General features: G+C 36.1%; 2 protein-coding genes across 4 annotated transcripts; both read right to left on the minus strand.

Moving 5' to 3' along the window:
• Positions 1–31,267: 31,267 nt before the first annotated feature.
• Positions 31,268–96,077, minus strand: LOC131158352 (topless-related protein 4-like). 3 transcript variants are annotated; one of them, XM_058113156.1, is made up of 26 exons: positions 95,891–96,077; positions 95,537–95,768; positions 94,946–95,125; positions 94,736–94,849; positions 89,094–89,252; positions 88,841–89,015; positions 88,532–88,652; positions 60,721–60,833; positions 49,239–49,407; positions 48,961–49,070; positions 48,808–48,877; positions 48,504–48,577; positions 48,277–48,372; positions 48,109–48,204; positions 47,603–47,730; positions 47,244–47,478; positions 46,983–47,147; positions 46,796–46,894; positions 46,519–46,662; positions 39,445–39,555; positions 39,187–39,366; positions 38,912–39,040; positions 33,875–33,970; positions 32,450–32,638; positions 31,950–32,119; positions 31,268–31,857 (listed from the first exon to the last, which is right to left on the minus strand). In XM_058113156.1, the coding sequence occupies exons 2-26, from the start codon at positions 95,614–95,616 to the stop codon at positions 31,665–31,667; spliced, it is 3,396 nt and encodes a 1,131-aa protein (XP_057969139.1). In that variant the 5' UTR covers positions 95,617–95,768; positions 95,891–96,077; the 3' UTR covers positions 31,268–31,664. The 3 variants fall into 3 exon arrangements, with proteins under 3 accessions (XP_057969139.1, XP_057969140.1, XP_057969141.1); XM_058113157.1 differs by having other exon boundaries at positions 95,855–96,077; XM_058113158.1 differs by lacking the exon at positions 33,875–33,970.
• Positions 96,078–126,287: 30,210 nt separating this feature from the next.
• On the minus strand, positions 126,288–127,760 carry LOC131158513 (protein TOO MANY MOUTHS). The gene has a single exon (XM_058113383.1). The coding sequence runs from the start codon at positions 127,758–127,760 to the stop codon at positions 126,288–126,290; it is 1,473 nt and encodes a 490-aa protein (XP_057969366.1).
• Positions 127,761–144,179: the final 16,419 nt, after the last annotated feature.

Below are 144,179 nucleotides of genomic sequence, written 5' to 3' on the forward strand. Positions count from 1 at the left end.
TTGTTTGATTGACAAAATAAATAAACAATTTAAAGAATTGGTTAAATATTAAAAGAAGTTAAGGACTTTAAAAAGAACTAAGAAGAAAGTTTTAAAAGCCAATTCACCCCCCCTCTTAGGAAGCTATTCCTAATTTCAGTTCCTTTGGCTTTCCTTTAGACTCACTTCCCCACCCTGTTAACCAAAATCAAAGCAATCGAATGGGACGTTCTATTTGATTTGGGAGAGCTTGTGTGTGAGGAACTCATCCATGAGTTTAATGCCAACTTTGTTCCATCCGCTCGAGGTTGTGCGGCATACTCTATGGTTCAGGGGACCATCATTTGGTTATCCGGCAACCCTTTCACTCAGATGTTAGGCTGCCAGTTCAATCTGATACAAGGCCTTCCCAAGGCCTCATGGCCTACTCGTTTTGACTGGTTTGATTCTCATAAGGCCCTAAAACTAATCACCAGTGACCCTCACATTCCTTTCATTGCCTAACCCAAATTCAAGGACCTTACAGTTGAATTTCGGGTCCTGCATCATATGATTGTATACAACTTCTCACCAAGGACCAATGGCCACTATTGAGTGACTTTGGACGATATTTTCTACATATACTGTTTGTGGCATGGCAAAGGAATCTACTTGTCGGAAATCATTATTCAACATATGGAGGAAAGTCTGAAACGACAACAGGGTTGTCTGTCGTATGGCTACCTACTCACCACCTTTTTCGATCACTTCGGCCTCATTCGTGTCGGGATGCCTTGTATTATACTTGCTATGAACGATACATACACTAATGCTACTCTGTGCCAGATGCATTTTGAGAAAGACAAGGACATGAACACCTAGGTAAAGGCCCATGAATAGAGCAGGGCACCGGTGGACGAGGTGCAGGCTGCCATGGAGGAAGATGAGAAGGCTAAGGAACCTGCAGTTGATCCTGTCCTAGAACATCTAGATGGCCTATTCTTGCCATGGCACAGTCAGATCAACAAAATTGTGCCCATTTTAATTCTATTGATGTGGCTCTAGTACTGCAAGCCAATCAAAATCATGCCCAATTTGACTCCATTAATGATGCCTTAGCCGCCCTCCTCACCAAATTGGATCGCCCCCCCCCCCCCCCCAGGAGTAACTCTCGGGTCGACACCCACCTACTATTGAAAATGGAAAAAGGGGAGATGTTGATGTAGGATGATGGTTCTGTTTGTTTTAGATACTTTGATGTAGTGATGATTCTCTTTTTTTGTTCTAACATATTGCTGAATTTGCATCACTTTTGATGTCTTCATGCAAATTGCCTTACACCTGTTATTTACTCTACCTTTGTGCTCACGAATGGACAAATTCTGAATATTACTATAACTGAATGCATTACTGATACTTCTACTGAGATGCTTGCGATTGAATTGTGAAATACTGAATTGACTGTGTTGAATGGAAATACTGAACTGTTTGTGTTGAATGGTAATATTGAACTGGTTGTGTAGAATATTAAATTGATGCAGTTTTAAAAATATGGAAAATGCTTAATTTATAGACGGCATGTTGCCGAAATTTCATTTGAATTTCTTTTCCAAAATTAAATATGATGATCACATAGTGCATACATTAAGGGGGAGGAATTATTACATTTTTAACATATATGCATACTTTGGAGGGGAGCAATTTTTTAAGAAAATTCCTTCAAAAGAACACAAATGGTTTGCCATCATCAAAAAGGGGGAGAATGTTGGCCCTAGTGGCTAAGGATTTTCATTCCAGCTATTTTTGATGACAACAACCCATTAGTAGTTCTTTAAGTCTACTAACATCCTTTCTCAAGGTCAGTTTAGATATACAGGAAAACTTCAAGACAAGCATAAGGGTCAAATATGTATCAAACAGGTAAATGACCATCAGCTCAGCAAAGTACAACATACGGCACATCTGGAACTCGACCACTCAAGCAAAGTATTTATGATTTCTACATATATGTGCTGGGTTGTGCATATGAGATTAATATTGTAACTCATGTGCATATGGTATGTTTCAAGAGTATCTTGCAAGAGACGAGCAATTCATACATGCATATAGTTAATAATAGGTTAGAACATGATTTTGAGTTCACACATGCATGTCGAGTCACTTAAACTACATAAGATGTCAAAATGGCTTTCAAACATGTTTTATCAAACCAAGACATCTTAAAATTGGTGAAAATTAATTCTGGACAAGATGGAACCTTTACTTGAACGAAAACCAACTTCTGAATGTTTTAAAACTTATATAAGTAAAGGGTTCGTTGACGAATATAGGGGATTCATCGATGAACGCAAGAAGATATTTCGTCGATGTACACAAGGGACTCGTCGACTAAAAGATACTAAGACCACTTAAAATTTCAGAGCAGGTTTTTTGACGAATATAGGGGATTCGGCGACGAAGATATAGTGGTGGTTCGTCGACGTACATAGGTTACTCGTCGACGAAAAGAAATTGAGACCCACCTGAATTCAGAACAGACAGTTCGTCGACGAACACAAGGTCTCGTCGACGAAGGTATGCATAAGACTCATCGGCGAAGGCGTGAACTCATCGACGAATTTCAGGCTACAGACAACATTTAGTGCGTATTAATGGATAGTTTTCAAATTGTCTTATGTCCATTAATGCCTAACAGCTCTCCAGTGCATTGCTCGTCCCTTTAGCCTTTAAAATGAGTCTTGTGCATTTATTTCAAACAAGCACTTTGGTTATTGAGAACATTCATTAAGCATTCATTCTAGGGTTTCATTTGTGCTCTCAAGCTCTCTTGCTCCTTACTCTTGTTTACACATCATTTGCAAAGAGAGAGTAGTGTGAGGTGTTGGTTTGTACTATCTGCTCAAGAAAGGGCATTTTGTTATTGTATCTCATTGTTTTAAATTCATAGTGTTGAAGGGTTCTTTGTAAACCTTTATAAGGTGACTCTTGGTAAGCACCTTGTTGCAGCTCTTGGTGAGTAGCTAGATTGTAAAGGCTTCTCCACCAGTGAAGGAGGGTTACTTAGTGGATTTGGGGAATCCTTGAGTTGGTCTCAAGGCGTGGACGTAGGCTTGGTGTCAAACCACATTAATATTGTTGTGTTAAGATTTTCTTATCCTTTGTCACGCCCCGAATCCAGAAATGGGACCCAGGGGTGAAAATGTAATCTAACCTGTCCCTATATCATACAAATCATCCAAAGATACAGTACAAAGGATGAGGGTCCGACCCGCACCCTTAACACATCCAAACACAATCATATACGCAGCGGAAATAAGGCCATTCTATATACATACAGCACCATACCAGAGTCTATACAATGACAGAATCAAGGTTCCATCAAACAACGTACAACCGGGTGCCCAACATATCCCAAAATGGCAACCCACAAAATACAAGTCCTAACACTTACCCAGGTGCTACCCGCAGTACACCGGCCAGTACGCTCCCTACACCAGGATGCTAGTTCCGGTTATTCGAAGGACTTGTAAAAAAATGTATGTATAGTAGGGGTGAGACACCTCTCAGTAAGGAAAAATACATGTTATATCGGTGTGTGGCATATAAGTGTTATCATGACATACTAACATGCATAGTTCAAGAGTTAAAACAATCAAAACTAGTTCCAGTATTGTCACAAAACAAGAAATACAAATCTGGTGTCGTCACACCGTTCGGCTCGAAGCCGAACTGTCTGGAAGTATTTCACACCCTTCAGTAAAAATTGATAATCTGGTGATATTTCACACCCTTCAACAAACGTCGGCAATCTGGTGATATTTCATACTCTTCGAAAAAGGTCGGTGCCCTTGGTAACCTGGCATAGCATCAGCGTTGAACCGGTGCAGATATGGTGTTCACACACCCTTCGGCTGAAAAGCCGACCGATTTAGTGGTATTGCGCACTCTTCGGCAAAAGCTAGATTTTCAAACCTGGAACAATTCGGAACCTCGTTCCTATTTCACCAAAATAAAAAATATGCATGCTCATATAACCAAACAAAACCACAACCATTTGGTAATCTAAAATCATGGTTTTCCAAACATATACAGTTTAAAACAAGTTAAGGCACAGTCATCCCCATAACACAGTATAAATCAACATATACGCTCGGTTTTCAATGAAACCAGGGATGCAACCCGTCGCCCCCCTTTTCCCAAAACTGTAATCATGAAAAACCTATAGTTTTCCCCATTAGATCCCCCCAAATGAGTAGCCAAAACACACACAGGACCGTGAACCACAATTCCACCGAATCCGATTTCGAAAATAACTGACATAAACTGAATCCCCTTACCTTTTCCCCGAATAACAAATCCCGAACTCTACGGCCCCTAAACAGCGAATCGAGTTCCAAAACCTACAATCAACAGTACAGAATATACTTACAAGACTGTTTCCTACAAAACTACTAGATTAGAATTGAAAACAGAGCCTTACCTCGATTTTACGCCAAAACCCGAAAATCTCTGAAACGAGATTCCAATCTGTAGAACTTGTAGAGAATCCTTCCACGGTCCTCGTGGTAACTTCAGATTTACGAATTGCATCCTCGTCAATAAGGCTCTATAGTCTTCTCGTCGATGAGACCAAGACCTCATCGACGAGTCTAGGATCTTCGATTTTCCAAAACCCCTCGGCTTCTCCTCGTCAATGAGCCTCTGAACTTCGTCAACGAGAGATACATGGACTTCGTCGACCAACCTTGGCTTCATCGACGAATCCTGCTAAATTCCTAATTTGCCCCTCTCTTATTTATTTAAACCTATCTATCACGGTTCAGGTTCTTACAATCTCCCCTCCTTACAAAAATTTCGTCCTCAAAATTTGCCATCTCTCATTCACAACCTCACACATATAACTGAATACATACACGTATCTCTAAAGAAAACTGGTGACTACTACAGCGTAGCCCCATCGTACATATACATATACATACCCTCACTTGTGGAGGAGGAATACCGTGGTTCATATACAACCTTTTCAGGAGTTCACAATACACACACTCCCGATGACTAACCACCTATCCCAACCTAAAGTAGGATAACATACAATTGCTTAAAACAACTGTGGATACTTCTGGCATATTTTCGTTTCCAATTCCCAAGAAGCTTCCTCAATCTCATGGTTTCGCCACAATACCTTTACTAACGGTATCTCTTTAGTACGAAGCTTCTGAACTTTACGGTCCAGAACCTGAATAGATATCTCCTCATACGCTAAAGTATCCCCAATTTCCAACTCATCATAGCTGATTACATGTGATGGATCTAGCACGTACCTCCTTAACATGGACACGTGAAACACATCATAGACCCTCAAGAGTGTTGGGGGTAGTGCAATCTTGTAGGCTACCAGACCCACTCGCTTAAGAATCTCGAATGGTCTGATATACCTCAGGCTCAGCTTGCCCTTCCTTCCAAATCTCATCACCCCTTTCATCAGAGCGATACGCAGAAATACCTTATCCCTACCTCGAACTCTAACTCACGACGGCGAACATCTTCAAAACTCTTCTGTCGACTCTGAGTTGATCTAATCCTCTCCCAGATCAAACCCACCTTCTCAGACGCCTGCTGCACAAGTTCAGGTCCTAACACCTGACGTTCACCAACCTCATCCCACTATAAAGGAGATCGACACCTTCAACCATACAAAGCCTCAAATGGTGCCATCCCGATACTAGCCTGGAAGCTGTTGTTATAAGTGAACTCTATCAGTGACATAAACTGTATCAAGTTACCACCAAAGTCTAACACACAAGCTCGCAACATATCTTTCAAGATTTGTATCGTCCTCTCTGATTGTCCATTAGTTTGGGGGTGGAACGCTGCACTGAAAGTAAGTTTCATCCCCAGTGCCTCCTATAAACTCGTCCAGAATCGAGAAGTAAACCTCGGGTCTCAATCTGACACAATGGACACCGGTACTCTGTGCATTCTCACAATCTCATGCACATACAACTCCACCAGCCTACTTAAAGGATAGCCAATCTTCATCGGTATGAAATGAGTAGATTTCGTCAATCTATCCACAATCACCCAGATAGCATTCTGCCCATGAAGTGCTTGTGGCAATCCGGTCACAAAATCCATGGAAATATGCTCTCATTTCCACACCAGAATAGACAAAGGCTACAACGGCCCTATCGGCCTCTGATGTTCAGCTTTCATCTGCTAACACGTCAGACATCGCTCCACGAACTGAGCAATCTACCTCTTCATACTAGACCACCATAAGGTCTCGCGCAAGTCCTGATACATCTTTGTGCTACCAGGATGTACTTTATACAAAGAACGATGCACCTCCTCTAGAATCGTCCTTATGATCTCATCATCATTTGGAACACACAACTTGGTTCCAAACCTCAGCACACTTCCCTCAAAGATGTTAAACTCTGTAGCCAGTCCCTGTTGTACCATTTCCCTAACCTCTGCCAACTCCGCATCACTAGCCTGCACGGCCTACCTTAATATGCTTAAACAAAGTCAGCTGGACTACCAAACTAGCAAAGAAAACTCGATGATCACAAGAAACCAACTCTATACACAAGCTCTCCAAATCCCATATAATGTGATGTTGAGCTACAACTGCAGATACAACCACAAGTTCTGATTTCTGACTCAACGCATCAACCACCATATTAGCTTTTCCCAGGTGATAACTGATAGTGCAATCATAGTCCTTAATCAACTCAAGCCACTATCTCTGCCTCATGTTCAACTCCTTCTACATGAAGAATTATCTGAGGCTCTTATGATTAGTGAAAATCTCACACTACACACCATACAAATAGTGTCGCCAGATCTTTAGTGCATATACAACAGCAGCCAACTCCATATCATGCGTAGGGTAATTCTTCTCATACTCTTTATGTTGTCGAGAAGCATACGCTACTACCTTACCCTGCTGCATAAGCACACATCCCAAACCTTTCAGAGACACATCGCTATAAATTACAAACCCACTATGCCCCGAAGGAATGGTCAACATTGGAGCGGTAACCAGCCGGTGCTTCAACTCCTGAAAGCACTGCTTGCAATCATTGGTCTACTCAAAGGTTCAGACGGTTTAGAAAACCCCTCCACGAATCGACGATAATAACCCGCCAGTCCTAGAAAACTCCGAACCTTCTGCACATTCTTCGGCTTCATCCAATCGACCACAACTTCAATCTTACTAGGATCAACTGAGATACCATCACCAGTCACCACATGGCCTAAGAATGCAATCTGACTTAACCAGAATTCACACTTCTTCAGTTTATCATACAATTTCTTCTCCCGCAGAATCTGTAATACTAACCTCAAATGGTCCTCATGTTCTTCTGAACTCCTCAAGTATACCAGAATGTCGTCAATGAATACCACTACAAATCAATCCAGGTACTCATGGAAAACCCTGTTCATCAGATCCATGAACACCGTTGGAGCATTCGTCAACCCAAAAGGCATGACTAAGAACTCGTAGTTGCCATATATGGTTTGAAAAGCTGTCTTCAGTACATCCTCCGATCTGACTCTCACCTGATGATATCCTAACTGCAAGTCGATCTTTGAAAAGACCCACGTACCATGCAACTGGTCAAAGAGATAATCTATACGAGATAAAGGATAGCGATTCTTCACATTCACCTTGTTAATCTCATGGTAATCAATGCACATACGCATCGACCCGTCCTTCTTCTTCACTAAAAAAACTGGAGCTCCCCAGGGAAAAACACTAGGTCAAATGAATCCCCTGTCTAGTAATTCCTACAACTGCTCCTTTAACTCTCGAAGAACTGATGGAGTCATCCGGTACGGAGCTTTAGAGATCGGTGCCTTACCAGGTAGCAACTCTATCGCAAACTCCACCTCACGATCCGAAGGTAAATCGGGTAAATTATCTAGGAACACATTTGGGAACTCGCTAACTACCCGAATATCCTCGAGCCTCAACTCATCCCGCGACAGTTCCTTCATACAAGCTAGGTACCCCTGACATCCGTCTAAGAGTAGCCTCCTCGCCTGCAATGCCAATAGTATCTGTGGTGCTAAACGCACACATGATCCCTCAAATTCATACTCTCTCTCCCCAGGAGATCCAAAAACTACCACCTTCCTACGACAGTCAATCATACCATAACTGGAGAACAACCAATCCATTCCTAGAATGACGTAGAACCCCGACATGTCATATACAACAAGATTCGCTAGTAACAGCTTCCCCTAAATTACTACTAGGCAATCTATCAACATCTTCCCACAAAAAGATACACTCCCAAATGGCATAGTAACAGATAACACCTTATTCATGACTTGGGTCTCAACCACACACCGTCCAACAAAATTCACAAATATAAAGGAATGAGTTGCACGCGAGTCAAACAAAACATAAGTCTTATTTGAAAGCAATAATAAGGTACCTGTCACTACGTTCCCTCCATGCTCAGCATCCACTGGAGTAAGAGAGTATACTCTAGTCGAAGCTGTATTCATCTGAACAGTTCCCCAAGGTATCTGGTTACTCCCTCGGTTCACACTGAATGCAGGTACATCTCGCTTCGGTGCACGACAATCATGAAACTTGTGACATGGTTGGCCACAGTTATAGTAGTTACCCCCAAATGACTGGCACTCACCCTCATGCCATTTGTGACATATGGTACAACCAACCCTAGTCTGGCCCATCTGAGAATCCCAACGCTCGGTATTCTGACGATAACCTAGCACTTGTTCCTCTTCTTCCACGATCCCAGACGAGATCCTGTCTGAGAACTAGAAGGTACTGTCCTCTTCCTCGATTCCTGATCCACCTCGTCCTCTCGGATACCGATCTCAATCACCGTGGCCTTATCTACCAACACCGAGAATTCGCGGATCTGAAGCATACCCACTAGTCTGCGGATATCCTTCCACAAGCCCTTCTCGAACCTCTGAGTCTTCTTATACTTGCTCGAGATCAAACATGGTGCAAAGCGGGACAGTTCTATGTATCGAGCCGCATACCCCTGCACCGTCAAACTCCCTTGAGTCAGAGCAGAAAATTCATCCTCCTTCGCATCACGTATAGAAGCCGGGAAGTATCTGTCGAAGAACACCTCCTTAAAATGGCTCTATGTCATCTCCTCAGGACCGCCCCTCTGCTTCTCTAGTAGATTCACTGTAGTCCACCATCGACCCGCCTCCCTAGATAGCTGGAAGGTAGCATAGAGGACTCGCTGCCTATCCGTGCAGTGCAGAACCTCCAAGATCCTCTCTGTCTTCTCCATCAAATCCTCTGCTATCATCGGGTTAGGTCCTTCAGAGAATGTTGGAGGATGTATACGTGTGAACCTCTCAATGGTGCACCCCACAGTACTAGGAGAGCACTCGCGTCTCCTCACACTCCGCTCGATCTCTCGTAACACCTATCTCGTCAAACCTCGAGGCATAGAAGAGGACTCATCGCTCGTAGTCTCCTCAGAACCACTTCCCAGGTCATTATCTTTAGGTTCTATTCTGCAGCACAATAGGAATCTATCAATATCCCTACAATACATACAGTTAACATAATGATCTACACTAATCGTGTTAACTACTCCCTGCTAGGTCCAGGTCTGTCCTACGATACTAACACGAAAGTCATCAATGATTTGCCCTTCCTTTACTAGAATCGTCATCCCAGGAAAAACACGGAATACCATCGACAAATCCTGGTCTAGCAATCTAACAACCCTGAACCAACTCTACCAATATCCAACATCCTATACTCTAGTATATACTCACAGCCAAGCCTAACCAAGTCTACAAGACCTAACAACCTGGTTAGCTCTGATACCAAGTTGTCCCGCCCTGAATCCGAAAATGGGACCCAGGGGTGAAAATGTAATCTAACCTATCCCTATATCATACAAATCATCCAAAGATACAGTACAAAGGATGGGGGTCCGACCTCGTGGGGTTCCCAGGCACCCTTAACACATCCAAACACAATCATATACGTAGCGAAAATAAGATCATTCTATATACATACAATACCATACCAGAGTCTATACAAGGACAGAATCAAGGTTCCATCAAACAATGTACAACCGAGTGCCCAACATATCCCAAAATGGCAACCCACAAAATACAAGTCCTAGCACTTACCCATGTGCTACCCGCAGTACATCGGCCACTACGCTCCCTACACCAGGATGCTAGTTCCGATTACTCAAAGGACCTATAAAAAAAATATATGTACAGTAGGGGTGAGACACCTCTCAGTAAGGAAGAATACATGTTATATCGGTGTGTGGCATATGAGTGTTATCATGACATACTAGCATGCATAGTTCAATAGTCAAAACAATAAAAACTAGTTCCAGTATTTTCACAAAACAAGCAAAACAATCTGGTGTCGTCACACCCTTTGACTCGAAGCCGGACTGTCTGGCAATATTTCACACCCTTCGATAAAAACCGATAATCTGGTGATATTTCACACCCTTCGGCAAACGTAGGTGCCCCCGGTAACCTAGCATAACATCATCGTTGAACCGGTGCAGATCTGGTGTTCACACACCCTTCAACTTGAAAGTCGGCCGATCTAGTGGTATTGCGCACTCTTCGGCAAAAGCTAGATTTTCAAACCTGGAACAATTCAGAACCTCATTCCTATTTCACCAAAATAAAACACATGCATGCTCATATAACCAAACAAAACCACACCCATTTGGTAATCTAAAATCATGGTTTTCCAAATATATACAGTTTAAAACAAATCAAGGCACAACTATCCCTATAACACAGTATAAATCAACATATAAGCTCGGTTTTCAACGAAACCAGGGATGCAGCCCGTCGCCCCCCCTTTTCCCAAAACTGTAATCATGAAAAACCCATAGTTTTTCCCATTAGATCCTCCCAAATGAGTAGCCAAAACACACACAGGACCGTGAACCACAGTTCCACCGAGTCCGATTTCGAAAATAACCGACATAAACTAAATCCCCTTACCTTTTCCCCGAATAACAAATCCCAAACTCTACGGCCCCTAAATAGCGAACCAATTTCTAAAACCTACAATCAACAGTACAAAATATACTCACAAGACTGTTTCCTACAAAACTACAGGATCAGAATTGAAAACCGAGCCTTACCTCGATTTTACGCCAAAACCCAAAAATCTCCAAAACGGGATTTCGATCCATAGAACTTGTAGAGAATCCTTCCACAATCCTTGTGGTAACTTCAGATTTACGATTCTCGCGACGAACGATGAAGAAATCTAGAGAGATAGAGAGTAGGTAGAGTTCTAGGGAGAGAGAGAGAGAGAGAGAGAGAGAGAAGATATTTGAGTTTCTTAGCTTGGAAGTAATGAAAACTTCTATTTATAGCAATTTGACCAGGCCACTTCTCGTCGACGAATTGCATCCTCATCGACGAGGCTCTATAGTCTTCTCGTCGATGAGACCAAGACCTCATCGACAAGTCTGGGATCTTCGATTTTCCGAAACCCCTCAGCTTCTCCTCATCGACGAGCCTCTGAACTTTGTCGATGAGAGATACATGGACTTCATTGAAGAACTCTAGCTTCGTCGACGAATCCTGCTAAATTCCCAATTTTCCCCTCTCTTATTTATTTAAACCCATATATCATGGTTCGGGTTCTTACATCCTTCCTCTTTCATTTTTCTTGCTTGTTATTATTTGCCTTGAATATAAACTGTGATATAATAGTCTTGCATCTTGCCAAGATAATTTTGTGATTATAGAAAATTTTCATATCCGTGAAAAGTGCAAAGAATGTCTATTCACCCCCCTCTAGACGCGCACCCGGGCCAACAGTGTTTATACTTACAATAGTTTAACATGTAAAGATTAGTTCACCTAGAACCACTAATGGGTTGTTATCATCAAAACAAGACAATTAAGCTCATGTAGCCACCAAGGCTAACACATATCACACACAAATTATTATATCTTTGGGTGTTACCAAAAGCCAACGTGTGGATTGGCTTTGCATCTATATCCCAGTTTAACAAGTGCTTTAGAGATAAATCCATTTCTCATCGGAAGCGGCACCACTTCCGAAACTCATATAGGTAGGTTTATCAAAGGTACCCATGTAATTAAAGTACCCCACAGAACCTGTTATAATCCTATTAAGAGTTTAAGCTCAACCTTCACATTTTTCACATTACAGGTACAAAGCACTATTTTCCTTGAGATGGATTATGTGATACATATGCATTTTAGTGCTTCCACTCACTACATATGATGTACTTTGCTCATTGAACTCAAGATCTTGAAAATTTCAAGTGTTGATTCGATTTTTCATCATTGGTGACTATGGGTTATGGATATAAGCCTCATCCTTTTTGATTTTTTTTCGGACCATGTCTCTTGCAAGTTCTTTTGTTAATGGATCAGCCAAATTTTGGCTTGATCTTAAAATAATCTATGGTAATTACACCATCAGTAATTAACAGCCTCATATAACTATGTCTTAAGCCAATATGTTTGGATTTACCATTATATATATTACTATATGCCCATGACAAAGTTGCCTCATTGTCACAATGCAAAGATATAGGTGGCATAAGCTTTTTCCAAAATAGAATCTCTAATAGCAAATTCCTAAGTCATTCTGGCTCTTTGCTACAAGAAGATAAAGCCAGAAATTCTGATGCCATAGTGAAATCTATTATATTTGAACCCCAGGAGATAGCTCCTCCACCAAGGGTTAATATCCACTTACTGGTTGATGTATGATCATTACGATTAGTGATCCAACTGGAATCTATGAATCCTTCTAAAATAATAGGATATCCTTCATAATGTATGCCATAATCCATTGTATTTTTCAAATACTTTAACACTTTATATATATAGCATGCCAATGAATATCACTAGGATTGCTAGTAAATCTACTAAGTTTACCTATAGCATATGCAATATCAAGTCTAGTAGAAGTCATAGCATACATCAAGCCTCCAATAACTCTAGCATATTCTAACTGATTTACTGCACCACCAGTGTTAGGATATAATTTCAAATTTACATCAAAAGGTGTGCTAACAAGTTTCTAGTCATAGTGATTAAAAGTTTTCAGTATCTTTTCAATATAGTGTGATTGGGTGAGAATCAATTTATCATTGTTTCTAATTATTCTAATACCCAGAATCACATCTGCATTATATCAAAACTAGATGACAAAAGTTTTTTAACACTTTCAATATCAGTACCGAAAATTAACATATAATCAACATATAAGCAAATAATTACACCTTTATTTCTATTGAACTTACTATATACACATTTATCATATTCATGTATCCTAAAGCCATTAGAAAGAATAACTTGGTCAAATTCATGCCACTGTTTTAGGGCTTGTTTAAGTCCATAAAGAGACTTAACCAATTTACATACTTTAGATTCATTTCCAGGCATAATAAAGCCTTCAAGTTGTTCCATGTAAATTTCTTCATCCAATTCTCCATTCAAGAATGCAGTTTTACATCCATTTGATGGATTTCGAACTTGTAGATGGAAGCTAAGGCAAGCAAGACTCTTATAGTTGTAATCCTAGTAACTAGAGCATAAGTATCAAAGTAGTCTATGCCTTCCTTTTTTGTAAAGCCTCTAGCTACTAACCTTACTTTGAACTTGTCAATTGTTCCATCTACCTACATTTTATTTTTGAAGATCCATTTACAATCTATTGGTTTTGACCTAGGAGGTAAATCAACCAATTTCCATGTTTTATTACCCATGATAGAATCCATTTCATTATTTATAACTTCTTTCCAAAATGCAAAATCTTGAGTTGCCTCTCCATTAGTAAGAGAATCTGATTCCACACTTGGTGAAATTATAGTTTTTCTAGAGTGTGATTTTCTAGTAGATTCTCTACTATGTAGATTATGAAGTCTGGTCCAAAATACTTTATTGTTCTCCTCCTCTTACTCCCCCAAGGTTCACTACGTTCATAAGGTTCACCACTAGTACGAAGTGGTTTCAAAGTCTCCACTTATTTGTTTTGATTACTAACCTTTTGTACGGAAGTGAACTTATTTTCATAGAATTCTATATCTCTAGATTCTTTCACTGAATTAACTCCTATAGAATCATTTGGTTCAATTACCAAGAATCTATAAGCTTTGCTATGTTCAGCATAGCCAATGAATACACATTCTATTCCTCGCTCCCCTAATTTCCTTATCTTAGGTTCAGGAAGCCTTACAATTGCTCTACAGCTCCAAATCTTAACTTTTCTTCCATAACTCATATGGAGAGGTCTTAGTCCTCTTAAAAGGAATTCTGTTTAATATATAACAATCAATTAGTAAGGCTTCACCCCAATAACCACTACTTAGTCCTTAATTTGACATCATGGCATTGACCATTTCAACCAATGTTCAGCTTTTCCTTTCTGCCATGCCATTTTGTTGTGGAGTATATGCTGCATAAGTTTCATGTATCACACCTACAAATTCACAATAAGTGGGGAAGTGATATTCACCTCTGCTATCCGATCTATGACACTTTATCATAGTGTCACATTGGTTTTCAACTTCTGCCTTTTAAACCTTAAATTTATCAATTACTTCATCTTTAGTATGCATAAGATAAACATAATAGAATCTAGAAAAATCATCTATAAATGTTACAAAATATTTTTTGCCTCCTATGGTAGGTGTACCATGCAAATCACATACATCACTATGTTCTAATTGAAGTAAAGAAGAAATTCTAATAGTTTGTTAAGAAAAGGTTTTCTGGTTATTTTGGTTTTAAACAAACACTGCACTTATCATCCATGTCATTTACGTTTCTAGGAATTAATTTCATATTAGTCATATCATGCAATTTTGTAGTATTAATATGTCCTAAATGATTATGTCATAAAGAAAGTGAATCAATAATATAAACAGAAACATTCACTTTATTGATATTAAGCTTAAACATGCCCTCATACATATTGCCCTTTCCCACAAAGACTCCACCCTTAGAGAGTACAAATTTATCAGATTCAAACACTAACTTAAAACCAAACTTATTAAGTAGGCTTCCAGAAACTAAATTCTTCCTAATTTATGGTACATGGTATACTTCAATAAGAGTTAAACTTTTTTCAGAAGTAAATTCAAAAGTAATATCTCCTTTGCCTTTGATTACAATCGTGGACGAATTTCCCATGTAAAGAACATTGCCATCTTCCACTCGTTCATACTTTGAGAATGAACTCTTGTCTTTGCAAACATGCCTTGTTGCACCTGAGTCAATCCACCGTGCATAGTCATCTTCAACAGAATTGATTTCAGAAATCATAGCCACGAACTTGTTAGAGTTTGTTCCATCTTGCTTTTTCTTGAGAAGACAACACTCATTTTTGTAGTGTTCAGGTTTTCCACAATGGAAGCACAAACCTTTCTTTTTCTGATTTTGATTCTCGACAGAATTGAACTTCATCTTCAAATTCCCTTTTTTGGGATGTTGGGGCTGTTTAGAACTGTCTCCTTCTTCCATCATATGCACTTTGGAAGTATTCTTTTGCACCTTTCTAGTTCTTTGTAAACACTTCCTCAACTTGGAAATGTTGGCCCAATTATTTCAAGAGATATCATCCTTCCTGTGCTTCAAATATTTTCTAACATCTTTTCAGGATGGAGTAACTTATCAATAATAGACGAAATATAAATGCATTCATCCATTTTCATATTATGTTGATTAAACTGGTTAAGGATATGCATAATTTCATGAAACTGCTCTACAACAGGCCTACTATCAAGCATGGTATAATTGAAAATTTGTTCAGTCAGATATTTCTTACTAGTCGAATACTTAGTCTCAAGTTCATCCCACAACTCTTTTGCAGTAGCCATATCTTGATACAGCTCGAACAAATTTTCTGACATTGAATTACAAATGTGGCCTTTGCATATATAATCATCTTGTTACCATTTTAGCCTTGCACGTCCTCGGGCCAAAGTCTCATTCTCATTCACAGCAGGTTTGGGAGTGGTCAGAACATACACCACTTTGAGACCCGCAAGAAGAAAGTGCATCTTTTTTTCTACCAGCACCTGAAATTGCTTCCATCAAATCGTTCAAGTTTGACCAAATCCGCAGGGAATTCCCTCGAGGTTGAAGAACCATCCATTTTTTAAATAAGGTTTTAAGAATGTAAAATGAAATAGAGAAAATGTTGCAGAACAAAACACACTTCAAAGCATGTTACAATGTCGTTTTCCTTAAAATGTTATTTGCCCCCACTAGATCAGTATGTATTGAGTCAGCAAATATGTTTCTATGATACAATGAAACTCAGAATATAATTTGATATCAGTTTGTGTTGACCTTATAGGGCACACCTAGTTTTGATTATGAAAAGTACTTTTGGTACTAATGGTTGTACTGAGAATTGCATGCAGGTTCACCTTGTGCGCGCTTCAAGACTAAAAGACATATCATGATGGCGTGCGGGGTTTGTGCCAAAGAATGAAGATCTATGTGTTGTAATTTGCTTTCATTTTATTATTCCTTCATTCTGGGATGTAATTTATTATGAATTGTGCATGTGTATGGCTTGTAATAATTTGTATCATGCATGGTAGGTTAGTACACTCGAAACGACCATAGCCTGACCTTAGGGACCTACACTAAGCACACAAAGTCCCCCACATCACTTATCTTAATCAAAGGAATCAAAATAAGGCTAAAATGCACTTAATGAAAAAAGTTGAGAGGGTCGGGCAACCGAACCTTTGCCATGTAAAGCGGCCCTAGATACCGAACCAGTCAACATGTTGACTTGGTCTTCTGGCACCCGAACCTATTTTAAGCACACCTTCCTTAGGCACCCGAAATCCTGACAGGGCACTTTTCAACTACTCGGGCGACCAAAGGTTTACGTTCAAAAGGAGGCTCGAGCGACCAAACTGCCTAGTTCGGTTAACCAAATTGTGAGTCAAGCACCCGAATTATCGAACATTTGCTACTGACTTTGCTTCAGCCGACCAACTCATCCTTCAGACACCCGAACCTTTAAAAGTTGAATTTTTGACTGTGTCTGTTTGGGCACCCGAACCTCACGGGTTAAAATATTTTTTACTGAATTTTTAAATGGGGTAAAAAGGGTTAATATTCTTAATGGTCTTTTAAACAATTTTAAGTATACCCACTTTGTCCCCAACGGTCAAAAGTTCCTCCTTGCCTATATATACTCATTCATTTTTCTTAATTAGCCAAGATTAGCAAACTTGATTAGGGCAAAATTCTCTCAACTTTCAAAACCCAATATTAGCCAAATACTACTTCCAAACACTCACAAACTCTTCATTCTTGATTTCTCAAAAGCATTGTGAGTATCTTGTAAAGCTAGTGTGCTTAATCACATTTGCTAGAACTCTCATTTACTTTGTTGCTTGATCGATTTTCTAAGAGAGTTCAGCATTAAAGTTCTTCCACCGGTTTCATTTGATAAACCTAGTGATGAAAGACTTTGAGGGTTGAGGTTCTTGCATTATTGTTGCAAGCTACCTAACCTAATTTTTGTGTGCAAAAATCCTTTTCAAGCTAGTGCTTCAAACAACTCTATTGTGCTTTGAATATTAGAATATATTACTCAGTTTGTTTGTTTGAACTTGCTTAGCATTTTTTGAAACCTTGATCTGATATTATATTATTCACATAGTGTGTTTCAAATTTTTCTTGGGCATACACTCTAGATCTTAACTGAAAGTTTATACGTGACTGAGTGTTTAGCACACATTAGAGCACTGAGCATATCTACATATCATTCATGCTTGCATTATTGATTGAGCTATACTAGTGCACACATCTTCTTGTCTAGAAGCATATTTTTGTGTACAAACATTTTATACACATTTATTGTATTCTAGGCACGGGCCTGAAGAGGGAGACTAGCCCTGTGGAATAGTCCCGGATTGACTTCGACCTGGTTAGGAAAGCTAGGTGCGCCATCCTGTTAAGGCGCGTCGGTTGAGGTTAACCCCTTTATTTGACCTGATTGTATTAGGTGTCGTTCCACCTGTTAAGTAAGCCATTAGTGGAATCCATGTGCTGGTGTGGACAAGGTGGGGACGTAGGCACAGTTGGCCGAACCTCGATAACATACCGTGCGTATTCTTTACATTTCCGCACTTTATTTTTATTACACGTGTATGTTTATTTGTTGATTGTGTAGACTGACTCTAGGTTGGATTGTACTATTGACAAAACTAGTTAACCTAGGTGTTAAATTTTAAATACCCAATTCACACCCCCCCCCCCTCTTAGGGTTGCACCAAAGCTAAAAATTGGTATCAAAGCCTCGTAACTTATACTTAGATGTCATTTAGTTAAGAGATTATGATGGCTCGTATTAGTGCATCCATTTCATGTGAGGGAAGATTGGTCACACACCCACCTGTATTCTGTGGTAATGATTATGCTATGTGTAAATTTAGAATGACTGTGTTTGTGAAAGCTTTGAATTGGAAAATTTGGAAAGTCATTGACCAGGGTGATTGTGTGCCTGTGAAATCTATTGGGTGTACTAATGTTCCTAAATCTGAGTGTCAAATGAACAACCATGATAGGAATTTAGTACAGATAAACTTTGATGCCATGAATACCTTACTGCATGCTTTAGATTCTAATGTTTTATGTGAGGTTATGGCATGTAGTAATGCTAAGTAGATCTAGGATGAACTTGAGAGGAGATATGGAGCACCCATACAAAACAATGTGATCTCTCCGTGTGACTCAAGCCCTACTAATCCTGAAAGAGGTAACCAATGCTTTATTACCTTAACAGATAATGAGGTTATCTCTGTCCCTTCTGCTTTAGTAGATAAATTTGGTAATGATTCTTGTGATGAATTGAATGATGCATCTGATACTGAATCATGTGATAGTACTGATAGTGAAAACATGCCATCTTATGAGAAACTACAAATTGAATACATGAGGACTCATAAGTTACTTGTAAAATCAAATAAGAAATACTCAGTGCTGAAAAATAAGTATGATGCATGCATTAAGGAATGTGACTAAAAATTTCTTGCTGAAAGAGAAAATAATTTGAAAATTAAAAGACTAGAGAGCAAGAATGAATCATTAGAAAAGGAATTGGCTGGCTTGAAATCTAAAGCTTCTAATGATGATGAAAAGAACCACTTGATTGCAAATCTTGAAAGTAAAACAAACAATTTGTGTAAAGAACTTTTGAAACTTCAAAATGCTTGCAAAGGTGTGGAAAACTCAAAAATTCAAGATCTAGAGAAGAAAATAGAAGAACAATCTAAGATCATCTACACGTTCACTAGAGGTAAGGAAAACTTTGAAAAGTTGTTAAGTGCACAAAAGATGACCTTAGATAAGGAAGGTATAGGTTATAATGGAATTGAAAGTAAGAAAAGAAAAAACCTATACATGGGGTACTTTGTAAAATAATCAAAATATTATGCTAGTACCTCGTCTAGTCCATACATTCACACCACATGCATCGTGTGTAAAAAGAAGGAGCACATAAAATTTGATTGCCCATTTAAAAGAAAAGGTGTGAAGCCTAAATAGGTATGGAAAATTAAGGAATCATCAACCCCTAACCCATCGAAAATAAAAAGAAGAAAAATGGTATGGGTTGTTAAGAAAGAAAACCCCTTGAAAGTCAAGGAAGAACTTGCTCAAACAGGAATTACATGATCACATAGCTCTTCCTTAGTAGTTAGAATTAGCTATAGGGGGTAGCATTCTCTAAGGGGTTAGGAAGTGGCTCGGGGCTAATAAATGTAAAATCTTAGTATATGTATTGCATACTAAGTATTTTCAAGTATTAAACCAATCTGAACTTAATGAACATATTCATTGGTTATTACATAAATCATTGAGTGTTTAAGTAGAAAACCACTTCCAAATGGACATGATATGATTGCCTTGTATTTAAAGTTCAAAATGCTTAACTCTCGCTTAAATATGAACATATAACGTTAAGCATACGTTGTCCATTGTGCAAATTTGAGGCTTAGAAATTAAATTCAAAAATTTTGTCCTAAACTCATCTTGAAGCCCTATCAACACCCTAAATCTCATAGATAAACCATAGAGTCTCTAGCTTTGAAAATCAAGTCAAACAAAAACAAGTGGACCAAGCTCGGGCGACCGAACAAAACAGTGCATTTGCACTTCGGCCGACCAAACTTGAAGGTTGACCAAGCCATTGACCACACTTCGGGCAGATGAACTTTCAAGTTCAAAAAAGCTCAGACTACTGAACTTCTTCGGGCCCTCGAACTTGTTTTCGGGCTACCAAACTTGGATTTCAAGTGATCGGTTAGTATCAGTTCAAAATCAAGTCAGGTGGGCAACCCTCGAAAATACAAAATGGCGCTCAATATTCAACCGACCGAACTAGTGTTCGGGCTACTAAAAAGAATCAGAGGGTTCCCATATTTAAAGTTGTTTGGGTGATCGAAGGTATGCTCAGGCGCCCGAATCGCACTGATATATATGCTTCTTCGCGAAATTCAGCTCATTTTCTCCCATGTCCTTGAGTGCCTCCTCTATTTTCCTCTCATTCTAGCCCAGTTCTTTTTGAGATTTTTCTATGGCTAGGGAACAGAGACGTATCGCCGCGGGTGTTCCATTGGAATAGTGGTTTCCCTCACCCGATCGACGAATCAAGTATGAGAGAGTCTTTTGCCTCAAAAAGCCCATTCTAGGAAAAATCCTCGATATCGAATTCATGCAAACCCACTTCAACAACGTTCTTGACATGTTTCAATATCAAGGATGGGCAGGGCTACTACTCCAGAGTGCTCGAGATGGATCTCCACTTTGACGATGCCTACCTGGCAGAGACCTTTGAGATCCAACGTGGCGACTTCATTTTCCCCGATTCTTCCTCTACCTAGATAGCCGAGCAAGACTTCACTGTGAGTTCATTTGTTAATTTAGTCATGATGAATCCAATAGCTAATTTAACCCACACTCCTAGCTACAAATCCTTGACTCTAGAGGCAAAGGTGGTACACCACCTAATTTCCTACAACATATTGCCTAAGTCAGGATCGAGGGACCACATATCCTATTTGGATTGCTTCGTGATATGGTGCCTCTTCACCATAAAGAATCTAGACCTTCCTAGGTTGATCCTACGGTGGATGTTTGTAAAAACCTTTGGAAAGAGGATCATCTTGCCCTACAATGGGATTCTATCTAGGATATTTGTTAGGGAAAGGCTGAATAGGTCACCACTTGCCACCATCAAGAAGGTCCGTCCCTCCGACGTCTTCAAGTCCACCACTTTGAAGTTGATGCGTTATGAGCTCACCGGCAACATGTGGTTGCCCACTGCATACGAGAGAGACCTAGGAGCTTAGGAGGTCCCACAGGAGCTGCCTCATGCACCATGTAGCACCAAGATCATCGCAGCTATCACCGATCTCTCTACCTCGTTTCAGGAGTTCCAAGTCTCCATGACTGAGCATACATCTTCATCACAGGCTAGACTTGACTCCCTTTACAGTGAGTTCACCATATTCCAGTCCGAGGTACAAGCTAACTTCCATATCCTCGGTGAGCGGTTGCGAAAGATGAATGACGAGGACATTGGTGAGGATGACCAGATGGATTTGAGAGGTGAGGATGATGATGATCATGAAGATAGGGAGACCTTTTATTGTGGTTTATTTAGATACACTTTTATTGTGGTTTGTATGTATTCTAAAACAGCTTTTATGCTTGTTTATGACGATCACATTCACCACACACACGTAGATACTATAATATGGTGATTGTGCTTTTTCTTATGATATATATCTACAGTACTTTGTTTTGCATGTATTTGTGCCTAGATGACTGTTCTACTGAAATGCATGCTTAGTATAGAAAGCCTCCTGCATGGCGGATGTAGTTGATGAGAATTGCCTGCTGATAGATTATAGGTTCTCACATGCCTTACTCTTGAAATATTGCTTGTTTGAGAATCGTTTTTGTGTAGGTAAATTTTGGGAAATATCCTGTTTACAGCCGGCATGCTACTGAATTTTCTATAGACATTTGCCCAAATAGTTGAAATGATTGTTTATATATTATCTTGTGTGCAAATGCAATTTAATATTAGAGTCTAAATATTTACGCTTGGCTCATTTGTGTTGAAATTTTAAATTCCTTGGGGCTGGTTGTGCGTATATATTTAAAGTACTTGAATATTGGCAGGTTTTTATGGAATTGTTTACATCTTCAGACAAAATCCTGCCCAATTTTTGAAACGCTAGCACACAACTTTAAATCATTTCTAAATGCTAAATTTCTTAAAACTTGAGTTATGTTTCTAAAATAACATTTGAATTTTACTCAAGTTAATTTATTAGGAAAATGCACATTTTTAGGCGGAGTCACTTAAAATTAAAATCCTTAGGCCCTAAGAAATAGAATTGTATTGTACTCTCATTCTATATATCATTTGGAAAATGCATTCACTGTGTGATATCAATATGCGTGTTTTGGCAAACTCTTTATTAGATGTCATGCTCATTTCAAAATAACATGCCTTTACAAAAATTAGCATTTTTATCAATTGGTATGTTAATAGTTGGTAAGATCACTATCGCTTAAGCATGACACTTGGTATCAGACTAACATATTTTTCATTATACTATGCCTTGTGGAAATACTTGTTTATTCTTGCAACCAAAGATGATTATGATAAAATTTTCATGAAAATATTTTTGAAAGGATGAGTAAAAGCCAAATGAAAATTTTAATCTTCATCCCTGCATAATCATCCATTGGGGAAGTATAGAACATTAAAATTACCAATATGTTGCATACTACTCTTACTTCCTTGATGCACATTCTGTTTGGAGTACTTAATTGAAATTTGCTATATATTGTGTATGGAAACTCCAAATAGGTCACTTAGGTCAAAGGTTATGTTTGGGAATGATCTTTTTCAAACTGCATGCTGCCAAATCCTTTTAAAATTCCTCCCAATATACCTTATGTATCTAAATGACATCCTTTGCTTTCACGCGTTATTGCTTACCCTTTTTGCTATTGCCAAAAGGGGGAGAAGAGGAAAGAGTGGGGTAAGACTGTACTTAATTATGCTTAATATTTTATTACTCACTACTTTAATTATCTTTATGCATAAAGTCAGGGGGAGTCTTTCTTAGCTGAACCCACTTTTGCATAAAGTATTTGCCATCATAAAAAATGGGAAGATTGTTGACCTTATAGGTCACACCCAATTTTGATTATGACAAATACTCTTGATACTAATGGTTGTACTGAGAATTGCATGCAGGTTCACCTTGTACGCACTTCAAGACTAAAGGAAATATCATGATGGCGTGTGGTATTCGTGCCAAACAATGAAGATCTATGTGTTGTAATTTGCATTCATTTTATTATTATTTCATTACGGGATGTAATTTATTATGAACCATGCACGTGTATGGCTTGTAATAATTTGCATCATGCATGGTAGGTAGGTATGCTCGAAATGACCATAGCTTGACCTTAGGTACCTACACTAAGGACACAAAGTCCTCTACATCACTTATCTTAATCAAGGGAATCAAAATAAGGCTAAAATGCACTTAATGAGAAAAGTTTAGAGGGTTCGGGCAACCGAACTTTTGCCATGTAAAGTGGTTTGGGCGACCGAACTAGTCAACATGTTGACTTGGTCTTCAGGCACCTGAACCTATTTTGAACACACCTTCCTCGGGCATCCGAAAGCCTGACAAGGCACTTTTCAACTACTCGGGCGACCGAACTGCCTAGTTTGGTTAACTGAACTGTGAGTCGAGCAGCCGAATTATCGAACATTTGCTACTGACTTTGCTTCAGCTGACCGACTCATCCTTCAGGCACCTGAACCTCTAAAATTTAAATTTTTGACTATTTCTGTTCGAGCACCTGAACCTTTGGCCAGGCACCCGAACCTCGCGGGTTAAAATAATTTTTACCAAATTTTTAAATGGGGTAAAAAGGGTTAATATTCTTAATGGTCTTTTAAACAATTTTAATTATACCCACTTTGTCCCCAATGGTAAAAAATTCCTCCTTGCCTATATATACTCATTCATTTGTCTTAATTAGCCAAGGTTAGCAAACCTGATTAGGGCAAAATTCTCTCAACTTTCAATATTGGCCTTACAAGGCTTAAAATCTTGTTATCTTGTTTTGATGCTAACAAACAAGTGAAAATTAATGTATTTATGTGAGTAATGATATTTCAGGGCTCATATATGAGAAAGCAAGGTCAAAGTGCTCACAAGGATCAAATGAAGCTTAAATGAGTCAAATCATGGATTTAAAAATGATATATTAAACCTTGAAGAATATGAGGTCATGCATGATTTGTTGAAAGCCAAGAAATGTTTAAAGTCAAAAGAGTCAAAGAAAGGCAAAGTGAGAAAGCTCAAAGAATATGGAAGCTTGAAGAAAAGATGGACTCACGCCAAGGACAAAGCATGAAGACTCAAGAACCTAGAATGTTAATGTCTTAGAAGTCTCATGTAAGTACTTTAATGTTTAAAATATCATTTGAAATATATTGAAGCTCTCAAGGAATTTAGAAATATATTTTTGAGAAAACTCTAAAGAATACTTTTATAATTAATGAAAAGAAAGGGTTTTTGAAAAAAAAAAAGTTTTTGAAAAACAAAAGGGCCAGGCGACTGCCAAATTAAGTGAAAGATTTTTCAGAGACAGTAGCAAGACAGGCGACTGCTTGAACATACCAGACGCTTGGGTGGTCATACCAGGCGACTGCCTGGGTTCTAGCAGGCGATTGCCAGTGTTCTGTGTTGTGAGTTTATTTTATGATGGGTGACTGCCACTCGAACGTTGGCTTAAAAACTCTCAGCAGGAAGATTTTTTAAATGAAGTGTTTGGACACTATTATTTTGAAAAACTTGGAAACTACTTCAAGGAAATTTTGGGGGTAAGAAATTACTTTTAAACATCTATAAATAGCCCCAAACTTCAAAGATTTATATACCAAGAATTGAAAAATCTATTTTGACAAGCTGAAAACACTTTCGCTCTTACAAGTTATCTTGCCCACTTATTGCAAATTTCTTTGCTGAAATATTCTGAAGTGCTAGTCCTTTCTCCTCTAAATTCTTACTACTAATCCTCATCTAAGAAGGATATTGGTGAATTCTACACTTGAGTTTCATTCTATTTCATATTGATATTTTACATTGAAGTATATAGTGCTGAAATTGTATTAACTTGCTTTTTGAAGAGAGTATACTTGTATGCAGATTTTATCTTGTGTTTCTTGTAGTTCTTTGACGTTCCAAGGATTGTTTGGATTATTGGCTAAGCAAGGGGATATTGCTTAGAGAGGTGGGCTCTAGCCTAGTGAAGGAGTGTTTGAGTGTGGGGTATCGCTTGTAAAGGTTTTGTTCCACCCATCAACGGAACAGGTTTAGTGAATCCTTTGGTGGTTTGCCAAAGGTGAGGACGTAGGCTGGGTATAAGTCAAACCTTGTAAAAATCCCCATCTCACTCTCTCTTTCCCTTACTTTTTATTTTCAAGCATATTTAAATTGTGTGAATGGTTTAATTGATAATCATATACTACGTAATATAGAAATCAAGTAAACTTGAAGTCTAATTTTGATTTGGGTTGCGAAAACCGAAAGGGAGTACGTTGGTTATACCATATCTTGCGAAAACCATACGGGAGTACGTTACTTGGTTAACAGCCTAAGGATAAATTAATTGATAGTTTAGTTGAGTTCTGAATATTGAAAAGAGTGTAGATATTGTGTTGATTGGATGTTATATTGTAAATCATATTGAAGAAGCAAGTACAAATTTCATCTATACAGGGCTTTGCATCAGCAAGCATAAAATTCAAATTTGGCTAATATAAACAAACAACCATCATGAGTTTTTATTTTACAAAAGTGATGTATTGGCTTGTTTGTTTACTTTCTAATTATAGTTGATTGGTTTGGTTGAATGATTGGATGTTTGTATGGTTAAAGATTAAATAAAGAAACTAAGTCCTTGAGTGCTTAACAAATTAAACAAATAATTCATGAATTGGTTAAAGGAAATAAAATAAGTTTAAGAATTCTAAAAGGAACTAAAACGAAAGTTTTAAAAACCAATTCACCCCCCCTCTTGGGAAGCTATTCCTAACTTCACCCTATATTAGCCAAATACCACTTCCAAACACTCACAAACTCTTCATTCTTGATTTCTCAAAAGAATTGTGAGTATCTTGTAAGGCTAGTGTGCTTAATCACATTTTATAGAACTCTCATTTACTTTGTTGCTTGATCGATTTTCTGAGAGAGTTCAACATTACAGTTCTTCCACCGGTTTCATTTGATAAACCTAGTGTGGAAAGACTTTAAGGGTTGAGATTCTTGCATTATTGTTGCAAGCTACCTAACCTACTTTTTGTGTGTAAAAATCCTTTTCAAGCTAGTGCTTCAAACAACTCTATTGTGCTTTGAATATTAGAATATATTACTCAGTTTGTTTGTTTAAACTTGCTTAGCATTTTTTGAAACCTTGATCTGATATTATATTATTCACATAGTGTGTTTCAAATATTGTTTGGGCATACACTCTAGATCTAAACTGAAAGTTTATACGTGACTGAGTGTTTAGCACACATTAGAGCACTGGGCATATCTACATATCATTCGTGCTTGCATTATTGATTGAGCTATACTGGTGCACACATCTACTTGTCTAGAAGCAAATTTTTGTGTATGAACATTTTATACACATTGGTTGTATTCCAAGCACGAGCCTGAAGAGGGAGAGTAGCCCTGTGGAATAGTCCTGGATTGGCTTAAACCCGATTAGGAAAGCTAGGTGTGCCATCCTGTTAAGGCGTGTCGGTTGAGGTCTGCCCCTTTAATTGACCTGATTGTATTAGGTGCCGCTCCACCCATTAAGTGAGCCATTAGTGGAATCCTTGTGCTGGTGTGGCCAAGGCGGGGACGTAGGCATAGTTGGCCAAACCTCGATAACATACCGTGCGTGTTCTTTACATTTCCACACTTTATTTTTATTGAACGTGTATATTTATTTGTTGATTGTGTAGACTGACTCTAGGTTGGATTGTACTATTGAAAAAACCAGTTAACTTAGGTGTTAAATTTTAAATACCCATTTCGCCCCCCTCTTAGGGTTGCACCAAAGCTAACAATTTGTTTTATACACAAATGAAAAACTGATCACAAACACCCTTAGAAGAATCTGAACAAATTTCTAGAATTCTATTTCTGCAGAAAACAGAACCCAGAATTAAAAAGATATAATTTTTGAAAGTCTTATGAGAGAAAGATAAGGAGAGAATGATTGAACATTTCTATTGGATTCTTGGAGTTAATTTTGTCTTTAAATAGACAGAATTATGCATATTCCCAACAGTTACATCTATTCAAATTTAAAATCTGACTGTTAGATTGTTTATATGGTTCAAATCGCACCACTTGATCTTATAAAAAATATAAGATTAATTTTAAGCCATCCAATTATGATCAATGATCACGATCTCGCAACGTGCTAAGTCCTTGTGCACCATTAGCGCCCTACAACCCACACCTGTGCGTGCGAGGAAGAAGCACTGTCCTAGGGTGTACTAGAGTACACACTAGCACTATCTCTTAACCAATTTAAAGAGAATATTTTACCTTACCATTTATTAATGACTTTTCATTTTTCACTCTTTCCAATGTGGGACAAACCCACATAGCATTAAATGCTTCTCATAAATGCTTTAGAAAATACATAAATGAAAAACTTTAAAAACCCATAAAATTGATTATTTTAGAAAATATTTCAACAAAATATAGTGATTTCTCCATTTGTAAGCCACTTCAAGCTAAGCTTTAAACTGTATCTTACATGTGATAGAGAGAAGGAGTCTATAGAAAAGGTTCCTTATGCTTTTGTTGTTGGTAGTCTGATGTACCCTATAGTATGTACATGACCGAATATAACTCTTGCAGTTGGTGTGTTAAGCCGACTTCATTCTAATCTAAGTAAACAACATTGGGAGGCAGTGAAAAGGATACTTCAATATCTCATTTATATATTTAGATTTCATTTATGTTTTGGTAATGACAAGCCTGAGTTAAATAGTTTCACTATCTCTGACATGGGAGGGGATGCTGACTTTAGAAAATCAACATCTAGGCATTTGATGATTTTTGCAGGTCATGCATTGTCGTGGCAATCAAAACTAAAAAAATGTGTTGCCTTGTCAAGTACAGAGGCTGAATATATCGCTATCACTATAACTTCAAAGGAGCTCCTATGGATGAAAATGTTTCTGAGAAAGTTAGGCATCAAGTACGAAAAATATGTATTGCATTGTGATAGTTAAGAGTGTAATTCAGCTTAGCAAGAACTTGACATTCTATTCGAGATCAAAGCATATTGAGGTGACGTATCACTAAATTTGAGAAGCACTAGAGATGAAGGTTCTGCAACTTGAGAAAATTGACATGGATAAGAAAGGGGCTGACATGATGACAAAGGCACTACGCTAGAGGTAGGGGTGAGCAAGCGGTCAGTTCGGCCAAATTCAGTTAATTAACCGAATTAACCAAAATTTTTGATTAATGAGAACTGTTAACCGAACCGACCGAATAGAGGAGCATCACCGAACTGAACCCGACCGAATTACCTTTTCGGGTAATTCGGTTAATCGAATTTAACCAAATTAATTTGAAATTAATTAATAAAAACATAATACAATTGTAGATTTTTTTACCAAATACTAATTAACATATTAACAAATTAACATGTACTATTTAACATATTAACAAATTAACATATTAACAAATGAGCATATACTAATTAACATATTAACAAATTAACATATACTAATTTATATTTAAATTTTAATTAATTATTAAATCGATTATTTCAGTTAACCGAATTAACATTCCTCTTAACCGAACCGATTAACTAATTAACTGAACTTTGTAAAATCATAACCGAACCGACCGATCTTGTGCTCTTAATCGAACTGAACCGACCAATTTCAGTCGGTTAATTCAGGTTTCCCCGAATTATGCTCACCCCTAGTTAGAGGAAACTTGAGTTTTGTAGGGTGGCTATAGGCCTTCAAGACCTTTCCCTGTGAGTCTTGAATTAGAGATTACTAGGCATCCCTCCTCATGACATTAAAAGGGAGGGCAATTTTGTAAATAAACATAATAAATATATAAACGGAAAAAGACACCTACTTCCTCTGAGGTTTGGAAAAAAGACAAAGATTTTCCCTGAGATTTCAAAAATCTTAAAAACCTCCCTTAAGATTTGAAGAATTCCAAGGACCTCCCTTGAGGTTTGTCAAAAAGATACAAACCTCCCTTTGTATTTTACAAAAAAAAACAAGTCTTTTGAGGGGTGATTTATGTCATTTAGGCAAATCTCAAGGGAGGTCTGACATTTTTTAAACCTTAAGGGAGGTCAATGAAATTTTTAAAACCTCAAGAGAGGCCCTATCTTTTTCTTTTTTTTAGATATCGCTCCGGGTGTCCACATCCGTTTAACGGTCCGCGACTAATCCCGCGTCCCGTGCCAGCCTGCCCCACAACCCACGGAGAGGGTAAATTTCAGGAGCCCGCCGCAGGAATCAAACCCGAGAGGGGAGAAAGCCCTGACCTCGTGAAAGGCACTCCCAAGGTCCGCCCTGCCAACTAAGCCACGCCCTAGGGGCAAGAGAGGCCCTATCTTTTTATCAAAGCTCAAGGGTGGTTAGTATCTTTTGCCTATACATAAATAAAAGGAAACAAGGGTTGTGTGTGTGAGTGGGTATGGTGAAAATTAAAAGAAAAGAAGAAAAAAGGGCTGACATCAGCTTAACGAAAAAAAAAAAAAAGACATGGGGAAGAATAAACCCCTTGGGTGCTTGATCAGACAGCCAAACAGACTTTGATTGACTTGAAATTTTAGATGTGCAATAGCAACAACAAAAGCTTCGGCTTGATCGAATTTGATTACGGTATTCTTTTTTGATTTTTATCTTTTGATGAGATAGTCTTTTATTGATCTCTAATTCTTATAGGTGAGATGACTCCTGAGTAAGACTATTTATCATTTGTTACAATTCCCCTTATTATTGAGAAGCTCTTGTAGTGCTTGTGAACCTTTATATTTTTCTCTTATCTAATGGATTTGGTTTGGACCGAAGGTCCTATGATTTTTCCCTAATTTGAGGTTTTTCACATAAATTCTTGGTCTCATTTTTTGGTGTTTTATTGCTTTACTATTCTTGTTGATTACTTGTTGATTTATTTGATTATTTAATTGTTGCGCCGTTGGATTAAATTTTGAAATTGGAACTTAGTAACGGTATTTCTCGCCTATTGTTCTATTTTATTTGCGTAAGGTGGGGAAGGTTGTGCAAGTACCTTAGACAAATTCAGTTATCTCGCTATTTTCCCAACAGGTTGGTAGGCAAGAAGCAGGGTAGTTTGAAGAAGAAATTTATCTTTTCTCAATAAATCTAAAAAAAATTTTAAAAAAATCTTAAAATCTTAGAAAAAATTTATTAAACTTTTAAAATCTAATAAGGAGATTTTTTTTTTTTTTTTTATAATTTTATCAAACCTCAACTCAAGAGTAGCGTACTGCATGAGGTCGGGCCTTAGAGGCGTGCCGTTGTTGCGCACACACGTTGACTGCAGAAACTGACAAAGGGAAAGCAAATTTTCTAATTGAGTTGGTTTGGTTTGGATGGGTTGGGCAGGTTAAGCAATTTTTCGAACAATCCTTCTGAAAAAGAAATGAAGGCCCCAACAATACAGGTCTTACGTCAACAATTCTTTTAGTTTTCCAAGGATGTGTAATGAAATTGAGAAGGTACAAAATAAAATATTTAATTAATATTGAAAAAAATTCTATTTTTTATTTTTTTTAATTTCAACATTACTAAAACCAACACATTATTTCTTAATTTTCCACAAATTACTTAGGAAATAAAAAATTAATAAACAAAAAATATGTTCTTCAGCTTCACAACTTTCCAATACAAAATAACAATAAAAAAGCTAAGTAACATTTTAATAATTATTGAATATAAAAAAAATGAAGATTACAGAGGCAGAAGGGCCAACCACCCTCCATCCTGGTTCTGCTTCCTTTTAAAATGGAAGCATTGGGACTTCAGGGTCAAGATGCCCCATTGCCCCTCCATTACGGTCAGTGACAGAGACTGAAGGGCTCCGCAAATTCAATACAGATGCAAAAAAGCTCAAAGCCTCATCAACATGAGAGAGAGAGAGAGAGAGAGAGAGAGAGAGAGAGAGAGAGATGGAAGAACTTTCATTTATTTACATTCTGCAAACTACAGCCAGTTCCCAAGAAAACTTGCAGAAACCCTAACTAAACAAATCCGTTGAATCCCTTAATGATCCAACCCCCACCCCCCCTTGCCCCTTCCCCAAACTATGTACCATTGAGAATTCCTATGACTCAGCTCTCATCTGTACTCTTTCATGTATATCAACAGTTTCTGCTTGTTTACCCTAGGAACAACATGTACAAGAGGGAACTCCCCAAAATCTTAGAAATGTTCAGCACCCTGCCACCAGGCAGATCTGTGCATCCTAAAAGCTAAAATACCTAGAGTCTGCAGCTCCCCTCAAATAAAATGGGACCTGCATTGGTAAGCTATGCACGTAGCCATTAGTCAAAACCACGAATTAGTGTCACCTTTGCTGTTCAGAACCATCTGCAGGAATGATGACGAGTCCATCCCCATTTTCAAGCGGTGGCACAGTGCCCCACTTTCCCACAGATTCCAGTGGCTGAAGAACATGGACTCCACCATCAGTAAGCCCAAGTGCAAATTGATTGGGTTCGGATGGATGAGCTGCAATGACAAGTGGATATACCCTCGAGCTGCCAAATAATACCACCACAAGTTTAATAAATAAATAAAAAAAACAATGAACAGAAGAAAATTATCACTCGTCAGTAATAATAAAACACACCTGGGATTAGATGGTAAATATGCACTACAATTAATCCGACACCTCAATATTAAACGCTCTGCATTCAGAACACAAACACTTCCATCTTCAAAACTTGCATAAATTGCCTGGCTATCACATGAATATGTGGCATCGGTAATTAATCCACTTGGTTCTGTAGGGGGAACCCACTGAAAAATAAAAATTTTGCGATTGTTAAAAAAAAAATGGCCCATTGATAATCAAAAAATAATAATTCAGTAACCGTTCTCAGATTATTCCTGGAACAGAAGAAATCTCTCCTCTCCAAATATCAGAAAATAGCCCGGTATTGTTTTCAGGAAGAAAACAGTGATTCATGCATGGAAACTTTCACCCCGAAACATATTGATAAACACACAGAATTGCAGATGGCCACAATGGCTCTTTTTTATATGGAAGATCACACATTAAAACAAAATCCATGGGTGCTCTTCCAATTATATACTGCTGCAAACATTTCAATAGAAACCGTGGCGTACCAGGTTAAGGCATTCTAGCTTTGGTGCCTCATATACACCAATATGAGTTTCATGGACAGCCAACACGTGTATCTGATCTTGGTGAAACTGAACACGGGTCTGTGCAAGAGGAGCTGGCACTCGCCCAGTTGGAATCTCTAGAAATTTACTAGCTTTCTTCTCCCAGCCCGCAGTGCTCCATACACACAGCTGCAAAAGCACACCACAACTACTACAAAATTCAATGAAATATTCAGAGTAAAATAAAGACAGATAAAATTATTATAACTTGTTTTCCGGGTAAGGCTCTTGAGAATCTCCAAAAACAAAAAGTGAAATAGAAATGGAGAATTTCCATAAACAAAAAGTTAAATAGAAATGGCATCATTTGCCACAAACACTGCAACCATTCCCCATTCTGACCTTCTTCCATTGCCAGTGGAAAGACACTATTAAATCCAGTATAATATTTAATTATGGGTAGGAAAGAAAATTTTGGTAAAGAAAGACTCTTATACAAATGAATTTCTGATAAGTCTTTTCCTTCCCAAACAAACCACCTCTAGCTTGGTGCCCCAAAAAAAGATGTGGTATAAAAATGGACATTCCATTCTCTTTTTTTCCTAAAAAATCACTTACGCTACCTTTGGTAACATGAATTTCAGGCCATGGATTTGGATTTAAATGGATCTGAACAAAATCCAATGCAATTTTGTATTACATTTTTCCAAATTCACAGAAATCCAAATCCAAGGTTTCTCTCAAACCTAGGGTTAGGTTACGTTTGGTTCATGAAATGTCTATTCCTAAGAATAGATTAGTTATAATAGGTTAGTTACAATTAATTATTTAAAAAAAAATTATGCTCTTACCATAAAGAAAAAAAAAAAAACTTTTCTTGAATTCACGACAAGGAATAGACAAGGAATATCTATTCCTTTCTTATTTATATATAGGATAAAATAATAAGGAATATATAAAAAATAGCTATTCCCTCTACTCCCAAATTTCTCATTGTATTCCATCTTATTTCAAGGAATAACTATTCTGTGAACTGTTGCATAAGTCCTTGAATGGCATTCAAAAAGTCATCCCTGTCATCCACTATAACTAGCACACCCTCTATTTACACCAAAATGACATCTGTGTGTGTGTGCAAGCACGAGTATGGGAGATGGAGTGGAGTCTAAAACATTCATCAATTTGGCCTTGTGCATATGAGTCGGTCTAAAACATTCATCATTCATCTCTTTTGCTTCAAAAAGTCATGTTATTAATAGGCACTACTTTGATTACAGCTTGCTTTTGTCCCACCATCAACTACATGTTTTTATTGGAGCCCCACAACCCCACCCTCCCCCACTCCCTTTCTCTTTCTCCCCAACATGCATGCATGCAAGCACAAAAACTACACATTAAACCCATCCTCTTAGTCACACAACATACCTGAACATCAGCTCCTGATGATACCATAACATTTAAAACATTCGAGAAGGCAAGACCAGTCACTCTCTCCTGATGACCTTTGAGCTTGATTTGGACCTGCCAAAAAAAGAGGTCGAAATTGTTAGAAAGGAATATATTATTTTAGTAATTAAGTGGTGTGTATCAGGTAGTCATATCTTCTTCTTATTAATATATAAAGAAGATTGACCTGAAGCTGTACGTAACTCTAGGACTGCCTACTGCTGTTTTCTACCTTCCTCTTTGTTTTTCTTCTTCTCTCCCCTCTCCTTCCCCTTCTCTAACCCTAGGTGCTGTATTTTATTCATTAAATACTCATTTTATTTCTGACTCTTAACATGGTATTACAGCAATAAACACATTCGAGTCTGAGAGGTCTGGTTGTTTGCTAGCCTTTTCTATTCCTTCTTGAATCAGATCTTTTCTCTCAAGTTTGAAAGTCGTCTAAGAATTTTTTTTTTTTTTTTCTAGTAACACATCCAAGGCTGAGAGGTCTGGCTGTTTGATAGCCTCTTCTAGTCTGAAACTCACCTAAGCCTTTACTTGGTTGTTTTCTATGCATATTGTGAAAGCAGTCTGTGTCTTTTCATCTGAAGAGCTTGTGATTGCTGGTTGTGAGCTGCCCCTGTTTCGCTAATGATTGTGACCATTTTTTTTTTGGGAGGCACTTGTGCACCCTTAACAACTACTGAACAGCTGGAGTTGCTGTTCTTTGATCATGAATGCTGTTTATGACTTCCCTTTGCTTTGTTTTAGCAGCAGTTGTTGTTCCTTCATGCCCTTATTTTTTTATGCCTGCTACTCCTAGAATGCTGTAGCCTTTAATCTGTGATTGCGGCTACCTCTTGAAAATCTCTTGCTTTCCCATTCTCAACACTGTAATTTGTATACTTTTCTATACCTGCTATCTGTGGTCATGGATGCCTCTTAAAATTTTTCAGTGCAACCTTTCTGACTTCAGTCCATCCCAGGTTGCTAGTTTGTGCTGCTGCAGGTCTTCTGCTGTTTTATTAAGTGGTGCCACTGTGTGCAGGCTTGTAGCAAGTTACAGTGTGTTCTTCTAATGGCTTCTAGAAAGAAATCTTCTGCTGTTTCAGTTAAACACGTAAGTAAAGACCATCAAACTACCTGGGTCCTCCAATTATTTGCTGTGGTCTCAAGAAGTAGGATTGTATTTTAACACAAAAGGGAAGTCCAATTATCTGCTGCATTCCCCCCCATCTCCAGACTCCAAGGATTATGAAGATTGGATCAAAGAGTCCGACACACTGTTTGGATTGTTGTGGGATAGCATGGAGCCATAAATTGCTTTGAAAGTAACATTTCATAGCATCACCAAAGTCGTATAGGGACCATCTTCATGAAAGCCTCTTAAAGGGAAAGCTCCCGCGGATGCAGGGTCCGGGGAAGGGGCGGACCACAGTGGATTTATAGTACGCAGTCTTACCTTGCATATTTTAAAGAGGCAGTTTCCATGCCTTGAACCCATGTCAGACCGCAACAACTTTACCATTGATTTTGATTGGTATGAGAAGTTTTCAAATTTGACCAATGTTGGTTCGTCAGCAGTGAGTATTGTAGCACTCTCAAGGGTATGTCGAAGGAACTCAGTATCCACTAACCAGTTATTTCCAGCATTGAGATGATTAAAAGGCAACAAGCGATCTTGGCTGCCAAGTTTTTGAGTCTTGAATGATCCATGTCAATGAGTATGTACCATGTATGAATGAAGCATATGCTAGAATTCAATGCATCACCAAATATGGCTCTCAATGTTCTTCTCCAGCTTTTTTTCTCATGGTTCGGCTATGGTTCGCACTGCCTCTAACCATAGTAGGGCAAGTGTTGGAAGATGAGGATGAGATTTTGAGGCATACCATAGGTATTGTCTCAGGATGAGGAGTTCATCGTAGCATTTCACGCATTTGCACACATTGTGGCAAAGAAACCAACTTAGACAGATAAGTCCCTTGCCCAGGGTGATTCTACCAATGGCACTTTCAGTGCGTGCCACCACTCCTAAGGAGTTGAGCAAATTGTCTACCATGTCCCAAGAGGAGTATAACACATCTCCAAACACAGACTTCTACATCAAGTGATACTGTGCTCCATTCAGGCATAATCAGGATTCTTGCCCCTTCATCGTTCTCTCCCCAGTTATTTATTCTAGTGTCTCCTCCCATGTAGTCCTAATTTATTTTAGTCCTTGAAACGCACTACATCTAAGGTTATTACTTTTGATTCAGCATCAACTACACCAGTTTCTGGTTGTGGGATATTCTTTCATTTCCTTTAGTTCTTGTTTGATTTTGCATTATCCAATTATGTGTATAAATTTACCTTGAACTTCTGTTCATCAATTAAAAAAATCTCTTAACTGCTCCAAACAAAAAAGAGGACTGGTTGGGAGCCTGAAAATGGTGACTTCGACTATTTCAATCGTGATAGATCTAGTTCCTATCCTGCAGCTTCTTCACTCATTATGTTTTTCTAGATGAGTGGCCCACTTGTTTGGGACATCCATCCTTGAAAAGCTGCAACAAAACTTTCCCATTTCCAAATCTATTTCTTGTTTTGAGTATTCTGCGTGTCAAAAAAGCACAACAGGACTTTTATGTCTGGCATTAAAGGTCACAGTACATAATTTTTTTGACTTTCAGTCATTCAAATAATTTGTGTCTTTTGTGGACGATTTCTCACACATGACTTAGATCTACTAGTTAAAAGACGGGTCTGAATTTCTAAATATATTCAATCAATTTTCTACCAGGAAATAAAAACTTAATTTGGCGTTGGTGTTAAAAATTTTCAATATAATAATCTACTTGAGTTTGTTAAAAAATGACCATTAGTTTTTTTGCTTGGGCAAAGGGACCATTCATCAGACATTGTGTATACATACCCCTAAATTGAATGGAAAAATAGACATTTACATTACATAGCACAGCCTTTGCTTTTGTCCTCGTGTCTTTGAGTAGACATGCTTTGTGGTGATATCTGCATTTATTTTTTGTAGTGCTACTCTTCGCAGACAGGAGACAGGTGTTGTCTTTTTACTAGTTTATGTTAATGATAACATAACAGCTAAATTTCAAGAGAAGTATTCAAATTAAGGACTTAGGCACTATAGATTACTTTCTTGGCATTGAGATTGTTTGGGGTAAGAAAAGGTTGAACCTATCTCAGAAAAATATAGATTTGACTTGCTAAAAGAGACTAGTGTGTTTGGAGAGCTAAACCAATGGATATTCCTATGGATCTCAACATGAAGTTGTTTGAAGATAAATGTTGGTGTAGGCAATTGGTTGGCAAGATGATCAACTTGATTTTCAATAGACTTGAAATATCATTTTTCCCATGGATATTGTTTGTAGGATTCATTGGTATCTCAAGGGCTCTCCTAGTAGAGATTAAATATATAAGGCCTCATTTGGTTACCAGGAATGAGTCAATTGGAATGAAAATGAAGGAATTTGTATAGATATCAAGGAATGGTAACGAAGAATGAAAGGTAGAAACTGAATTTGGCACACAACAAGAAGGAATCGGAATGACATCCCGAAATAAAAATAACTGTGTTTGGCATACCCGACTAAAAATGAGAATGAATTTAGTAAGCTGCAGAGTTTTGGAAATATTTAATCAAAATTCTATAAAAATGTAGATAGCTTATTTCCTTTTAAGAACTCAAACTAATTGGGGTTCAATTTAGCTCCCCCCCCCCCCCCCCTTTTACAATCACCCTAACTGCAAAAAAAAAAAATAGTGACTAAGAAATTCCAGTGACTCCCCCAAGGAATTAAAGCCAAATTTCCCTATTTGCCCATATGATTTTGCCGAACCAAATTTCACATCGCTGAAATATGAGTAGTTCATAAATAATAGAGCACACACATTAAATCCAAAAAAGTAGATGCAGAATCATTGAACTTAATATGTAAAACAGAGGGCCAATTAATTGGAAAAAGAGAATTTCAAACAAAAGCTTCAACCTCATAAAATATTTGAAGAAGAGTAAGATGCATAATCTGTCCTCTTATCAATACTTTTCTTCTCGTTTCTGAAGAACAGATCTGCCAGGACTTGCCCATCCTGTCAAGAGTCCTAGGCCCTACTGGATGGACGATAGAGTAGTAAACTCTTTGGTTTTAGCGCGGTGCTATGTTTTGCTGCATAACCTCCTCCTTTCCCTCATATTCATTCCCATTTATATCCACATTCCCCATGGTAATGCAAATCCAGTAATGAATAGTGTTTTTATTCCAGGTCATCACTTGTAATTAATCCCCTTTCAAGTGACCAAACATCCAAGTCTTTGAGAATGAAGAGTTCACTCCCATTCCAAGTCTTTCATACCTAGTCACCAAATAACATCTAAATGTAATAGAAAATGTGAGATTGTAGGATACTCATTAAAATTAGGTTGGCTTTATAGAAGATTGAATGCCTACTACTAGATACATTTGTGGGCAGTAATTAGCTACCTTGCGTAGCAAGAAACGAAGTAGTGGTGAGTGCTGATGAAGAACACTGAATTGTGGTCATAGTGCTATTGAGTTTGCATGGTTGAAGTATCTTATGTCAGACGTGGATCTCTTCATAACGAATCCCATGTATTTTTTTAATAATCAAGCTGCTATTTATATTGCTACCAACCCAGTGTGTCATGAGAAGAAAAAGTACATTGAAATTGGCTGTCATCTTCTGAAAGATGCTATGTCAAAAAAGGTTATAAGGACTTAAATTATGAAATCAGCAGATCAGTTAAGAAATGTTTTCACGAAGGCTTTATTTAAACTCTCCTGCTACTCTAATCCTAAGTGCAGTATTTTCTTCATTAAACATTCAAGTTATTTCTGATTCGTAACTGTTAAGGCATGATATACATTGTTGGTGACTACTTAATAGCTTAAACATTTAGGTAAAGTGGCTGTCTAACAGTAACTGAACATTTCAAACTTTTTGATTTAAATAAAGACATCAACAAATGACTTGTAAAATTTAGGTCTCAATGCACACCTTATCAGCAGGAACATTGTAGATTCGAATTGAAGCATCCTCCATGCCAATGGCTATAAAGTTGTTGTCCAGGGGATGGAAGGCAATATATGTTGCTGCAGGAGGTGGGGGCAGAAATGTTGTAATTTTCTGCATGAGCAATGAATATAAAAGTTCATAAAATAGCATAATAAAATTTGTGGGTCGCAGAGTGGGTAACTCAAGAGAGCATGTAATCGCAATTCCAGGAAACAAGACCAAATACAAAGGCACAAGAATGTTTGAGGCATCATTACCTTGAACGTAGTCATATTAAATAGGGAAATTGTTCCTCCCGATGCAGACATAACATAAGAATCATTTTTTGAAAGTGCAAAGCATGGAACAGCATCTTCAAGGTTTTTCTCACTCATTTCATTTGTCATTAATATTCCACTAGAAGGTTGCCACAATTGAGGTTGTTCAACACTAGTTGCCTGCAATAGGTAAAGCAATCTTAAAGAGAGAAATCACTGGAAATAATTATGGAAGTAGGGCTTTGAAAACATAAATACCTTCCCCATCGGATTTCGCTCACTCCTCTGCCATTTCCACAGTTTGTGTACAGCATTGTGAGCCAATGCCAATATGGCACATCCTGAATTTGTGTATATCAGCCTAATAATCTGGAATGGAGAGTAAAATTGGTCAGAGCTTGAAGATGAAGAAAAAGATCAAAGCTACTCTAGTAAACACTCGGAACAAAGTTTTACATGCTTCTTACAACGAATTTATCCTTTACAGAAAAAAGAGAAGGAGATAGACAAGTTTTCCTTCTGAGTGAAAGAAAGAAGAGGAGAAAATAAAATAAACATAAAAAGGTAGGTCAACTAGCAGCTTACAATGAAAACATGACAATGAGAAACATGTAAAATGTGTGCATAATTTAGAAAATATTCTCCCCTTGAACATAAATGATTGCATTTTTATTGTTTAAAATAATATTGATTTCATCCTGATAATAATAATTTCAAATTCCTTTTATCATGACTGTTAGACATTGTTAACCCTTGCTGTTCATCACAGTTACTGACTCATGGTACCTCCATTATAGAACATAGAGTTTACTTCCCACCATATGTGAACAGCAACAACAACAAACCAAGTCTTAATTCCCACTAGGTGAGGTCGGCTACATGAATCCTTTCCACCAATTTATATGATCATGGGAAATAGCCCACCATGTATGAGATTATATTAATTTTTATACGCAGGAACAAACCTATAATAACAATGAACAGAAGTGAACACTAAGCTGAGCCGGTAAACACTCAGAATAAAGTTTTGCATGTTTCTTATTACAAATGTGACCTTCGCAGAAATAGGAAAAGAGATGTACAAGTTGTATTTCTGAGCCAAGAACAGAAGAAGATTAAAATAAACACTAAAGGGTGTGTGCATTAGCAATTTACAATGCAAACACTGTCAACAGAACAGCAAACAGCAAAAGATTTCTTTCCCTATTTCAGCCCACAATTATTTCCTTATTTCTCCATTCATTATTTTCTATAGTTAGCATATATTTAGTTTACATGCATAGGGCTTGATAGATTATGGTTTACATGTATAGGGCATGAATCATGCTAGAACTTATTTACTTTCCATGTATAGCATTCTTGTAAAGTCTATATATAATATACAGAACTCAAGGCCAAACCATTCGGCCATTCACACAATACTTTGACATGGTATCAGAACCCGCCAACTGCTAATTTTTTTCCCCTCGAATTTTGTTTTTTTTTGTCTTCACAGTTTCGGAGGTGTCTCTCGTTTCTGTGGCTGTTGTGGGTCTATTCTCTTCTGGAATTTTTTCGTTCTCTGTTTCTCAGTATTTCTGTGGCTGAGTGGCTGTCGGAACAGCTTTCTGTTGCTGTTCCGGTGCTTCTCTGTCCTTGTGATTCTTGGCACAGCAAGTTTCTTGGTTTGCAATTTATTTTTAGTGCAGGCAGGTCAATCAGAACAGCTTTCTGTTGCTGTTTCTGGTGCTTCTCTGTCCTTGTGATTCTCAGCACAGCAGGTTTCTTGATTCAAGATTTATTTTTTAGTGCAGGAAGGTTGATCTTGGTTCTTTCTGTTGCTGTTTCTGGTGCTTCTCTGTCCTTGTGATTCTTGGTACAGTAGGTTTCTTGGTTCAAGATTTATTTTTTTAGTGTAGGCAGGATGATCTTGGTTTTCTTTGTACCTACGTTGATTTATTTTTGGGCTTCTCAATTTTCTGGTAGTATTTTTCTTTCGGCACATTCTGTTTTTTTTTTTTAGGCTTCTCGATTTTCTCCTTTATTTAGCATGGACTCCGCACCTCTGTGTGCCAAGTTTTCGGGCAACAATTATTCTATGTGGGCTTTTCAATTTGAACTTTTCCTGAAGGGAAAAGATCTTTAGGGTCATATTGATGGCACGGATTGTGCACCCAATCCTGATAAATCCAAGGATTCAGCAGCTTGTCCTTCATGGACTATGCTTGATGCCAAGGATTCAGCGGCTTGTCCTTCATGGGCTGTGCTTGATGCTCGGATTATGTCTTGGCTTCTTGGCTTGGTTGAGCCACATATAATCCCCAACTTATGACCTTATCGCACCGCTCAATCCATGTGGACTTATTTAAAAATAGTACATCATCAAGATAACGGTGCCCGTCGATTTCAGTTAGAGCATGCGATTGCCATGTTTCAACATGACAATCGTTCCGTCCAAGACTATTATTCGGCATTTCTGACCCTTTGGTACGAATATTCTGATCTGGTTACCGCGGATGTTCCTGTTGCCTCTCTTCCTATTATTCAACGTCTTCACGAGACTAGTTGTCGTGATCAGTTCTTATGAAACTCCACCCCAAGTATGAATCTGTTTGCTCTTCTCTGACGAATCACTCTCCTGTTCCTTCTCTTGATGTTTGTTTTGGTGAGTTATTTCATGAAGAACAACAGCTTAGTACTCAAGTTACTCTGGCACAATCTCATGGTAGTTCAGGGTCCATCCCTATGGTTTATGCTGCTCAACGATGAGGACCGCCTGCACATTCTAGCACCTTGCAGTGCTTTTGCTACAAAGAATTTGGACATATCACTACTAATTGTTACAAGAAATACTGCTCTTATTGCAAGAAGAAGGGTCACATTATCAAAGACTGTCATATCCGCCCGTAGAATCGTCAAGCCCAAGCATTACAAACTTCTATTATTGTACCCCCCACAGTGACTTTTGCGGCCCCTAGCTCTTCTTCAGGTGACTCCTCTGTTCCTGCACCTCCTACAGTGAATTACTGCACACCTGGAATGGTGCAACAGATGCCAATTTCGGCATTATCAACAATGGAGCTCCAAGGTAACAATTCTACTAAACTCTGCTATGTGGACTCAGGTACCTCTAATCACATGACGCATAATCCCACTACTCCATGTCATGTTCAGCCCTATGCTGGTCAATCTGCTATTCAGACTACCAATGGCAATTCTTTGCTGCTGTCGAAGATACCTCTTCTAAGTTCACTGATGTGTTTCTTGCTCCTCAGCTTTCCACGAATCTTATTTTTTGTTGGTCAATTAGTTGAGATAACAATTGTGCTATTAATTTTTTTGGTGATGGTTATGTTGTGCAAGACCAAGTAAAGGGGGAGCCGATCGCAAAGGGACCTAAAGTGGGGCACTTGTTTCCACTACTTTTGCCTGTTCGAGCACTTTCTCTAGTTTCTTCTATTAATTCTTTTGCTTGTAATAATGTTTCAAATCTTAGTATGGTGTGGCATCATCGTTTAGGCCATCCCAATACTCAGATCTTATCTCATGTATTGAACTCTGGTTTACTTGGTAATAAAGAATGTTCTTCTTTATCTCTTGAGTGTGCTTCTTGCAAACTTGGTAAAAGCAAAACTCTTCCCTTCCCTTTGCATGCTAGTAGAGCTTCTCAGTGCTGTGATCTTACCCATAGTGATGTTTGGGGACCTTCCCCAATTAGTTCACATGAAAAATTTAAATACTATGCGACTTTCATTGATGATCATAGCAGATTTACTTAGGTATACTTTCTTTGCTCTAAATTTGAGGTTTTTCGTACTTTCATTGAGTTTTTAGCATATGTTGACAATTAATTTTTTGCTTTCATTAAGACATTACGCACAGATTCGGGTGGTGAATATTTGTCTACTGAGTTTCAAGCATTTTTGGCTTCTAAAGGTATTATTCATCAACGATCATGTCCTGCTAGTCCCCAACAGAATGGAGTAGCCAAACGCAAAAATCGTCATCTCCTAGATGTGGTACGTACTCTCTTGCTAGAATCCTCTGTTCCATCCTTGTTCTAGGTTGAGGCTCTGAAAATTGTTACTTGATTAATCGTTTACCTTCTCTAGTCCTACTTATGGAGTCTCCCTATTTCCGCTTATTTGCTAAGCAACCTAGTTACGATAACCTCCGTACCTTTGGTTGTGTATGTTTTGTTCATTTACCTCCTCATGAACAACATAAATTATCTGCTCAATATGTTCGATGTGCATTCTTGGGATATAATGTGTGTCAAAAGGGACTTGTTTGCTATGATCCTACATTACATCATACACACATTCCTAAAAATGTTATTTTCTTTGAAATCAACATTTCTTTCCTCTACCCTCTATACCCAGCTCTTCTACTCTGATTCTCCCCTCCTTTGAGGGGCAGTCCTTGGATCCTCATCAGTCAGTTCTCGTTTTAAACCAAGTATTGTGTATACATGACGCTCCCGCCCACAGTCTCTTTTGGTGGTTCTTCCGATATCTGATTCTACCACGCTCCAGATTCAATTAGTTGCAACGCCTCCAGAGCCTTTGGTACGTCACTCTCCTAGAGTGTCTGTACCCCCGGCTAAGAATGGGTTTCCATCTTCCAATCCTGGCAATTTTGTTTCAGCTCTTACTGTTGCATTGTCCAATTTAGATATTCCCACATCCTACTCACACACTACCAAGCATGATTGTTGGCGACAAGCAATGCAGGAAGAAATTGCCGCTCTAGAGGCCAATCACACCTGGGACATTGAGCCTTGTCCTCCCACCATTGTTCCTCTAGGTTGTAAATGGGTTTGCCCAGTCAAGGTCCGATCTGATGGAAGTCTGGATCGTTACAAAGCTCGCCTTGTTGCACTTGGGAATAATCAAGAATATAGTGTCAATTATGAAGAGACCTCTGCTCCTACGGCTAAGATGACCATTGTTCGTACAATTTTGGCTATTGCTGCTTTCTATGATTGGCCACTACATCAAATGATGTCAAGAATGCTTTTCTTCATGGGGATCTTAAAGAGTGTATTTATATGAAGCCACCCCCGAGCTTGTTTCCCTCTCCGACTTCACATGTGTGTAAGCTTCGTCGCTCTCTTTATGGTCTCAAACAAGCTCCGAGGGCCTAGTTTGATAAATTCCGCACCACTTTATTACAATTTTCATTCAAGCAGAGCAAGTATGCCACTTCATTGTTTCTTTGGAAATCAAACATGGGTATTGTTGTTCTTTTGGTTTATGTTGATGATATTGCGATTATTGGTTCCGATTCTGCTTTACTTGCTCAGCTCAAGACTCATCTCTCATAGTCCTTTCATATGAAAGATCTTGGGTCGCTCACATATTTTCTTGGTCTTGAGGTGAATTGTAGTCCCTCTAGTATTTCACTCAATCAACATAAGTATGCTAGTGACTTGGTGGCTATAGCTAGCCTTCAAAAGGGCACTTCTGTTGATACTCCCATGGAATTAAATGTCAAACTTCGCAAAGAGGAAGGTGACTTACTTGCTGATCCCAGTTTATACCGGAATTCGGTTGGTAGTCTTGCCTATCTCACCATTACTAGACCGGACATTTCTTTTGCTATACAGCAAGTCAGCCAATTTCTTTAGACTCCTCGTCATCTTCATTTGGCTTATGTCTGTAGGATCATATGCTATGTTCAGGGCACTTCTGCTCGTGGTTTATTCTTCCATGCATGCAATTCTACTCGCCTTGCTACTTATAGCGATGCTGATTGGGCTGGTTGTGCGGATATACGTCGCTCTATCACTGGTTGGTGTATGTTCTTAGGTGAGGCATTGATCTCTTGGAAGAGTAAGAAGCAAGACAGAGTTTCTAAGTCATCGACGGAATCTGAGCGATGTCTCTTGCTTGTTCTGAAATCATTTGGCTTCAAGGTTTGCTTGCTGAGCTCGACCTTTTTTGAGATCGATCCTACACCTCTACATGCCGATAATACGAGTGCTATCTAGATCACGGCCAATCCTATCTATCATGAACGCACAAAGCATATTGAAGTCGATTGTCACTCTATGCGCCAAGCATTTGAAGTTCGTGTTATCACTCTTCCGCATAATTCCACCGAATTACAAATTGCTCTCACTCGTCATCGACATTGCTTCGTAAGTAGCAAATTGATGCTTGTTGATCAACCCGCATCAATTTGAGGGGGGCTGTCAATGGAGCAGCAGACAGCAAAAGATTTCTTTCCTTATTTCAGCCCACAATTATTTCCTTACTTCTCCATTCATTATTTTGTACAATTAGCATATATTTAGTTTACATGTATAGGGCTTGATAGATTATAGTTTACATGTATAAGGCTAGAATCATGCTAGAACTTATTTACTTTCCATGTGTAGCATTCTTGTAAAGTCTATATATAATATATAGAACTCAAGGCCAAACCATCCATTCACACAATACTTTGACAAACATGACAAGGATAAACATGTAAAATGAGTTGGCACAATCCAATAACAGTTTCATAGTCATATTGATGATAAATAATTCTTATCTTTATTGTTTGAGATTATAGTAATTTATGGTACCTCCATAATAGTACACAGCTTATTTCACATCACAAATACAGTTATTGTAATTTTGACAAGTAGGAAGAAAGCAAAATAAATCAATCAATCAATCAATCAATCAATCAATAACAGTGAACAGAAGAAAAATGTGTGTATTTAGTACAATCCAGACTACAAAAATGTCTTGTAAACTCTTCTACAGACAAAAGGGCATCGTGGACTATAAGCCCAATGCCCTGTGATAACAGGTCAGTCATACAACTAAAATCTACAACTTTATTCCTATGGTCAACTGTACAATTTATTTTATGCCATTCTGCTCAATCTGGAGTCTTCCATTCTACTAAATAGTTCAGTAAAATGACAATGGCAATAATGATGATGACAACAACAATTTTTATAATCACAGGCACAGTGACTGTCAAGCACATATGCATCGTTATTTGCCACAAATGATCCAACCTTTCATGCTTAGGCAAAGTGATCAACTATTATAATTACATCAGCTATCTTCTTCTTCTTTTTTTTCTTTTTTTTTACTTTTCTTGGTAAATTGAATCAGCTATCTAATCCTAGCCCATTAAGTAGCATAAGTTTCTAATCTCAAGCACCAAAAAAAAAAAAAAAATATATGACCAACTGCAAAGCTCATTAAGTGCCAAATCAACAAGGTTTCAAAGCATCTCAAAACACTTTTTTCCCTGCTTTTGCAGAAGAAGGAAAGAGTGTGGTGAGGGGAGGGAAAGTATAAACTTTTACACAACTAATCTAACAAGGCAAATGACAGACTGGATGTATACCCTTACTGGCAGCAAGTTATCAGGAAGCCTGAGAGAACAAAGTTGAGATTGCTTATTAATTACAGCTAGCTTCCAATTCTTAGATTTCTCGGAGTCTTCGGTAGTTCTAGGTTTCATATCTGGAAAACTCCGACTATCTCCATTCTACAAAAACTCAAAGTTAATAATTAGGCAAAAAGGGATTAGTCTGAATGTCAGACAAATGAGCAAAACTTCTAGACTGTAATGACAACTTGTCTCCATGAAATGACATGTCTTACGGATGTGCAATGCTTACCAGACCAACCATTGCCGTCAATGATGCACTTCTATCTGCAATCCCAGCACTTGTTCCAGCAGTTGAACTAGAAGCACCAAACGTCCCAACTATAGGCGCCTGCATTACATATATTGCATTGAACAAGCATGCGTACAGTTCCACGTTAAATTCTATCCTTGAATGTTGAAGAAAAGGAAAAAGGTACCTTAACAAGACTTCCAGCAGCAACTCTAGAGGCATCAAGTAAACGATTTTCTATAGATCGCAGCAGCCGACAACCATCTGTGTTTGCTAGTATTTTAATTCCATTATCACAGGTTGAAACAGCCAACAGTAACCCTTCCTTGTTAAATCGAATGCATGGAGAAGCCTGGTAAATATTTAAGACAAGAAACTTTATAAGTAAAAGGGGGTTTCTTTAAAAATTGCCACTAGTGAGCAAGCAGAGAGATCTTAAGGCTATTACTAGTAATCCACCCTCAGCATCTGCAGTTGTCAAGAGATTAACATTGTCCATGTCCCAAAATTTGACCAAGAATTCATCACCAGCTGCCAAGAATCGGTTTTTAGTTGTATCAAACTGCACAACCCCCACTGGCTGCTTCGCAAGGCCCCGGTATGTTCGCTTCACAGTTCCTTCACTTTCATTCCATTCCACAATATATGATTCTCCGGCTTTACTAGTCCCACATGAGAATAGCCTACAAATTGTCCACGTGTTATAAGAGAAAAATGTAATAATGTTCAAAAAGAACCTAAATTCTTGACAACTACATCCTGAGTGGAAGAAGGAACTTAAACAATGAAACAAATAGACCATATTACCTAGTTCCATCCGTACTGTAGGCCATTGTTGTGCAAGAATGACCTGGTGCATCATAATTAACTCTCGAACCAATGTTATCATATAACCATGCCTTAATCTTCCCATCAATAGACGTTGAAAAGATGAACTGATTTAAGGGGAAAGAATGTTTATTTTGAACCAAAAAAATGTAACAAGCAAATAAAGCAGCACCTAGTATTAAGTTTCATTCCACCAAACATCTGTAGAAAATCTGGAAACCAAATAGCATCTTCACAACAACACAGGAAAAATCTATTATATAAAAATAAAAAATGAAGCTTTGTCTAACTTTATCGCATAACCATAATCAATGACATCTGCACCACATACTCTCTGGCACTAGAGAGGTGGACCAAGATGCATTTATTTAAGTCAAAAAGAAGAGACCAACACGCAATTAATCCCCTTTCAAAACACAAATAGAAACAAGGGGCAACTGTCACCTATCAACAACATAACATATTGCAACTAGGACAATGGGTACCTGAATGTTTTCTTTTTGGTGCGGGCAGACACAATAAACAGGTGCCTCATGACCCTCAAACATATATTTCTTCAAACCAGTTACAGCATCCCAAACCTGCAAAGACAAGCTTTTAAGACAGTGGTTCAGCAAATACTCAACTAAGAGAAAATTCCAAACAAAACAAACCTTAACAGCCTTATCCTCTCCACATGTTATGATGCACAATTGTTCATTTTGGTCAGCAAATGCAAGATCGCTAACATTACCAATATGAGCGTCAATCTGGATGCATATGATGACAAGTCTAATCAGCATTTTGAGATGGGAAAGAAAATTTTAAAGTAATGCACAGAACCATAAAAGGCCAGGCAGAAATAAATTTTAGAAAATCCCGAAATCTTTCTTACACATACCTCCAGGTGGTTTCTTAAACGGTCGCCACCATTATAGGAATATACATGCACAATGTGCTTGGAGTATGCAATACCTGGACCAGAAGTTTAGACAGAGAAGTAATAATCAGAAACAAAATCATTGTTTTGAATTTACTTCTTTCCCCTCTACCAAGGGAGAAACTGCCTAAATAAAATGTTTCAGCGATTAATATATAATGCATCAAATGGAGTCCTTTTACAGGTTGAGTGTACTTTACTTCCAAATGCATACTTACAAGAAATAACTGAAGTCAAAACAAATATATAAATCCCACAAACCTACCAAATAGGGTGCCGTCAGGACTCCACAACACACGGTTAACTGATGCAGTATATTCATTGGCCAAAGATGCCTATTAGATAATATAGAAATCAGTATTATCTCTAGTCTCAACAACACAATCCAGGAAAAATTTTCAGGGACATCAATACGTACCTGCAAGGTCATTGAACATGACGCAATGTCCCAAACCTTGAAATTTCTGAAGGCGAGTCTCTCCCTACTTCCTACCTCCCACACCGTGATATCACCAATACTTGTTCCAACTGAAATAAGTATTAAAGAAGATAACGATAACAACAACAATTTAGAAACAAGAAACTCAAAAATGCTCAGGGATCAGCTCTAAACAGTGTCATCAGAGCTAGACAGTGGCCTAAAAGAATAAACTCCAACTAGGAGCAAAAAATGATTTTGGGGCAGCAATAACTAACCAAGAAGCAGAGTTTGTTGCACAGGATTGAAATCCATGCTCTTCACAGCAGAACCCTGAGTTAAATTCACCATTACTGTCTTGGGCAAGTCATGGGAAGGGTATGAAGTATGGGCATAACTTTGTCCAGGTAATGGGGCAGGCAAAATATTGACAAGCATATTATTGACCTGTAAAAGACAAGGTAGAAAACAGAAATTATTAGGAACAGAACTAAAACTGCAGACACTGCCCAATGGAATCTATGAAAAATATTTATTTTATTTTACTTTGAAAAGTCCCCTCAAAAACAAGAATTTCAAAAAACATTTATTTTGGGGATTTTTTTTATAGACTATCATTTTTTTAAAAATGTAGTTTTTTTCTATTTTACAGAGCAATAGATTACTTCTCGGTCCTGGAGCCACCACCTATACCCACTGCATCTCGAGAAGTAAGTAGAATCTAAATTCATGGTTCATCATTGCCAAGTTATAGGAACCCTTACAGGGAATTGCCTCTAACGTACACACCCTAGATGATGAGAATCCTAACTAATTAAATGGAGTTGCCATCTTACTTTTTTTTTAAGGGAAAATTAGTGCAAAGACTGCTTTGTGACTCCAATACTTGGGAAGGCATCCATTTTGAAAAAGCTTTAATTTGAAAATAAGCAGGTCAATAAACTCAAACCTCCATTGAGCACCCAAATATGCCCATCCAGTCTTTGCTATGGCAAACTTGGAATTACCACAATTCATTGCAATTAAGCATAAGAAAACTAATTCAGATCATATTTCAGTAAAGTTAAACCAAAAAAATAAAACTCGGGCATAATATTTATGTTAAAACAGAGCATGCAAATCATCCAATTCATGAAAAATAAAACAAGCATAAGAAATTCCTCTTAGCTAATCTACCCCATGTTGAACATAGTTGATGGAACAATCCAAATTTGCTGATTCACGTTGTCATTTTTCACTTTACTTTTGCCACCACCCAGCCGGACTTCATCCCTCCAAGATCAGACAACCACAATCCTATCTTATCCATCACCTGTTGAGCTTCAATATCCTTCGAACTAACCTCCCCCACAGGGGTGCATAAAATCCCATTCCCAGATTAGTTACAGAATGCGACCTCTTCACCCAAACCATCCTCCTCAAAAATAGATACATCATTCAAACCTTCAAGTGGATATGGAGGCATGCGGGAAATAGTCCCAAGTATTTTAGAAGAATCAGAAATATAACCAAATTGTTCATGGAATATGGAAATCATCCAATAATAAACCACCATCGCATGCCAAATCACTTTCATATTATCATTTTCCAAAATATCACTCCATCTCTTTTCCTCTTCAACATGATTTCCTCCATTATCCTTCTCTAATCCTAGCTTAGAACAATTCTGAGACTACTCAACAGTAAAATTCTTTTCTGAATCTCATTTTAAGAATTTACTCACCTGCATATTAGAATTCATTCAATTATCAATATGAGGGCTTTTTTCACCTAGCCCCTCCTTCCTTGCTGTCCAAGGTTTATATACCTCGGTCTCATCAGCCTTATTGCATGCATTGCAACCCTTTACCACATTGCTATCCTCAGATATTTGCACCACCACCGAAACCATTGCCTGCCCGTCCCTTATCCTGAACTCCAGCAAGTTGAGTTTCCTGCTCGCCCCCTAGATCTTTCACATTTGGCAGCCTCAACAGAAAGCTCTCTTGACACCCCATCAGAGGAAGATTTATTACACCAAGTCGACCCACCTGTCCCATCAACAACCTTCTGCTGCTTCTCCCTGCAGCCTGGGACGCTTGCCCAATTTTACCTCCTCTTTTTTCTGTAAATGACGCATTTCCACCATTAAAAGGCTCCTGCAAACTGCACTGTACATTGCACATATTCATTTGTCCAGCAACATGTCTGTTTGAAGCATCCTGAGCATCACCATTGCTCAGCCCTCATACGTAAATCTCCCCCCCCCCCCCCCCAACCCCAGCCCTTGCTTCAAGGCAAGTGATCAGAACCATGGGCCTTCGCATAAGCCTCCACGTCTCAAATAGAAGCATTTCAGCTTTGGGTCTCAATTTGGAGATCAATTTTGAAGAACACAGTCAAGGGATTGTTGTGTCCTAAACTCCAAAGGTGTTTAATTTAATCATAGTACGCTTATGTGTATTTGCAGCTTTGTTTGTGATAGATGTGTCTTTTTGGGGGTTTCTTTGTAATTTCATGTATCTTTTGGGGTCTGTGTCGGTGTATAATTTCTTAAAATTTAAGCTTTGTTTTAAATTGGGTGTGAAAGCCAAATGGAAGTTAGTTTTGTTGAATTTGAATTGAAGTGAATATGCATTTCCCTCCATCATACCTCCTTCCTCCTCTTTTATTCCTTCCTTTCTTCTTCTTTCTTCTCCCACCCTCCTCTTCCAAATTCTATCTTGGCAGTAATTCTCACTGCTGTTCTGCATCATTTGGTATCAGAGCAGGATCAATCAACTCCACACATTCCACTGCTGTAACTTCCTCCTTCATAACACCCCTTCGTTCCAACTCCATTTCTATCCATTTACACAACCTATCTCTTTGTCCATAATCCCAATTTCTTCATGATCATTACAGCATATCAGAAATTACAGTATGACTGCAGCTTTGCTCAGTGCAAGAAAAGTTTGAAATTATAGCCACTGCTGCTGTTTCAAACACTAGTTTTCAGGGACTACTTTACAAAAGCACCACTACCATAAGAAAGGAACAATGCTGACCAGAAGATCCCCAAAATTTCATCACTGTCGGACCCCCTGTGTGACTCCATCAGCTGGCAAAATAAATCGAGCCTTCGCCCTCTTGAATTCCCCATTTCCTATATTTTTATCCAAACACCACCACCACTGCAATCGCCACCCTCTGATCTAACTTCGCTACAACTTTCATCACCAGAAAAAGTCCCCACCGGGAGAGTGCATGTTGGAAAATTTTCCCCTGTTCTGCAATTTCCAAAACCTTAAAGACATTTGCTCCCAGCCACTGCATTTTGATTCTTTTTTTCACTTGAGAATTTTTAAGAAAGTTGGTAATTTGAGTCTTGGTAAAATTTTGAGGATCCATCATTACTGTCAACATCTGAATCAGACCATATTGCTGCCATTTGTATGTTTATTGCTGCTATTTGTTAGTTGTCTATGATGGTTTGTTTATTAACCTGGCTATAATAAAGGTGAAATTGAAGATAATCCTTGAGAAATTGAGTCAAGTTAATGGTTTTGCATGAATATATTGATTATTGAGAATTGTAGAAAACTGTGTCATGGATCCTTGTTTGCAGTAATTATACATTTTTATTTGTTTAGATAATAAAACAAATCTTTTAAAAATAAAACATAATTACAATGAAATGAGAATGAGAAATCTGCCAATAAAAAGCGCAAAAGAAAAAAAGGTGAAAAACCTAACAAATAACACAAAGCTGCTCTCCGATCCCTTCTAATGTCAGCCAGCAAAAGACCCCCAAAAACGCCAAAAGAATGAGCCCAAAAAGAAGCAAGAAAAATAACTCTCTCCCTATGCAAGCTTGGCAAAGTCTTTTGATCTTTAAAAACTAGCATTCCTTTCCAGCCAAAGCAACCATAAGATTGTAGAAACAGTGCAGTCCCAAAATATTCTTTCCCTCCTTCCCGAAACCCCAAAACTTCACTTTCAAAAAAATCCTGAATTGTAGCTGCAGCCACCCAATACTTGCCAGAGTATGAAAACAAATTATTCCACATGCATCTTGCTACCTTACAATGAATTAATAAATGACTAATAGTCTCACTAGACTCATTGCACATCATGCGAATAACTGGACTAAGGGCTTTGTAACGCCTCCTTTTTTGTAGCATATCATTTGTGTTTATCTTGTTAAGAATTAAGGTCCAAATGAAGGCCCGGATTTTAGAAGGAATATTTGCTTTCCAAACATATTTATGTAAGAGGAAAGGGCTAGGATTTGTGGATTTTATGAGATTGTAAAAGAAAGAATTTGAAGAGAAAAGACCATGAAGCATCCCAAATCCAAAGCCTCGCATAGCACAGCAAATTTGGCACCAAAGAATCCAGCACAACAATAAAAAAGTAAACTCACCAACCTCTCTTTCATTGAGATTTCTAAAGAAATGAAATCCCAAGAAAGAGAGTGTCCCTCAAAAGAATAAAAAGCTGAAATTGTTGCATTCTGAACAATGAAAAGTCAAAACAGACACAGCTCCAACGAAGACTCCGCAACCTAAATGTCCTCCTAGAATCGACTTTTATCCCCATTGCCTGCTATAAAATGAGTGAGAGGAAAGAAAAGACAAGCAACCTGAAAACCAACTTCCAAGGACTCGCATGAGTGGTATTATCACTCCCTTTGGAATCCCATATATTCTTATGTATTCCACATTTACTCTTTATCACCTTGTGCCATAGGGAATCAGGTTCTAAGGAAAACCTCAATACCATTCCCCTATTAAGGAAATGTTCTTAGAAACCACATTACCAAGCCCCAAACCCCTCTGGCTCAAGCCTCTTAACAACATCCCAACTAAATAAATGGTCCCTCTTATGCTTACCAACAACCAACCACAGAAAATCTCTCATAATCTTCTCCCACTTCCCAACCACCCTCGAGGGAATTTTGAAAAGAGATAGAAAATAAATAGGAATATTTGCTAAAGAGGCACTAATGAGAGTGATTTTACCTCTAGCGAAAGACAAACCCTCTTTTACCCCTCTAATCTTTTCCCAACTCTCTCAATCACAGGGTCCCAAACAACATCCAATATAGGGTTACCCCCTAAAGGAAGACCAAGATAAGACAAAGGCTAAACCAAAGATTCACAACCTGCTAAAGATTTAAAATTCTCAAGGTCCCTAATACTCAAATTAATACCAGCTATACCAGTCATAGACAAGTTTATCTTCAGCCCTGAGATTTTCTCAAAAATTCTAAGAATCTTCCGGAATTTCACAGCATAATTCCCAAGGAACAAGATAGTATCGTCAACAAACTGAAGATAAGACACCTCCACCCCCTCCCCTCCTATAGACAGACCACTAAAACCCCAATGTCCTGGGCACGAGAAATCATCCTGCTATGAACATCTACAACGACAGTAAACAAGAAAGGGAATAAAGGGTCTCCCACCTTAACCCTCTTGAATACCAAACCAATCCCTGGGCTGCCTATTAATAATCACTAACATATTAACAGGTATAAGACATCCTCTTATCCACTTGCACCAAAGATTCCCAAAACCTTTTTTCTGCAGAACTTTCTTCGAAAAACCCCAATTGACCATGTTATATGCTTTTCAAAATCTAATTTAAAAACCACTCCCTTTTCACCTCTCCTCCTTACATCCTCTACCACCTCATTTGCTACCAGAAGGTCCAGAACTACATCTAAGATTGTCTATCTTTCATGAAAGCAGAATGGGCTAAAGACACCATATCCCCCAACACCTCTCTCAAACTCCTCAAAAGAACACCTTAGAAAGCACCTTATAAACACTAGTAACCAAACTAATAGGCTTAAAATCCTTAACCCTCTTGGACCTATCCTTTTTCAAATGAGAGTAATGAAAAGTAGCGTAGATGCTCTTACACACCACTCTCCCCTATAAAACTCTTTGAAAAAATTCATAATGTCTTGTTTCACTGCTTCCTATCGATCTTGAAAGAAATTCATTTTAAAGCCATCAGAACCTAGTGTTTTATCTTCATCAATATCAAACACTGCCCTTTTAACTTTCTCCAAATCAAAAGGTCTCTCTGACCACTTATCTTCCTCGACCCCAATTGGACTCCAATTTAACCCATCCACCATTAACCTATTCCTACACTCATCATTGTACAAACCTTTAAAAACAACTAGTTTGCTTATTCTCCCTCACAATCCTCCCTACCTCTACTTCTAACTCCTTAATAAAAGTTTTCCTCCTCCCATTGGCCACCCAATGAAAAAACCTAGAATTATAGTCCCCCTCTCTTACCCAACTAACCCTTAACTCTTGCCACTAACTTTGCTCTTCTCTCAACAAAAGCACCTTAAAATCATTATTAAGGCAAACTCCTTTCTTTCTATTTTCCTCCCCCAAAAGGCCACACTCCTCCGATCTTCCAAATTATTTATCTCCTCCAAAATATGGTCTTTTCTCATCTTAATCTTCTTTATTCCATCTCTTAAGCTTACATTTGACAAAATTCAGCTTCCTCGTAATCTTAAAACCATCCAACCCTCGAACAAAACACTCTTTCCACCAAGTTTCAATATTATCACAAAAAGAAGGGTGAGAAAACAACATTTTCTCAATCCTAAAAGGTATCAGCCCCCACTAAATAGGATTAAAATCCAAGAGCATTCAGCAATGATCAGAGGTAGGTCTAACTAACACCTCTTGCACAATATTTTGAAAAAAATATTTCAGAGCATCACTAAAAAAGCAAAAAGAAATCTATTGACACGAGTCGAAGTTGTATGTCCCACTAGTCGTCCAGGTGAAACTACCATTATTCAAAGATATATCTCTCAATCCATTATCCTTAATGAAAGAGTCAAAAGATCTCATACTACCCATCACCCTCGATCCTGCAAACTTCTCCTCAGAAATTATAATGACATTGAAGTCCCCCCCCCCCAACCACCACCACCCAACAGGGACTGCAAAGCCCATACAAGCTAGCCAGCTAAAAATCGCTCCTCTAGGAACGTAATGTAGGGCCATAAACAGAAGTAAACCACCAATTTCAAGCCCCTTGATCTCAAGCAGTACAGACAGAGAAGGAACCTAAAACACAATCCTTAAAAGACATAACTCTAGTATCCCAAGCCACCATCTACCCCCTTAAAACCCCTAAGGAGGGAAAAGACACCCAATCCTTCAAACATGGATCCCAAATAGTCCTAAAAACGAAGGAATCAACCTCACCAAGTTTAGACTCTTGTAAAAACAAGATATCAGGGTTCAATTTATTCACTAGGTCTTAAACAACTCTTCTCTTTTCTAGCCCCTATAGACATCTAACGTTCCAAGATAAAATCTTCATTTGGTAATACTATCAACCCCCAAGCATCTACCCCTTTTTATAGATCACTAAGGTTGCTAATCTAACGAATTCTCAACTAAACTTATTAGCCTATTTCCTCTCCCCCATCCCCTCCTTCTTAAGCCTAACCAAATCCCCAGAGAGAGTTGTTTTGTGGGCAACTTGGATTTCTCTCTCATCCCCCAATAGATCAACAATATTTTGGTTTCCCTCAAATTGTAACTCTCTATGGCACTTCAGCAAATTAGAGTTAATGTGGGAAAACAAAAAATTAGAATGGTTACTTGCAGTACTTGCAATGTTTCCCATGCTCTCTCCTAGATCATTGCTGCCCAAATCCTTATTCAATGGAGTGGCATTTAGAAGGGGAGTAGAAAGTCCAGATTTTTTGAGGGAATGAAAATCTTTAGTAGCTGTGAGTAGGCTGATTCCTTTTGAATTCCTGGCAGCATTTCAACCTTTAATTCTTAAACCCAGACCAAGGCAAGGTCTGCAAATGAAGGAGACCCTGAGCTTAAGCCTGTATCGACTTCTCCATCCTCCAAAAAATACTTGCTTTCTGCCTTGTCTCTTCCCTCACCTTCTCTCCTTAATTTATCACTTAACAATTCATTGGCTTCCAAGATCAAAAAAGGATATTGACTCCTCCCCAAATTCTGTAAAATCTGACAAGTCATCTTTCTGATTCCATGAGTCCATAAGCTCTTTTTCCTTTTTCCTTGTCACGAAAACCATCCTCTCCTATCTTCATCTTCACCAGTTCGTATACTTCCGATAGTCTTCTCAAGACTATAGACTGTTCACCTGTTCTCTCAGACACAGTTGGAGCCTCTTCCATCTCACTGTCAAGCACCTCTTCTGTAGCGTCTCCCTCTTCACGCTTGTTCCCCTTTGTGTGCTTCGTCATTTTGTAATTCCTCCAACTAAACTGTTGATCTCCTTTCCTTCTCATTTTTTCAGGCCCAAAAAAAAGTGTTCACATGAGCGCTGCTGTCCACTTAAGTGTACAAAAACCTGAATACCACCCACAGCAACAAAGTTGTGGCCTGTATTAATATCCGTTTGGGCCTTAAAAGAGCCCATATCTTCTATCCCTGTTTTCAGCAGTTGGCAGTAAGTTGCTCCCCAATTCTTGGGCCTAGATTTTGCTGTTTCGATACCACTGAAATTATTCATTTTGGATCAGTTAAATTTAGACCCGCCATAGTTACTCCTATTGGTCCATTTAATACCTTTGTTCCTTCTAACCATACCAGACTTGCCCCAAAAAATCTTCCCCTGTAATTACGCCCATTATGTTGATGAATCCCAGAATTCTAGCGTTGAAATCCCTCAACACTCCCCTTATTCGAGGTATGGCGAATCCTTCTGGGAATAGATTCATTCCTTTATTTCCTTTGTTGATTACCTTCACGGAGTTCCTCCCTGTCTGCAAATCTCCGCCAGAATTCCCCCCTCCCCTCTGGGCTGTCAGTACCCCCAAACCTCTATCAGACCGCTTGTTCCCATTAAAAATCTGATCGGTATTATCCAACATTTTCTTGTAAATTTGTTGATCCGCAGTCCAAACAGCAAATTATCACCCCCTTACAAAAGTTCAAGCTCATGTTTTGCTTGTTTTCTTTATAAACTTTGATTATATTGAAAAACTTAATCCATTCCCCAGCCTCCCTCCCTTCTGGTATACAAGCCATCTATATCACACCTTCATTTGGGATCCTTTTCAAGGATAGGAGGCGAACGAAGCTGTTAGCTCTCAACGGAAACATGAAGAAGTGATTTGGAGCTCTGAATGACTTGACCCAAAGATCCTCTGTTTTTTTGATTAAATAGGAAGTTATGCAACTATTCAGAAAGCCAGTTCCTTTTGTCTCTTGTTAGGAAGATATGAAAGTTCTGACTTCCATTCTTCTTTGAAATTTTGAGCAACTCACCATTATCCACAAATGAAAACAGCTTCTTATCTAATGAGCAATTGATCTCCCCCATTCTTTGAGACGGACAATACCTTGTTCAACGCGACAGCAGAAGAAAGGTTTTATCCAGAGAATCAGAATCACAGAGCAATTCTGGAGAACCAACATCATGAAGAAGCTTCAACAGTGAAGAGGAGAATCAGAATCGCGAAACAACTTCAACAGAGAATAGAATTAGAATCTCAAAACAACTTCGACTCCAAATAAATTTCGCTGGTCATAATATTTTCTTTTCTATTGCCTCATAATCAGAATCATGAAGAAACTTTGATGAGGAAGAGGAGAATTAGAATAGCAAAGCAACTTCGACAGCTAAGATGTTTTGCCAGGAGCCACCCGAGAGGAATCTGGCAAAAAAAGACCAGCATCACAGTGACTAATGTTGAGTTTTCTGCAAAGGTGGTTGGTCGTTTGATAGGGTACAAAAAAATGGAGAATGCTTTAGAGATTATTATTAATGCTTTGAAGTTTGAACAGGCTAACAATTGAACTTACAGTCTTGTGTAAAAATACGATTGATTTTACCACAAAACAGGAAAGTGGTATAACTGCTGTCGGTCCTCATACTTGAGTTTCATGAAGGCCAAAATAATCATTTGAATAGGGGAATAAAATTGTAAGTTTCATTCTTTAATAGTGATGGTTCTCCTGATGAATTCAAGGAGTGGCTGTATATGACATGGTTGAGCTATGAAAGTTATATTTGGCTGATTCGAAATTGAAGGGAATGCCTCTAATTCGGTGGATTAAATATCAATAGATCTTTAGAAGAAGATTTGGTGAGATGAGAACATGGGATGAGATGAAATGAACCATGTAAGAGCAGTTTGTACATTCAATTACCAGCAATGTGTTTATCTACAACTCTTGATTTGTAGCAAGAAGGCAGTGACAAATTACACTGTTATATCATTTGGTTACTTGCCCCAACATTTAATGGAACGAAGATGTGATTATAGCTTCATACAGGAAAGGGTTGAAGCCAGTATTGCCTCCAAGCTTGCTGCATGTCATCTCACTAAACGGTTGACGATGCAGTACAGGTTGCCACTCAGATCAAGGAGGATATGCAGTGTTATCCTCCTAGAACTGCACTGACCCTCAATTTGAGAAGACTTGGAGATGTGTGTGAGAAATCAGTTGAGCAGTTGGAAATTGAGTTCAGACTACTGACCCTTGAAAGAGTCCTGAACATTTTAGAGCAGCTTCTAAGGTCCAAATCCAACCAGCGATCAAGTGTCTCAAATGTCAGTGTTTTCGGCATTAAGCTACACAATGTCCTAACCAAGTCATGGGAATTGCTGACACCATCCATGTAATTGAAGCTAAGACTAAAGTGCCAAGTGACTTTGATGAAGATGGTAACATGAATAACTGTTTAGTTCTTCGACCTATTCTCTCTTCCCACAAGATTGAAGGAACCAACAGTGTGCTTCAATTTGGTGAGTGGATGAGCTTGAGATGGCCTCAACTTATACTACTACTTGTCGATGGAGAGGGATAAGAATTTTCATAGGCATCACGCTTAACCCTCCTATGAACCAACCATGGACGGCCCAAAAGGATATAGACAAATCTTGAGAGGAAGGATATCACATTGCACTGTCTCTAAAATTGAATCAACCTTGAAGGTAAGCAAGCAACGAACCAAGCAATTGGATGGATTACTTTGACCCAATTTGGGACCAATTTTGAAGAATAGGATCAAAGTATTGTTGGGTCCTTCACTCTACACCCGAATGTGTTTAGTTTTCTTGCACTAAGCTTGTGTGTTTTTGAGGGTTTGTTTGTAACAGATGTATTTTTTAGGGTTCTTCTGAAATTTCATGTACCTTGAAGGGTTCAAGTGTACTTTCTTGTACTTTAGGCCTTCTTATAAATACAGTGTGAAAGCCATGTAGCCATGAAGCCATGTAGAAGTTATTTTTTGTTGAATTTGAATCAAAGTGAACTCGGTTTCTTTCTGCCCATTGTATCTCCATTCTTCTTCTTCCTTCCTTTTTCCTTCTTTCTTCTTCCCCTCTCCTCTTCCAATTTCTCTGTTGGCAGTAATTCTCATTGCAGTTCTGTATTAAATCGTCAAACACCCAAACACAGTACGCACAATCTTCATCACATTCTCAGTCTGCCTCTGCCTTGGAACCGTATCCTCAATACAATGATAATTGGGTAGCAGCGATGTACGACCAAGTTTCTTCACTTGCAATGCAGTACCAAAGTGTGCAGAAATCTGATTCTTCTCTGCCATCACTATCTGGCTCCATGAAATCACCTTGCTGTATTCCTTCACCTGTACCTCAATTACCAGGAATGAAATCCCAACCAACTTATTGAATTCTTTCGCAAAAATTCATAAATAGCTCATAACAATGCAGAATATAACATTTCTAGACTCTAGATGCTAAAATATTTCCCTAACAAAATAGAGAAAAAGATAGAATGTAATCTAGTGTACCTCTTCCAATACCCCCAAAGTTCTTGATCTCTTTAGATGCTCAAGATTCGCAGTTTGATAGTCAATTGCTAGATTGTTATTTGGCGGAGTCCAAGCACGCTTCAGCATGGATGCTACCACAACAAATAAGAATAATGTGATGATAAGATCTGGCGTTAAAAATGTAATTGGAAAAAAAAAAAGCATTAGACTGAGGGAAAACATAAATCAGAAAAAATCAACCATATTGTTTGAACATGAGGAAGAGAAGAATTTCACCAAAATAAATAAATAAACAAGATGGCATTCATGATAAGTGTAATCATAAAGGATACCAAACAAAGCTTAGTCTGAACCTCATAGAAAAGGAGATTTTCTATAATGATCAATAGAAAAATACCGCATCCTGTCAACAACATAAAAAAAAATTGGACGAAAAAAGGGGGAAGAAAAAATTGTGTTCTTAACATGCTATCTCCTCATACATATGAAGAACTGACGAAAAAAGTGAGAAAGTTTACCAAGAAAAACTTGTGAAACTTAATTTCCAGGAATAAAGGCAGTTCCACTTGTTCTCATATGCTGTAATTATACTGATCATGTTCACATACAGAAAACTATGCTTAATACAAACTACGCTTACAAACTATGTTCGGTATGCAGAAAACTATGCTTACGAACAATGTTTGGTCATTGTTGTATAGAAAACTATGCTTAGAACCGATATTTGTAAGATTGATAGTCTAGTGGGCTTCTTTTCTTCATCTAAACAGTTAAATATTAAAATAGGGGTCAGAGGTGGGTTACATCTGCGTATGATCCAACTAGGCAAGCATTTACATCATTTTTTGGGAACTTTTTGGGAAGATCTGTATGCAGTTTTTGGGTTATGTTAACCTACATGGGTTTTTTTTTTCAGGTGGAAGGGGTGAATTATAATGTGGTGCGGTTCCTGGAGAAAAGAAAGAGGGAGGGAGGTTTTCTTCTAGCATGATTAATTATAATTTTATCAGGGAATGGGGATTGAGATAATTTCAAATGGATAATGCTCTGTTTTCTTGGTGAGTGGATGGGAGAGAGCGATTGCTAGATTAGAAGTTTTTTTTTTTTTTTTTTTTTTGGAGAGAGAAGAGGAAGATCCAAAACCTTCTTAAATGGTTTTGTCTAGTCCTGTGTCATCATTTTCCTGTTTTGTTGAAGAGTCAAAAAACACCAGGTGAGTCTTGCTTGTTTTAGGTTTGAAAATAATGTGACTGGGTCATAAATAATTTTTACAACTGGTCAGGTATACTGAGAATGAGGAGGTCAAATGGGGTTGCGAGGTTTTAGGTTTATCAAAAAGCTCAACAAGTTGAAGGAAGTGGTGAAGAAGTGGAATATTGAAAATTATAGACAACATAATTGGAAAAAAAAAAAAACCAAAAAACAAAAATAAAAACAAAACAAATTATTTTCGGAGATTTGGAGTTGCTGGATAGAAAGAGGTGAGGCCTCTTGTGAAGGAGGCAGCAGCTAAGGGGGTGGGTTTAAATACAGAATTAGATGATGTAATTTTTAGGAACTGATGAGTTGAAGGCAGAAGATGAAATATATGGGTTAGGAGAGTGATTGCAAGATGAAATTCTTTCATACTTTGGCTAATGGTAAGAGGAGGAAGAGTTTTATGAGGGAGTTGGTGGTTACTGATTTTTATGCAAATTATTTTGAATGAAGTTGAGAGTATGCCTACCATAGAGGAGTTGGAGTGAAGTCCTATTTATGTGAATCAGCAGTTTTGGTTGGAGAAAACTTTTGAGGAAAGTAAGGTTAGGCAGGTAGTGTTTAGGATGAATAAGGCACCAAGTCCTGATGGTTTTAATATGGTTTTTTCCAGGATTATTGGATGAGATTAGATTGGATTTGATGAAGATTTTTAAGGACTTTTTCTTTAATGGAGTTTTGGGTAAGAGTGTTAACTTTCATTACTTTGGTCCCAAAGAAAGGTCTATTAGTGTTGCTGATTTTCTGTCAATTAGGTTGGTTAATAATGTGTATAAGATCATTATATAGGTGCTTGTGAATGGGCTGAGTTTAGTCATAGGAGATGTGATTTCTCAGGCACAAAGTGCTTTTTTGTGGGGAACAGGCAAAATGCCGATGCCACTCTAGTGTCTACTGAGGATGTGGAGGAAGTGAGGAGTAAAGGGAGGGGTATTGTGTTCAAATTGGACTTTGAAAAGGCTTACGATCAAGTTAGTTGGAAGTTTTTAGATGAGGTTTTGGAAAGGAAACTTGGATAAGGGGTTTTTTTGTCTTATGCTTCCTTTTCTATTATTATTAATGGGGAGTCTAATTGTGGTTTAAGGCTTCAAGGAGTCTAAGGCTTGGATATCTGTTGTCCCAAATCTTGTTTGTCTTGGCAGTTGATTGTCTGATTAGAATGATAGATAGAGCATGATAGAAGTTTTGTAAGAGGTATTGGGGTGGATAGTGAGAGGAATCAGAGGATGATAGTGTCTCATCTTCAGTTTGCTGATGGCACTCTTTTTCTTAGCAGATCAGAATGAGTATTTTATAAAGAAATATTTGCTAGAGAAATCCCTCTTTGCTTTACCAAGGAAAACTGGGTTTGTCCGGGATTGGTGGAGGATACATTGTCTATTTCTTTTTCAGGGTTCTGAAGGAGCAAAGGTAAATCATCCCTATGGAGATGAGCATTGTATGCTAACCCCAAAAGAACTAGATTTCCTAAACAACATAGAGGAATGATGAAGGGAATATCTTATCGAGGCAATCATATTTGTTTCGGTAAATATGCTCTTCCAGCATTTGAACCTGCTTGGATTACATCTAGACAAATAGAAGCGGGACGATGAGCAATGGCGCAAAATGCGCGTCGGGGTGGAAAAATATGGGTACGTATAAGATTTAATATTTGGCTTCATTATGGGCTGTTGTTGTTGGCTGTTCCAAGGGTTGTGTGTTTTGAGGATGTTCGGCAGGATCAGCTCGCACTTTTATATCAATTTTTTTTTTTTTCTAATGTTGCTCTTTTTTTAATTTATTGGAGAATTTCTTATAATCCAGCCTTGCACATTATTTCTCTATTAATACTTTTCTTCTTTCGTTATTAAAAAATAATAATAATAAAACCCATAACCTCGACAAAAATATCAGCTGGGCAACTAGCTCTGAACATAATAAATCAAAATTTTATTCAATGCCCAGGCAAGAACAAAATGCCATAGGGAGTAACAATCATATTCATCATGATTCCAAAGAAATGGCAGTTCACATCAATATGAACAGTTCCTACCCAAAAGTCAGTTGAAGCATGAACCAAATAATTATCTAATCATTACACTATCTGCTCAACACCCCTTGTACAAGATGCATTGCCATCATCATTTAACTGGAGACAAGGATAACCAGTCAGCACATAAACTAGGGACTTAACCTCACAGCATACCAATATCCACAATTTATGGAGGGATGGGAAAAGGAAAGCCTTTAAGAGTTTAGAATTGCACGTATAGAAGCTTAAGGAGAAAGTGATGCATATATTATTTTTCTGGAGTTCTGAAAATTTTACACCAGGCCTCCATTCTTTGTTAAGATCTTTTTAACAGCCAATGGTTTTGTACTTCGGTTGGCACCCCAATTATGAAACACCCAGTGACAAGCACAAGATGTATGCAGCATTACCATGCTTGGAGAGACGCAGTTTCTATGGTTTGAATCTCTCCCTTCAAGTTTGGATGTAGCGCACTTGCCATTGGTCACAGAAGGGACAAAAATAAAACTATCCTTGCAGCCACAACTTGCTTCTCACTTCTGACTAAGTTTCACAAACACACAGCACTCTCTCTCTCTCTCTCTCTCACCCACACACACACAGAGCAGAAACATGCACATAGCACCAGAGAGACCCAACTCCATTTAAAAAAGGATCCTCCCTCTCTCTCTCTCTCTCTCTCTCTCTCTCACACACACACACAAGACAAGGCACAAACATGCACACAGTGCCAGAGAGACCCAGTTTCCAACTCCACATCATTTTAAAAACAATCTTATTTAACAATAATTTGTGACACAAACATAACTAGATTTCACTTTGTAACAACACTATGAAAGAAAAGGTGTATTCTAGGAGTCCACCATGTGTCCAGCCTATGGCAATTGAGTGTCAGCTAAATGTCCAAAATGATTACAGATACAAAAAAGAAAAACAACATTTCTAGAGTTCATCAAATGTGTCAAACGTGTTCAACAAACAAGCACCTTCTTTGGATTCAAAAGGCGAAAGAACACAACAAATACAGCAATCCGAAAGCCTCCAGGCACTGTAAAGTCACTGCCACCCCTGAACAAAACCTGCCAACTAGCAGGGGCTGCTGAAAAATCCCATAGTGGAAGGTGCAAGTATATCACAATCCCACATTGGACATGTCCTAGGGCGATCTTGGCCATATAAGGACAGATAGGGTTTCAACCTACAACCTTGTGATGCACAGACATAACCGCCACGGAGTTGGACCAAGACTCTTATATTTGGCATCAGAACCATCCTAGGGGTTCTGCCACATTGATAAGTCTTACAAACAGGTATGGGCCACTCCAACAAGAGCATCAGAGATCAGGCTGCATCAAAGATCAAATGGGATGATCCCGCATCCGGTGTGTACAAGGGAGATATTGGTCATGAGAAGTATTTAGGTTTCAACCTTATAAAGTGCCTTTTATGGGACAAAACCATGAGGCCCAAACAATACATCACCAGAGTTGGTCCAGGACCATCACACAGGGCTCTGCCCATGTTGGCCACCAAGTCTGCAGGTATAAGGATTCCTACCCCACAAGAGCGTCATAGGCAACAAGATCAGTTTCCACCCAAAAGTTTTGTTCAATCTGTGATATTAGATTGTCCAGAGAATTTCACGATGACAATGAAGGCATCCACTTCACAGATCACATGTCTGAACCCTTTGCATCTGCCACATCTAATTAATGTCCCTGTACCTCTGCACCTCGGTTTCCCTTTAACAATGATCAGGGCAGGATAAGTGGGAAGACCAAGCAATATAGCCATAGTCCATTGAAGGAGACTTGGTTTTGCTGGAAGAGAAAAGTTCAGCCATCTGCTGACTGCAGTAAAGAATGAAACTGAACACAAATAGAATTGGTTGAGAATCATTCTGCAAAATAATTTGTTTCCAAGTTCTGAATGGACAAAAAGGAACAGCAAAAAGGACCTTAATTTGAGTTGTACGAGGGGTGAACAAGGTGAATGACAAGATTCTCGTGAAGCCACGTATAATAAGACTCAATGAAGAAAATAGGGAGCCAATCATTAACAGTCAGCTGAATCCAGATGCCCTTGACAATGAGACAGTCACATAAAAGATGGATGGCGTCTCCCTCAAGATGGCCATATGAGAATTTTTATTTTATTTATTTTTTATAGCAGATGGCTGTATAAGAATCAAATGCCATCTTGGATATGATTCCTGTGAAACCTTGAGCAATTGGATAAAAGATCCCATTTAGCCACACTCTAGATAAAGATTTAATGCTGTGGCAACGTCAAGTTTTAATACTCCAGACTAGTTGGACTGGACAAAATCAAGAGATCAGCTTCTGTTAATAAAAGGTTATAGGCAGACTTGACAAGATTCTCCTGTATGATAGAACTTGTAATTATGTGATTCTCACATATTACACAACAATCCAGATCACTTTAGAGCCTTTGCCAACATAAATAAACCAAAATTGGACCCTTGACCATTCCAACTACCAACCTAATTAACTAATATGGTATATCTTTCCCTATCGGCACTTATATTTTTTAAAATTACACTTCCAAATTGGGCATAAAGGATAATTCCAAGACTAAAGTTGGATATGAGTTCCAATATGCTGGAAGTGAGAAAAAAACATGTCAGTCTAAGGTTAATTATGATAGAGGTTATCCTTTAGCATAGTGTCCGAATGGTATTGGCAACCCTTACTACAGCAACTAAAAGACCAGAGAAAGTAATCACAGGCCACTCCAACAACTAAAAACTGTCCCAACAACCTCAAAAACAATTAAGGACTCCCAAAATATTAAATCAAGGACATGGAACAATCTAAATAGGCCAACAAATCCTGACAAAGGGTTAAAACAAACCAAATTAAGCTTACCTTGCCAATAAAAACGGCTGAATAGGACACAAATGAGCCAAGCCATGTCAAAGCTAAGCTTGAGATCAACTCAAGATGAAGCCACCAAGCTTATTCCTTTAAGAAGGCCTGACAGAAGCAAGCCCATAAAAGTAGCAGATAAGATTCCAACAAAAAAGGGGAAATTATCCTAACCTAAAATTGCTGAGCGTTTCTCCATCCAAACTTTTAAAGGAGGTTTGGCTACACGTCAGGGATATGCAAGAGCATTTTTCTCATTACTTTGCACCAAATTTTCTAAAAATTATTTTTTTTCTGAAAAATAAAGAGCAGGAAGCATTACAAAGTGAACCAGGGAGAGCCAACCAATGTACAAAAGAGAACTTATTTTTACATAACAGCTATCAAGTAAATCTAAGATATTCTGTAGTGAGTGAACAGAGATACAATATATCAATAATAATTATTCTTCGCATAATAATTATTCCCTGTAGGATGATGGAACTAATTTTTAATTTTTGTTCAAAAACACATGCTAAGTTTCAAATATGACAATACTACTTATTTCCAACCACAAATATAAAAATCAACTCTTAATACAGCATGAGAATTTTTTTTAATCTCAGGCTTAAAAAGGCATGAGATTAATTACTCAATCTTCAAATACTCCAAAAGAATGCATTAACTTACAAAAAAATTGTTCTACTCATAAAGATGGAATGTGTGTGTGTGTATAGACATATAAACACACACACACACACACACACACACACACACATATGAAACAGAAACAATAAATTTGTAATGCATAGCATTCCTTATAAAGGGGAAAAAGAAACCCTTCCTCGTGTTGTTCTTTATTCAGTTAAAATTGAATTAACCAACTAAAATGACACATTTTTGTTACATTGATTTGGCATTTTTAAAATTCAGCTGGATTGGATTGAAAAAGTCAATAACCACAATCAAATTAACCATATAAAATTTTCCCCACCTTCGCCCTTTTATTGCGTAACACTCCAGAGTAGATCTCTCATCTCTCAAACTCACAAAGTGATCTAAAAGAACACTCAGATTCTCTATCTCTGGCCCTAGTTTACAAATACAAAAACTTAATTTGGTGGATCTTTTCGAATTTTATGATGTACGATTTCAAGGGTTTTGGTTTTTAAGCATTATTAGCTGGAGGCCCTAATGACAATGGATCATTCACGGTATTTTGTTGTCCTCCAATTAGAGTTGCGTTTGTTGCTTTTGCTACCAGAGCTGAGAACCAAACTGACAGAGTAAAAATCACTTTATCAATAATCTATAAAGAAATGATAGCGTAAATCATTTTATGGACAAATGTCCTTATTTTTTTAAAGTAAGATGAATAGTTTCTAAAATTAATTGAGTTAAACCATATTTAAATAAAATTACAATATTATTCAAATAAATAATAAAATCACTTCTAAATGATAAATATTTTTAAAAAATCATAACTTGAAAGTATTTTTCAAGTGACAAGAGTCAAATTTACTTGCAATCATAAATAACTCACTAATTGACTATTAGTTAAACAAAAACAGAATTTATAGAGATACAAGTTAATGAATTACAATTGTTATATGCAACTTGTACATAAAGGAATTGCATATCAAAGTTATTGAATTCTATTTCACAAGTCTTTTTATACCATGTTAGCATTATAATTTACATAATATTTCAGTATTCTACAAATCAAAAGCATGAATTTTTTTTTACAGAAAAATCAAAAGCATGACTCACAAACATGTAATACAAAGAATTTATATTATTCCTATAAAATAGTGAGATTTCAGGTTTTGGGAAGATTATTAAAGAGGGAAGACTTTATGGACTTGCCCTATGTATGCCCTTTTTTGGACTCTATAGTTCAAAAGGAACACAAGAATTTTCAAGGATCAGAAGACACCTCCAAATTTGCTTTAGGATAAAGTTACTTCTCTTGCTTCTTCCCGGGCTCATTCTTCTGAGATTTTTGGGGTTATTTCTGTCCAATCTTCAAAGAGATTGGAGAGCAGCATAATAAAAATTATTTGTATTTGCAGAGTATGCCTTATCCTCCATCTCTTGTACTATTTTAGTCTTTAATGGATTGATTGTTATCTTAAAAAAATAACTCCTCCAAAAAATTTGAATTTTGCATATTAAATTTCATCTTACCTATACAAACAAAAATAGAATTTACTTTTCAAATATTGAAAATTTCACATGCAACACACGTTAATCTTTAAAAAATTGAATAACTATAAAATCTATATAAAAATAAAAATATGTTAAAAATTTTCTATCTAAAAAACATCCTTTTATAAAATAATACTTCTTAACATTTTCAAAATACCTCGGACAAGTCTATCACATAATACATTTCTTTCAAAACATTAAATCTCCTTACCTATTCTATTAGTTTGAAATACACACACACATAATTTTCTATACATACAATAACTCGATATAAATTTACAAAGCTTTTTTCACATTGATGGAAATTTCTTATATAATATATTCATCTAATTTTCTCTTTTAAAATTAACATGATGTATTAGTAAATATATTACAAATAAACAACAACAAAACCAAACCTTAGTCCCACTAAGTGGGGTCGGCTATATGAATCCTTTTCTGCCAATTTATGCGATCATGGACCATTTCTTTTGATAGATTCAAGGATATTAAATCCTTACTCACTATCTCCTCCCAAGTTATTTTAGGTCTACCCCTACCCCTTCTACTGCCCCCCACAGTAACTAAGTCACTCTTCCTCACAGGTGCACTATAAGGCCTACGTTGCAAGTGTCCATGCCATCTGAGTCGTCCCTCCCTTATCTTATCTTCTATAGGAGCTACACCTAACTTACCACGAATATGTTCATTCCTTAATTTCTTTCAATGTTATACCACTCATCCATCTAAGCATTCTCATCTCGGCAACTTTTACATTTTGGATATTATGTTTCTTCGTCGCTCAACGTTCCGATCCATATAGCATAGCTAGTCTTATAGCTGTCCTATAAATTTCCCTTTCAATTTTAAGGGTATTCTACGATCACATAGCACACTTGAAGCACTTCTCCATTTTAACCAACCTGCTTTAACTCTATGCATTACATCATTTTCAATTTCTCCTTCAGCTTGCATAATAGATCCAAGGTATCGAAATCTACAAGTGTTATTTATTTCTTCATCATCGAGTTTAACTTTGTCTCCAATATTCCTCCTATCATTACTAAAAATACATTTCATATATTCTGTTTTATTTCTACTTATCCTAAAACCTCTAGATTCCAAAGCTTCTCTCCATAATTCTAACTCAGCCTCTACTCCGTCCCTAGTTTTGTCAATTAATACAATATCATCTGCAAACAACATACACCATGGAACCTCCTTTTGAATACTCTTAGTCAATTGGTCCATCACTAAAGCAAAAAGACAAGGACTCAAAGCAGATCCTTGATGTACACCTATGGTAATTGGAAATTCTCTAATTTCTCCATCTATAGTCCTTACACTAGTCATTACTCCATCGTACATATCCTTAATGACATCGGTATACCTACAACATACAACCTTTTTTTCTAAAACCCACCATAGAACTTCCCTAGGTATCCTATCATATGCTTTCTCAAGATCAATAAATATCATATGCAAATCCTCTTCTTTTCCCTAAACTTTTCCATTAATCTTCTTAAAAGATAAATAGCTTATGTGGTAGATCTCCCAGGCATAAAACCAAATTGATTTTCTAAGATCTTGGTTTCTAACCTTAATCTTTGTTCAACTACCCTTTCCCATAGTTTCATCGTATAACTCATAAGTTTAATTCCACGATAGTTATCAAAATTTTGAATATCTCCTTTATTTTTGTAATACCAAGACTTTGATACTTTTCCAACATGCATCTACCACTTCACCACATGTATTACAATATAAATTTATTTTATTATGCTCATAAAAATATGATAATTAAAAAATAAAAATATTACAATTTTGAGCTTTAAAAAAACTTCAATAAATTATTGCCATTTTTATTGAAGTCATATATTAAGAATAGCATATAAGTTAAAAAGAACACATGATGCACATTTATATTTACTAGATTATTTATGTGATGCCATATAAACATTAGAATTTAGTATTTATTATCATGCATAATATGTTTAGGTATAAAATTGCATAATTTTAATTAACCTGTCCTTCTCCAATCTTAACCCAACAACAACAACAAACCAAACCTTAAGTCCCACTAGGTGGGGTAGGTTACATGGATCTTTTCCCACCAATTTACACAATCATGGCAAATTCAAGTCTATTAAATCATTACTCACTATCTCATTCTGAATTATTTTAAGACTATCCCAACCCCTTCTACTGCACTTGACAGTAACTAATTCACTCCTCCTCCCTAGCACACTATAGGGCCTATGTTGTAGGTGCCCAAACCATCTGAGTCATCCCCCCCCCCCCCCAATCTTATCTTCTACAGGATTTACATCTTCCCTTAATTTATATTTTAACATTACACCACTCATCCACCATAGCATTCTCATATTGGCAACTTTTACTTTTTTGGATATGTTGTCTCTTAGTAGTCCATCATTCTAATCCATATAGCATAATTGAGCTTACAATCATCCAATGGAACTTCGTTTATACTTCAAGGGTATTCTATGATCACAGAGCACACTTAAAGCACTTCTCCATTTTACTGAACCCGCTTTAACTCTATGCATTACATCTTCTTCAATTTCTTCTTCAGCTTGCATAATAGAACTAAGGTATTGAAATCTACTAGTGTTATTGATTTCTTGACCATCAATTTAACCTTTTCTCCAATATTCCTCCTACTAGGACTAAAATCGCATTTCACATATTTTATCTTATTTCTACTTATCCTAAAACCTCTAGATTCTAAAGTTTCTCTCCATAATTTTCACTTAGCTTCTACTCCATCCCTAATTTCATCAATCAAGACAATATCATCTACAAACAACATACACCATGGAACCTCATGTTGGATTACCCCTAGTAGGTACATGACATCAATATATCTACTACATACACCCTTTTTTTTCCTCAAACCCACCATAGAACTTCCCTAGGTACCCTATCATACGCTTTCTCTAAGTTAATAAAAACCATATCCAAGTCCCTTTTCTTTTCCCTAAACTTTTTTCATTAATCTTCTTAAAAGATATATAGCTTCTTTACTAGATTTCCCAAAACCCAAATTGATTTTTTGAGACTCTCATTTCTAACCTTAATCTTTGTTCAACTACCCTTTCCCACAGTTTCATTGTATAACTTGTAGGTTTAAGTCCATGATAGTTATTACAATTTTGAATCTCCTTTATTTTTGTATATAGGTATTAAAATGTTTTTCCTCCGTTCATCAAGCATTTCTTAGTTTTATAATTGTGTTAAATAAATTAGTTAACCATATAATTCCCTTATCACCTAGGCATTTCCAAATTTCAAATGGGATGTTATCAGGTCCTATAGCTTTTCCATTTTTCATCCTTTTTAATGCAAACTTAACTTCATTAACTCTAATTTTACAAATAAAACACATGTTTTTAGCCTTTTCCTCATTTTTCAATTTTAAATTCAAACCCTTTACTTGGTTCTCATTAAATAGCTTATTAAAGTAACTTCGCCATCTTTCTTTTATGTCTTCTTCCTCAACCAAGACAATATCATCCCCACATTTTTATACATTTTACATTATCTAAGTCCTTGCTCTTCCTTTCTCTAGCTTTAGCAAGTTTCAATATGTCTCTTTCCCTTTCTTTTGTGCATAATCTAGCACATAAATTGTTTAACTTCACTGACGGTCTTTATTGCATCTTTTCTCACCTCTTTATAATTTTCAAAGTTTTCCATGCTTCTACATTTTTGCCATATTTTATACCAAATTATTTTTGTCTTTATAGCCTTTTGGTCATCTTGATCCCACCAACAACTTTTTTTTGCTACCGAGAATCTTCCTTTTGATTCACCTAAAATCAATTCTTCTATCTTTTTAATAGATCTAGCTACCCTACTCCAAATAGTGTGTATTTCTACACCATCCTCTATTGTCCCAGCACCATCTTTGATCATTTTATCTTTAAATTTTATTATATTTTCTTCCTTTAGGTTCCACCACCTAGTTCCCTTGCACTAAATTATATTATCCTTTCTCTTTTATTTTTCAATACATATATCTAACACAAACTCTATTTCTTGTAGTAAGATTTCACTTGGGATAACTTTAATCCTTACATGACAAATGATCTACCCTCCTAGTTAAGAAAAGATCTATTTGACTTTTATTTTGTCCACTCTTGAAGGTTATTAAGTGTTCTTCTCTCTTCTTAAAGCAAGTATTCATTCTAATAAAACCACATAACATAGTGAAGTCTAAATGTATCCATTCAAATATGTTCCTATGAATATCTTCTTAGTCCCTAATATCCTTGCATAATACTATCTACATCTTCCCAAAATTGTCTCTTAAGGTTTTTTGTTAAGCCTATTTGAGGAGCATAAGCAATAATGACATTTATTATCTCTTGGCCTAAAACCATCTTGATTTTTATGATTCTATCCCGAATCATTTGACATCTTGATGGAAGACCATCTACACCCCTAGGCCGCCCAGTCAACACATGTATCCTAGGCATAGGTTGAAGAAGGTTTAGGAAATAGTGTTTGTATGGAGGACCTATCTTCGTATTTTTTTAGTGACTTCCTATAGTATTTTGTAATTATGGATTTAGTTGGGTTATTTTTGTAAATATGTGTTAGTTGTAGTAGTGCAAGTTGACTGTTGATGTACGGTTATTACTTTGAATCAGACAGTTTCCCTCTCTCCGTCTCTCCTCCTCCTCTTCCTAATTCTCTAATTTTCTAATTCTCTCAATTCTCTCTCTATATCTAAATTCTAATGCTTCCCTACATCAAATCAACATCAAAGCCCAACCACAATCACCATGCAGCCACTCAAAATTGCAGAGAATTGTTCATCTGCAACTTCTCAGAAAATTACAATTGTGCCCCTAAGTTATCCACTTTCTAGGTCTTTTTTTGTCACACCTCCATCACCATTAAAATCAGACACCACTGAAACCCCCTCCCAAGAATTTACACCTCCACCCAACAAGAGGTGTGGTCCCACGCACCACTTGAAGCAGCCCAGCCAACTGCCACTCAAAGTCTCCCATTCCTGCATTCTCCCTGATACACAGCCACCCTCACTGGAATCTCCACCCCCACACCCCACCGCCCCAATCTATCACAGACGGAACAACATCACAAGAGGCCCATCACCAGCAGATCATAAGCTCCACGTGCCAGCCACACGCATGGGCTTCCTTGTTTTGCCTGGACTCATTATATTTTGCTTCCAGCTTCAAGAAGCTGGATTTTCTCTTGATATTTTGAAGTTTTCTGAGTGAAAACTGAATTATCAAGCTTGGTTCACATTTCTAAGGTCAAATCAGCCTAATCTTGATCTGCCAAAGTAAATTCTTGAGTTCTGAAGCCTTGACAGCATTCAGATTGAGGCCCAGCTGTTGTTCAAAGGCTGTTTCTTGACGGTCTGAGAGTAGGGGTTGACAAGTTGCTCGACTTACTTTGAGAATTTGATAGTCTCAATTTGTGCTCAAAATCTTTGGGAAGGTAACCAAATTCTCACATTTTTCTAGAGTAATGTTTGTATTATTAGGGAAAATTTGTAATTGCATAATTCCAAGTTTTTTGTTATTCCAAGTTTTTCGTTACCATTTGAAAAAAATAAATAAATAAATTTGATCCGTCCTTTGCCTCGTGAGTTCCCCTAGTTTATTCATCATTTGAATCCTTGTTCATACCCATACTAATTCATTCCTTGTTACCGTGTTGCGTGAGACCATGTCAATTCAAATGCATTATATTCTATAGCTTCATGTGTGTGCATTGTAGTAATTTTAGGATTCATATCACTCATAGTCAAGTCTATCTTCCTCAACATCATTGCGCCATATTGCATTAACCATGGTTACCAACAAAAACATTGAAACCACTGAACTTGCACCAAATGATAACTAATCCTTGTCTGTCCAACTAGGTACTCTTCAGGAGTCCATGGACCAAAAATTGGAGCACCTTGCAACACAATTTGACCAAGTCATGAAGATGTTAGGTAAAAACCCTATTGTAGATGATATAGAACCATTAGTTAAGCACCTTAATGAGCCCCATATTCAGTAAGATCAGCCCAGGGTATTCTCCCTACTCCAGGAGTTCTTCGAGGACCTCACAATATGAGTCAAGTTCCAAAATAGACAGATAGGTCAATTCAACGCCTCTAGCCTCAGGTCAATCTAGAGTCTACGTTTAAAGTAGGTAACCTTAAGGAGTTTAATGATCTAACACACCAAACTAACTCGAGGCATGCTCCACATTCCCCTAGGCAAGGTTGGGAGGCCTATAGAGATGCTACAAAAAGGGTCAACACAGACGGTGCGGCTATGATGAGAAATTAGACACGAGCTCCTTTTAAGCCTGGGTATTGAAAATGGAGGATTTCTTTAACTAGTACCATATACGGGGCGAGGAAAAAATTCAGTTTTCCAAGACCAAATTTGTAGAACTAGTGAAGAAGTGTTGGCAAACTATGCAACAAATCCTAGAATGGTTGGGTGAACCTCCTATTACTTGGCAGGAAGCGAGATATTGTTCAGTGAGCTTTTGAACCATAAACAAATCACTACCGAAGCCATCTACATTGATCAATTTGAGAAATTGATGCTTAGGAATGACATTGCTGAGGTCACAGTCACACCTCATGTTGTGGCTAGGTTTGTAAATGGTCTTAATGAAGATGGTAGGCAAGAGGTTGAATTGTTCTCACAACTTTTGAGGTAGCTTATCAGAAAGCTCTTGTCATCAACAAGTACCTCAAGATCTCCCGTCGGTCTTCATCTCAAGTGAGTGAGTCTCGCAACTCTCATCATTCCAAATCATTTCCTAAGTCTAGGCCTACCATCCCTTAGTCTACCCCTCGAAAGAGTTTTGCAAAGCAGATAGAGTCACATCATGTTGTTCACTCTAGTGAACCTAGTATTCCTTAGGCTAGTAGCTCATCTGTACAGTGTCATCATTGCCACACTAGAGATCATATTGCTGCCCGTTGTCCCCAGCGAGCCTTAGCTTTAGAGCGTGAAACTGATGATCTATCTAATTGGAGGATCAGGTTGTAGATGTTGTTGAGTCTCAAAAGATGAGGGTAAGCCTATTGATGATTTAAGGAGGATGACCACCATGTTAGTGTGGTTAGGGGTGTCTTATCCACTACCATTGATAGTGACAAGTGGAAATAGACCACCATTTTCCACATTTTCATTCGTTGTAAAGATAGGACATGTAAGTAAGTTATTGATGGGAGTAGTAGCATGAATGTGATCTCCAAGGCAGCTCTAGGAAGATTGAACCTTAAGGAAGAGCCAAACCCTCATCCTTTAAGATGAATTGGATAAACAGGACAAATCTACCAGTTACCGAGAGTACCCATCCAAATGGAAGATTATAAGGATAAGGTCTATTGTGATGTACTCCGGATGGATGTGGCCAATGTCTTGTTAGGGCGACCAAGGTTATTTGATCATGATGTAACCAATCATGAGAGGGAAAACACTTATATGTTCAGGCACAAAGATAAGAATATCATTTTGACCCATACCAAGCTCACTCCGAAGGATCCTAAGAAGCAAGATAGTCCTTCCAGTCCCAATTCAAGAACCATTCACTTGGTTGATTATAGGCTTTTAAGCAAGAGCGCTTAGAAAACATGTGCATTTTTTAGCATTCATCATTCAAGAGGTTCCTTCTAACTTCTAAGGATCAAGAGTTTTCATACGAGTACCCACCTGAGGTAGGAGAGTTTCTAGTTGAGTTCTTTGATGTTGCACCCAGTGAGTTACCTAGTGAGCTACCACCTATGCGCGATATTCAGCATGTCATAGATCTCATTCCAAGTTCACAATTACCTAACTTGCCACATTATAGGATTTGTGACATGCCCTAAAGACATGTTGAATTGAATAGACAAGTAAGAGAACTCCTTGACAAGGGTTTCGATAGACATAGATTTAGTCCATGTGCAGTAGCAGACTAGAAATATCCTTTGACATGCTAGCTGGCTCTAGTTGGTACTCTAGAATTCACTTGATCCGTGGGTATCACCAAATTAGAAATAGACCTGGAGATGAGTGGAAAACAGCTTTTAAGGCCCGAGATGGTATATTTGGGTGGTTGGTCATGTGGGTTATGATCATGGTTTTAAATAAAGGCCACGACCATTATGTAACGTCGTTACGTAACGGTTTTTTGGGTTGCCGATACCGTTACACACCGCGAAATTGGTGTGAAGAAAAATCACGGCCGTAGCGACCGTTACGGACCACGACCATTACGTAAAGGCCGCTACGGCCGTTATGTAACCACTACAAGACTGTTACACCAAAAAATTTATTTATTTTTTTTACTTTTTCTTCTCACTTTTTCCCTCACATAAATCATTCTCAATATACCATGTGGCGAGAGGGGGAAAGATTATAATGAGGATGACAATGATACAAAGTTTACTATTTCTTTAAATACTCACAATAGACGCATTAATTAACAATTTGAAAATACTAATTAGGAAAATATTTTATTTTGATAATATTAGTAATGCGATATTTATGTTTTATATTTTTCAACTTCAACCATCTTTCTTTTCTAGCTATTTTATATTTGTATTATTTGTATGTCTTATGTGTCTCATAGATTAATGGAGTGTATAATGTATTTTGTTCTATTAATTAATTTAGCACACATAAGAATTTATTACAGATAAGAACAATGAGAAGTATAAATGCACACACACACACATGTAATTTTTCTATCAATGGTGGTTTAAAACAAATGTGAACTTGTTGCCTTAACCAAAGAACTTAGTTACTTTAACTAAATGATCCAAAATACACAAACTATTTCTAAGAAGGGCTAAAAGCTTAAAACATGCTAATATGCACAAGGTTGTGCATGCTTCAAAAAAATTCACAACTGTTACACCCGCTTCCCATTATGTAACATCCGCTACTCCTGCTTCCCGTTACACCCGTTACCATTACGTTACGCTACCCGCAGCTGCGATTTAAAACCATGGTTATGATACATTTTCTGCAGCCATTCATAGGAAAGTTCCTAGGCAAACAAAAGATGATTAAAGCACCTATACCTAAGCATTTGCACTTTAGTAGAGTTTTTTATGTGGCTTGTGATGCCTCTGGGGTAGGTATAGGTGGGGTCCTAAGTCAAGAGGGACACCCTATAGCATTTAAGTGAAAAACAATCAAATGCCAAATAGAGATATAACACATATGATAGAGTTCTGCTATAGCAGGATCCCTCCAAACATTGGAGATACTACTTGTTACCCCAAGAGATTTTAATCTTCTCTAACCACCTTGCCTTGCTATATCTAAGCTCATAGAAGAAGTTATGCGAAGCATGCTAGTTAGGTAGAGTTCCTCTACGAGTACACTTATGTTGTTAAGCATCGTTTCAATGTCGAGAATAAAGTGCTTGATGTCCTTAGTAGGGTAGCAATTAGCTAGTTATTTCTACATACCTTGAGAGTCAAGGTCATTGGGTTTGATCACCTAAAGAATGAGTACTCTACTATTCTTGATTTTGAGCTTATCTTTTAGGAGGTGAGTGAAGGATACCTATTTAGAGGTACTAGGTTATGCATTTTTCATACTTCTTTTAGAGCTATTTTAGTTTGGGAATTGCATGTCAAAGGGTTAGTTGGTCACCTAGGGAGGGATAAAACCATTGCCTTAGTGGAGGATAAGTTCTACCGACATTCCATAAATAGGGATGTTGCTAGGATAATGTCTCAATGTTGCATTTATCAGTTAGCCAAATCTAAGAGGCACAACACTAACCTTTATACCCTTTTGCCATTGCCACACATACCTTGGAGAGACCTACAGCATGGATTTTGTTCTTGGACTCCCTAAAATAGTCAGGGACATGATTCCATATTTGCTGTTGTCGATAAATTCTCCAAGATGGCACATTTCATCCCATGTAATAAGACTTCTAATGCATCTCATGCAGCTAATTTTTCTTTAAAGAGGTCATCAAATTACATGGTGATGCAGTCTAAAAAGAGATGTGTTATGTTGAAGAGACGATTATATCATTTGCAAACATATCTGGGTGGGGCTTAAATATATGACAGGGCTGCCTGATATTGTAATCATTGTTGATCAGCAAGAAGAATATACAACCTTTCGAGAATGTATCGCTTTGGGAATTCCAATGATTTGTTTAATTGATACAAATTGTAACCTAGACCTCACAACATTCAATTCCGACGAACGATGACGCTATAACTTCAATCCCATTAATTCTTAACAAATTAGCATTCGTAATTTGTGAAGGTCATTGTAGCTATATAAGAAATCTTTAATTAATAATAAGATGAATAAATTACTTTGGCAACTCCACCGATTTACGAAACCCGTTACTATTCTTGATCTTGAATTTCAAAAAAAGAGATTAAAAAAGAGGATATTACATGATTAGTTAGTATCCAGAATATAAGATTCTAATAGGCAAGCCAAGAAAGAGAAGTTGAACCAAAATAATTTTTTTTAGCATCAAGGTTCTGCTGCCATGGAGAAATTAGAAGAGAGGAAGTGGAATGGAGGAGAGAGGAGATACCAAGGGGAAAATCACGTTCAATTTCAATTCAAATTCATCAACAACTGTCTGTATCATGAATTTCACACACTATTTATAAGAAAGCATCTAAACACATGAAATTACGAACGTGCCCCTAAAACTATATAGCATTACAAACATGCCCCCTAGAATACACAATTACTACAAACAAGCCCCCAACATACATAATTCTAACACAAACAAACTACACACACATACTTAAACAACTAACTAACTAAGCACATTTGGGTTTCAAACCCAATATACCATTCACCTGACTTTTTGACATAGGCCTCCTAATTGGGTCAAAATGATCCATACAAATACCCATTTCTTGTCCTAGATCAATTCCCTCCTTCCGAAAAGAACTCGACACCTTCAAGTTGAGGGAAGTATCAAGGAGTCCATCACCATAAATAGAGTCATCTCGTTTCATAAGAAAGGAACCAGCAGTATGCTTTAATTTGGTGAGTGGAAGAATTTGTGATGGCATCAACTTATACTTCTTGTTATCAATATAGAGGGAATAAGAATTCTCACATCCATCATGCTTCACCTACCTATCAAATACCATGTTCGGCCCAAAAGGATATGACGAATTTTGAGAGGAAGGATATCACATTGCACTATTATTCATCTAAGCAATTTTGTATGGTTCAGGATGAGGCTCAACTTCCAAATTTTTAAATTCTTCACAACTTCTTCAAAAACTACGGGTTTGTATGGTATCATTTCTGTTTTCTGTTTTCTGTTTTCTATAGAAACAGATTATATAAATGCATTTGTTTTATGTTGTCAGTTTTCTATTTATGTTGCCGGTTTTATGTAGTTTGTCAAAAAAACTAGATTTTATGGTTTTCAGTTGTTTTGGCAACCTGTTGCCAAAAATTTTAATATCCAAAAACAATTTTAGATTAAATTATTCATTTTATACACTTTTAAATTAAAATCAAAATTAAATGATCATATGAATTTAAATATAATTAAAAGAAAATATACATAATTTCAAAAAAATATTAATAATTCCAATTACAAAATGCTTTTACTATTTTTCAATTGTAATGTTAAAATAAATTTTTTATTGTAAAGTAAAATTTGAAAGTAAAACAATTAAGTAAAATAATTATAATAAATTTTATTTTTATTATAGTACTTTTTAATGTGTATTATTTGTAATTTTATTACTTTAATCATATTTTTATAATATTATTTGATTTAAAGATGAATATTAACATTTTTAGTTAATTTTTTAATTTGTGTTAGTTTTATAAATGTTAACCAAACAAGTTGCTAGTTTCTAGTTTTTAGTTTCTATTTCTGGTTTTTGGTTTTCATTTCTCTAATTTTTGACAGTGATACCAAAAGGTCCCTACATTTGTGCAACTACCAGGATCAATAACCAACGTACAAAGCTGTTTTTGGCATATCACTTGAGTTTGAAGGATGTTGGTCTGCCTCCAATCCTCTGTCTCTTTAACCTTGTGGGAGGAGAGCATATGTTGAAGCACTAAACAAGTTTTCAAATTGCCATCATCATCTAAGTCACTTGGAATTTCTGTTTCAACTTCAACTACTTTAGTATCACCATCTTATTTCTTCTTCTTTTTCTGCAACAGCCATGAATTGGTTTGGAAATTGTCTAGCTCGATGTCCAAAACCTTGACATTTAAAGCATTTGAGTGATGGTTGGCTCTTAGTAGTTGTTCCAAAATGCTTAGGAGTCTTCCAAGAGGTATTAGTCTTAGGAGTCTTCCAAGAGGTACTAGTTTTCCAAGAGGTATTAGTCTTAGGAGTCTTCCAGGAGTCTTCTCTCGTACAACTCCACTAGTACTCTTCTCAAACCAAAGGGCTGATGTAGCTCTAGGAGGATTGCGTTGCATGTCCTCCTCAATTTGAGTGCCAACCTGTGCTGCATCCCCTACTGTAATGAGATGACATGCAGCAAGTTTGAAGGCAATAGCTGGCTTCAACCATTTTCTGTAAAAAGGTATCATCCTCGTTCCTTTCTATATCAGCACAAAGTAGCCATATGAAAGAATCTGCTAGTGTACTCCATCACTATCTTTTCTTCTTGCTTCAAATCAAAGAGCTGGAGATGAACACGCTGCTAATAATTTGGAGGCACAAATTGCTCCTGCATGGCTCGCTTCATCTCATCCCACATTGCAATCTCACCAAATCTCCTACTTCTAAAAATCTCCCTTTGTTTAATCCACCAAATTCGAGCAGTGCCCTTCAATTTTGATTCAGAAAAGTACAATTTTCTAGCCTCATTCATGTCATACCATCAGAAATAGTAGTCCAAAGAACACACCCAATCATCAAATTCAGAAATAGTACTCCAAAGAACACACCCAATCATCAAATTCATCAGGAGAACCCCATTAAAATCTGAGACTTCTGGTTTAATTCCCCTAGTCAAATGAGTATGTCGGCCCTCACACAACTCAAATGCATGAGGAACAGCAGCTATTCCACCATCTTGTTTGGTGGGAAACTCCATGGGCCTTTTACCTAAGACTGCAACTTCAGTAGTTAGACTATTCAAAGCACCAGTTATAGTGGTTATAGTGTCCAAAGCATTTTCCATGTTTTGTATCCTACCGGATAACAACTCCACCTTTGCAGACAATTCAACATCAGTCAGCATGATGCAATTATATGATGCAAATCACAAACTTCACTTTCAATTATTTAAGAACGATCTTCAAGTCACCTTTAACCTTGAGTATCACGCAGAAATGAAACAAATTCACTAGCAGAACTCACAAATGCAGCAATAAAACCTGATATTTTATGCGAGCGGGCGGCGGCAATTTCTTGCTTCTCATAGCAAATTATCACACGTACTTGCACAATTTCAAGTTCGGAACCAAAACATGCTGCAAATCAAAACATCATGAGAAAACACCAATTTCTCATAGCTGGACCAATTTCTTGCGGTTCTGGCAGCAGGAGGGAAGTTTAGCAGAATCAAGGTTATAAATTACAGTAGCAGCTAGCGTAGCATAACTGTAATCAGTGTGGCAGGAAGCGGGAGTAGCGGATGTTACATAGTGGGAAGTGGGTGTAACGGCCTTGAATTTTTTTCAAGCACACACAATCTTCTGCATATTTTTATATTTGCATGTTTTAAATTTTTAACCCTTCTTAGAAAAAATTTTAGTGTATTTTGGATCCTTTGGTTCAACTAACTAAGTTGTTTGGTAAGGACAAGAAATTTACATTTGTTTTACACCACCATTGACATAAAATTATGTGTGTATTTTCACTTAATCATTATTCTTACGTGAGATAAATTAATTAATAAACAAAATACATTATACACTCCATCAATCTATTAGACACATAAGACATACGAATAATACAAATATACAATAACTAGAAAAGAATAGAAGGTTGAAGTTGAAAAATATAGAACATAAATATCAAAGTGCAAACATTACCAAAATAAAACATTTTTTAACAAATTACTATAATCATTGTTTATTAATGCATTTCTTGCGAGTATTTTAAAAAATTTTGTATCATCATCGTCTCTCCACATAGTATATTGAGAATGATTTATGAAGGATGGGGGGACAAAAGCGAGAAGAAAAAGTAAAACTATATATATATATATGCTGTAATAATCCTATAGCAGTTATGTAAGAGCCTAGCAGCCTTTACGTAGCGGTCGCGGTCCATAACTGCTACAACAGCAGTGATTTTTCTTCCCACCGATTTCACAGTATGTAATGGTGTTGGGAACCCAAAAAATCGTTACATAACAGTCACAGCCGCTATTTAAAACCATGAGCAGAATACCACTCGCAGTCATCGGCGTGTGGAGCACAAGAGTTGCCTACGGCAACTTTCCAGCAGTGATTTTTGGGGCGAAGGGAAATCAAGGAATGGGAAGTACAATGGTGTTGGTGGTGTGATGAGAAAAGCACAGGAGCATAGGGTTTTCGAAATGCCGACGACGAGAGATGTTTTGGCTGGCGCGAGAGGTGTCCTTCAGTGATCGGACATCGATGAAAATTCGAGGGGAAGAGTTTCAGGGGGTTCTGTTTTTTGTGATGTGGGTGGTGTTGTAAAGTCTAAGGGATAAATTAGGGTTTCAAAAAACAGGACACGAATGGAATTTTCTGAAAAGTTCAGAAACAGCTTTACTATGGTTTTTTTATTTTTATTTTTTTTTAATACTGGGTTTCAGAATAGAAAACCAGAAGTTTGAATCAAAGAGATAGGAGAGAGGGAGAAGCATAGAATGAAGATGACAATGGAGAAGGGAGAAGAAGGAGGGAAGAGGAAGAACAGAGAATCAAAATAGAAAAAGGAGAGATCAGATCAGCAAACAAGAAAGGTAAGAGAATTGAGAGAAATAAGGGAATTATGGGGAGATAAACATAAGAAGAGGAGAAGAAGAGAAGAGGAAGAGAAATAGAGAATAATAAAGAGGGCAGAAAGCTCCTGGGCAGCAGGGAGTTAAGGACAGAACGGAGATCAGAACAGAGAAAAGAAAGAAGAAGAAGAAGTGAGGGAGAATGGGTGAACTGAAATGGAAAAATGGAGATTGTGGTTGAGCACTAATACCAAATGATGCAGGGGCAGCATCAAGGTTCTGCAGCCATGGTAAAATTAACAGAGAGGAAGGAAGGGGAAGGGAGGAGAGAGGAGATACTGGGGGGAAAACTCACGTTCAATTCTGATTCAAATTCATCAACTGCCTAAATCATGGGGTTCGCACACTACTTATAGGAAAGCCTCTAAACACATGAAATTACACACATACCCCTAAAACTACATTGCATTACAAACATACCCCTCAAATACAAAATTACTACAAACAAGCCCCCAACATACATAATCCTAATACAAGCAAACTACACACACATACACATACTTAAACAACTAACTAACTAAGCACATTTGGGTTTTGGACCCAGTAAACCATTCACCCTACTCTTTGACATAGGCCTCCTAATTGGGTCGAAATGATCCACCGTTTTTTGTCCTACATCACATGGGTTGCCAACCTCCACAGTGTCTAATTAGGATATCAAGTTCTCTAGCTACTTTTGGAACACACTTTGGAAAATGTTTCGGATTCACTTGTTGTTTGCTTCCATTTGACACCCCAAACTGATGGTCAGATTGAGGTTGTAAACCATAGTCTTGGTAAAATACTTAAGTGTTTTGAGTTTGCTTATAATAATTTTATGAATTGGTCAACAGGTAAGGGTCCTTTTGACCATGAACCTGGTTACAAACCCCATGCACTCATTGATCTTGTTCCTTTGCCACCAAATGCCCATATTTTTTAGTCTGTTGAGTCTTTTGTTCATCACATTCATAAGTCACATGCTAAGGTTAGGCAAAAAAAATTGCAATGAGTAAAGTGGATTACACTTGCTACATATCTGCATTGTAGAGCTAGAGACTTAGTTGGCCTAACAAGGCTTCATCTCGTTTTGATGATAACAAATCAAGGTTACTTAACATGTTTGTTTAAGTTAAGTTTCAGGGCTTAAGTGTTTTTATGAAATCAAGTGATTATGTTTGAAGAGCTTGAATGAAGTCAATACTTAAAGCCATGAGTCATGATGGATATAAAGCATATTAAAGAATTGGTTAAAGCTTGGACAAAGCGTTGAAGCTATACGACATGAAGACGTAGGCACTTAGATAATTTTAATCTTGTTAAAGTCTCATGTAAGTACTTCAAATTTCAATAATGACGATTGAAGCTCTTAGGAAACATTATGGACTTAGAGACCTGTTTTTTAAACATGGAAAATATTTTCATAAAGTCTAAAATAAGCCTTTAGTTTGCCATTTGATGCTCATGTAGATTCAAAATTTCCTGACCCTCCGTCCATTTCCCAACCACAAGAAACAGCTTGGATGACAATTTTGTGACGTCTCCTCATGGTGGATTTCGTCACTGCTTGGTTCAATGGAGAGGTCCTCTCGAGTCAAATGCTACATGGCTTGCCGAGGATGATGTTGATGATAGTGCTCCTACTTGCTGGCCTCATATTTGCAGTCCCACTCTGCCGAGCAGTGTTCCTTTCAGCTGGAGGAGACTGATGAAGCAGCACCTACATCCCCTACCCTAGGCTGCTCATTCGACACGTGTTTTAGGCATAGGTTTAAGAAGGTTGAAAAAATAGTGTTTGTATGGAGGACCTCTTTGTACTTTTTTAGTGACTTCCTTTAGTATTTTGTAATTATGTGTTCAATTAGGTTATATTTGTAAATATGTGTTAGTTATTGTAGTGGTTTAAGTGCTTTGAATCAAATTGCTGCAATTTCTCTCTCTCTCTCTCTCTCTCTCCGACAAGCTTCTTGTTAGAAGTGGCTTAAGTGCTTTGAATCAGATTGCTCTCTCTCTCTCTATTTTGAACTCTTTCTATTTTCTCTCTCTCTCTCTCCGACCAGCTTCTTGTTAGAAGTGGCTAAAGTGCTTTGAATCAGATTGCTCTCTCTCTCTCTCTCTCTCTCTCTCTCTCTCTCTCTCTCTCTATTTTGAACTCTTTCTATTTTTTTAGTGACTTCCTTTAATAATTTGTAGTATTTTGTAATTATGTATTTAGTTGGGTTAGTGGCATCCCCTCACAGTGGATTTCGTCAGTACTTGGTTCAATGGAGAGGTCATCCCATGTCAGATGCTACATGGCTTGCTGACAATGATGTTCATGATAGTGCTCCTAACTTGCTGGAGTCATATTTGCAGCCCCACTCTGCGGAGCAGTGTTCCTTTCAGCCAGAGAAGAATGATGAAGCACCATCTACATCCCCTAGGCTGCCCATTCAGCATGTGTTTTAGTCATAGGTTTAAGAAGGTTTAGGAAATAGTATTCGTATGGAGGACCTCTTTGTATTTTTTAGTGACTTCCTTTAGTATTTTGTAATTATGTGTCCAGTTGGGTTATTTTTGTAAATATGTGTTAGTTGCAGTAGTGATTTAAGTGCTTTGAATCTCTCTCTCTCTCTGTAGTTCTTCTTCTTCTACAACCCTTTTGACACACGTATTGTAGGCGTAGGTTTAGGAAATAGTGTCTTCTTCTTCTATAACCCATTCGGCACAAGTGTTTAATACTCTCTCTCTCTCTCTCTCTCTCTCAAGTGCTTTGTATCAGATTGCTGCTGTTTACCCCCCGCCCCTCTCTCTCTCTCTTTGTGAGTGTGTGTGTGGTTCTTCTTCTTCTATAACCCATTCGACACACGTATTTTAGGCATAGGTTTAGGAAATAATGTCTTCTTCTTCCCTATAACCCATTCAGCACACATAGTGTCTTCCTCCCCCATTCGGCACATGTAGTCTCTCTCTCTCTCTCTCTCTCTTTGTGTGTGTGTAGTTCTTCTTCTATAGCCCATTCAATACACGTATTTTAGGTGTAGGTTTAGGAAATACTGTCTTCTTCTTCTTCTTCTTCTTCTATAACCCATGCGGCACACGTAGTGTTTTCCTCTCCCATTCCGCACACATAGTGCCTTCCTCTCTCTCTATCTCTCTCTCTCTATACACGTAGTGTCTTCTTCTTCTTCCCATTCGACACACATATTTTTTTTCTCTCTCTCTATACACGTAGTGTCTTCTTCTTCTTCCCATTCGACACTAGTTTAGGCGTAGGTTTTGGAAAAAGTTTCTTCTTCTTCCTCCTCCTCCTCCTCCTTTAATTCTCTCAATCCTCTCTCTATATCTAAATTCTAACACATCTCCAATGATTTCAACCCCATTCTTATGTTCTTCTTTTCCAATGTACCAACGTTTGAATCCTAATTTTTCAACCTATCTAGCTTTCTCCCCTATTCACAAAAGTTTCTTAAAGGTAGATTATATAAATTTTTCTTCTAATCATTAAATCCACTATTTCCATGTTTTTACTCATAAGTGTCCCTACATTCCAAATTGTTAATCAAATCCTAGTCTCCTGTGTTAACTTCTTTACCCACCCACATCTAGAATGATGCAAGAGTCCTTGCATATTTGACACCATACCTAGGTGCCAACACAGCTCGCCACTTCAAGGCAACGACCTAGTCCACCCTCCCCCACTTCTCGCTGCACCCCAGTGGTATAAGTGCAACGCGTCAATCGTCGAGGACACCCTAGAGAATAATTAGTAAGGATTCATATGATAGTGATTTTTTATGTTTTATGCTAGTTGTCAGACCTAACCCAACCCTCCTCCTTTATCCGGGCTTGGGAACTACTGCATGTGAAAAGATTAGGACATTGACGACAACAATGACTTGTTCACTGTATGCATTTCTTGTTACCTATATTTATTATTTATGTGAGAAATTAACAATAAAGTCCAGCTTGCTAAGTCATAAATTGGCTTCTGATCTGTTCAAGAAGTCTTGGCTTCAAGCTCCACCAGCTGCAACTTGCACACTGTAGGATATTTCTTGTGCAGGGATAGTCTGGATGGAGCAGGTTGACTGCTAGTGACCTTGACCAGGCTAGTTCTTATCAGGTTCGCCAAGTGAACACCCATTCATCTCAAATCCAGTTAATGTGTGGTAACCGGACCAGCCTAGTGCCTGGATCTGCTTGAACCCACTCAGAACGATCAGCCCATGCTTTAAAATCATGATTACAGCACAATTATAATTTCTTACAAATAATTTTGAGTATTCATTCTTTAAACAATTATAATTTCTTACAAATAATATTGAGTATTCATTCTTTAATTTATAAAATCTATTAGAATAACGAATTACCAATTTATTTTCAAAATCATCTAACTATATAAATAATCTATGCATAATGAAATGCACAAAAACCAAGCCAACTGACTAATTCACACCCCTATCTCTTACCATTAATTTATATACATAAATGAGACTCAAAGGCTTCCCATCAAACAGATCTGACATCCTAAACTAATTGAAGTCGTGAAATGCAAATGTGGTTAAATGATCATTCGCATACCTGCATTATTGGGAGCATTTAAGCCTATAGGCCCCACAGAGACAGCCTGGTGAGGCACTGAGGATGAATTAGTCATCCATCCTGCAAGAGATGCTGTCAAAGCAGGTGCAGACTGAAAAGGCTGGGAAAAAAGTCCAAAAACATGAAAATAATATCATGCATTAGAACTTAAATAACCAAAGCACGGACTAGCTCTTGTTCTTATCAACTTACATCATGACAAACACACAAAAACAATAAATAAATAAGCTCATGCATCAAAACTTAATTAACTGAAGCACAGACTTGCTCCTGTTCTTCTCAACTTACCCCAGGAACAAGAACAGGTGGGAAAACACCTTTCGGAATAGCACCCATCAGAGGATTGGTGACAAGGGATGGAGGCTGAGCACCATTTGGTTGTCCACAATTATGGTCCACAAAGAGGGTTTTAATGTCAGGGTTAGTATTCGGACTCTTGCAAAGCTGGTGTTGCCAATTTAGACTGCAATCCAAGATAACAACGTTATCTTAGCTGGAAAACAAAACATGAATAGATAAATAAATATTGTATCCAAATCACCTCTGATTAATCAACGTTCGCAACCTTGAGTTCTTCAGGGTGGGAAATTGAAGCTTATCACGGATAATTGGATTAGCCTGAATCAACCTCTTGAGCTCAACAAGCATTATAGCTCTCGCAGAATTAGTATCCCCATACTTTGAGAGTTGCTCATTCTCCCTGAAACCAATCATTGCCCATGAAACCTCAGAAAAGAAAAATTAAAACAAATCAGGCACAAACACATTAGTTCTCTTTCCTATCAACAAGAAAAGTTTGACAATAAACCTATGTATCTGGAATCCAGATTTAGTATTACAGAAATTAATAGAATATTAACTTGCATTTAGATCTCCAGACATGCCACTCAAATTTGGTAATTAACACTAGGCTAGTTCTAAAAGTGCAGTATGCTACCAATTTTTTAGCCGTTGGAAGGAAGGAATGACATCTCTGAGATTAAAAACTGAAACTGAGACTCCCATCTTAAAAAATATTCTTTTTTAATAAATATTATTACAAGAAAAATATGAATGACAGATCTTGGACTTTCAAATGTTATGCAAAACTGAACGTAGATATTAGCTACAACATTTTATTAAATCTTTTATGCCAAAATTAATTGTTTTTGTGTGATAACTAATATTTAGCTGATTTATGAATTTCAGTTACATTAATTGAATATAAATGTGTTTAATATGGTTATTATACTAAAGATATGGCAGTTATGCCAAATGTCTATCATTGATATATTTTGATTATAATATTTTAGTTCTTAATCTTGCATTATTATGCTTATTAACAAAGTCTAAAGTTCCATTAAAAAAAATTCAAGCTTTACTATTTTTTTTTAATTGAAAAACAAGAGATTTTATTAAGGAGAACAAGAAGTATGGCAAGGAGCATAAGAAATCATCCTTAAAAAAGATAAAAAATCAAAAGAAATCAAAACAGCACAGCCAACTAATTATAGAAACTCCTTTGAATCATCCTGCTGCACAACCCCACAAGGAGGCCAGATACTGTATCCTATACCAAAGCATAATCAAATACACCTTTTTCCCATAAAATATAAATATATATATATATATGATCCTATACCAAAGCATAATCAAATACACCTTTTTCCCATATATATGACTATTACACTCCAACCAAGTTCCCACAAAACTGCAAAAATTGCACACCTCCACAATGCCAAACCATATTTATCCCTCCAAAACCTGAAAATTATATAGCCCAAAAATCCTCCTTCAGCTTTGGTCACACTCAACTCTCTCCAAGTATGCCAAATGATTATTCCACGCCCTCCATGAAAAGTAGGAACAAAAGGAACAGGTGAGAGACAGATTCTGAAATTCAAAACAAAAAGAACAAACATCCGGAGATAAAGCCGAAAACAAGGGCCTCCTACTCTGCAACAGATTATTACTGTTAACTCTTAAGAAGAGCCAACCATCAAGAACCCATGATTAGTAGTCCCTCCTTCGGGAAGGAAGCCTACCTGCCAAAAAACTTAGTAAGGGAGTGAGCTCCAACGCCTCCCTATCATTAAGAGCCCTACAAAAATGGAAATCCCAAGAGAATCCAATCCCATTTGAAATAAAGAATGAACAAATAGATTCACTGTGCAAAGACGGCAATCTACACAAACAAGGAAAAGATGTGCAAAGCAAAGAACTCCCCACCCAAATGTCTTCCCAAAACCAAATGCAATACCCATTCCCACAATAAAATTAGTATGAGGATTAAAAAGAGGGTATAACTGTGAAGTGCCCTTCCAAAGACTTTCATAAGAACATCTCAACCCCAAGTTAACACCCCATCCATTACCCTAAAAACCAAATTTACTTCTAATAACTTTGTGCCAAAGGGAAAACTCCTCTTAGAGAAAACACCAGAGTCATCTATCCATTAAAGCAATGTTCTCAGACACCAAGTTACCAAAGCAAACCTTCCTCCTACCCGCCCATCATGGACCAAGAAAGTCTCATGATTTTCCTAATGTTACTCGCTATCCTCAAAGGAATTCGAAAGATACACAAGAAATAACAAGGAATTCTAGCAAGGCAAGCCTGAATAAGAGCAATACACCCACCCATAGAAAATAAAGAACCCTTTTACCCATCTAACCTCTTTCACCTTCTCCAACACAAGATCCCAAAACCCAACTGCCCTAGGATAACCACCTCAACACACACCTAAATAAATCAGAAGCCAATCAAGAATACCACACCCAACTATAGAGGAGAACTCCAAAAATATAGAAATATCCAAATTCAGACAAGCTAATCCACTCTTCCCCAAGTTTATTTTTAAATTAGAGACCCTCTAAAACATTTGCAAAATAGTAGGTACATTTAAAAGAGACTCCCTTACAACATTCCAAAAAGAAAATAGTCTAATCTTCAAACTAAAGATGAGAAACCACGGCCCCCTTGGTTCCCACTCCATTCCCTCTCATAAACCCTCTTTTTGCAGCCCTCTAAACCAATCTACTCAAAACATCTACCATAAGAATGAATAAAAAAGGAGAAAGAGTATCTCCTTGCCTAACACCCCTTTAAGCTTGAAGCCTAAACCAAGATTTAGGCTCTCCATTAATAATGACAGAGAAAGAAGCATTAGATAACAACTCATCCAAGACAGCTGCCTTTCAAAAAACCACTTCCTTGAAAAGAATTTACCAAGTAAATTCCAACTTACTCGATAATAAGCCTTCTAAAAGTCCACTTTAAAAACAACCCCCTCATCTCTCCTTTTACAAACATCCTCAACAACCTCATTTGCTACTAAAATAGCGTCCACAATCTGGCTATTCCCCACAAAAACACTTTGAGCCTCCGAGCTAGTATCTCCTATCGCAAAATTCAGCTTATAACCTTTGTAATGATCTTATACACTCTAGTCGCTAAACTAATAGGCCGAAAACCTACAACTTTAATAAACCTATTCTTCTCAGGCACCAATGTAGTGAAAGTTGTGTTAATGCTTTTACCCAAAGTCCATTAAAAATAATTCATTAAAGATCTTCATTAAATCCTCTCGAACCATGTGCCAACAGAAAGAAAACCATAATAAACCTATCCGGACCTAGAGCCTTATCCCTGTCCATCTTAAACGCAACCACCTCAACCTTAGTTTCCTCAAAAGGCCATTCCAACCACCTCATCTAATCACCAGAAATAGGACTTCACTCCAACCCGTCACACATAGGCCCACAAAAATCCTCCTCAATAAACAAATTAGAAAAAAAAAAAATACATAATCTCCTTTTTAATCAAAGAAGAATCAGTAATAACCTCTCTTCCCCTCAATTCCAATTTTGTAATCATATTCCTTTCCTCTTACCTATAGCCAAACTATGAAAAAATTTTGAATTACAATCCCCTTCACTAACCCGTTTAAACTTCGTCTTTTGCCTTCAACTCCTCATTTGCCTAAGAGTGACCTCCTCAAATTCATTAATAAGCTTTGCACTCTTCACCTTATCACACCCCACAAAAACCCCTCTTCTTGCCGTTGCCTTATTTTTTATTTCCACTACACAACAACAACAACAAAACCAAGCCTCAAGTCCTACTAGGTGGGGTCGGCTATATGAATCTTTTTCTGCCAATTTATGTGATCATGGATCATTTCTTTTGACAAATTCAGGGCTATTGATTTTTGAAAAATCCTCAAAATTTTGTTCAAGAACAAAATTTAAAACCTTGGCTGTGGAAAACAGTTTCATCTTCCATTTATAGTTTTATAAAGACTTCAAAAATGTAATCTTTTTCCAATTTTCGAATACTAGTAAATGCGTTACATGCATTACACATAATTGCATGTGAATAATTCATGCATTACGCATGATTGCATGTGAATAATTTTATGTAAAAATATTTTTAAAATTCTTAATAAAATTTAGATACATTGTTTAAAAAATTAATCATATATTGTCATAATTTAGTTTACAAATATTGATATGAATATTAAAAGTTATTTGTTTAAAACTATAAGATACAAAATATATACATGAGATACTACTATGACACCACAAAAATGCAAGGACAAGAAAATTTTTTTAAATATAGGATATGATATGATAGGAAAGCTTTAATTAACATTATGTGAAACACTATATATATATATATATATATATATATATAAATCCAGAGATAAAAAATATATATAAATGAAAATTTTATTTCTTTTATTTTATAAAAAAATCTTAATATATGACTTCTTCTAGTGAAAACATTAATAAAGTTATTGCAATTTCTAAATTGTGATTTGTACTTTTATTAATTTATAGTATGTATGTACATAGATATAGATTTATATAGATAGATATATATATATATATATATATATTATTAGTTTATTTTATTTTTTAACCATGAAAGCTTTTTTTCATCTATTTTTGAACAATAATTTCTAGACATTCCATTTATAATTTTATCTTATATTGGTTTAATTACTTTATAGAATAGAAATTTATTTCTCTTATGAATATTTGGTCTTATTTTAAAATGATAAAGATTTTTTGTGAACAACATGATTTACACAATTTCCACACTACTATATATAATATGAAAATTTGTTTCTTTTAAGAATGTTTAGTCTTGCTTTCAAAAGATTACGATATTTTTCCCTACAAATTGATTTAAACTATTCACACTTCCAATATAGTATAGAAATTAATTTTTAGGAATTTTTCGTCTTACTTTCAAAAGGTAAGATATTTTTGTCACAAAATGACTAACATTGTTCGTACTTTCATATATAGCACAGATTTGTGTGTTCCGTTGTTACTAATATATATGTTTTGCAACCCCACCCCCCCCCCCCACCCCATCCAAAAAAAAAACACCCATTCAGTTGTGGAAAATAATTTTTGTACTCCATTTCTATTTTTATAAAGATCTACAGAAATTGTTGGATTGCTACAGCTGCTAGTTGGCAGAGTGGTTTGGTTTTGAACAACTTATGTAAAGCTCAACTTTTTGAGACCCCACAATGTGGGTTATTCCCTTTCTATTGTTTGCGCTTAGGTGGCATCCCCTTGATGCCTTTTAATGAATTTTTCTTTGTTGATGAAAAAAAAAATTATGGAAAATTGGAAAAATTTTTTTATTGTTTTTCAAATTATCCAAAAGAATATAGAAAAATTGGAAAACAAAGTAGCATTTTTGTGATTATTTGAAAACTAGAAATGGAATAGGAAAACTATTTCAAATGGCAATATGTGTCAAGTAATAAGATACAATTAGTACAAGTCGTTATGCATTTTATTACACAAGGCATCAGAATGCAATTTAAAGTTTATATTTTGTTCATTGCCATCAATAAAAACAAAATGCTTTTTTTCTAGAACAGCAGGCCTGTATCCAATCAAATAATCTAAAATAAGCCAACCCACACACAACATGCTTCCAAGATAGAAACATGTCACACTACTATGACATATGACTATATGAATCATCCGGCATTTTAAGTTTCATCAATTATATTGGCTTGTTACTCACTGCATCATGTATTTGTTTACCAAAACAACAAAAATCATCTTACCCACTCCAACACCACTCAATCCAATGTCATGTACAATGTCAATTCAACAAGAGAAGTTCAAGACACCTTATGCATAACAACAATCAAACAAGAATAATTCAAAATACCTGAAGTTCCCCAAGGTCAGAAGCAGTGTAATTTCCTTGAAAATCTCTTCATTGAAAGTGGAGAACACTTTCAAGTCCTTCACAAGTATTTCTACGGCTTTAGCCTGGTCATGCCTACCCCCCGAAGAAGAAAACAACAAATCATACAAAGCCATCGTTACACTTGAAATACAATTCACTTGAGACATTTGTTCATAGTAACAAACTTACTTATCTAATGCCTCGAGATATTTCTGCTTTCTTATCTCGAAAAATATCTTCATAGAGTGTCTGTTATCATCCACCTTTGTAAACCCAGAAAGATACTTTTCAACTTCATCCCACTGGCCATTAGTAACAACATCCTCAAAGTATTTCATATTGAAGAAGAACCCTGACTCTCTCTCTAATCTTCACACACACAAAAACACAAACAACCAAAAATGAATAACCACGCAATACAACAGAAACAGCAGGAATTTGAAATTCAAATTTCAGTTCAAATTGCTCGGAAATTTTAGGTAAAATCAATAACAAAAACCTCGAGCATCGCTCCTTTTTAAAAAAAAAAAACAGGGGAGAACTTTAAAGTGGGGGCAGAAAAAGAAAAGAAAATTTCGCTGAACTATATTTAATACAATTATTTGGCTTACTTGAGGTGCATTTTCTTCTTCCACGCCCCATGAAAACGCTAAACACTACATTTCAAATTTTACTTCTCCCCCATTCTCTTTCTAGGCTTTTCCCGAAACCAAACAAAGGCTTAACCCTAATAAACTCCAGAAATCACCAAAACAAAAAGAAAATTAAAGAAAGGCTTACTTGTGAACTGTTCCCTTCAATTTTTCTTCCTCTAAGAACTGAAGTATCAGAAAAACAAGGTCTCTGGTAAACGAAGCCATCTTCCTCCGATCAAAACCCTCCACACGACCAAATTCTCACAAATCGATCAGGCCAGCACTCACCGAATTCAAGAACACAATGCAAAAAAAAAACCAATTAGGGTTCCAATAGCAAGAACCTCGGCTAGCACGAAATCTTCGAACACCAGCAACTGTTTTCCAAAAACACAAAATCAAACAACACACTTGAATTGAGAATCCAGCCAAGAAAAGAAAAAAAAAATGCAGGGATTCCTACAACTATCTTGGATAGACTTGGGGAGAGAGAGAGTACAGATCGGAATGAAGATTTGTAGGCGACGGGACGACGACGAAGACGGATAGGTCGTTTTATAAGTGCTTTCTTCCCTTTTTCTCTCCCCACTTTTCCCTCATCCTCACTTCTCTCTCTCCACTTCTTTTCTCGGTCTTTACTTTCTCTCTGCACCTTTTCCGGCCTTTCTGCTTTCTCTCCCCTCCTTTTTCTCTCTCTACAAAAATGGAAGAGAATACCAGAACAGTCAGAGTGACACAGCTCTTAAATACGGATAGAAACTTCCACGCGCGATCAGGAGCGTGCGTACACTTAATGCACGTGTCCTAACCAGCGAAAAAATGTCCCCTCTCGTGTCTGAGCGCAAGCTGCCACGTGGAAACTGCGAATGTTCACGCGCAGGAACCCTCGTTGTTTTAACCGGCGAACAGAAGTGTGAACGAAAAAGACTGGTGATAAGTAGATACACTTATATGATAATCTCATTGGCTTATGGTAGGATTGGGTCTCGTGCTTATGCAGTGATAAGAAACTGAACTTATCTCCGGCTAGATTCGACGCAGATATCTCAGAGTGGTGCTTGCGTGGCCCCGTTGAACGCAGCCACGTAATTGCTGATGGGTTGATCATTGCTCTCTTCTGTCGCTGAAAGGTCAACCGCTTTTTGGAATTTTAATGTAGCGATCTGTCACTTTAATGATATCATAGGTTAAGCCATTGAACCATTCTAAAAAAAAATAAAGATTTCTTTGGAAAGTTCAAAAATTATATCCATTTAAGCTCGGTGCGTAATTTAAAAAAAAAAAAATTATATCCATTTTCTTTAAAATTTAGTGAAAAGGTGCCAATATTTTAAAATTTTGAATCATTTAATCTATTTTATGACAATATAGATTTTAAATTTCAAATTTGAATTTAAATGGATTAAAACTTAATATAATTTTAAAATATATATTTTTAAAATTTATAAATTCAAATATAGGAATATATTCTTCCTTATAATTGTATTTTTATTAATTATATAAGAGGAGTTTATTTTTTATTTTATTTTTTTGCAAATGAATTTTTTAATACTTGAAAAAGTTTCTGTCTTTTTCTCAAATTTCAAAGAGTTTCTTGAAATTTTTAAAATTTCAAGGTAGATTTATATCACTTAATTAAATCTCAAGGAAGACTAGTTCTTTCACCCCAAAGTCTACTTACATCATTCAATTTATGAATAAAGTATAAAATTCAATCTTTATTAATAATTATTAAAAGAGTATATAGTTTTTAAACAACATTTTTTTTATATAAAATGCACTTATGGCCACTGAAATTTTAACTAAAATTCTTGATAGTACTAAACTTTATTTTTGTGCATTGTGGTCACCTAACGATTTTTTTTTTTTATTTTTCGCAGAATCTCTCTTTTCGTCAAATTTAAATGACTCTTCATCAAGTGTGATGAGTTAGAGCTCATTTTTTGCTTGCAATGTACTATGGATCCCATTCTGATAAATGTTACATCATTTCCTCCCCAAAATAAAGGCATTTGATTCTCACTTTATTTTCTCCTTCTCCGGTAACACCCTCCTTCTTGCATGCTATTCTAGGATTTGAAGGTAAGTGAAATAGAGGATCCAAAATATTTTCATAATGTCCATCTCCAACTCAAATACAAATATTCCTTTTTGTCACTATAAATTAGGAGTACAAATGAGGGCATTGTGGATGAAGACTAATCTAGGAAGGAGATTCTTTGGTAGCCGAAAGTATGGGGTAAGATTTTGTCTTGCTTACAATGTCCATACACTTTTCTCACTTTCCCACTCAAGATTCTATCTTGGTTACCCTCATTTTCTTGCTCATAAGTCAAGAGCATGTGAATTTGTTAGTGGACAAACCCCCTATACCAAATCGTTTCTGGTTAGTGATTAATGGATTGCTTTGGGAACACAGAAGACTAAAGATGATTCAAAGGCTATGTGGGATTTTGATTTTTTTTTATTGATAGGAATATCTTGTATTAAATTAATTTTCATAGTCTAATGGGTGTTTGTATTTTGCGTTTGAAGAAGAGTCCCATTAATTTGATGTGCATTGTATTATGTTCTTTCTTCAATGTCATACCTATGCCCAATTGAATTAATGAAATATCTTCAAAGTTTTATTCACACCCACTTGTAAAATATCTTAGGCAATAAATTTCATTGTAGCTGAAATGGTAATTGTACATGATCACAATAATAGCATAGTAGACAATGTGCATATTCATTCAACAATGTGCACATATATAGCAAAAAAATAAGTGTCTCAAAAATAAAACAAAGCCACAACCAGGCATTATAGATATATGGTACAAACCATAACAAACTTTTTTGTCATTCCAATTGCATTAACAATTACACAATTGTCCAATACAAAAAGTTTCCCCTAACAGAGTTGTCAAATCACTTTATCATCCCATATTTTTTTTCCTATATATCTTGAGGTTGTGCTCTCCTATGATTTCCTTATGTTCCTTAAGCTCCCTTTTCCCCTTGTGTTCCCTTTGTTCCATGCGTACTTAGGGTATTGTTATTTTGTTGCAATGTCCCTTAAGAGGGGACTAGGAAGACTATCTCTAATAGTCCTTGACATTGCATATGTGGTGTCTTCAAATGTAATTGTGTGATTACAACCCTATACAATTAAGTTAACAATTTAATTAGTCATAAGCACGTTAAATCATAAATAAAAAATTTAAAAATTGAATAAACACTCCACATTTGGCATCCATCTCACAGTTGTTACAGTAGATGAGCCTCCCTTTTTATATATTGTGATCGTCTCTATTCTATACCAATTGGAAAAAAAGGATTTAAAACATGTATATAGAAGGGGATTTTCAATCATAAGAAAATGCACTTGCAAGTAACTTAGGCCTTGGTCTCTATTCTCCATGTAGGTTGTTGTTCCTATTCTAGTCCCTATTTGATCTCCTCTCTATTGTTTTTTTCCCTATGTTGCCTTTTTGTTGTTCCTGTGTAGGCTATTGTATCCCTGGTTCTTTTATAGGTTGTTTGCTCCGTTATTCCTTTATTCCTCTTTTATTCGCTTCTCTATGGCGGGACCTCTTGTTGTGTCCTTTTAGACAAACAATTCGTCTGATTTTTACCCTATGCTTAGTCATCTTCTTGGGATTCTCCAATTATGTTGTTCCCTTCTCCTTGATGTGATTACTCTCTCTCTCTCTCTCACACACACACACATATACATGCGTGATACATTGCGTGCACATATATTGTAAAATTGTGTGGATAAATGTTAAATTTGTGAAAATTAACTTGTGATTGGGAATTGTAATGGGAGTACGTTGATTGAACTTTTTCGAAAACCTCAAAGGGAGTACATTGATTAATCTTTTGCGGAAACCTTGATTAAAGGAAGTGTGTTGATTGTGTTGACTTTGGTGCAATCCTAAGAGGGGGTGAATTGGAGATTTAAAAATTTCTTCCTAGGTCAACCAGTCTAGTAACAGTATTACGCAACCTAGGGGCAGTCTAAGTATGTATGAAATTGCAGCTATAAAATATTAATCAATTTTAAGTACATGCAACACAATTTCAGTATCACTCAACCAAATACGATAAAGTGTCAATCAGATATGCAGTATATCTAGCAAGGAAATTAAGTCAAGCACCACGCAGAATATAAAGCAGGAAATGTAAAAGAGACACTGAATATGTTATCGAGATTCGATAAATGTGCCTATGTACCCGCCTTGGCTCACCAGCACAAGGATTCTACTATAAGCTCACTTCACGGGTGGAGCGACACCGGTTACAACTGGGTCAATTAACGGGATTTACCTCAACCTACAACTACACCTTACCAGTATGGTGCAACTAAGTTTCCTAACCAAGTCTAAAACAATCCGGGACTATTCCACAAGGCTAGTCTTCCTCTTCAGACCCATGCCTGGAATACAACAGATTTTCAATATAAATTTTATGTACATGGAAATATGCTTCTCAACAAGCAAATACGTACCACAATACAATCCAAATAATAATGCAAGCACAGATGATAGTAAATACACTCAGTACTTAATAATATGTGCTAAACACTCAATCTAATATAAATATACAATCAAGATCTAGAGTTTCTTTCCAAGCAAACTTTGAAACAAATAATCAAAGTAAATCAATTACCACAAGTTTCAAAGTATTCCAGCAAGTATATTCAAAATATCTCAAATATGATTTTCTCAAAAATAATAACTCAAGAGATATTTGAAAATATGTAAGCTTGTGATAAAATATTTTTGCAAATCAAAACACACAAGTTTGATGAGTCTTGCAACAAAAATGCAACTACTCACTAGCTATGAAGATTTTTCCCACACAATGATTTATTAGTTAAATCGGGGGGGAAATCCTAACTAAAAACTCTCAATAAGAAATAACAATCAAAGTATAACAAGGAGAGTTTTAGTAATATGAATCACTCAATAACACTCTTAGGAAACTTGATTTATCAAGGGAATAGCAAATGAAGAGTGTATATAGGTTTGTATAAGAAAAATGGGCTCTCAAAATTTCACAAAAATTTTCTCTTAATGATAATGCTAATTACCCTTAATCTGTGCAAATGAACTCATATTTATAGCCATAAGAAGAATTATGACCATTGGGGACACCAGGGGAAATATTAAAATTATTTTAAAAGAGTTTAAGAAAATTAGACTTGTTTTAACCCCAATTAATCTCGGTAAAAAGAGCAACTTGAGAGGTTCAATCGATCATTTTTAGGGTTTGGTCGATCGAGGTGCTCAGTTTGGTCGATCGGGATGAATTTGAACTGAGAAGATGGTCAACCAATCATAAGGCAATTTCAGAACCTCCGAGGTTCGGTCGACCGGATTGGGTTTGGTTGACCGAACATGGGTGTTCAGTTGACCAGGCCATTTTTGTACTATAAGTTTGGTCGACTAGGGCGTTGGGAACTCCCCACATGCTAGTTCGGTCAACCAGGGCATTGCTGCCTATTTTGAGTTCGGTCGACCAAAGAGTCAAACCATTGACCCTAGAGAGGTTCAGTCGACCGAAGTGCTCAGAGTGTTGGGGTTCGGTCGACCGAACATGTCAGCTTTGTGCATTTCGGTCCTATTCTTCTTATGAAGTTGCCTCTATTCACATGATACTTAATTTTAAGATTTTGGGGGACTTTTTCATGCACTATTATGGGTCCTATGGTCAATCTAAGGCCTTTGAGCATATACCCTAAATATTTGGCATTGGTCGACTGAAGGTCGATCGAAAGATGCTCTAAGGTTATTTGGTTCCCTATGGTCAATCTACGGTCTTGTTGAGCATTAAACCCTATCATGCATGCAAATGCATTATTACAAACCATATAAATTATTACAGATCAATTAAAATTGAATGCAAATACAATAGCAAACAAGTCTTCACTCTTTCAATTCTTTAGATGTTATAAATGAAGCTTGGTCTTCATAGTCCATATGACTTGCTTGAGTTCCTACCATCAGTGCATGCAAGGATAAACCTATTCAAGAAGCTCAGTGCACAGGTGAGAAACATTGGTTTTGTTATAATCAAAACGGGTTTAGACGCATAGAGTCAACATTCTCCTCCTTTTTGATGATGACAAAAACAATTTGCAAAAGTGGGCAAAGCCAACATGCCCCCCTAAGTATATGAATAGAATTAAAATTTGAAGTGCAAGCATATGACGAATAAAGACAAGCATACACAAGGTATGCATTCAATTTTAGTTGTCAATAAAGCTCAAATAATATGAAGTGATACTATAAACTGATGTGCATTTAACTTTCCCAATTTTGCATTAGACATTTTTCTCCCCCTTTTTGACATTAGCAAGAAGGGGCTAAGGTAAGAAAGTAAACACAAGACTTTCATATATAAGATTCAATTTTGGAATTTTTTTTGAAATTTCAGCAATATGTCATTTGAAAATAATGCAATTCCCAAAAATAAATCAAAGACCTAAATGATGACAAGAATAGCTCATTATCAATACATGCAAGATATTCAGTATAGTCTAAAATAGTGCATCCCATGATTCAAAGACATCCAACATTCATGATCAATATGAAGCAAACATCTTAATATATACATTAACAAAATGAATGAAAGTGCTAGAATTGTTAAGGAATTTCAGAGCCGGAGAATCTTAAGTTGAGTTGCTCCACTTAACAATTTGAAGATATGGCTTAGTTGAAATGAGTTGTTTATACAAATCAAGAGTCATTTCATTATGCCTAGGAGTATAAGTATCTTACGAAATATACTGGATATTGATTAAAACATTTAAAAAAAAATTCAACTAGTATAATTATCCCAACAAATCATACATGCATAAGAAAAATGATATTGAGACATAACATGATGCTTATAACCAAGAACAGTTCATATCATATCATGAAGGTTCAAGTACTGTATATAGTGTTCAAAGTTTTTCTAAAGAGCCTCAATATTTCAATAGGTAGAGATGATGCATATATATTCTTTAAGCTCTTTATGTAGGGATGGAGCTTAGCTCCTCTAGCTACCTGATGATTATGCAAGGATGAAATTTAATTTTCAATTAGCTTTCACTCATCTTTAAAAAAATATTTTAACATTAATTTTATCATAATTATCTTTAACACAAGGTTTTAGTTTGGGAAAATTTCTGTCGAAATTTCGGCAACATGTCGTCTGTAAATCAGACATTTTCCCGTAAAACCTATTCCAAAAAAATTCAAGCAAGCAGTATGTCATTCAATTTAAAGCATGCGAGAACCTATATCAACTACTAGCACGCAATACACATCCACTGCATCCGCTATGCAGGAGGCATTCTAGACTAAGCATGCAATTAGGTAATAATTATCAATTCATAATTAATAATCTATCCATCAAAAAATATAAACATTAAAGAGCAGTGGATGGATATGAGTTCGGTCTTGTGTTGATTTCTTAAAGTCATATGGGCATGAAATATGATGTAAGATCAAGAGAGCATTTTAATTTATGTGTTCATGACAGATGAATGCTCCCCCTGAGTTATGCACTAATTCATTTTATGCCTTTTCTATTTTTCAAACTCTTTAGCCAAGTGTTTTAAGATTTTCAATGATTCAGACTCGGCTTTACATAATTAGGCTTAGAGGACCAAAAGGTCATAATGAATATTTCTTTCAATGTCATAAGCTTACAATGCCTCTTCTCTTATGAATTTCAATATGCAAAAGGCCCCAAGTTAGAATGGCTTTCGATTTAAACTGCATGTGCATAGGTCACTTTGAGATATACACATTTATCAAGATTAGGGCCTAGGCAACTAATTTAGTCATTCAACACAATCAAGGTATATAGAGCTCTAAAGGATTTGATTTAAAAGTTGAGAGATTATGAGAGAATTTGAATAAATACTCTTTAAGAATTAAATTTCTACTATTCATTATAAGTGAACATGAATTAAAGTATTTTCGTGGAAGTAATCATGTCCAGGCTTGGGCAGAGAGCATATAGGAGAATATGAATATTTTTTAACAATACTCTTCGGAGAATGGAGAGTATCCTATAGATATGATCATGATTTGTAGCAAGGATACAAACCGATGAATAATTATAGTCTTTATCGGATATGATCGTGGTTTGGTAAATAGTTCCTATGGAGGAAATAGGTTAACTAAGATTAGGGAATTTATATTTAAAAATCAAAGGGAATATTTTGATTTAACAATGAAACTCAAATCCCCTAATTGATGCCTCTAATTGTGATTAAGAAAAAGATGTCTTTTAATAAGCACCAGGAGAATAAGGAGATGTGATCAGTGGTGCATAAGCCTAAAGTGATGACTAAAATTTTGATCATTGAGATTAGGGGTAACGATATGTAGAATAGGATGGACCCCAAAAGCTCATCTATGCCTAATGGACAACAGTTACTTAACTTAAGATATTCATATTTAAGCGTGAGCTAAGCATTAAGAATTATTTACCTAGCAAAGATGTCATGTCCATTTAGAAGTGGATTTTACTCTAACATGTTATAGCCAATATAATTTTATATTTTACCCCATCAATATGATATATATGAATTAAATTCAGATTGAATAAGACACTTAAATTTTTGTATTGGCTTGCTTCCCTGTGGTTCTTAGTATAACAATGGTAGTGAGTGCATATACTAAGATTTGACATTTGAAGCCCAAACCACTTCCCAAGCTTATAGTCATCACTACCCCCTATTGCAAATCCTAAATGCTAAGAAAGAATTGTGTGATCATGTAATTCCTGTTTGAGTAAATTCTTCCTTGAGTTTCAAGTGGTTTGCTTTCTTAACAACCCATACCATTTTTCTGTCTTTGATTCTCAATAGGTTAGGAGTCGGCGATTCTTTGACTTTCTATACTCGCTTGGGTTTCACACCTTTTCTTTTAAACGGACAATCAAATTTTGTGTGCCCTTTCTTTTTACACAAGACACATGTGGTGTGAGTATATGGACCAGAGGAGGTACTAGCATAATGTTTAGATTCTTTTATGAAGTACCCCATGTATAGGTTCTTTCCTTTCCTGTTTTCAATTCCATTATAACCAATACCTTTTTTATCAAAGGTCATCTTTTGTGAACCTAACAACTTATCAAAGTTGTTTTTGCCTTTAGTAAAAGTGTATATGATCTTAGCCTGGTCTTCTAATTTTCTTTCAAGATCTTGAATTTTAAAATTCTTTAATTCTTTGCAAACATCCTGTATTTTTACAAATTCATTGGTCAGTGTGTTTTCCTTACACTCAAATTCTGAAATAAGAAAATCCTTTTCATTATCACTAGAAATTTGAGATTTTAAGACATTCAACTCTTTTTCCAATTTTTCATTCTTGTTTACTAAATTTTTGATTTTGAAATCATTTTCCCTTTCAACAAGAATTTTTTATTCAAGTTCTTTCAACAATGCCTCGTTATCATTTTTCAAAACAGTATATCGTTTAAGTACTTTAACAAAAGACTTATAAGTTCTAACATATTCAACTTGCAATTCCTCATAAGTAGGCATGCTTTCACTATCAAAACTATCACATGATTCATTATCAGATGCATCACTAGGATTATCACATGAATCATTTCAAGGATTATATGATAAAGTAGAAGGAGACGAGTTTACCTCTTCGCCGATTAAAGCTATAAAGCACCATTTTTCTCCTTCAAGATCCTTTGAGCTTGAATCACAAGGAGTGATCGTCTTTTCTTACTTAGTTACTCCATATCTCTTTTCAAGTTCCTCCCATATATCTTTAGCACTATGACATGTCATAACTTCATGTAAAATGTTAGAATCTAAAGCGTGCAGCAAAGTGTTCATGGCATCAAATTTTTTTTTTTTGCATTATGTTCATGTCATTATCATTCAACTCATTTTCAGATTTAGGAACTTCAGCACAATCAATGATTTTCACTGTTACACTATTTCCCTGGACAATAACTTTCAAAAACCTCCAATTCAAAGCTTTAACAAATATGGTCATTCTAAATTTCCATTTGGCAAAATTTTCACCTCAAAACATTGAAGGGTTTGTAGATAACCTTCCCTCACAAGATGTGGATGCACCAACACGAGCCATCATGATCTTTTTATTAACTAACTGTTAAGTCTAAGCAACATGGCTCTGATACCAATTGTTGACTTTGGTGCAATCCCAAGAGGAGGGGTGAATTGGAGATTTAAAAATTTCTTCCTAGGTCAACCAATCTAGCAACAGTATTACACAACCTAGGGGTAGTCTAAGTCTATATGAAATTGCAGCTATGAAATATTAATCAATTTTCAATACATGCAACACAATTTCAATATCTCTCAACCAAATATGGTAAAGTGTCAATTAGATATGCAGTATGTTGGCCTTACAAGGCTTAACATCCTATTTTGATACTAACAAACAAGTGAAACTTAACATATTTGGTTAAGTGATGACATTTCAAGACTCAACCTTGAGAAAGCAAGGTCAAGTGTTCACAAGGATCTTTGAAAGCTTATATTCCAAAGAAAGATGATCAAACGAAACATGGATTCAAAGATGATCTAATCAAGCTTGAAGATTATGAGAGCATGAATATTAAATAGAAAGTTGAAAGTATATTAAAACTTGAAGACAAGTAGCAGATCAAAGCATGAAGTCTTAAGTGTTTAAGAAATAGCTTAGAAGTCTTTATGTGAGTGTTTTAATATTTAAATATTTTTTGAAATATTGTTGAAGCTCTTTAAGAGAAATACATGGACATAGAGACCTATTTTAAAATCCCGAAAAATGTTTTATGAAAGATCAAAGCAAGAGAGCAAAACAAAATTTGAAAACCAAAAAATGAAAAACCATAAAGTTAACTGGTCAGCCGACTAACCAGAAATACACTAGGTTTACTCAGCTGATTGATAGAAAATCAATAGCTAAGTTAACTAGTTAGCCGACTGACACAATGAATTGAAATCACTTAGCCGACTGACCCAACCGACTGACTCATTTTGAACTGTGTTGAGCCAACTGAGTGACAATTATTCAGGTTAATTTTTGGAAAACAGAAGGGTGTCAGCCGCCTGTCTAGCCAACTGACCCTATGGAAATATACTACCTAGTCGCCTGTCCAACCGACTAACTCTACGAGATTTAAAATTTTTGAACGTAATGGGAAATTTCTAAAAATTAGTTTTTGAAATATGAATGTTATAAAAACTTGGAAGACACTCCACGTAACTTAGGGAACAAGGAAACTAATTCTAAGAAACCTATAAATACTTCCTTAATGTCAAGAAATTATAACTAAGGCAATTACATCACACACTTGTATTAAATCTCTCAATTTCTCTCAAAGTTCCATATTGCTCATACTTTTGCTGGAGGGAAATCATCTGAATTGCTACTAAAACATCAACTAAGGTTTTCATACTAAGTTTTCTCAATCACAAGGAACGCTTGGTGAATTCCACACTTGAGCTTCAATTCTATTTCTTATTGGTATTTAAATTGTTGAAGTACCTAGATCTGAATTTGTACTAATCTACTCTGTTTTGAGAGTGCTTTTGTACGCAGTGATTACTTCATATATTTTGTAGTTCTTGGACGATTCGAGGTGTTCAGATTGTTGGCTAAGTGAGGAGATATCGCTTAGAGAGGCGGGCTCTAGCCTAATTGAAGGAGTGACCAAACGAGGGTATATCGTTTGGAGATGCGGGCTCTAGCCTACTGAAGGAGTGTGTAAATGGTGTTGTTCTGCCCGGAAAAGGAACTGGTTTTAGTGAATCCTTTGGTGGTTTGCCAAAGGCGAGGACATAGGCTAGGTATAAGCCGAACTTCGTAAAAATTGTGGTCTCACTCTCTCTTTCCCTTACTCTCTTTACTTATAGCATATACGAACAACGTGGATGTTTTAAATTCCTTAATCATAAACACTACGTGGATTTGATATTAAGTAAACTTAAGCTTTATTTTTTTTTGGGATTGCGGAAACCAAAAGAGAGTACGTTGGTTGATCCATTCTTTGCGGAAATCGTAAAGGAGTACGTTGATTGGTGAAACACTCAAAGACTCTTTAAACTGAAAGTTTATTTAATGTCTAAACTTTTGGAAAGAGTATTGGATTTTATATTGCACCTCATTTTAAGAAAGCAAATTCATTAACTATAGGGTTGCAAACAAACACAAGCTGAATATTCTATCTTAGTTTGAATATTGTGGATAATTGGAAAATTGATTGGTTGATTGATTGGTTAAGTACTTGTTGGTTGTGGATTGAATTTTCTTTTTAAGTATTTATTATTTGAATAAATCAACAAGAAGTAAAGAATTCATTAAAAGAAGAAAAAGAAGTTAAGGGTTCTTGAAAAGAATTAAAAGAGAATTTTTAAATCCAATTCACCCCCCTTCTTGGGACTACACCTTAGTTTTCATAGTATATCTAGCAAGGAAAATAAAACAAGCACCACGCAGAATATAAAGCAGGAAATGTAAAAGAGACACCTAATATGTTATCAAGGTTCAGCAAATGTGCCTACGTACCCGCCTTGGCTCACCAGTACAACAATTCCACTATAAGCTCACTTCACGGGTGGAGCGGCACCGGTTACAACCAAGTCAATTAACGGGACTGACCTCAACCTACAACTACACCTTACCAGCATGGTGAACCTAACTTTCCTAACTGGGTCTAAGTCAATCCAGGACTATTCAACAAGACTAGTCTCCCTCTTCAGGCCCACACCTAGAATACAATAGATATTCAATATAAATTTTGCGTACACAAAAATATGCTTCTCAACAAGCGGATACATACCACAATACAGTCCAAATAATAATGCAAGCACGGATGATAGTAAATATTCTCAGTGCTTAATAATGTGTGCTAAACATTCAATCTAATGTAAATATACAATTAAGATCTAGAGTGTCTTTCCAAACAAATTTTGAAACAAATAATCAATGTAAATCAATCACCACAAGTTTCAAAATATTTCAACAAAGTATATTCAAAATATCTCAAATATGATTTTCTAAAAAAAAAATAGCTCAAGAGCTATTTAACAATATGTAAGCTTGTGATAAAATATTTTTGCAAATCAAAACACACAAGCTTGATGAGTCTTGCAACAAAAATGCAAAGACTCACTAGCTATGAAGATTTTTTCCACACAAAGATTTATTAGTTAAATCGAGGGGAAAATCCTAGCTAAAAACCCTAAATAAGAAATGACAATCAAAGTATAACAAGGAGAGCTTTAACAATATGAATCACTCAATAACAATTTTAGGAAACTTGATCTATCAAGGGAATAGCAAATGAAGAGTGTATATAGGCTTGAATATGAAAAATGGGCTCTCAAAATTTCAGAGAATTTTTCTCTTAATGATAATGCTAATTACCCTTAATCTGTGCAAATGAACTCATATTTATAGACATGAGAAGAATTATAACTACTGGGGACACCATGGGAAATATTAAAATTGTTTTAAAAGAGTTTAAGAAAATTAACCTTGCTTTAACCCCACTTAAATTCGGTAAAAAGAGCAACCCGAGAGGTTCGGCCAACCATTTTTAGGGTCGGTTGACTGGGGTGCTCAATTCAGTCGATCGAGATGAATTTGAACTGAGAAGATGGTCGACCAATCATAAGGCGATTTCAAAACCTCCGAGGTTTGGTCAACCGAATTGGGTTCGATTGACCGAACATGGGTGTTCGGTCGACCAGGCCATTTTTGTACTATAAGTTCTGTCGAACAGGGCATTGGGATCTCCCCACATGCCAGTTTGGTCGACCAGGGTGTTGCTGCCTATTTTGAGTTCAGTCGACTAAAGGGTCAAACCATTGACCCTGGGGAGGTTCGATCTACTGAACATGCCAACTTTGTGCATTTCAGTCCTATTCTTCTTATGGAGTTGCCTCTATTCTCATGATAATTAATTTTAAGATTATGGGGGACTTTTTCATGCAATATTGTGGGTCATATGGTCAATCTAAGGCCTTTAAGCACATACCCTAAAAATTTGGCGTTGGTCGACCAAAGGATGCCCTAAGGTCATTCGATTCCCTATAGTCAATCTATGGTCTTGTTGAGCATTAAACCCTATCATGCATGCAGATGCATTAGTACAAACCATATAAATTATTACAAACCAATTAAAATTGAATGCAAATACAATAACAAACAGGTCTTCACTCTTTCGATTCTTCATATGCCATAAATGAGGCTGATCTTCATAGTTCGTATGGCTTACTTGAGTTCCTACCATGAGAACTTAGTGCACAGGTGAGAAACATTGGTTTTGTCATAATCAAAATGAGATCAAACTCATAAAATTAACAGATTGATAAATATCAAAGACTGAATTTTGAAAGACTGCTGAATTTCTAAGTGATTCTTTATCAGCATACTAATTTGTTTATTGGATTGATATATTCAAAATCCCGATCTCTCTTTCTTTCCCTAAATCTCTTTAATTTACTGCACATATATAAATTGCATGGATGAATGTTTAATTTGTGAAAATTAACTTGTGATTGGGGATTGTAACAAGAGTACGTTGATTGATCTTTTGTGGAAATCTCAAAGGGAGTACGTTGATTAATCTTTTGCGGAAACCTTGATTAAAGGAAGTGTGTTGATTGATAGATATCAATGATTGAATTTTGAAAGACTGTTGAATTTCTAAGTGATTGTTGTAGACACCCTATTTTTGTCCTAACCAAATATTATTATTTCATTATTATTATTATTATTATTATTATTATTATTATTATTATTATTTGTATTTTTTATTTTATTTTATTATTACTTTCTTATAAGTATTTGTATTATTATTTATTACTAGTAGTATTATTAGTATTACTTTACTATTATTATTTTGGATATTATTATTATTATTATTATTGTTATTATTATTATCTTTAACTGTAAATATAATTATTATGATTACTATTTCACTATTATTGCTCTCATTATTATTCTTATTATTACCACCATTATTATTATTATTATTATTATTATTATTATTATTATTATTATTATTGTCATTATTAATTTTTAGTATTTTCATTATCGTTATTGTTATTATTATTATTTTATTATTGTTACTTTATTATTACTATTTTCATTATTTTTATCATTCTTATTATTACCTTACTATAATTATTTTTTCTATTTCCATCTTTATTATTATTATTATTATTATTATTATTATTATTATTATTATTATTCCCATATATTTTATTACCATAAAAGTACAAAAAGAATAAAAAAGAAAAAGGAAAGTAAAAGAAGGATTTTTAGGGTTGGAATTTTTATAAATAAGGGGCGCAACACAGCCAAAATGGGGGGGTGCAGAGAGCCAAGAGAGCGGAGAACCAGAAAAAAAAACTTTAGCTGATCTCTGTCTCTGATTCTGGTGGTGCCCCATGGCCAACCTCACTCAGCAGCCGCCTCCCCGCAAGCCTTCCAGTTCCAGCCATACACCCAGAGAGGACTCTCGCTCCCAACCTCACACCCGCTCTAGACCATTCACTCCGGCAACAACCCAGCCATCTTCACGGCCGCCTGCAACGCCTCCAGCCACCGCATCATTCCCAGATCCAGTCCGGCAGTCCCCTGCGTCCCTACAACCACAACAGAACCCAACCACCCGTTTCCTGCTCCAGAACACCTGAGAGTCTCCACGTCTGCAGCAACTCCGGACATCCTAGCGGCTCTGCCGCAACTCCTCTCTCCGTCCACACAGTAGACAGCCCAAGACCTCCGGCTAGCCCCCAGTATCTTCGGCGACAACCACAGCTCGCCCAACAGCAGCAGCCAGCCGAGGCACTGCTCCCCTCCTGCGAACACTCCCATCACCTCCGGTGGTAAGCCCCTGCTGTATCTGCATACACACACACACATGAATATATATATATATATAGGTTCAGTTTGTTTTATAAAGTTGAAATTTTTATTTTTATTTATTTTTATTTTTTATGCATGCTGTATATGACCTTTATTTATTATTATTTAGTTAAGTTTTTATTGTTATTATTTATTCTTTTTATTTTACTTGTTATACTTGTTAGATAATCAATATATTAATATTATCTTTAATATCCTTTTTTCAATGGTAAATACTAATTCATTTATTCTTCTTGGGTGCAGGATTTTTGTTCATATTTAAATTTTTACTATTTTTGTTTATGCATATTAAATATTAATTGATTTATTCTTTTTGGGTGCAAGATTTTTGTTCATATTTAAATTTTTATTGTTTTTGTTTATGCATATTAAATACTAATTGGTTTATTTTTCTTGGGTGCAGGATTTTTGTTCATATTGAATGTTTGCTTGATGTTTAAATATTATTATTGAATTTGTGTTATTTAAGTCATAGCTCTTATGGGTATGTTGTAATATTATTGTTTATTGGTATTTTTGTCATGTATATATTTAGGTAATATGATAGTATATTATTTCATATTATTTTTATTATTATGGTTTATTAGGTTATAAGGTTGTTATGCATATATAATTTAGGTATATTAAGGTTTATTATATTGTTTCTATTATCATGTATATGATATAATTCATTATTTTGTATTGTATGTAATGTAATGGTTGACCATATAATATTGTATTATTATCATGTTAACTATTTAGGATTGTATATCGAATTCGATTTGATTTATTACTATAAGTCTAGAAGTTACCATACTCATTGTTTACATATTAGTAATAACTTGAATAGGTTTCCATAAGTTCATTATTTGTTTGTCTTTAATTTGATTTGTTTCATTAATTAATTGCTGATATACGTGTGTATTGAATCTTTAACTGGGTGTCAATATTAAGGTAAATAAAATATGTATATTATTATTACCATAAATATTGTTATTATTCCTATCATTATTTATCATTATCCTTATCATTTATTACTTACTATTATTATCATATTTATTATTTACTATTATTATTTATTCGTTGTTATTACTATTATATTTACTACGTATATTAGTATGGTATTATTATGATATTATATACTACTATTATAGTGTAGTGTTGCAATATTAATATGATATTATTAGTATAGGCCTATTATTATAGTAATATTATTGTCAATATTGTCATCACTTTTAATTATTACTAATGTTAAATATTTTTAGTATTTTTGTTCCTTGGGTATATTTATATTTTGTATCATGTATTATGATATTTTTTTAATTATTTTATAGTATTATTTATTTTCGTGTATATTTATCCCTATGATTTTAATGCGGGGGTATGAGCTTTCGGGCTTCACGTACATTTAGTTCTGAGGGAATATGTAAATATTTATATATTACGTATGTTTTGTATTATTTATTTATTTGTTCATTTTGTATGTGTATTAGTAAATTTACTAGAGAAGTAATTTTAAAGACTTACTAAATTAACTTAGGGATAATTCCAAATTAATTAGGTACCGTTCATAAGAACGGGCACGTAGGGAGTGCTTGTACCTTCCCCTCGCATAACCGAACTCTCGAGCCTAACTCTGGTAACATGGACCCATTCTACCCTTAACGGGGTAGTAATCATGTGTTCTAACCACACTAAAAGGTTAGTAGCGACTCCGATATTCCTATTTTTTCTTGAAAATTTAAAACACATTTTTAATTTCGCCGCCTGAGGCACACACGCTCCGGGACGTCGCGACAATTCTTTATCAGCATACTAATTTGTTTATTGGATTGACATATTCAAAAGAAAAACTAAAATATGATATTAGTTGTGTAATCACATCAAGGTTTGAACTTGAAATTGATATATTGAAGTACTGAATGTTTAAAGTTGAGACTTATTTATTTGATATTTTGAAACTCAGTTTGACATCATCTTCTTTCATTGATTAAAGAAAATCTGAGTTTTTGCTCAAGCTGGTCTTTAACATAAAAGATTGATTGGATTGAATTTTCAGATAAAGCCTTGAAAGTTGAAATTGTTGAATGCACAACTGATATGAATCATGTGAAATAAATTATTCTATTGAAACAAAATTATAAGATACTCAAGATAACTTTTAGTTATCAATATTGTCTTTGAAGTATACTAAAAAGAAAATATGATCTGAATATTCATATATTGAAATTCTGAAAGTTAAATTAGAAATATTATCTCTTGTTGATAAGAATTGGGTGAAGAGTGTGATTGCTGAATATATATATATTTGTTGAATCAAAACTAAAATTGAAGAAGGGTTATACTTAACTAAAAGTTTACAAAGTAAAACCCAATTCACCCCCCTCTTGGGAGTACACCTTACTTTTCAGGTTTTATTAACCTAGAGAAAGCATATGATAGAATACTTAGGAAAGTTCTTTGGTGGGTCTTAGAAAAGAAGGGGGTTTGCAGTAGATATATTGAGGTCATTAAGGATATGTATGATAGAGTAGTGACTGACATTCATACCGCAAGAGGGGAATCTTGAGATGTTCCAATCACAATAAGTATAAATCAAGGTTCTACTTTGATTCTTTATCTTTTTACTTTAATAATTAATAAACTTACTATGAATATCTAAAATGAGATCACTTGGTGTATGTTGTTTGTAGATGATATCGTGTTGATTGATGATAGTAGGAGCTGAGTTGAATCTAAGCTACAACTTTGGAGAGCCACATTAGAGTCTAAATGATTAAGGATAAGTAGAAATAAGACAGAATATATTAATTTTAATAATGCAACGAGTAGCAACAGAGTGAAGATAAACTTGATAAACAAGAGATTAATAGCACTAATATATTTATATATCTTGAATCTATTATGTAGGATGAAAATGAAATTGAAAAAAGATGTAGTATATAGAATTAAAATAGATTGGTTAAAATGGAGGAGTGCATCAGGTGTGTTGTGTAATTGAAGAATGCCTTTAAAATTAAAAGGAAAATTTTATAAGATAATTATAAGGCTAGCTATGCTTTATGGTTCAAAATGTTGGGCAGTGAAGAAATAACATGTATAAAAAGTAAATTTGCTGAAATGCAAATGTTAAGGTGGATGAGTGGTTTAACATTAAAAGATAAAATAAAAAACGAGAATATACGCAATAATTTAGGTATAACATCAGTTTGAAAATATCATAAGGGACATTACAAAAAATAAGGTTATTAGTGAAGGATCAAAACCATCACTAATACTTATAAATTCATCACTAATAGTATTAGTGACGAATTTATAAGTATTAGTGATGATTTTAAATTAGTTATTATATCTGTCGTTACTAATAATTATTAGTGAAGAATTTTGAAACCGTCACTAATAATGTAGTATTAGTGATGGATTATAACCATCACTAAAACCCCAATACCGTCACTATAAATTTTATATTGGCTTGACACAAACTCGTCACTAATAATAGGGTATTAGTGACGAATTTCAAAACTGTCACTAATAGTGTAGTATTAGGGAAGGATCAAAACCGTCACTAATACTCTACAATTAGTGTGAGGAGACCTAGTAAAACACGTGTGAGGAGGAGTGGATTAGTTGTTGTTTTTAGCATGAAAATGGGTAGGGGTAGACCTAGTAGAACACAGAGAGATGACTTAGATGGTTTGAGCATTGAAATAGAGACGTAGTAGAACACCTGCGAGGAGGAGTGAGTTAGTTGTTGTTTCTAGTATGGAAATGGGTAGGGGTAGACCTAAAATAACTTGGAATGAGGTAGTGAAGAAGGATTTAATAGCCCTTAATATAATAAAGAAAAACACTCTTGATCGGGTAAATTGGTGGAAAATGATTCAAGTAGCCAATCCCACCTAATGTGTGTAGAGACCTGGAAAATCTATTTATGAAAAATAATAAAGGAAAGAGAAAGGAAAAGAATAAGAATGGGGAAGGAAATTTAAAAAGGGATATCAGTAGGGGTTTGTCAACGAACCCAAAGTCTTCGTCGACGAATGTCCTTCTGAGTCTTGTCATCAAAGTACACGTGCTTCGTCGACAAGAAGATATCGAGAGTCAAGGAATTTTAGAGAATTTATGGTTCGTCAACGAACCAACCTCTTCATCGACAAAGTGTCTTCATTGGCTTGTCGATGAATCACTTTAACTCGTCGACGAATCCTGGCCTATAAATAGGCATTCCACCATTTTCCAGCAAACTTCTCTCACTCACTCCCTCTCTCTTTCACACTAGGGCTTCAGTCCTTCTTCCTCTCTCTCTCTCTCTCTCTCTCTCTCTCTTTGATTTTCGCTCCGTCTAAACCCGTTTTGATGATCAGAAGCTACCACGAGGTTCATGGGGAGATTCTCTATAACTTAGCCGGAGCAGATTGTTGGTTTGGAGTTCTTGGGCACCACTCCAAAATCAGGATAAGTAAGATATTTTAAGGTTTAAGTGTTTATTTGAAGTGTATAGGGCTTAGGAAGTGTTAAATGAGAAATATTCTGGAAGATAAGTTGATTGACCTGGGAAAAATGTGAATTTTATGGTTTTAAGTTTCGGACACCGCGAGCGTAGGATTTGGGTTTTTAACAGGCCTATCAGTAAGTTAGGTAAGGAGAATAAATTATTATAATTATTTTGAGAACTACTGGTTGATTAATATGTGAAATGAGAATATGATACTTTGCCTTAAATTATTATGATACGAATATCAGATTAAATTGTGTGACATATGATTTATACTAGAAATATGTTTGAAACTGGATGTGTGACTTGCACTGAAAATAATAAGACTGTGATATATATATATATATATATATATATATATATATATATATATTTATTGAAATGTTCTATCCACAAATGAAGATAATGGAAACCAGTTATGTTTTATATACTGAACTGGAATAATATGAGATTGGAAATATGGAGAATGTTGAAAAGTGGAATACATAACTGTTGAAATATGTGAAATGAGAAATATACTATTATGAGAATGAAATGCGTATTGAAAAGATGAGAAAGAAACAAAAAATGATGAGAATACTAAAATGTGATACGTACTATTATGAGATGAGATTTGAATACAAAAATGTGAATTTTGAAATGTGAATACTAGAATGGGTATATGGAAATGTGAATATTGCAATGTGAATATTGTAATGTGAATGTTGAAATGTGAATATGGAAATGTGGAAATTGCAATGTGAATACAGCAATGTGAATACTGAAAAGTGAATGCAAAATGTTAGTAGTGAAATGTGGAAATGAGAACTCTAATGGATGGTTGTTGATATAGAGTACGCTACTGTTGCTAGCGAGGTTTTAGTGCAACCACACGCTCTCGTGGAGAGTGTGGCGTGATAGTCGATTGAGCCAATGAGAAGGGTAGTTTTGCCCCCTGGAGTCCAGACCAGGGTAGGTAGGCCAATCGTACTACAGATGGATAGGTATTCTTATTTCGATATAACTGAGTAGGCTAACCGCAGTTTATATCCAGCCTTTGGGCCGCACAACCTTGACCATAGGGGGAAGCGTGGCGTCCATATCCTCAGGGCAGCCATGAGTATTAGACTACATATAGATTGGTTACCAAGGACACTCATGAGTTAGATGTGAAATGGAAATGAAAAATGAAAGAGCGTGAGTTTAATAACATAAATAATTAAGGCGAAGTAAAACTCTCTGCCTAAGGACTTACTGAGTAAGGTGAGTGCCCTGATAAGTATCAGTTGGAGCCTCACCCGAGTTAATCGAGTGAGGTTACAAACGATATCAAAGCATATGGGAGCTACATGTATGGGCGTGTAATCTCCCCTATCCTCAGGAAATTTCTCTGATAAATATGGGTTGCATGTAAATGAGTTTGGAAAATGGAATTAAAGCTTATAAAAGCTTATGATCATTATCTATATGATTATGAGTATAATTGATATATTTTTCTCAGATGGTATTATCACTAAAATGAGTATATTATGATACAAAAAAACTCATGCTTCCACACACTGTAAATAAGTTATTTCGTCTTACTGAGATGTGTCTCTCCCAAATATCTAAATATTTCAGGGAACCGTGACAGACCAAGAGATAGAGCATCGAGATAAAGGGGAGCTGGTACCCTGATAGACAGAGTGAGTGTTTTGAGCTAGGGATGTATGATTCCCCTAGAGTTTTTGGTTGATTTTTTGGAATGTGTTAGATATGTATATATATAGATGGTTAGAACTTTGGTTATTTGTATTCTAAATGGTTTATAAATATTGACTTCCACTGTTAGGGCTGTTTGTATAATTGTTTACCCGACACCTACTTCAGGTCGGGTTATGTTTAAAAGGTATCAGAGTTTTGACATGGCCGATATTTGTTTAATATATATTACTTATTGGAAAAAAAATGGTATGAAAATCGGGGAGTTACAGTTTGGTGTCAGAGCCTAGGTTGTTAGGTTCTGTAGACTTTAGCGGAATACAATACCAGAATATAGGAATGAATTTTGAGGAGAATAAGGGATGTGTAGGTTGAGATATGATTCGGTTGTTGTTAAAGGATGAGATTGAAATTTAGGGTTCTATCTTGCGACCTGGAGGCAAAAGTTCCGTGGTTGTTTCTATGATTTTCCCGAGACGACGACTTCAAGAAAACCATAGTAAACTATCGTCGGTTCTTATGAGTGGTAGGACTGAATCTTAAAGTGGGATTGAGGATATTGGAGATGATGATTGTAGAGGAATATTTTATGAGTTTAGTTTGTTGAGTGTATTAGTGATGTTGATATAATAGAGTTCTAAGACTATTTTATATCATTTTCAGGATGGAGCTTTGAAGCAGCAGTGCCCAAGCTGGAGGTGATGATGCAGGGCCTTCTAGTATGGGTGGTGGAGACCTCGATGCAGTGCTACGTAGCGTCACCCAGCAGGTGATGGCAGAGATGGCTAGGAGTTTAGGGGAACGGAGCTGCACGATTGAACAGTTCACACGTATGAAGCTCCCGTCGTTCTCTGGAGGGGTCGACCCATTAGTGGCTAAGAATTGAGTCTAGGATATTGAGGATATGTTGGTAGTGCTCCCTTATACTGAGGAGCAGAAAGTGTCTTTTGTTGCATTTAAGTTGACGGGGGAGGCAAGACGCTGGTGGGGATCAGAGAGACTATTAGAGGAGTAGAGATCTGAGCCCATAACAATGATGTGGAGCTGCTTTGGGAAGATTTTTTTCGAGCAGTACTTCCCCACTACTATTAGAAGTGCAAAGGCAGCGGAGTTTTTGCACTTGACGCAGGGGCAGATGATGGTACAGCAGTATGCAACTAGATTTATCGAGCTGTCTCGATTTGCCTCGTACTCGGTGCCTGATGAAGAAAAGAAGGCAAGAAAATTCGAGAAGGGCCTGAGACAGAGTTTGTTTAAGCAGGTTGTAGGCTTTTGGGCCTAGAATTTTTCAGAGATAGTGGATAAAGCTGCAATGATTGAGAGACGCCTGCAGAAAGACATTGTGGCATAGAATCAGAGAAAGAGGCCCACGCCTCCAAATTTTCAGGTAGGGTCCAGCCGGGGGCAGTGGAGGAGGCAGGATAATAGAGGAGGTCGGAGACAGGGGATGGGAGATTGAGCGGTACAGGGTAGACTGATGCTCCCTCTCAGTTCTATATGCTACAGAAGACACCCGGGAGAGCGCTGGGTCAGAGAGATGGTATGTTACCGTAGCCATCAGCTTGGCCATATGGCAAGGGAATGCCAAGCACCACCAGCGAATGCGCATGCTCTTAGACCATACCGAGGAGGTCACCAGCCACCCCGAAGCAGACATCAGAGGAATAGCGCCCCAGCACAAGTCTATGCGCTGACACTGAGAGATGCTGAGGTGGCAGGAGATGTCGCGACAGGTACTGTTTCAATACTGTCATATAAAGCTACTTCCTTGTTTGATTCAGTGGCGACTCATTCTTTTATCGCCTGAGAATTTGTTAAATTTTTTTGGATAGAAACTCAACAATTAGACATTAGTTTGTCCATTTCTACACCGACTAGGGTAGTAGTGTTGTGTAGGAATGTGCTTAGGAACTGTCCAGTATATATTCAGGGGAGGTCTTTACTAGCTAATTTTGTGATTTTAGAGATGCATGGGTTCAAGGTGATTCTAGGGATGGACTGGCTAGCTGCCTATTATACTATTATTGATTGCCATCAAAGATAGGTAGTGTTTAGACCTCTAGGAGGACAGGAATACAAATTGTGGAGTCATGTGAGCGCACCACACCATAGTTGTTATCCGTCATTCAGACAAGGAGGATGTTGTTAGAGGATTGCCAAGGATATTTGGCTTATGTAAAGGAAATCCTGGTAGTGAGGGATTTTCCTGGTAGTTGAGGTTACAGGACATCCTGGTAGTGAGGGATTTTCCTAATTTTTTCCCCGAGGATTTTCCAGGACTACCTCCTGATCGTGAGGTAGAGTTTACTATTGATTTAGTTTTGGGGACAATGCCGATTTCTAAAGCACCGTACAGAATGGCCCCGGTAAAGCTAAAAGAGTTGAAGGAATAGTTGTAGGAACTGTTAGATAAGGGGTTTATTTGGCCCAGCGTGTCACCCTGGGGAGTGCCAATTTTGTTTGTGAGAAAGAAGGATGGGTCGATGAGAATGTGCATCGACTACAGAGAAATTAATAAAGTGACTATCAAGAATAAGTACCTGCTTCCCCTCATTAATGATTTATTTGAATAGCTACAGGGGACACAGATTTTCTCGAAGATAAATCCATGGTCTGGATATCATTAGGTAAAGGTTAGGGCAGAAGATGTTCCAAAGACAACACTCAGGACTCGATATGGCCACTATGAATTCTTGGTTATGCCGTTTGGACAGACAAATGCTCTTGCAGTAGTTATGGATTTGATAAACTGGATCTTCCACCAGTATTTAGATCAGTTCGTGTTGACGACATACTAGTGTTTTCAAAGAGCTCAGAGGAGCATGAGAAACATTTGAGGATAGTGCTTCGGGTGCCGAAGGAAAGAAGACTGTATGCGAAATTCAAGAAGTGCGAGTTCTGACTGAAGCAAGTTACCTTCCTTGGACATGTCATATCTAGGGGTGGTATTTCGGTGGATCCGATTAAGATTGAGGCGGTAGTAGACTAGGTACAACAGAAGAATGTGTAGGACATCAGAAGTTTCCTAGGATTGGATGGGTACTACCGTAGATTTGTTAAAGAATTTTTTAAATTATCGGGTCATTTAACAAGATTGATCAGGAAAGGTGTGAAATTCAAGTGGGCCGATGAATGTGAATGGAGCTTTCAAGAGCTAAAGCAGCGGCTCATCACTACACCAATGTTAATGATTTCTTTAGGTGAAAAGGGTTTCCTAATTTAACTCGGATGTGTTTTGATGCAGCAAGGGAGAGTTGTTGCATATGCCTCTCGACAGTTGAAAGAATATGAGAAGAATTACCCTACCTATGATTTGGAGTTAGCAGTAGTGATTTACACGCTAAAGATTTTAAGACATTATCTCTATGGGGGTAGGTGTGATATTTTTACTAATCATAAGAATTTGAAATATTTTTTTGCACAAAAAGAATTAAACATAAGGCAGAGGAGATGACTTGAGTTAATAAAAGATTACGACTGCATCATCAGTTACCACCCGGGAAAAGCTAATATGGTGTTTGATGCTTTAAGCCAAAAATCAGTAGGCTCATCAATATCTGCAGTGATGATGCAGCATCCAATTCAGATGGATTTAGAAAGGCTCGGTGTGGAACTTGTAGAGGGCGATCATCAGGCATTTATTATGAATCTGGTATTATAGTTGACCCTACAGGAAAGAATTTAAATGACTCAAAGAAGTGATGCAGAGTTAGTAGAACTTATAGATCAAGTACAGAATGGTCAAGAGGCAGATTTCAATATCTCAGATGATGAAGCCTTGAGGTTCCGTACCAAGTTGTGTGTACCTGCTGACCCTAAAATTAAGAAAGTTATTCTAGAGGAGACACACCGATCCCTATATATTGTACACCCTGGTAGCACTAAAATGTATAGGAATCTCTAGGAGTCTTTTTGGTGGAACAATATGAAAAGAAAGATTCCTAAGTTTGTAAAGCAGTGTTTGATATGCCAATACATGAAAGTTGAGCATTAGAGATCGACGGGATTATTGTAGCCACTCCATATCCCTGAGTGGAAATAGGAACATATATCGATGAATTTTGTCACAGGATTACTGCCGACACTACATGGACAGGACGCCATTTGGGTAGTCGTAGATCGACTGACGAATACTACCCACTTCCTGCCTATCAGAATTAACTACTCCATAAGCAGACTAACCGATTTGTATATTTAGGAGATAGTTAGACTGCATGATGTACTAGTGTCCATAGTATTGGACTGAGACCCACGGTTTACATCTCAGTTTTGGAGGAGTTTGCAGAAGGCCATGGGTTCTCAATTGATGTTCAGCACAACTTTTCATCCTAAGACAGATGGCTAGACGAAGAGGACGATACAGATATTAGAGAATATGTTATGAGCTTGTGTGCTGGATTTCAGGGGTAGTTGGATACAGTTCATACCACTGGTCGAGTTTGCTTATAATAATAGTTACCAGACCAGTATTGGGATGACAGCATATGAAATGTTGTATGGTAGGAGGTGCCAATCCCCGTAGTATTGCGAAGAGATTAGGGAAAGATAGATTTTGGGGCCAGAACTAATACAACAAACCCAAGATAAAGTCAGACTCATTTGCGATAGGATTAGAACGACACAGAGTCGGTAGAAGAGCTATGCAGATACTCGCTGACGAGAGTTGGAGTTTGACGTAGGAGATCATGTATTTCTAAAAGTGGCACCAATGAAAGGAGTTATAAGATTTGGGAGGAAGGGTAAACTGAGCCCTAGGTATATTGGACTATTCGAGGTTTTTGAAAGAGTGGGTCCAGTTGCCTACAGGTTGGCGTTACCTCCTATTTTATCTATAATCCATGATGTATTTCACGTTTCCATGTTAAGAAAATACGTCCCAGATCCCTCCCATGTGATCAGTTATAAGGCATTGGAGCGTGATGATGTCTTATCTTATGAAGAGATGCCAGTGTAGATTTTAGACTGGAAGGAACAAGAGTTGCGTACAAAGAGGATCCCACTGATGAAAGTGTTATGACGCAATCATGCAGTAGAGGAAGCTTCTTGAGAATTAGAAGAATAGATGCGCCAGAGATACCCACACTTGTTTAGTAAGGCCCATAGTTAAACTGGAAAAAAAAAAAAGTGAATAACAAGGTATGTATCTTGATTTGTATAAAATAGGATAGGCAGTGTTTTGGTTTTGACTATGAATGGTTTTGGGAGAATTTTCTTTTGATGTACATGATTGTAATCTCCCAAAACCCTTTTTCTGTAACCACGGTATTCCTCCGCCATAAGTGAGGATAATTAATAAAATGGTGGTGTTTCTCCTTAAGAATGGAAAATGTGATAGATGACAAATTTTGAGGACAAAATTTTATAAGGAGAGGAGAATGTAGAGACCCAGAAAATTTATTTATGAAAAATAATAAAGGAAAGAGAAAGGAAAAGAATAAAAATGGGGAATGAAATTTAAAAAGGGATATCAGCAGGGGTTTGTCGATCAACCTAGAGTCTTCATCGACGAATGTCCTTATGAGTCTCGTCGACAAAGTACACATGTCTCGTCGACGAGAAGGTACCGAGAGTCAGGGAATTTCAGAATATTTAAGGTTCGTTGACGAACCGACCTCTTCTTCGACGAAGTGTTTTCATTGGCTTGTCGATGAATCACTTTAACTCGGCGACAAATCTTGGCCTATAAATAGGTATTCCGTCATTTTCCAACGAACTTCTCTCCCTCACTCTCTTTCTCTCTCTCTCTCACTAGGGCTTCGGTCCTCCTTCTCTCTTTCTTTTCGTTTTTCGCTTCATTTAAACCCGTTTTGATGATCAGAAGCTACCACGGGGTTCATGGGGAGATTCTCTACAACTTAACTGGAGCGGATTATTGGTTTGGAGTTCTTGGGCACCACTTCAAAATCAGGGTAAGTAAGGTATTTTAAGGTTTAAGTGTTTATTTGGAGTATATAGGGCCTATGAAGTGTTAAATAAGAAATATTTTGGGAGATAAGTTGATTGATCTGAGAAAAATGTGAATTTTAGGGTTTTGAGTTTCAGACACCGCGAGCGTAGGATTTGGGTTTTTAACAGTCCTCTCAGTAAGTCAGGTAAGGGGAATAAATTATTACAGTTATTTTGAGAACTACTAGTTGAATTAATATGTGAAATGGGAATATGATACTTTACCTGAAATTATTATGATACGAATATTAGATTAAATTGTGTGGGATATGATTTATACTGGAAATATGTTTGAAACTGGATGTGTGATTTGCACTGAATATAATAGACTATGATATATATTTATTGAAAGGTTTTATGCAGAAATGAAGATAATGGAAACCACTTATATTTTATATACTGAATTAGGATAATATGAGATTGGAAATATGGAGAATGTTGAAAAGTGGAATACATAATTGTTTTATTGAGAAATGTTGAAATATGTAAAATGAGAAATATACTATAATGAGAATGAAATGCGTACTAAAAAGATGAGAAAGAAACAAAAAATGATGAGAATACTAAAATGTGATATATACTATTATGAGATGAGATATGAATACAAAAATGTGAATGTTGAAATGTGAATACTGGAATGTGTATATGGAAATGTGAATATTGTAATGTGAATACTGCAATGTGAATGTTGAATGTGAATACTAGAATGTGAATATGGAAATGTGGAAATTGCAATGTGAATATTGAAAAGTGAATGCGAAATGTGAATAATGAAATGTGGAAATGAGAACCCTAATGGACAGTTGTTGAAATAGAGCACAGCTAGCGAGGTGTTAGTGCAATCACTCGGTCTCGTGGAGAGTGTGGTGTGCTAGTCGATTAAGCTAGTGAGAAGGGTAGTTTTGGCCCCTGGAGTTTAGACCAAGGTAGGCAGGCCAATCGTATCACAGACGGACAGGTAGTGTTCTTATTTTGATCTAACTGGGTAGGCCAGCCGCCATTTAGATCCAACTTTCGGGCCGCACAACCTTGACTATGGGGGGAAGCATGGCATGGAGAATATCCTCAGGGCAGCCATGAGTTACAGACGACACATAGATTGGTTACTGAGGACACTCATGAGTTAGATGTGAAATGGAAATGAAAAATGAAGGAGCGTGAGTTTAATAGCTTAAATAATTAGGGCGAAGTAAAACTCTTCGTCTGAGGGCTTACTGAGTAAGGTGAGTGCCCTGATAAGTATCAGTTGCAGTCTCACACGAGTTAATCGAGTAAGGTTACAAACAATATCAGAGCAGAGGAAAGTTACATGTATGAATATGTAATATCCCGTATCCTCGGGAACTTTCGCTGATAAATATGGGTTGCATGTGAATGAGTTTGGAAAATGGAATTAAATCTTATAAAAGCTTATGATTATTATCTACATGATTATGAGTATAATTGATATATTTTTCTTAGATGGTATTATCATTGAAATGAGTATATTATGATATAACGAAACTCATACTGCCACACACTGTAAATAATTTATTCTATCTTACTGAGATGTGTCCCACCTAAATATCTAAATATTTTAGGGAACTATGACAGACCAGGAGATAGAGCTCTGAGATAGAGGGAAGTTGGTACCCTGATAGATAGGGTAAGTTTTTTGAGTTAGGGATGTATGATTACCTTAGACTTTTTGGTTGATTTTTAGGAATGTGTTAGATATGTATATATATATATATGGATGGTTAGAACTTTGGTTATTTGTATTCTGAATGATTTATAAATATTAACTTCCGCTGTTAGGGCTGTTTGTATGACTGTTTTTACCCGGCACCCACTTCGGGTCCGGTTATGTTTAAAAGGTATCAGAGTTTTGACGTGCCCGATATTTGATTAATATATATTATTTATTAAAAAGAAATGGTATGAAAATCGTGGCGTTACAGTGTGACTTAAGGCATTTTTGTTGTTGTTGTTGTTGTTTATCATAATATTTTTTATGTCATGATATCATATTATTATAACATAATGATATTTCTCTTTATTTTCAATATGTTAATATCCTTTATCATGAATATTGCAGTAGTATGAAAAAAATATATATATTATATGAAAAATAAAGCATTGTATTATTTTCTAAGTGTAGTGGTATATTAATATAATATAATTTAATTTTATAATAAAAGATAATTTTATCATATAATATGTTATTGTATTACAACACTGGTCTATTAATATAACAATGGATATATATAGGCTTAATTAACTATTCCCTGAAAACATTTTAAATGAGAGGTTTATGATACATTTTTAGAGTTTCAAATACTTCTATATATAACGAACATAAGAGCTTACATTTTTTTTTTTTTGATAACAAACCAAACATTACTTATTTATTTATTCATTACAAGAACTTCTTATATGTATGTAATACAATAACAAAATCAAGTCTTAGTCCCATTAGGTGAAATCGACTATATGAATCATTTTTCGCCAATTTATGCGATCATGGACAACTTCTTATATGTAATAAGTGATATAAATACTTATTTATAAGACATCAAATACGACTCAAGTCTTTCAAGCCAACTAAAATCATTTACTCATATGTCCTCTTACAATGGAATAACCTCGTCAGATTCCATCCTTGAGTGTTATTACTTATCACTGGGCCACCTTGTGAGGGGTAAGTGTATATAGAAGTTGTAAGCAAGTTAACTGCTACAAGAGTTGAATTTACTAAAAAAGCCTGCTAATGTCAGTTGAGTGATACCTAATAAATTAAGTCCCAATATCACAATTCTAACTAAAGATTTAGAACTTATTTGCAGCTATTTTGAAATCTAAAGATCTGGGGTGCATATCATAAATTCTCTACTTATATTTACAAAGCTTCTTCTACTTAATCATAACATGAACAACACAAATGCGGACAAGTGAAGCAATTGAACAATAAGAACAAGAGATTTATCAACTATAGCTGATGATTTTCCTATTGATTTTGCTGCTGCTTGATTTGTTGTTGAAAGATGTTGCACTGTACCTACTGATGCATGCTTTGGCGTCTCACAAAATCCTATGCCTGAATCATACCACGAATCTAAACCATTCTCAAAACCACTATATGGATTGTAGCAAAGTCCTGAATTATTATAAAGTTTTAGTTTTCTCCGCATTCGCCAAACCATTTCTCTACCAAATGGCACCGGTCCAGTTAATCGATTATCATTCAATCTCAACTCACTGAGATTATTTAACTCACCGAAGCTTTTTGGGATCGAGCCGTTTAAATGGTTCCCGTCGAGATGAATAACGCGAATATTAGGTAATCGTCCGAGTGAACTAGGAATCTGTCCGTGCAAATTCATATCTGATAAAACCAAAATCATTAGATCTTTCATATTATCAAATGCATCATCGGAGATCGTAGCAGATACCAATGGATTCCCTCTGAGGATCAAAGCTTGAAGGGAATCCAAATTTCTCAGTGACATGGGAATCGGACCAGAGAGATGATTATAACTTAAATCCATTAGAATTAAATTTTTCAAGCCATTGATCGACTGAGGTATCGAACCGGATAAATGATTACGGCTAAAATCCATTTTGACTAGAGAATGGCAGCTTCCCAGGCTCGGTGGGATTGAACCCGTGAGGAGATTCTGGCTGAGGTCCAGGACGCTCAGAGCAGGGGAGTTTAAACCAGGTACAGTACCGGTTAACCTGTTCCCGCTCAAATCCAACGACCTCAGACCGGCCACCCGGCCCAGCGAAGCCGGTATTGAACCGTTGAGATTGTTGTTGTGAAGATCGAGGACCATCAAGCGGGTGAGGTTGCCCAGTTCGTTGGGGATGGGACCCACGTGGCCGTTCTCCCTGAGCACCAGGGTCCGGAGCGAGGAGCCCAACCGGCCCAAGAACCCGGGTACGGGTTGCGGGTTGTAAGTAAAACATCGGTAGAAGAAGAGGGTCCGAATGTGGGGAAGCTTTGTGATGGAAGGCGAGATGACGGACCGGGTCGGGTCGCAGGTGGGGAAGGCGGTGTCGTCGGATAAGGCTCCGAACGAGAGGGACACGACGTGGAAGACGTCGTCGTTGTCGGGCATGCACTCGATGCCGTGCCAGCGGCCGCGGCAGACGTCGGGGATGGCGGTGGCCCATTGGTTGCCGGTGGCTTTCATGACGTCGTAGACGGCGTCCTGCTCGCGGGGGTCGGTGCGGGCGCGGTCGCTGGTGATGGAGAATCCGGTCTGGGGACCGTCGATGAGGGCGGAGGGCGACCCGGAATCCGACATGATGACCGTGAAGGGAACGGACGGGGGAATGCAGAAGAAGAAAATGAGAAGGAGCAGTACTGTTTGTGTGTGTAGGAGTTCCATTTTGTTCTGAGGAATGAAAAAATATATTTAGGGGTTTTATATACATAGAAGAGGAAAGCAAATGAAGAAGTTGGTGAGAGGAATGAAGAGGGGTAATTAAGGGATCACGGGGATGGGGGATTGGCAATAAATGGGATGGAATTTTTCAGCATTGATTTCATTCACGAGAAGTTCCCCTAACTTTGGATTTTAAGTTTAAAGAAGGCACAGCACACTCTGAAATTGCTTCCTAACGACTCTTTTTGAGACTAAATAATGACATAACGGTAAAGACGACTTCGGTGATCCCAAGGCTACGGGTCCGATTTTCCGGCCTCTTAAGAGTTTATCCCAGTGAATTATCAGGGGTGCTTCAATGGACGGACGGCTTTGCTCCTCCCTTCCCCCGGATTTGGTGTCGGACCATAGTGTCCAAAGAGGTACGATGGTGGCTAGAGTTCCCGAGTTATCAAAAAATAATAATAATAATAATAATAATAATAATAATAATAATAATATTGACATGACCATAATCTTACATCCTCATGGATAAAGGATTACAACGAAGCATGAAAATCTCGTTTGACTCCTTGATCGACATGAAATCTTATGTGGGAATCTCGCATATGCTTTCTTTGTGGAGACATAATTGTCCCAAACATTAATTTGACATCAATGCTCATAAACTACAGTATTATATATTACTATATTTGTGTTAAATTATTATAATATCTAAAATAAAAATAAAAATGAAAAATAATAATTTGGTTATTTTAAAATAATAAACCATTAAATTGTATAGTGATATAAAACTAAATGGTGTACTTTATTTAATAAAACCATCCCAGTGATATATACGCACAATTCATGTTAGAATACAATAAAGTTATATTTTAAAAAATAGAATAACATGATATATTCTAGTGTAATAATAAAATTAACTAACATTATAATATTAAAATAAATATATTTCTATGCAATAATTAATACAGATATTACTATTATTCATATATTGCAACACATTGGAGGCCAGGATATTTTGAAAATATTATATTATTATTTATACAAACAATAAATGCTCATTTAGTTGCCGAAAATATTTTTATTTTATATTTTTTTTTTATTTTTCAAAGTACTGTAAAAACTTTTTCTTATTTTTTGGTTTTCCAAGAGTTGTATTAAAAAGATAAAAAATAAAGAATTTGTTTAAATGTGTAAAATACTTTTTCATGTTTAGATTTCAAAATAATTACAAAAAAGAAAACTCGCTTTTTAATTTTTCAAAATATGTATATTATAATATTTGGGACCATGGATTTTGGAACTTGAATTTAGATATGTGTAAATTTAGAAGAAACTCCGTACACTATCCATACAAATTAAAGTTTAAAATCCAAATTATGTTCTCCCATATGTAGAGTAAATGTTAGAAATTTAGGAAATAATAAAAGATGTTTTCTAACATTTTCGTAATTAATTGAAAAATAGAACTATTTTCACAAGTAAATAGTATTAAAACTATTTATTTTATTTAAATATAGTAAAAATAAAAATAAAAATAAAATATCTATTTTTTTTTTGAAAAAACTAAATAAAAATAAAAAATATTTTTCAAAATTAAATAAGCCTTGATATTCTCTTTTTGAGTTAAACATGGATAGGGCATACAATATTACATTAGTACATTTTCACAAGTCAAGCAAAATTATTTACAAAAGATAAGCATTTTAGCCCCCACGGACATGACGGGGTAGAACGACATTAGCACATAAGAAGGAGCATCAAGAGTTCAATTTCTTATAGATACACTTACGGATCCAGCAGTACTTGTAGATGGTGAGAATTTACTCCGTGAGCCAGCGGGAACCGGAGATGGTGAGAGTTCGCTCTGTGAGCCAGTGGAGGCTGTGGATGGTGAGAGCTTTCTGTGAGCCAGCGGGGACCGTGGATGGTAATAGAGATGTGTCCTGGGGATCGGGTTGGCCGAACGTTCAACTAATGCATAGAAACCCTGTTCGCATTCTGGACTTTACCTGATCAGCGAGACCTAGGGGGAGGACGCTAATCCGTAGGTTTGGTGCCGCACCAGGAGGTCCGAAGGGCTCGTTGGTGGCTGGAGTTCCTATGTAATAAAAAAAAAGATAAGCATTTTTTTTTTTGACATCATGCTCCCCAAAAAGTCATTATAAGAAGACATTTTAGAATTAAAAAACACCTTAGGTTTGTGTCAATCCAACCCCATGAACACTCCATACAATTTCATTTCAACAACAAAGTTTCAATTTTCCACCCTAGTGATTCTTTTTTTAAGACAGCTATAGGGCTAAATAAATGCATGAAAACAAGACAAGCCCATTAATCAAGCAAGGAATGACTCCTAGCTCTCCTAGTTTTGTGAGACAACTTAAGTTAGATTTGATTTGCAAAATACTTATTATTAGAAATAGATTAGTTTTAATAGGTTAGGCGCAGTTAATTATATAATAAATTATGTTGTTACTATAAAGCAAATAATAATATGAAATATTTTATGAGTTGACAATAGGTAACAGATAAAAAATAACTATTCCAAAATTTTCATCGTGAGAATGTCTATTCCTTTCTTATTACATGTTAAATGAAATAATTAGGAAATATTAAGGAATAACTATTCACTCGATTTCTAAAATTTAAATTATATCGCATCGATCTTATTTCAAGGAATAACTATTCTGCCAAATCAAACGAGCTGTTAAATTTTTTTTCTCTAGAATAATAAATCAAAGTAAAGTCAATTTCACCACATAAGTCAATTTATTAATTGGGAACCAAACATACCCAATACGCCTCCAACCATAATGAGAAATTATAACCATGGCTATCATAATGACAAAGGAGATAGTTGGTAAAACTAATAATGTTTAGGTGCTTAACATTGAATTCAAAACTTATTTTGTGAATTAGTTTTGAATTGAAGTTGAAACCGGTTAATGAATCTAAGAACTAAATTATTTTAATTTTTTGGTATCTAATATTTGAATACATGTTTTTTTTTTTTTATTTCAACATTTTCAATTTTTAAGATCATAAATATTTGATAAAATCAACAAACAATCAAATAAATTAAAGTTTTTAATTTAATATGAACATTATTTTCTTGTCATATATTTAATTAATTTTAATAAATATTTTTTTTATTTTCAATTTTTAGAAAAGATAAAATTAGAAAAGAAATAGTCTCTGTATTTGCTACTTATTGAGTTAGACATATTTTTAAGTCTGATTCTATTAGGCAAATTTTTTTAAAAAAAGTTCAAATATGCCACCAAATAGTTCAATGTTTGACAAGTTCACTTATTTAGTGAACCAGTTCAAATATAATTTTTATTCAAAATCATTCAAATCAAACAAATATTCCTTAAAAAAATAACAGTTGGAGGAAAAGGGAAGAAAAGATGACTAACTTCTCACGAACTCACACCAAACACATCTACAAAGGCTTAGTGGAGGAAAATCCTAATGAAGCGAAGATGCATACATAAATTATTGTCACTGAAAATGCATGTATTGGATATTACGAGACTAATCTCTCTCTAAGAAAATAATACGTTAGATCTGTGTCAATATTCTGTGTTGGATATTACAAGGCTAATCTCTTTATAATGAAAAATACGTTAGATTTGTGTCAATATTCCAAGCCTATAAACGCTTTGACAAAATTTCATTTCAACATCAAAGTATCAATTTTCCACCCAATCAAGAGTATTTTATTTTTTCAAACAACTATTGGACTAAATATGCATTGTGACAAGACAAACCCATTCATTATGCAAAGACTGGCGTATTTGAGGTAGCCATATAAATCCATAGAAGTCTACATTGTCCAATTCCCATGTGCTGAATTTCTTTGTCGGTTTGCTTTTAAGAAAAAAGAGGACTGTAAATCCAACTCAGCCTAATTTTTTCTCACCTAATACTAAGGAATAACTAGTTAAGGTCAAGTCAATTTTGCCACACAAGTCAATTTCTTACTTGAGAGCCAAGCGTACGTAATGCTCCTCCTACCATAACGAGAAATAATAACCATGACTATTATAATGACATGACCAAGTGAATGTTAAGTACTTACCATTGAATTCAAATATGATTTTAATCAATTCTAAATTGAAGTTGAACCAAATAATGAATCAAATTGCCCACTGAGTTTCCATGGGAGCCTCCTAAAAACTAAGATGGGACCATCTTTCTCATGGCCACCCTTCCATTTCTATGGTGAATCCTTGAACTAAGTCCATGATAGGAACAAGAACAATCACCTTAAAATTCCTATTGAGAAAATTCGATCCTTGTGAAGCCAACTGGCTGGGTTGCAGTTACTTAGATCAACAATTTTTCTAAAGAGTTTCAAGTTTTACAAGAAAGAAAAAAAAAATTTTTGATGGAGCATCTCGACCCACTAGAATGCACTGGTAAATGTACATTCCCATCACAGGTCACTGAAATCAAATGGGGTGTTTTACAACTTAGCTCCGAGACCACTTACAAAAAAAAGTACTTATAACACTTAACACTTAAAATACATATTTTTACAAAAAAGTAACGTTTGATTTGTATTACAATAAACACTTATTGTAAAAAGTGTTTTTCCAAAATCACTTTTTTGATAACTTTTTAAGTGGGTTTTGAAAAGTAATCTAATATAACTTTTTGGCCACTTATAAGTGATAATATTTATAGACAGGGTCAGTTTTGTTCATAAAAGAAAATTTAGTGGCTATTTTATAATTTTAAAAATACATTAGAAGATAATCATGTACTATTTTATTATTTATTGTAATATATTATTTATTAATGAAACATAATTCAATTATGCAATGAAGAAGAAAAATCATCTATTAATTTGAAATAATATTGAAAATTAAAATTTTTAATTTTAATTAGTAATATTATTTTAATATAAATTAATATGATAATCATATGCTAGAAATATAAATATAAATTAAGAACAAGATTACCGTTAATCAAAAAATAATAATATTATATTATTTTTAATTAATTAAAATATTTAAATATTAATTAAAAAAACAATTAACATAATTATTAATTAAATTGTTTATTAAAAGTTAACCATATATTATTTTACTGTGTTGATTTTTTGAGTCTGATCCCGTTTGATTATGACAAACCACTTGCATTTTATGTGTGCATTCAGTATGTGGACAAGTTTATCTTTCAATGCACACACACAAAAGAAAAAGGGGAAATGGAAGCTAAGGAAGAACTTAGAGCACACTCACTCTGGTGTATTCCATAGAAGAGTGAAGAGTAAAAGAAGAAGAAGAAGACATATATTTATTTGAAATTACATTTAGTTTAGAAATGTATGTAATAATGCATATCTTGCATAATGTGGACTGAAAGCTAAAATACAGGACCATAGACTGACCTTAGGGAACTTAAATTTTTATGGAAAATGCTTCACTTAAAATGTCATACTCATACACATAAGGTTGAAAAATTTAAAGTCAAAGTCAGGGCAAAAGCTTAGGTTTTCAATTACCTCGGTCAACCGACCCATGCATCGTATAATTACCTCAATCGACTGACCATAGTCTTTTGGCCAAGATACATAGGCCCAGCTGACCGAGCATGTTTTCTCTTGAAATGCCCACCCGACCGGCCTTAACTTTGGCCAAGTTTGTGCAGCCCAACCAACCGTCCATCATAGAACAAAAGGGCCTCAGCCAACCGGCCTTCAAGCCCGACCGATTAGTTCATAAGGCTCGGACGACTGAACTATCGTAACTTTGCATATCACCTATGGCCAGCTGACTGACATCTTGCATAGTTGACCAAACCCTTAAGAAAATTCAAATTTTGCCTCAGGCTGGTTAATTGGTACATTTCCCAGCCGACCAGACCTTTCAGGTTGGTCAAATTTTTCAGTGCTAAACGTCATTAATTTTTTAATTAAACTTTTATAAAATGACGAGTGTGTCCCAAATGATCATAATTTTTGGGAATTCTATATATCACCTACTTCAAAACATGATTAACCATGAGATTAGCTGATAAATTCTTTGAAAATATTTTGTGCTATTTCTTATACTTGCGCATACACAAGCATATACTCACTCTCTTTTCATTATTCTTTGGACAAATCTTTTTTAAAGAGAACATTGATTACATTCTCACTTTCTTCACTAACAAATTTATTGCTCTTGAAGATTGTTGAAGAATCATTCTTGTGGGCATTTATCATATCATCCAAAAGCATCTACTCTCACCAAATCGTTTGTTTTGAAAATTATTCTTGAGAATAAGCTTAAGTTTCTCCCATATATTTTCTTGATAAATATTTTTTTTGGGAAACTTTTGTAGTTTGTGAATCTTTTTGCACATTCATTGCAAGATTCAAAAGCTCACTTATGTTTATTTGCAAAAAATCTTTTTGAGCTAAAAACTCTAGCTTCCCTTGAACTATATTTTTAAATATCATTAGTTGGGAAAATCTCTTGAGGGTTTAAGATCTTTGAAGTATCTATTGCATACTCCATTTTATCAAAGATTATATATATATATATATATATATATATATATATATATATATATATATATTCATTTGTGTAAAAATCTCTTTGAGAGCAAAACACCCAAGGTTCTCCTGCATCTCTTTTGAAAACTATTTTTGGAGAAATATTTTTGGGGTTTAATCTTTGAAATATTTATCATATATATTTCATTCAAAGATTGGAAAAGTTCTTATTAAGAAAAATACCCTTACTCTACTGAGCTTAATTTATATCATTTGAGAGTGCATTTTTGAGCTTTATATATGTACATCTTTGCTTTCTGAGAAGTATTTATATTATATGAAAAATATTATATGTTGTACTGGTTTGGCTCAGTCCGATTGATTGAGCTAAGGAGACTCCGTACTATAAGGAGACACCAATTTAGCTTAGCCTAGTAAATTGAGTTAGGAAGACTCCACCTTATAAGGAGAACTGGTTTGGCTCAACCCGGTGATTGACTAGGGGAGACTCTGCTCCATAAGGAGAAATGGTTTGGCTTCGCCCATAAGTGAGTTAGGGAGACTCTGCCCTATAAGGAGATTTGTAAACGGTGTCACTCCACCCAGTTAAGTGAGTATATAGTGGAATCCTTGGGTGGTTGGCCCAAGGTCGGGACATAGGCAAGATTGGCCGAACCTCGATAACATTTACCATCTCATTCTCTCATTCCCTACTCTATTTATTTTCTACACTTGTACGCTAATATTTGATTTAGTGTGAATGTTGTTTTTGTTTTAAATATTTGCATACTTGATTATTTAGGGGATATGAGATTTCTTAGAAAAACCCTAAGTTACACAATACTGATTGTTATTTAAAATTGAACACACTTAACCTAGGAAGAATTTTAAATACCCAATTTACCCCCCCTCTTGGGAATACACCATTACTATCAATTGGTATCAGAGCCTCATTGCAAAAAGTTTAACCACTTATGTTAAAGATTGCAATGGCTCATAGTGGTACTGTATGCCCATTCAGTAACGGACAATTATGTGTCGGGCCTCCATTTGTTTTTTTGTGTTGATTACACCTTATGGAAACAAAAAATGAGTATTTTTATAAAATTAATGGACTGGAGGGCCTGGCAGGGATAGCTAAAGGAATTTGTATGCCAATGAATGAAAATGATACTAGCTTAATGCATGCAAATTCAAATGCCATAGACTTACTATATTGTGCTTTAGATTCTATTATTTTATATGAAATTATGGCATGTAAATGAAAAGAGATATGGTGTCACGCCCTGAACCCAAACGGGTCTGGGGTGCGACTTTCGATAAAACATGTTATAATTGACACAATAAATATAAAGCAGCGGAAGAAATTTGAAAACCTCGAATATTTTATACCATAGTACTAAACAATTGTATATACATGATATCTCAAATATTTACATTCTGTGAAATATACAAACATATTTAACTAGTACTACACAAATATTAGTTATACACTGCATTCTCTAATCTCGCTCAGATGCTTGTTATGCCTGATTCCCAGTACGTTCTACATAGTTATCTGTAATATGGAATAAAGATTTGAGTGAGACAACACTCAGTAAATAAAGGTTAGATTATTATTCGTGTGTGGCTAACATGAACTTTACGGTGTAGACATTCATTCAATATTTAAAACTCAATATCGTAACTGTTAAAAGACATCATTTGGCCAACTGCAAATCATTTTCATTTAAATTGTTGTATGCATATATCTATATATTTTTACTTCCATTTATACTTTTCCAGTATCTCATCATTTAGCCCTACTAAACGGAGCTCTATTCACATATATAAATATGTATCATCGTGTAGACCCTTTATGTCCATGTATAAATATATGTATATATATACTTTTCATTCAAATCATCATTTAGGCCTAATAAATCCCCTAATCACATAAATATATAAACATGTATAAAGACTCCTTTTGGCCTATGAGTGTCATGTTTACCCCCATGATTGGGTTGTGTAGTCTATAAACTGGACTTAATTGGTTGGTTGACTAAACTAAATCAACATAATCATAAGTGTAATTTTCCCTATCAAGTTCTGGTCTGACCCAGGTGTGCACTCAAGAAAAATCCACTGCCATTCACCAATACTTACACAATAGTGTGGTTGCACTCATATATAAGTTGTGGTACTAAGCATTCATAACATTCACCATCAGGGTTCTTAAAACATACAATTACAATTTATGCAATAATATAGTATCATAAAAATCTCATCATTATAAAACAAGTAATAAGTATAACATCTTAAAAATTTCATCCTTGCTCATTTATACAATAAACTAAGTTCATGTCGCACGATTTTTGCGTGTTAATAATTATTTGTTATTAATAAAATTTTATAACGCCATAAATTACCCGAGTGGATTAAAACACTTTAAAACAATAATATTGTAAATATAAATGCGTATATATATATATATATATATATATATATATATATATATATATATATTGACTGGTGAGAGTTAGAGTGTATTCCCAAGAGGAGGGGCGAATTGGGTATTTAAAAAAATTCTTCCTAGGTCACTAATGTCCTATCTTCAAAATCCACAATCAATATAACACAACTTAGGACCTTTCTATGCAATCACAAACTTCACAGATATAATGCAAATATATTTAAAATATGCACAACAAATCAAATATAAATATAAGTGCGAAAATGTAAAGAGGGATAGAGAGAGAGAGAGAGAGAGAGAGAGAGAGAGAGAGAGAGAGAGAGAGAGAGAGAGAGAAAATACCAAATTTTTAACAAGATTCAACAAACCTGCCTACCTTCTCACCTTGGGTAACATACCTAATGATTCCACTATCCGCTCCTTAAAACTGAGCGGAGCTTCCCGTTATAATCCACTGCTTACATGAGGCGTAACTACATCTTTACAATCCGCTGCTTACACGAGGCAACTACCTATTTATAATCCGCTGCTTTCACATGAGCCGTAGCTACCTCGCCACAATTCACAATCCAAATCGTAAATAAAAATGATATGAAATTTAATGCATACAAGAAGATGCTTATTAAACAAGTTGATTTGTACAATGAAATCCTAAACACTCTCAATTGATATGACTTGAAGCTCAATAAAGTAAATGTGAATTTTTCTCAAGAATATTTTGTAATCTTTGAATAAAATATATATGATAAGAACTTCAAATATTTAAACCTAACTATACATTCCTTAAAAAATATCTTTCAAACTGAATGTAGGAGAAGTCGGGGTTTGGCTCTCAAAAATATTTTTGCAAATAAGAGAATATGAGTGTAGATTTGAAAATAAATACTCCAAAAACTAAATGATGTTCTCCAAATATGATTTTCAAAAGTAAGAGAGTAGGAGAACCAAAGTAACCTATCTTTCTCAAAAGAATTTGTAAGAGAAGAGAGTAGGAGAAGGAATATGCTCTTTGAATCTTTTGAAATGGAGGATGAAAAATATGCCCAAATGAATAAAGATATGAATCTGTTGGCCTTCCAAGGCTTAAAATCTTGTTTTGATGCTAACAAACAAGTGGAATTTAACATATTTGGTTAAGTGATGTTATTTCAGGGCTCACATATGTGAATACAAGGTCAAAGTGCTCACAAGGATCAAATGAAGCTTAAAGAATCAAAAGCATGAGGACGTGGATGATTTGTTGAGAGTCATAGAAAAAGCAAAGCAAAAGAGAGCCAAAGAAAAGAAAAGAAAAAGAACCAAAGAAAAGTACCTAGAATGTGAAAAGTCTTAGAAGTCTTTATGTAAATACTTTAATGTTTAATATCGTTTGAAATATTTTGAAGCTCTTTTAGGGGTAATACATGGACTTAGAAACATATTTTAAAACTCCGAAAAATGTTTATAAAAGAGTAAAGAAAGAGAACAAAATAGATTTTGGAAACTAAAAATAAAAAAATAAAAAAAAAACCAAAAAATGAACTGTTCCGAAGACCGAAGTCACTGCCCAGAAGACTGAAGAGTCAATAGAAGACTGAAGAGTCAACTTTAGAAGACTGAAATTTAAGCTCAGTTGTCTGAAGAATTACTTCAGAAGACCGAAGATTAAGTTCAGTCATTTGAAAATTTATTGGTGAAACTCAGAAACAGGCAGAAGCATATCAGAAGAATGAATACTGACTTCAATTGTCTGAACCCAGGACTTCAGAAGTCTGAATCCTAAGATCAAACGTCTGACCCTATATTCAGTTCAATATTTTCAAAGCATTAAGAAACTTTAGTCGTCTGAACCCGATACTTTAGAAGACTGAACACTGTTAACGGTAAAAAAATTTAAATTTTTTAAAGTTTAAATATAAGTTCCTTGTGCCCCAAAATTTCTAAAAACTTGGGAAATACTTCAAGTAAACTTGGGCAACATGAAAATACTTTTGAAAGCTTATAAATACATGGTTTTGCAAATCAAATCATAACCAAGAGCCAAGGAATTGAAAAATCTACAGTAAGCTATTTTGAAAGCCGGTTGTTCTCTCTTGCTCACATCTCTTGCAAGCTGATTTTGTTGAATTTCTGAAAGAGCTGATCTTCCTAATTCCTACTGTTGATATTCATTTAAGAAAGAATTTGGTGAATTCTATACTTGAACTTCATTCTATTTCATATTGATATTTTTACATTGAAGTATATAGTGCTAAACTTGTACTAACTTGCCCTTTTTAGAGAGTGTTTCTTTTACACAAAAATTTCTTTTGATTTTCCTGTAGATTGACAACTCCAAGGATTGTTTGGATCATTGGCTAAGCATGGGGTATCACTTAGAGAGGTGTAGCTCTAGCCTATTAAAGGAGTGACCAAGCGAGGGGATATCACTTAAAGAGGTGGGCTCTAGCCTACTGAAGGAGTGTGTAACGGTATTGTTTCACCTGACAAAGGAACTGATTTAGTGAATCCTTTGGTGGTTTGCCAAAGGCAAGGACGTAAGCTGGGGATAAGCCGAACCTTGTAAAAACTCGATCTCACTCTCTCTTTTCCTTACTCTCTTTACATTCAGCACATATAAACTGCATGGATGATTTGATTTTCTTAATTTGGAAGTTAAATAAACTTAAAGTTTAATTTTGATTTGGGATTGCAGAAATACGTTGGTTGATCAAAACTTTGTGGAAACCTCAAAAGGAAGTATGTTGGTTGGTTAACACACAAAGACAAATTAACTAAATAGTTTATTTAAATTCTGAGTTGTTTGGGAATTGAGTTGTGGTTTGCATTGAAAAAACGATTTCATATATACAGGGCTTGAATATAAATAATATACTCAGGGCTACATACAACAAAGCTAAATCTATCAAAAGTGTTGCATCTTGATTGATTGAATATATTTTGTTTGATTGTTTACTTGAATTGTGTGGTTGTGGATTGAAGTATTTAAAAAATTAAAAGAGATTAAGAATTCATTTAAGGAAGTAAAAGGAAATTTTTAAAACCCAATTTACCCCCCCCCCCTCTTGGGACTACATCTTTGTTTTCAATTGGTATCAAAGCAGGGTTATAACAAATTCCAACAAGTAGTTATATAAAGTAATATATGGCACACATAGGAGTAGCTCCCTTTGGAGAGGGTCAATCCTCAACCCGGCCACCCATCTTTTGTGGTTTGAACTATACTTTTTGGAAATAGCGTATGAGAATTTACCTTCAAACCATGGATTGGAAAGCTTGGGAGGTTGTCATGGACGGTGATCTAATTCCTACCAAACTAGTAGATGGAAAACAAATCCCTAAGGAGAAAAAGGACATGACTGAAAGAGACCATAAGATGTTACAAATAAACTCTAGTGCTATGAATGCATTGTATTGTGCCCTTGATATGAATGAATTTAATAAAGTAATGACTTGCAAATCGGCCAAGGAAATATGGGACAAGCTAGAAGTAACCTACGAAGGCACTATAGATGTTAGGGATAAAGGATTGATATGCTTACAAGTGAATATGAAGCTTTTAAGACGAACCTAGATGAATCCATAACTAGCATGTACACTAGGTTCACTTACATAATAAATTCCCTAAATGCCTTAGGAAAAACCTACACTACCTATGAGATGATAAGAAAATTTCTTAGAGGGTTGCCACCTATATGGGAACCAAAAGCCACTGCCATAACGGAAGGAAGAAATTAAAAAAAAAAAAAAAAACCTCCTTAGATTAACTTATAGGTTCTCTCCTCACATACGAAATGACAATAAATGAAAGAAATGAAAAAACTAAAGTCCAAAAATCTATAGCCTTCAAAGCTTCAAACTCTAGTAGTGAAGAAAAGATGGATGAAGATGAAATAGCCTTCATATCTAAGAAGCTAACGAAAATTCTAAGAAGGAAAAATAAATTCAAAAGAAAATCCAAATCTGAATCAGATGAAGAAGAAGAAGAAATTAGCAAAAAGAAATCAAAGAACTCCTACATGTTATAATTGCAACAAAATTGGACATTTAAAACCCGAATGTCCACTACTTAAGAAAGATTCTAAAAAGAAAAAGAAAAAGGTCATGAAAGCCACTACTTGGGACAACATGAGTACAAGTTGTTCAGAATGTGAATCAAGTGACCAAGAGGTTGCTTATACTTGCTTCATGGCATGGGATGATGATAAAGAATAATGTTACTCATCCAAATCGAATAATGAATATGATAGTGATTCATCTAATGAATCTGATGATGAGAGCATGTCATCTTATGAAGAACTTCAAAATGACTTATTCAAGGTGCATAAGATGTTAATTAATGTGACTAAACGATATACTTCATTGAAGAATAAGAATGAAGGTATAATGAAGGAGTTAGAATCTAAAAATCTTACTGAAAATGAAAAAAATTTAAAAAATCAAGAAACTAGAAAGCAAAAAGAAAAAGATGATAGAAGATCTTTCGATCTCTATCCTCTATGGAATATAAGAAAGACATATATATTTCTGAATTAGAGGATAAAATCATAAAATTATCTTAAGAATTAGAGAAATCACAAAAGAAGGTTGATGACAAGAAAGATATTGAGATAAATGATCTCAAAAATCAAATTGAAGATAAAGAAAAAATCATTTACAATTTCACAAAAGGAAAGGAAAACTTTGACAAAATGATAGGCTCACAAAGGATGTCCTTAAACAAAGAAAGCATTAGATTTAATGGGGTTGAAAATACAAAGAAAAAGAATCTTTACATAGGATATTTTTCAAAAGCATCCAAAGATTATGCTAGCACATCTTCTAATACCTACACTAACACCATATGCTACCTATGCAATAAAATGGGTCATATAAAGTTTGAATAGCCATTAAAGAGAAAGGATGTAAGAATTAAACAAGCATGGAGAATAAAAGAAATATCACTTATGAAACCTACCAGACCCAAAAAGATATGGGTACCTAGATAAAAAGCCTTGTATGAAACAAATAAAAACAAAAATAACATTGTTGACCAAAATCATAGGATGATTCATACAAGCCTTAACTTGGAAGGTATTAAGATTTGGAAAGAAATATGAAGTTTGGAAATTCATATGAAATCAAAAGAAAGCAAAAATCAAGCTTATTGTATGAATATTTTGATTTAAGAAAAAGGTTTTGAACAAAATGAGAATTATTTGAGAATGAGAGATATTTGAGAAAGAGAAACACTTGAGCAATATTGTAGTACAATACAAATGATAATGATATGCTCCCTACTTACATAATATGCTGATATGCTATATACTTCTATGCAAAAATGTTGAAAGTACCAAAGACGTGTATGATCATCACTTAACTTATGATGTATAACTCACAATATTGCAAATTTAAGCATGATATTATTGATCATAAGCATGAATTTTGATATGAGATTAACACACTAGGAGAAGCACTTTGCTTTGTAGCAAACGAACTAGAAGAAATTAGTTCGAAAGATGATGATGAATATACTCCTTATGATGAATTAGCATAAACTTGTGCTAAATTGTATGATAATCTTATTTCAACAAGAAGGAGGAACAAATTTTTTGAGAAAGATCTTGCCATGTTTAAACATAGGGAATTCTCATTGATAGAAGAAAATAATTCTTTTAAAAAGAATAATGAGGAGCTTGTTTTAATTTCTCAAAAGGAACAAGTTAAGATAGAAAATTTGGAGGAAAAATTGTCAAAATGTAAAAGAAAAGAACCTTGTCTTTGTTCCTCCTTGAAAGATGAAAATGTTTCCCTTAAAAGGGAAAATAAGGAGCTTATTGAAAAAGCTCAAAAAGACCATGAAATTTTTCAAAAAGAAGTAGGAAATTTGAAAAATCAAATTGAAAATATTTCAAAGGAAAATATTCTCTTGAAAAATAAAAATGAAGTTCATGGTAAAGTCATAAAAGGGAAAGAAAATTAAAATAAATTCTTAGGAGTTAAAAGAAACAACTTTTCCAAAAAGAATTTGAAAACCTCTTATAAATCACATGGGTATGCCTCAACAAGAAAAAAATAGTGCAAATAAGTAAAGACCCACACACAAAAACAAAATTAGTTTATATTGTGAAAGAAAGGGTAGATATTTTTGCCCTTATAGAAGAGAAAGAGGAAAAGCAAGGAAAATGGAATAGGTAATGAAGAAAAACCCCTTGGCACCCAAGGAGGAATGGGCATCAAAAGGAATCACATGAATTCCTTGAATTGTTTCCTTAGGACCTAAGAACTCCGCCTGTAATGCACTTAATGTCCTAATTTTTTTCACACACAGCCGGATCCCAAGACCGGGTTAAGGAGGAGGGTTGCGTTAGCTAGCAAACAGCCAATGTAAAATTTACTAGATCACTATGATATGAATCCTTACTGAATATTTGCTGGGGTGTCCCCTACAAGCGACACGTTGCACTTGAACCACCCGAGTGTAGCGAAAAGTGGGTAAGGGTGAGCTAGGTCGTTGCCCTGAAGCGACGCGCCGTGTCAGTGCCTGGGCACGGTGTCAAATATGCAAGGGTTCCTACATCATTCTGGACGTGGTCAAGTAAAGACATTAATTCAGGAAACTAGGATTAGATTAGTAACTTGGAATATAGGAACACTTACAAGTAAAAACATGGAAATTGTGGATACAATAATTAGAAGAAGAATTAATATAATTTGCCTTCAAGAAACTAAGTGGGTGGGGGAGAAAGTTAGAGAAATCGATAAATTAGGATTTAAACTTTGATACACTGGAAAAGAAAAACATAAGAATGGAGTAGGCATTATTATAGACAAAAACTTAAAAGATAGCATTGTGGATGTAACTAGAGTAAGAGATAGAATTATAAAAATCAAGATGGTATTAGGACAAGAGATAATAAATATCATTAGTGCTTATGCTCCTCAAGTTGGCTTAACAGAAAATCTTAAGAGACAATTTTGGGAAGATATGGATAGTATTATACAAGACATACTAGGGATTGAGAAAATATTTATAGGAGGGGATCTGAATGGACATGTTGGAAGAGATAATAAAAATTATGAGAGGATACATAGAGGATATGGATATGGAGACAAAAATGAGTCTAGGGAGATGATCTTAGACTTTGCTATGTCATATGATTTTAGTATAATGAATACTTACTTTAAGAAGAGAGAAGAACACTTAATAACCTTTAAAAGTGGACAAAATAGAAGTCAAATAGATTTTTTCTTTTTAACTAGGAGTGTAAACCATTTATCATGCAAGGACTGTAAAGTTATTTTAGGTGAAAGCCTAACCACACAACATAGAGTCTTAGTGTTAGATATATGTATTAAAAAATGGGAAAAAAAAATGATAAAATAAACTAGCATAGGAGAACTAGATGGTGGAATCTAAAAGGAGGAAATATAATAAAATTTAAAGATAAAATGATCAAAGATGGGGATTGGACCTTAGAGGATGGAATAGATACAAATACTCTTTGGAATAGAT

Source organism: Malania oleifera, chromosome 6 (assembly GCF_029873635.1).
Source record: "Malania oleifera isolate guangnan ecotype guangnan chromosome 6, ASM2987363v1, whole genome shotgun sequence".
Lineage (NCBI taxonomy): Eukaryota > Viridiplantae > Streptophyta > Magnoliopsida > Santalales > Ximeniaceae > Malania > Malania oleifera.

Bases quoted from the DNA above. Each gene is read 5' to 3' on its own strand.
- LOC131158352 (XM_058113156.1), bottom strand. From the start codon at position 95,616: ATGGCTTCGTTTACCAGAGACCTTGTTTTTCTGATACTTCAGTTCTTA. The intron at 88,653-88,840 runs GTAAGTTGAGAA...CTTTTTTCCCAG, and splicing joins CACCTGTTCTTGTTCCTGGG to CCTTTTCAGTCTGCACCTGC. The intron at 32,120-32,449 runs GTACGCCACGGT...TTTATTTTTCAG, and splicing joins AGCTAGAATGCCTTAACCTG to TGGGTTCCCCCTACAGAACC.
- LOC131158513 (XM_058113383.1), bottom strand. From the start codon at position 127,760: ATGGAACTCCTACACACACAAACAGTACTGCTCCTTCTCATTTTCTTC.